The following is a 144179-nucleotide window of genomic DNA, read 5'->3' on the forward strand; positions in this document are numbered from 1 at the left end:
CGGGTGAACTTTGTAGCATTTTTTGCAATGGTCATGAACTGCACAGCACAATGCTTTTTTGGGACTCAGTGAGTTTACAGCCGAAGCATTGTAAGAAATCCTGTCAAAGGGATATGAATGAAGGACTGGGATGTTTTTTTTTTTTGTCTATTTTGTATCTAGTTGTTTTTTGCTGTCGACTTGACTTCCTGTGACCCTGGCACTTAGTTGATAGATGTTATCTAGTTTACGCTAGTTGCTAACAATCGCTAACTGTGTGTTTTTTTTTTACACTCAAATAGCCTACTAAACTCGTAGACGACAACTATGCTGTCTTTTGTTTGGAAATAACTCAAAGCCAGAAAGAACGGGATTGCAGAAGAAACTACAGCTACTGGAACTGAAGATGGCACGAGAGTGCGCAGATCGACCCATACGGCGCCGTATGGGGGGAAAAGTTAGGACGATTCTAATGGCCTGTGACTGACAGGAGCCCTAAAAAATTATTAGAACATTAGGTTAAAAATGGAAAAAAAATGACCTATCATTAATATAATATTTTATTTGCAATGCACTAATAAAACTAACGGTTTCTTTTCTTGTTTTTGTCAAAAAGTAAACATCCAGAGAGCCTCTGTATGAAAAAAGAAAATGATTAAATCCTTTTCAATGATAAGAATTCAAACACTAATTATTTTTCCACAATGATCATTATATGAAACAAAAACAGCCTATAGTCTGTATTGGATGCTGGATAGTTTGAAGCAGAGTGACTCAGTCTGTATAAGTGACAGCCAATATTAAAATAATACCTTCAGGGCTTCAGGTCATTTGCACACACTGTACATAGATTTTCTATTTTTTTCTATTTTTCTTTTCTGTTACTGACTGTACGTTTGATTATGTGTAACACTGTGTTGTTGTTTTTGTTGCACTGCTTTCCTTCATCTTGGCCAGGTCGCAGTTGTTAATGAGAACTTGTTCTCAACTGGCCTTCCTGGTTAAATAAAGGTGAAATAAAAAAATAAAAAATAAAAATAGCCAAGGTATGTCTCCATGGCTTTGAAGCAGACTGAAATATGGTCGTTTACTGACATCTAGTGGTGGTAATACGCAACTGCTGGTAATTTGGGTCCATGTTCTGCAAGATTCAGTGCAGTTTCATTTTTTCCATGATGCATGCAGTTAATTTAAATCAACAAAATGGAAGTAACTGAAATTTTGGTTGATGTTATTACAAATGGTATTATATTATAGGATATATTATCATATGTGTCATGTACACTCTACAGAGCCAGGATCCTCTTCAAGTGATGCAGTTTTGTCAGGGAGAAGTGTGGAAGTGAAGGAAGAGGTGAAAGACTGTGCCGGGAGTACCAATACAGATGATGAGGATGGAGCAAATGAGAGCAGGTGCACAGAAAGAGACAGACAAAGTGAGGATGTTGAAAAACAAGCTGATCAGTGACTTTGCTAGCAAGAAGGCTCTAGCAAGAAGGCTCGGCTATGGATATTGGACCACTACACCCGATGCCCAAAGGCTGAGATCAAGATATAAGAGAATACAGTAGATGGCATGTGTCCGAAAGTGATTGATGACCTATTTTATGTGTCACGTGGTTATGCCCATTTATGTACATCCTGTCCGGATGTTCTCATGCTATAGATGGAGTGCTTATATAACCTGATAGTGCAGCTGTTTTGGGTAAAGCATGTGTTTGCAATAAAGCTGTCCTGGTGATTGCTGTGTAGTGACCTTGTTGAGCTCTGGAATGTGTTTGAACATTTGAAAGAGTTGGGAAATGTTTTAGTGAACTTATGGCTCTGCTGTTTAGGGATCTTGTATATGAAACAGTAATTTCCGGGGTAGGTATGCCTGAGTATAAGTAAGAGCTGTGAACACTATGAGCGACAAGAAACCTCAAGAGAGATAAACCACCGAAGACTCTAAAGAAGAAATAAAACATGGCTCCTAGACCAATGGGTATTGTGTCCTTCATGCCATGAACACAATGACAAATCCATCGAAGCCATTCTTTGTGATGCACCTGATTGTTTTAATGGTGTGACGGACATGTGGAGTACATTTTCCAACCGGGCGATTCAACGGTGAAGATTATCACAAACAGCTGCCTCAGCACCCTTTTTCAACCAAAAACGGTGACTTTTTCTCCTACGTTGCGGATGAGAGAATGGCTTAAGATGAGACTTGCTCTATGTCAGTTCGAACAGGCCCTGAGTGGAACATCCCTGCCTGGGTACGCATTGGAAGAGGAAGTCTGCGGGCGAGAAGATTTGAAAGCCATAAGAATCTCTTTAGCTTTAGGTGGGGAGATTATTATTTTAAAAAAATTTACATTTTAGTCATTTAGCAGACGCTCTTATCCAGAGCGACTTACAGTAGTGAATGCATACATTTCATACATTTTTTTTTTTTTTTTTAAATATATAAAAAATAATATATATATATATATATATATATATATATATATATATATATATATATATATATATATATATATATATATATATGTAAGTCCTTGAAATGATGAAACAAGTGGAAAATCTTTTCCAACATCGTGAACATTTACGAACATTTACGGAGATGAGTCCTTCTGTCCTCAGGACATAACTTGGGGCTAAAGGCAAGAAGGTTGACCTATCATGGAAAAGAAAACATACAAAACCTAGACGGTAGTATTGTTCAATAATAACGTGTAATATGTATGCATTTTGGTACTAAATGAATGAAATATCAGGCTGTTTCTGTCCCTCAAAGGTTGTGTGTGTGTGTGCGTCAGTGTGCGTGTGCATGTTTGTGTGTGTGGAAGGTCTTTGAAACAACTGTCTGAAAACAGTGGGGGTCCTGTGATGCCTGAGGAGCTCATAACCTTTGTCACCCCCCTCGGGGTGTGAACATGTGGGTGTGGCAGGGCGTTAGGTTACAAGCAGAGAAACTTGCTGAGAACATTATTTTCTAAGAAAGGAATTAAAGAACAATTATAACTGTAAACATTTAATAGATATTAAAGTGTAGTATTGGGAAATAATATGTATGATTTATATAACTGTTTAGTAAAAATACAAATAAAATCCGGCATATTTTTAATATTGCATAGTGCACTTTTTAATAAATGTAACATGTTTAAAGGTCTGTACAGTAGGCATTTCGATGGAAAATAAAAGGGTTTTACAATGTAATTTAACTTCAATGAATGACAGCTCTTCCTCGGGCCATATGTCTCTGTCTTTCTTACAACAAAACAATTATACATGTAAACATTTAAGGGGTATTAAAGTGTAGTATTGTGTGATAATAATATATATGTTTAATATACCTTTTTAGTAATAAAAAAAACAGCTATAGTTTAATATTGCATGGTACACTTTTTAATAATAGTAATATGTTTAAAGGTCTGTACAGTAGGCATTGCGGGATTAACATTTTGAAAGAAAATATTATATTTAAAAAGAAAATTGTATCTTACCTTTAATGAAGGAAAGCTCTATGTCTCTCTCCCTGTCTCGCCAATCTGTTTCTCTCTACACACGAGCCAAGGGTTCCTCCAAAAGACTTATCCATATCCATATGTAGGGTCAGCAAAAGAAAATGTCAGAAAACCGTTTTTATGTGTTCTCAGAATATGTCCTGGTGTGGTTGTCGCAGTCAATCAGGCCATTCTCTTAAACAAAGAGGCTACCTATCCATACAACCTATAAAAAGAGAGTCCATACATTTTTCTCAGTTAGGACACAGACGACCATAGGACTGCTGACAGAACAATCTCAAGAGACTCCGTAAATCCTTATCACCCATGGAGCATTTTGAAAGCGAATTGAAATTACAATATAATGAATTCTTTTGATATCTAACGATGCAGGTTTATAAATATGTTTATATTGTATATTATAAATTACTGTTTTTAATAAGGTATTATATATATATATACACACATATATATATATATATATATATATATTGAATGAGAGGAGGGGTTATTGATAAATGTTTAATTTATTTGTTAAACGAGAATGGACTAGGGACTACATAGGTATTCATCCCAAAATGTTTTGGATAAAACATATATCAGACTGTTAAATTGCCATCACAAACTACACTGAGACCCAATCACTGGACACTTTAAGTAAAAATGTATATCTTTTTATAAATATATTTTAATATTATTTGAAACATCTATGCGATACCCTACATTTACCCAGGTGTTACCCGCAATAATTGATTTGGATCATCAACCATCAGAAGTTATCATGAAAGAAGACGATGATTTTGAGGACCAACATACCGCAGCTGTATCTTTACTCAGTCCCACACCATCAAGATATTTTAGACGTGAGTCAAAAATAAAATGCATAATAATCTTTATACAATAAGCATTAAACAAATCGTGTACACTATTTTAAAAACCTAATCTTGTGTTTACAGCTGACAGCCCCCAAACAACAGTACCCAAAGCATTATCGGCTCTACCATTGAATGACATCGAGGGAATTGAAAACGACGATATTCTACCGTTCTGTAAGGCCGGCTTTGACAAAACTCAAAACAGCCCAAGAATCGAAGATTTGTCACACATATACACGCCTCCAAGCACCCCTAGGCATTCAGTATATAATCGGGTGCCTACACCATATCGTAGTCCTGCACGGCTCCCCAAACACGTAGTATATATATTTTATTTTTAATACACTATTTTGTATATATTTTTCTTTCAGACTCCTCCAAGGCCTATACAAACATAGAAGACCCAATACAGCAAGAGGAGGAAGAGAACGATGATGACATACTGAGTAAAACATCTAAACAGGTTCATACATTCAATGCTGTTAATGTCAATGATGCTAAGGTCAACGATGGGGATGATGAAGGGTTGAGCTATGATGAGGATGATGTGATGTTGCATGATGCGGCTAATCAGCTTGATACAATCAATTCTGAGGTAGAGCCTATACTGATTGAAGATGGCATCAATGAGGACACTGATCATGATATAGATCTTTGAGATAGGTTTCTCACAGCCTTTTACAGGGCTCTAAAAGCCAGAAAGGTCCAGCCACACAAACGTATGGTTGCTTTATTAAGACGGCAGTACAGCCAAAACCTAGCCTTCTGGAAGAAAACCATGCCAAGCTTGATAAGCATCAATCTGATTAATAAACGCCAAAACAAACGATAAAAGCCGTACGTAACATGGATACTTCTAGAATACCCCAAGAACTTATCTCCTTAATTAACCAAATTAACAAGAGCACCCCTCCTTCAACACCACACAACAACCCTCAACTCCTCTTTTAAATCATGCAAATGACACATTATCACAGGTCCCACCAGAACTTAGCTCCTTAATTAACCAAATTAACGAGCTAAGCCCTCTTTCAACAACACCCCCCACACATCAAGACATGGCACCTACAACCCCTGCAGGCTATGAAGACAATGAGCAACCCCACGATGATTTTGATGAATGGGAAAATTGTGTAATAAATCAGATGGGGGCGGTATTGATAGAAGTGTCTGTGTTTTGTACCGCAATAAAATTAACAATACAGAGATTTGTCCGTTTTTTTATTTCACATGTATGAATCAGAGCCATGATTATGCTGTTTTTTATGTGATGATTTTGGATAATCTAGGAGAACTTTTAGAACGGGCTACAGATTTTGCAGAAACTCGTGATGTGTGGTGATACTGTGTTTTGCATACTATCTCTTGTTTTACCTAATGGCGAAGCAGATCTTGAACAATTTATAGCCCTGCTGGAACGTCTTGTTCAATCTAATTTATCTATCATAGCTGATAGGACCTTAGAACTTGTTATACAAATAGTCCGCCAACCCATAGCCGGAGGTGGACAAAGAAGGAAACTTGATAGTCTCATGCAATCAGAATTCATAAAAAATAAGCAGGCCTATCTCATAAACGTTAACAATCCTGGTAATCAGTTATGCTTTGCAATAGGCCTATCACATTTACTCAACACTGGATGTACTGATCTAGAAGCTTTACAAAAGGCTAGTGACCTCCAAAAGGATGTAGGCCTATCACATATACTCAACCCTGGATGTACTGATCTAGAAGTTTTATAAAAGGCTAGTGACCTCCAAAAGGATGTAGGTCTATGTATACATGAGCCTATGGCTTTCTCTGACATAGTCAAATTTGCTTAACATCAAGATTGTGGTTTTGTACCATAGTAGAGCTAATTCAGCTTTCTTGAAATTCCAGAACAACCCTCAACCTCATCCTCGTATTCTGTACTTTTATGTGCAAAACAACCATTTTTATGGTATTACCGACATCAGAGCTTTCTTAGGAGCACCATATGTGTGTCCATCATGTCATTCAGGCTACACCCGACGGGGGTGCACTCGCCGTTATAACTAAGCCCTTACACCTAACACCATGTGAGGATTGTCATCGTACATGTCGTTCCTCCTACTGCTACAAAAAAAAAAAAATTTTTTAAACATGGCACCCCAAGGCATGTAAATCTGTAAGCAGTTGTGACATTAACAAGAAATGTCCAAAATGCCATTGTAATTACAACCTTAAAATAGACAACCCCCAACCTCACGTATGTGGTATCATACACTGCACGATCTGTAAAGGGGCTTTGAAAAGCAGAGACACTGAAGTGGTTCAAGAAGTGGAACATGAGTTCTATATTCAGCCCTTGGCTGAAGATGAACATTCAGAGAAATATGTGTTTTATGACTTTGAGAGTAATCAGCAATCAGGGGTTCATCTGCCTATTTTTGTATCTACCATGACTTTCAAGGGTGAAATGTGGTCGGCAGAGGGCCCCAATTGTGCACTACTCTTACTAAAACATTTCAGAAAACCCCAGTACAAAAACTTCACTTTTGTAGCTCACAATTCTAGAGCCTATGATTCCTATCTTCTTTTGAACCCCTTGATACAACAAGGCGTTGCACCCAGTGTCATAGCCCAAGGTAGTACAATCTTGTGTTTTGTAGACCCAGCCTTCAACCAGAGATACATTGACAGTTTACGTTTCTTACCCATGAGATTGGCTCCAATGCCAGAGGCCTTGGGTTTTGAAAACTCGGTGAAAGGTTGGTTTCCTAATTTCTTCACATCTGAGGAGAATCTACAACATATTGGAGCTTATACCAGTCCCGAAATGTACGGCTGTGATCAAATGCCTCCCAAAGAGCGAGAGAGATTCATGACATGGTATGAGACTGTATGTCATAATACCTTTGATTTCCATAAAGAGATGGAATTATACTGTGACAAGGATGTGGTTATACTGCGTGAAGGATGCTTCAGATTCAGAGAAGAGGTAATCAAAGATGCCTGCATTGACCCCTTGACTTGTACAACTATTGCATCGGCATGCATGGAAACCTATCGTACACACTTTTTAACTCCAGCCTATATAGCTATTCCATCGCCTGACAACTACCGCCGACAATTCAAGTCATACTCTAGCGGCTCCATTCAATGGTTGGAGTACTTGTCCCAGGCTAAAAACATTTTTATTCAACATGCTTTGAATAAAGGGGAAAAAAAGATTGGACCCTACCATGTAGATGGTCACACACATATTGACGGTGCTGAGACAGTGTATGAGTACAACGGTTGTTTCTTCCACGGTTGTAAATCTTGCTTTGTGCCCCAGGCCATGTGTGTCTTAACCCAAAATACTTTTGTGGATATGTACCAGGAGTTCCAAGACAAATTGGAATCTTTACAGGTTGCTTATGGGGTGAAAGTGACAGTGATGTGGGAGCACGAGTGGACAGAACTCAAAAAGTCTGATCCTCATGTTCGATCTTTCCTTCCCACCTTTGACATACTGGAACCCATGGAAACTCGCAAGGCCTTGTTTGGGGGTCATACCAATTCTTTGACATTAAGGTATATAGTGCAACCTGATCAGAAAATTGGATATGTAGATTTTACTTCCCTTTATCCTCATGTAATGAGTTCCTCGTTATCCAATAGGGCATCCTGAAATTATTCACTGTGACTTTGACTTACCACAAAACTATTCTGGTCTGATAAATGAAACTGTTTACCCTCCCCGGGGCTTGTTTCTGCCAGTGTTGCCTTACAAGGACTCAAGGAAAACTTTTCTTTCCCCTTTGTCGCACCTGCAGTGAAAACAACCACCAGGAAAAGCCTTGTGATCAATCAGATCAAGAAAGTGCCTTGACCGGTGTATGGGTCACCGTTGAATTCTCTAAGGCTATAGAGAAGGGGTATTGTGTGGCCAAATTTTTGAAGTGTGGAACTTTCCCAGGAAATCAGACACTCTTTTTAAAGAGTACATCAAGACCTTCTTGAGATGCAAGCAAATGGCTTCAGGGTATCCTGCATCAGTCACTGATCAAGACAGCAAAGACAGATACATTCAGGACTATCATGAAAAAGAAGGCATACGTCTTGACCCTGACAGAATAGAGGTCAACAAAACCAAAAGAAATATACCAAAATTATTTCTGAATTCGCTTTGGGGCAAAATGGCCCAGAGAAGCAATATGTTAACAACATCTATCATTAAAGGTACCGAAGTTTTTTCAGACCAATATAACATTTCACATTTTTTGTTGTTGAGTCAAGACATAGCTCTGGTGCTATGGAGACGTAACAAGAAGTGGGTTCTACCCCCGGGTAATGTAAATGTGTTTCTTGCAGCATTTACCACGGCCTATGGGCGACTTGAACTATACACCCTCATGGAGCAGCTGCAGAGGTGGGTTCTTTACCATGACACAGACTCTGTGGTCTATGTATCAAACCTGGTGATTGGAACCCCGCTCTTAGCAACTATCTGGGTGGTTTAACAAGTGAACTCGAAGATGGTGACCATATCATAGAATGGACAACTTGTGGCCCCAAAAGCAATGCTTTTAGGACTAAAAACAATCACATGGTGTTGAAAGCCAAAGGCGTGACACAAAACTATGAAAATGCCCCGCGTGTAAACTTGGAATCAATCGCATGCTTAGTCGAGGGTTTTATAAATGACCGAAATAGTGTATTAGAAATTTTGAACTCCTACAAAAAGATTGTTAGGGATAAAAAGGGGTTCCATCTACGTAATGCCCCACTTACTAAAAGATTCCGGGTAGTCTACGACCCTAGAGACAAACTACAAATAAACATTCTAGCTCAGCAGATGTACCCTGGACGGAAATCCTACTTTATGGAAAGCTATGAGGATGCTACTAAAGCACCATTTTCTTATTTAATCGTGGATTTGAAATCAAATACTCCAGAACACCTGAGGCTCAGAACAGGATTGTTTCCGTGGGAGTGGCCGACAGTTTACATTCTGAAAAAGTAAAAAAACAAAATGTATATATATAATTCTCTGCGTTTAAAAAGAAAACCTACCACTCTTGAGACCCCTAGTTGGGGCTACCCATGAAGAACGTAAGGCCATCTTGGGTCAATGTTCTTCAGATATTATCACTATGTGAGATTGCTTGAATCTTCTCAAAGGACGCATTCCACTCACCCTACATTTTTTAAAAAAGAGACAAAAGACAGCGATCAAACTCTTTGCCAATAAAAGGGCAAGTCTTCAAAAGAAAAGACATACCATACAACAGTCTGGGTTTTCTTCTACCTTTACTAAGTATAGCCGTGCCCTTCATCACCTGCCTTATTGCTGCCCGATGTGGGGGTTGAACACAGAGTATGATGGCCAATAAAATGTACTTAGTGCCTCAACAAGAGTTGGATAGACTTAAACAACAATTACACGGTCCTGAAAATATCAGACAAACAGCGGAAAATGATTTGGATATGGCCATGAAGGATATTTTGAACAGAAAAGGGTTGAATCCCTATGATGAGGTCTAAAAATACACAAACCTCTTGCAAAGGTATTTGGCCTAGGTAAAACAAGGCGAGAGAGAGACCAACCATTTATCGCTTTCCCGACCGGAACCCTTAAAGGATGAAGAGCATAGAGAGAGCCATGCCCCTGTAATGCCTGGACCAGAGATCTTACAGGTTGAAGATCAAATGCATGTTGAAGATAATGTTATGCATGACATGTTGACACATGTTCCAGCACTTAACAGGAAAAATGTTAGATACATTGAATTCCTATCAGACCTTGTAGTCATGGCAGATAATACTCACATTTTTGGTGACTTTAATATTCATATGGAAAAGTCCACAGACCCACTCCAAAAGGCTTTCGGAGCCATCATCGACTCAGTGGGTTTTGTCCAACATGTCTCCGGACCTACTCACTACCACAGTCATACTCTGGACCTAGTTTTGTTCCGTGGAGTAAATGTTGTGGATCTTAATGTTTTTCCTCATAATCCTGGACAAGCGGACCACCATTTTATTACGTTTTCAATCGCAACAAATAATCTGCTCAGACCCCAACCAAGGATCATCAAAATTCATGCTATAAATTCTCGGACAACCCAAAGATTCCGTGATGCCCTTCCAGACTCCCTCTGCCTACCCAAGGACGTCAGAGTACAAAAATCAGTTAACCACCTAACTGAGGAACTCAATTTATCCTTGCACAATACCCTAGATGCAGTCGCACCCCTAAAAACCAAAAACGTTTGTCATAAAAAACTAGCTCCCTGGAATACAGAAAATACCTGAGCTCTGAAGCAAGCTTCCAGAAAATTGGAACGGAAATGGCGCCACACCAAACTGGAAGTCTTCCGACTAGCTTGGAAAGACAGTACCGTGCAGTATCAAAGAGCCCTCACTGCTGCTCGATCATCCTATTTTTCAAACTTCATTGACGAAAATAAGAACAATCCTAAATTTATTTTTGATACTGTCGCAAAGCTAACTAAAAAGCAGCATTCCCCAAGAGAGGATGACTTTCACTTCAATTGTGATAAATTCATGAACTTCTTTGAGGAAAATATCATGATCATTAGAAAGCAAATTATGGACTCCTCTTTAACCTATTGAGGACCGACGTTCCGCTAGCGGAACCCTGTTCCGGCCGCGGAACCCCTAGCCAACAGCCAATGGCATCGCACAGCGCAAAATACAAAACCAACTAAAATACCACAATTCAATTTTCTCAAACAATCAACTATTTTACACCATTTTAAAGATAAGACTCTCGTTAATCTAACCACATTGTCCGATTTCAAAAAGGCTTTACAGCAAAAGCAAAACATTAGATTATGTTAGGAGAGTACATAGACACAAATAATCACATAGCCATTTTCCAAGCAAGCATATATGTCACATAAACCCAAACCACAGCTAAATGCAGCACTAACCTTTGATGATCTTCATCAGATGACACTCCAAGGACATTATGTTATACAATACATGCATGTTTTGTTCAATCAAGTTCATATTTATATAAAAAAAAAACAGCTTTTTACATTAGCATGTGATGTTCAGAACTAGCATACCCACCGCAAACTTCCGGTGAATTTACTAAATTACTCATGATAAACATTCACAAAATACATAACAATTATTTTAAGAATTATAGATACAGACCTCCTTTATGCAATCGCGTTGTCAGATTTTAAAATAGCTTTTCGGCGAAAGCACATTTTGCAATATTCTGAGTAGATAGCTCGGCCATCACAGGCTAGCTAATTTGACACCCACGAAGTTTGGTGCTCACTAAACTCAGAATTACTATAAGAAAAATTGGATTACCTTTGCTGTTCTTCGTCAGAATGCACTCCCAGGACTTCTACTTCAACAACAAATGTTGTTTTGGTTCCAAATAATCCATAGTTATATTCAAATACCTCCGTTTTGTTCGTGCGTTCAGGTCACTATCCGAAGGGTGACGTACTTCGAAGCATGTCAAACGCTGTTTAAAATACATTTTTATGCAATTTTTCTCGTAAAATACCGCTAATATTCCAACCGGGCGACGTTGTATTCATTCAAAGGCTGAAAGAAAAAAATTGAGAATTCTCGTGTACGCGCCTCTCAGTGTCACTGTTCCCAGGCTGACCACTTACAAATTATCCTGCTGTTCTTCGCCCAGAGACAGCAGACACCGCATTACACTTTCTGGCGCCTTCTGAGAGCCAATGGAAGCCTTAGAAAATGTCACGTTACAGCACAGATGCTGTATTTTCGATAGAGATGCTACAGAAGGACAACAAATTGTCAGACAGGGCACTTCCTGTATGGAATCTTCTCAGGTTTTGGCCTGCCATATGAGTTCTGTTATACTCACAGACACCATTCAAACAGTTTTAGAAACTTTAGGGTGTTTTCTATCCAAATCTACTAATTATATACATATTCTAGTTTCTGGGCAGGAGTAGTAACCAGATTCAATCGGGTACGTTTTTTATCCGGCCGTGAAAATACTGCCCCCTATCCCAAACAGTTAAGGGGTCCCTAAGAGGTTTTAATAGGTTTAGGGCATTCAGATGTCCTTTTAAAATAAAAAAAACACGGTCCTTATCCTTGATATTATATCAACTATGTGGGTATGTAATCTCGCTGAGACCTACTTCCCAAGCCTCTGATAACTCTATAGGCTTTGGAAAATTGGTTGTATAATTCAAACTTTTGTTATTCCGATATATATCTGCAGACGCATTACTGGGGAGAGTCAGGTAAAATCCACTGTGCTCCAGTGTACACTCGAATGGAGGTGTTTTTATCCTGCATGAGGGTTTAAGTTAACCCCCACTGCCTCCACCACCTCTTCCTCTAATACCCAACTGTTGAACTTTTGTTGACAGTTTTTCCAACGGACCAAAACCCTTTTTTTTAACCATTTTCTCTCTTTTGATCCAGAATCTCCTCCACGTGAAACACTTTGTCTTTACCCATCTTTACCTTCTGGAGTTCCTTCTCATAAAAGGAACCCTCTATAAGCTCCCCATCATAATATTTTAACTTGTAGACAGCAGGTATATGTGGTAGACATTCAGTAACTGTGAACAGCTCATCGCTGTAACCTTGCTCATATTTTTTGTTGAAAACACCCCTCAACTTGGATATACGTATCAAGTCACCCACTATGAATTTAAAATCGTATTTTTTCTTACAGCGAAAGGGAAACAAACCATACAGATTTTTATAGACTTGAAGAGTTTTCGTAAGAGATCTCAGAGGGTTTCATACGTATACTCTCATGGTAGCTGTAGTTATAACCCTTTACTAAATCTTGAACTATATCCACATATCTATGGGTGTTGTGAGCCGTAAAGTATTTCCACATCCTCTCCATCAAAGTTCTGTTAAAGCGTTCAACAACTGAAGCTTTCAAATCCGAACCTGTAGCAAAATGTACGATATTGTACTTCTTCATGAGTTTCTGAAAAGTATTATAAAAAAATTCATTACCGCTGTCAGTCTGCACTTTCTTGGGAGCTCCTCCTTCCTCCAAGATAGAATCAAAGACCCAGGTCACCTCTGCCCCACTCTTATTTTTTTTAAGACCCTTACAAATGCTATTTTAGAGAAAATGTCATGTATCGATTTAGCATGTATCGATTTCCATCATTTTTATCAGCAAGTGCCTGCATGTCACATTGATCTGCCTGAAACTGGGACATGGAATGAGTAGAAAAAACTATATTTAGAGGAAATTGTTTTCGCACGGGTTTATGCAGAGTGTAAGCATCCTGCTCTGCTAGCCAATCATTCACTTGAGAGTCGCCTAACCTGCTACCTGTTTCTTCAGCTATAGCTCTCTGGAACTTCTCCTTCCTCCGAAAGGGGTTAGAGGGGGTATAATAAAACATTTTCATCATCTGCTCAGCCATCCTTCTTGCCTCTCTGATGTACAATAACATTAATGAGCCCATTTCAAATAACGAGAACATTTCATTTTTGCATACATTTTTAGTATTACGTATCCAGACAATTCAGGATACGAAGCAAGATATTAGTACCTGTTTTCTCAATGACCCATGCATGCAACACATGGTATACTTGGTTTACATTTACAGGCATATATCTCTGAATTTTTAAAACACATACATCCGGTATATAAGTATATTAACAAAAAATATGATACATGTTACAATTAAATGATGGTTCAAACAAATAAACTAAAATCTTAGACAAGGATGTTTCTAGTTCTTCAGAATCATCCACAAGATGTGATACCTGTTGTGACCAGTGTAGTCTTCCCCGTGTGTCTTAAATGACTCATGATTTGTTCCATTTTTAACACACGCTCTGCATTAACCCCTCTATTGTTGGATGTGTAGAGCGATAATTTGTTGAATAAGAGTTGTAAATTCTCTCAAAAGAAAAAATGTATTTATTCTCTCTAACATATAAAACAATGGGTAACTATTTGCATACTATCTAATAATTTTTTTTTATAATAATGTCACTCGTTTTCTTGGGGCTTATTAAGCCAGAAAGTCACTACATCAGCCACCAAAGCTTCCTTGTATTTGTTGTCGTCCACCAGTGCTTTCCTGATTTCTTTGAGTTTCTCATGGATGAAGATCGCCTCCTTCAGTTCATGTAGGAAAGCCTCTGTTACACCATAAACCCTAACAATAGATGGCACAAGACCCATAGACTCCAGGGCTCTGATCATCGATGTTATAAAACGGACGGACCACAGTCTTTTCACCTGTTCATCAAAGTGGTTGAAGGAGAAGTAATTGGATGGGTCATATAAACAAGGATGTCATTGCTGGCTGGGGTGATTGATCTCACAAACATGGCATTTCTCACAAATACACCCTCCAATCACCACATCTAAAAGTGCGACTACAGAGGCCTTGATGGTATCCACAAAAATAGTACTGACCACCCCATCAAACACATCCTCGTGCTGTGTACATGTAGGGGGTGTCGGGGGGAATGCTTGGGGGGAGTAGTGAGGCATAGAGTCCTTAGGGTCCGGAACCCACAACGTATTGGAGTCCTCATATGTTATATGAATATCCATGGTATATGCTGAAATGAAGAACCATAATAGTTATGGTCACCCCGTTTTATTGTTGAAGCATTCCTTGGGGCTCGCGGCGTGGTTAAGGTAACACCCACATACTGAGTTTTTTTTTCAGGGGATGACCCTTCTGGGGGTTCCTTTGAATCACCATCCTTAGGATTCATATGTATAATGCACTTCCTTCGTTTAACAATACTCTGCCGCCGTTGGCTTTGTTATATCCCAACCTTTAAAAAGGAATAAGCATACGCAACCTAAAATCCCCAGTCAGTTCACCATCACGGATGTTGCCGTTGCGGATTTTCTTGTTGCTGATATCGAACTCCACGCATCCACAAGGAAGTCCATTCTTTCTTTGTATTTTCACCCTATGAAATATTCTTCCTGAGGAGTCAGGGGAAACTTCCCAATGGGCCTCGTAGCCCGTGAACAAGCTATAACCCTTTGAGCTAACTCTCAGTTCAGGACACACCACCTTGAGAAACACATGCCAGTCTTCAAGCCTGTAGTCCACTCCTAAGGTCTGGTCTGTATACTCTTCTCCTTCGGCTATGGTATAGAGTTTCACTCTACAGGCCGGGTAATCAAACGTAGTTGTCCATTAGACATCAACACTTGATCTTTCAGCACAGTTACGGGAGGTATTTGGGTTCTATACAAATTTATAAAACGCTTTTTTGGCGCATCGTATATTGCTGATTTACACTCATCCCTTTCTCTATGTTTTAACGATGTGTCCATTTTCTGATGTTAAGGTTGTCACGGGCGTGTCAGTACTTGTGATGACCCTCCCACTCTGTCTGCCAAATTCTTTCTCTTTGCTCTTGTTTTTCTTAATAGGATGTCAGTGGGCGGAGCCGGGAGGGTTGTCAGCAAAATGGGACACACCTGGGTTCGGGTATGACCCGGGATAAATACACCTTTTCCCCATTCATTGAGGAGACTCTCTCCATGCAGACACACTGTTGGATTTTGTTTGTGGCCGTTTTGTTTGCTTTGGCACCTTTCAGCACCCCTCATTATCACATCTATGCACGCAACCACTCACTTACACTACTGATTACACACACCATTGTTAATTGTATTTCGGTTACTTCAGTTAATAAATATATTTTTGTTTTTCCTTATCTCCACAGTCTCCCTTTTTGTTACGGACTTCGAGCCGGTTCATGACAACTTAACAAATCCATGTTTTATTTTATTTCTTAGAGACTTCGGTGGTTTATCTTTCTTGAGGTTTCTTGTTGCTCGTAGTGTTCACAGCTCTTACTTATACTCAGGCATACCTACCCCAGAAATGACTGTTTCATATACAAGATCCCTAAACAGCAGAGCCATAAGTTCACGACAAAATTTCCCAACTCTTTCAAATGTTCAAACACATTCCAGAGTTCAACAAAGTCACTATACTGCAATCACCAGGACAGCTTTATTGCAAACACATGCTTTACCCAAAACAGCTGCACTATCAGGTTACATAAGCACTCCCTCTATAGCGTGAGAACATCCGGACAGGATGTACATAAATGGGCATAACCACGTGACACATAAAATAGGTCATCAATCACTTTCGGACACATGCCTTCTACTGTATTCTCTATATCTCAAAGTAATGGCTGGATTTCCATAAAATGTGTTGTGCACAATAAAGACCCCAACTGGAAGAAACCTATTGATTTGGTGACCACTTGACCTTTCCTCTCGCGCCCCTAACGGACCTTTTCATTTCCATTTCCACTTTTACAGCTGCTAATTTTCTAGTTGGTATGTATACTTAGTTCAAATCTGCTGCTGATTTTATTATTTTGTTTGTTATATTCTATAGATGATCATCTTCATTTAAGAGGTTAATGTATATTTAAGTTATCCATTAATGAGAAAATTCCATTAAAATTCCATTTAGACTGTAAAAGATGGCCTTTAGAACATTTCTTATAGAGGGTATCAGTCTTGCATCAAAGTGAATTCCACTGTATGCAGAATGTTGCATGCATGTCTGCACAGTGTTATATTTTCACAGCTCACTGTCAGTAAATATTTGACTCTAAGAGAGTTGCAAGCCTGCAAAGGTAGAGTTATTTAAAGCTTTGAATGGGTCGATTGGGTTCTGGAGGTGTGTGGTTACAGCAATTGCACAGGGTTCGTGTGGCCTGTGGTGGTGAGGCCCAATGTGATATTCTTTCATGGGGCCCAAAATCCCTGGCGGCGCCCCTGCCTCGACCTATATAGAGGATTGGCAAGAGGTACATTTTGCAGAAGGCAGAGGTTGCGCTGCCTGTCACCTTCAATATATCTCAGTGCCTGTCACCCGTTCTCCTCTGCATGTGTTCAGATGTGTTAACCAGGCCAGAATTGGATCTTGGTCAGTTTTTGGATAGTATGGAATAATTCCCCTGATTAGTTAGCTATCTTGCGCAAAGACACAATATCATTGTGTAGCGATTGTACAGTCATTGCACCCCTGTGCTCACCCTGTTTGTGTGCATGTGTTGGCACGTCCCCTGTAATCCTATTGGCTACTGTTGTTCATGGGTATTTCATACAGTGGGCATTCGCCCAGTGATTGTCAGTTCATAAAGGGATCAGATGGCAGATTTCAACAATGACCCAGGTTTATTCAACAAAAACAATGTCGACAAAAAAAATATTGCGACAGGCGTAATGAAATGGCAGATATAGGACAAACTTTCTAAATACAATTTTTATCCATTCAACAGGGGTGGATTTTTCTTTAGTCTAACTTTCTTTATTATGGCAAATTATGATGGAAACTGTATTTTTCAAAAAAATGATTGCCAAATGATTTTGAAGGAACGCGGGGGCATCCCCGCGTAACTATAAAGCTCCACTCCACATTTAATTATAAATGCCTACTGCTTGCAAAATCCTTATTTACTGGAGTTGCTGGAGTGCCCCCTGTTGTCACGGAGGACCCCACCACCGCCCCAGGACCCGCGGCAGCATCACGGAGGTCAGTAATTAACTGTAACACACAGGATCTGACCACAGATTAGACCCAGAGAGACTTGGCTGGCCTCCTGCTCCCGGCTCAGAGTATTTAGCCAGCTACTGTAAATGTCAATTTGTGTTTCATTAGCTAGTGATCTCTCGGTCAGTGAATTAAATGTTTCAATTTTGTTCGGCATGATTATGTGTCTCATTTCAAGTAACTAGCTGCAGACTTAAAGAAACATTCAATCATAATTTGCATAGAAACCCAAATAAATGTAGATAGAAAGATGTGTCATGCATGCCTGAATGGAGGTTTAAAAACAACAGCAGAATATGCATATTAGCCCATACATATGGCATAGCCTACACATATAGCATACCTAACGAAACAATCTTCTCTATAAACAGTTGTACAATGTGCTCTTCAATAAGGAAACCAGAGTTTGATTTCTATACCAGGTGAGTTCTCAAATAGCAGGTGCCAAATACCATGGTGGACATGCATAATGTTGGATGCATTGGAATATAAAGTATGGCGAATGATAGAGCCTGTAGGATTATACAAAAAGCAGTTTGGAAATGAATGCTTGAGCTTTAAACACTAAATGTTCAGTGAATGTATAATTAGGTAGTTTACATGATTAACTTTACTACTAACCTTCTAAAAGTTGACGGTGACATGCTTTCCATAATATACGCTTCATGCGTATAAATTTGAACAAAGAACACCATAAAATGTTTCACCATTTATCTATCTTGAAGAACAATCTGGCCATAATGGCCATGTACTCTTATCTCCACCCGGCACAGCCAGAAGAGGACTGGCCACCCCTCAGAGCCTGGTTCCTCTCTAGTTTTCTTCCTAGGTTCCTACCATTCCAGGGAGTTTTCTTAGCCACCGTGCTTCTACACCTGCATTGCTTGCCGTTTGGAGTTTTAGGTGGGTTTCTGTATAAGCACTTTGTGACATCTGCTGATGTAAAAAGGGCTTTATAAATAAATGTGATTCATTGATTGATGAGTACGGAGACAAATAGCAAAGGTACCTCAGGCAGTATTTGGAGTATGTAAATATAGTGTAACCTACCAATCAATGTATATCAAGTGCCGTGGAGGGCACAATCTTACAATGTTGCAGTCCAGACATGAGAGCTTTACCATCTATGCCAAAAGCCTGGGCCTCTGATGGAGACTGTAGAACTGTTATCGCTGCATTCTTCAGTATTACCCCTTCTCTCTTGGCGCATGTGTCCAGGCCCTATAGGCATATTGAAAGGATCCCACCCTGGTCACCAATGTAGCTGACCGATGTAGAAAGAGGCAAGGACCTTAGCAGAATGCAATCTAAAGCTTGTGTGGTCCAGAGACGAGAACTCTACCATCTTTGGCAAAAGCCTGGGCTCCTGACGGGGACAATAAAATTGTCCACATTCCATGTTAAAATAGTAATATAAAACAAATTTGTCACCTGTCAGACGCGAGCTGCTGTCTGAAGAGGAACAGATATAGCTAGCTTCCAAAGACTGAAATAAGATAAATATCTGTTTGAGTGCACTTGAAATATGCAGCATGCAATACGAATTGTTTTGATCATATGAAGACTCCATTGACCATTTAGCCAATTTATTGAAAGCTAGCCAATGTTTGACTAGTCAAGCAAGCTACTGTAAATGTCAATTTGTGTTTCATTAGCTACCAGTCAGTGAATAGCAGTGGTGGAAAAAGTACACAATTATCATACTTGAGTAAAAGTAAAGATACCTTAATAGAAAATGACTAGAATAGAGGTGAAAGTCACCCAGTGAAGTACTACTTGAGTAAAAGTCTAAAAGTATTTGGTTTAAAATATACTTAAGTGTCAAAAGTAAATGTAATTGCTAAACTATTACTTAATTATCAAAAGTAAAAGTATAAATCATTTCAAATTCCTTATATTAAGCAAACCAGACGGCATTATTTCCTTGCTTATTTTAATTTACGGAAAGCCAGGGGCACACTCCAACACTCAGACATTATTTACAAACGAAGCATGTGTTTAGATCAGAGGCAGTAGGGATGACCAGGGATGTTCTCTTGATAAGTGTGTGAATTTTATCATTTTCCTGTCCTGCTAAGCATTCTAAATGTAAAGAGTACCTTTTGGGTGTCAAGGATGGAGTAAAAGGTACATCATTTTCTTTAGGAATGTAGTAAAGTAAAAGTTGTCAAAAATATAAATGGTAAAGTACAGATGCTACTTAAGAAGTACTTTCAAGTATTTTTACTTAAGTACTTTACACCACGGGTGAATAGCACTTGGTTGATCTCTTGGAGCAGAACACAGGAGAGCTGAATAGATCATGTGAGACAAGAATGAATCAAATAAATCGCAGCAAAGCAATGTAGTTTGTGAGATAGAAAATGAACATCCTGACAGACTGAGGCAAGCTGCTCTGCAATCATACTATTATTGACAGGGATAATGTGGCATTTATTATTTGTCAGTATGAATTAAATTAGTGGGTCCTGCCTTGATGACTGTATTAGATTTACAGTACTTGTCCTATAGATTTTTGTTGTCTTAAACTATTACCTAGAATAAACTGATAGCTGTATTGCTAACACATTCCAGGAAAGGGGCGTTTTAGCCGTCTGCTCCTGCTAGCTACATCTAACGGTCTGGGAGGACAGACCACTACCACTCAACACCCCCTACAACTGTTCTGCAGTAAAACCTCGCAATCCCAAGTATTTCTCTGCTGCTGCCACCACAACCTCCATTTTCTGCGACTTTAGATCCATTTCTGCAGTAAAATTGACAACCATAGCTATGAATGCCAAGAAACCTACCTTACTGAAGCACATATTATTTCCATCACTCTCTTAGTTTCTGCCTACTCACAGAAATCCTCTCAGGATCCCTTACCAATCTTCCTCAGCCACTTTCTTCACTGCTTCAGCATGTTTTTTTATTGGGACGCCGGGATTTGACAGAGGCATTACAAGGAATCCTGTCGATTTAATGCTCCATCCTCACAGGCACCTGAGCCTGTTTATGGATGGGATTTGAATTGTGACTGAAGGAGTGGAGTGGTATCTTGATGTATTTTTTGTATGATCTCGGTTTACCCCCCTTCCAACAATGGAATATTTTGTTTCAATACTCCGTACATTAGGTGGAGGCAATACACCACACTAGGTGTAGTTTGTTATAAAACCTTAAAGACTTAAGCAGTACCGTAATTCAAAGAACAGCGCGCATATCCTTCTCATTTAGCCACACCCTTTGAGCTATGACGCCGCCCAATAACATCCTTTCTCTTCAGTGTAAACGGAAGTGAACAGTGACCAATAAGAATTTCCACATTAGCGTTTTTATTGTTCCTATTAAGACGTTTATTGACAACATGGAACTCAAAATATGACTAATTTAACTGCACAGCATCACATACTTACCCCATGTAGTCTTTAATTCGCGTTGGAGGCAGGACTTGGTTGATATACGTGTTTTTAGGTAACGCTTGTTAGCTGCTAACAATGGCTAACTGTATGGTTTTTCACACTCAAATAGCCTCCATCATGGAGGTGCTAGCGAATGCAGCCGTAGCAGATATCTGTAAGCTCGTAGACGACGACTATGCAGTGTTTCGTTTGGAAATAACTCAAAGCCAGAGAGAAAACAGGGCATTGCGGAGGAAACTACAGCTTCTGGAACTGAAGGTGTCACGGGAGCGTGCAGAAAGGACAACGCGAGAGCGCGTCCTCGCCAGTCCCAGAAGTGTCAAGATCCTCGACCGATACAGAGGAATGGCAAGAGGTACATTTCGCAGAGGCTGCGCGGCCTGTCGCCATTTATATATTTCTCAGTGCCTGTCGACATTTATATATTTCTCAGTGCCTGTCGCCATTAATATATACTGCTCAAAAAAATAAAGGGAACACTTAAACAACACAATGTAACTCCAAGTCAATCACACTTCTGTGAAATCAAACTGTCTACTTAGGAAGCAACACTGATCGACAAGAAATTTCACATGCTGTTGTGCAAATGGAATAGACAACAGGTGGAAATTATAGGCAATAAGCAAGACACCCCCAATAAAGGAGTGGTGACGACAGACCACTTCTCAGTTCCTATGCTTCCTGGCTGGTGTTTTGGTCACTTTTGAATGCTGGCGGTGCTTTCACTCTAGTGGTAGCATGAAACGAAGTCTACAACCCACACAAGTGGCTCAGGCAGTGCAGCTCATCCAGGATGGCACATCAATGCGAGCTGTGGCAAGAAGGTTTGCTGTGTCTGTCAGTGTAGTGTCCAGAGCATGGAGGCGCTACCAGGAGACAGGCCAGTACATCAGGAGACATGGAGGAGGCCGTAGGAGGGCAACAACCCAGCAGCAGGACCGCTACCTCCGCCTTTGTGCAAGGAGGAGCAGGAGGAGCACTGCCAGAGCCCTGCAAAATGACCTCCAGTAGGCCACAAATGTGCATGTGTCTGCTAAAACGGTCAGAAACAGACTCCATGAGGGTGGTATGAGGGCCCGACGTCCACAGGTGGGGGTTGTGCTTACAGCCCAACACCGTGCAGGACGTTTGGCATTTGCCAGAGAACACCAAGATTGACAAATTCGCCACTGGCGCCCGGTGCTCTTCACAGATGAAAGCAGGTTCACACTGAGCAAGTGGCAGACATGACAGAGTCTGGAGACGCCGTGGAGAATGTTCTGCTGCCTGCAACATCCTCCAGCATGACCGGTTTGGCGGTGGGTCAGTCATGGTGTGGGGTGGCATTTCTTTGGGGGGCCGCACAGCCCTCCATGTGCTCGCCTGAGGTAGCCTGACTGCCATTAGGTACCGAGATGAGATCCTCAGACCCCTTGTGAGACTATATGCTGGTGCGGTTGGCCCTGGGTTCCTCCTAATGCAAGACAATGCTAGACCTCATGTGACTGGAGTGTGTCAGCAGTTCCTGCAAGAGGAAGGCATTGATGCTATGGACTGGCCCGCCCGTTCCCCAGACCTGAATCCAATTGAGCACATCTGGGACATCATGTCTCGCTCCATCCACCAACGCCACGTTGCACCACAGACTGTCCAGGAGTTGCTGGATGCTTTAGTCCAGGTCTGGGAGGAGATCCCTCAGGAGACCATCCGCCACCTCATCAGGAGCATGCCCAGGCGTTGTAGGGAGGTCATACAGGCACGTGGAGGCCACACACACTACTGAGCCTCATTTTGACTTGTTTTAAGGACATTACATCAAAGTTGGATCAGCCTGTAGTGTGGTTTTCCACTTTAATTTTGAGAGTAACTCCAAATCCAGACCTCCATGGGTTGATAAATTGGATTTCCATTGATTATTTTTGTGTGATTTTGTTGTCAGCACATTCAACTATGTAAAGAAAAAAGTATTTAATAAGATTATTTCTTTCATTCAGATCTAGGATGTGTTGTTTAAGTGTTCCCTTTATTTTTTTGAGCAGTGTATTTCTCAGTGCCTGTCGCCATTCATATATTACTCAGTGCCTGTCGCCATTCATACAGTTGAAGTCGGAATTTTACATACACCTTAGCCAAATACATTTTAACCCAGTTTTTCACAATTCCTGACATTTAATCCTAGTAACAATTCCCTGTCTTAGGTCAGTTAGGATCACCACTTTATTTTAAGAATGTGAAATGTCAGAATAATAGTAGAGGGAAAGATTTATTTCAGCTTTTATTTCATTAATCACATTCCCAGTGGGTCAGAAGTTTACATACACTCTATTATTTGGTAGCATTGCCTTTAAATTGTTTAACTTAGATCAAATGTTTCGGGAAACCTTCCACAAGCTTCCCACAATAAGTTGGGTGAATTTTGCCCCATTCCTCCTGACAGAGCTGGTGTAACTGAGTCAGGTTTGTAGACCTCCTTGCTCGCACATGCTTTTTCAGTTCTGCCCACAAATTTTCTATGGGATTGAGGTCAGGGCTTTGTGATGGCCACTCCAATATCTTGACTTTGTTGTCATTAAGCCATTTTGCCACAACTTTGGAAGTATGCTTAGGGTCATTGTCCATTTGGAAGACCCATTTGTGACCAAGCTTTAACTTCCTGACTGATGTCTTGAGATGTTACTTCAATATATCCACCTAATTTTCCTCCCTCATGCCATCTATTTTGTGAAGTGCACCAGTCCCTTCTGCAGCAAAGCACCCCCACAACATGATGCTGCCACCCCTGTGCTTCACGGTTGGGAAGGTGTTCTTCGGCTTGCAAGCCTACCCCTGTTTCCTCCAAACATAATAATGGTCATTATGGCCAAACAGTTCTATTTTTGTTTCATCAAACCAGAGGACATTTCTCCAAAAAGTACGATCTTTGTCCCCATGTGCAGTTGCAAACCGTAGTCTGGCTTTTTTATGGCAGTTTTGGAGCAGTGGCTTCTTCCTTGCTGAGCGGCCTTTCACGTTATGTCGATATAGGACTCATTTTACTGTGGATATAGATACTTTTGTACCCGTTTCCTCCAGCATCTTCACAAGGTCCTTTGCTGTTGTTCTGGGATTGATTTGCACTTTTCACACCAAAGTACGTTTATCTTTAGGAGACAGAACACGTCTCCTTCCTGAGCGGTATGATGGCTGCGTGGTCCCATGGTGTTTATACTTGCGTACTATTGTTTGTACAGATGAATGTGGTACCTTCAGGCGTTTGGGAATTGCTCCCAAGGATGAACCAGACTTGTGGAGTTCTACAAATTTTTTTCTGAGGTCTTGGCTGATTTCTTTTGATTTTCCCATGATGCCAAGCAAAGAGGCACTGAGTTTGAAGGTAGGCCTTGAAATACATCCACAGGTACACCTCCAATTGACTGAAATGATGTCAATTAGCCTATCAGAAGCTTCTACCGCCATGACATAATTTTATGGAATTTTCCAAGCTGTTTGAAGGCACAGTCAACTTAGTGTATGTAAACTTCTGACCCACTGGAATTGTGATACAGTGAAATAATCTGTCTGTAAACAATTGTTGGAAAAAATACTTGTGTCATGCACAAAGTAGACATCCTAACTGACTTGCCAAAAATATAGTTTGTTAGCAAGATATTTGTGGAGTGGTTGAAAAACGAGTTTTAATGACTCCAACCTAAGTGTATGTAAACTTCTGACTTCAACTGTATATAACTCAGTGCCTGTCGCCCCGTTCCCCTGGAATTGGGTCTTGGTCACTTTTTGGATAGTATGCAATAATTCCCCAGATTACTTAGCTATCTTGAACAAAGAAACAATATCAAATCCTAACCAGATTAATTTACTGCATTTACTATTATTTCATCAATAAAGGCAATTTGTTGCATGGAACATAATACATTGATCAATAAAAAGTATATCAAGCAGTTATGCTAAGTGTTACCTTACATCCATACCAATTCTAGACAGTGTCAAAACTGTCAATAGTGTTCAATATAGCGTTGAGCATTGACAGAAGCTAACTGAACAACCTTTCCCCCCATTCACTTTCTTAGGTGAAGGACACCTCACTGGAGGTCACAGGAGCTTTGTGAAGCCAGCGGGACACAATACATGGCGAGATGACCCACCAAGCACTGTTGATGAGCTGAGTGGAACCTCAACCCAGCATGTTATCGTGATAGAGGTGAGTGTAGTATTACATAAACATCTACAATTAAATTGTAAATGAAATTTGGCCCGTTTATTTCAGAAAAGCTTCCCTCAGCTGTTTACTTGCTTACATGTACATCTGCTATATGGGAGCTTGTAAGACTTCCCTACGACATTGTTATACAATTCAACTCATGTACCAGTAATAACCTCCTCTCTTCTTTTGTCAGTCTGCAGAGGCTGCAGGTCCTGGGGTCAAGCAGGAGAGGTCTGAAGTAGAGGAGGACACACGTCACAGCAGAGACATCCAGGCTGGAGCGGCTGGAGCGCCCCCTGTAGCCACAGAGGACCCTACCACCGCCCCAGCGCAACCCAGCACCCGACGCAGGATCACGGAGGTCAGTGGAACGCTGAACGCCGTTCTCAAGACAGAGATAGACACAGAGACTTTAACTGAAACACAAAGGCTAGACACAGGATCTGACCACAGATCAGACCAAGGGAGACTGGTCTGTCACACAGGATTTGATCCTGCTCCCGGCTCAGAGTCTTTACTTCATGATAACCCAAGCCTGAGGACGGTTCAGTCCCATCGGGACTCAGGTGACACGTTAGATGATCCGTCTTGTTCTTTCAATACAGAGATGGACCCTGGCAATATGACCTTGGGTTTAGAGACTGATCTGTCTAGAGGGGACTGGAACCGGTACAATAGTAGTGTATACTCTGAAGGGTGCCTAGATAAGAAAGGGGAGGGTTTGGTCATAGATGAAATGAAAGTGGAGTGTGAGGTTCCTTCCACATGGAATGCAGATAATCACCTAGGATATGGACTCTCACAGGGCAGAGGTTTCTTAGATTACAGGAAAAGCTCAGAGACAAATCCAAATGTTGCAACCCACTCCCCTTTACATTCGCTCAGGGATCATGACACCGTGTCCACGTTGATTGGGCCTTCCGATTCTCACGGCCACATCCTTTTCGATCAGGTATCGAACTCAAACGACAAGGCTAGAGCTCAGAGAGGGGGAAACACATCAGGCAATAGTAAAGAGAAACGGTTCCTTTGCATGTTCTGTAACAAAGGCTTTAGCTGTCCCCAGAAGGTGGAGATCCACCAGAGGGTCCACACGGGGGAGAAACCCTTCAGTTGTACCCAGTGTCACAAATGCTTCGCCCAGGCTTGTGACCTGAAGAGGCACCAAAGAGTCCACACAGGGGAGAAACCCTACAGCTGCCTCCAGTGTGAGAAGAGGTTCTCCCACCAGCACCATCTGAAGAGGCACCTGAAGGTCCACATGAGATAGACTAGGTGGAGGGCCGAAAAATGTGAAGTTTATTGATCCCCGTCGAGGGAGGAGCTGATTTTTGTATATGATAGTGTTGGGTTCTGAGAATATGAAAATATACTTATTCATGTCACTGATGGAGTGCTGAGGTTTAGAGGGTCAGAAGTTAATGGATATAGGAGGAAGGTATATAGTGTGTGCAATTAAGCTTGGAATGTGTTGAGTGCAGGGAAGCGATTCCATGTGGCAGGCATTGATAAGGGAAGAGAGCCATGGATTAGTGATGAAGGGGGGTTCAAGTCACCTTAAAGGGAAAAATTAAAGTTTATGGCCCGTATCACTGCTGTCCTGCCTAGCAGTAAAGAACGATGTTTGTACAGATGGGTAGGAGGAGACTCAGCCTATGAGGAACGGTTAAATATCAGTGCTTGTGTGAAAATGTTTTTGTCTAATGCAGCTGTATTGATCCTCTGGGAAGAATAAACTTGGTTAAGCTTTCATAATGTTCGTTGAGTGTTTTACTCTGAGAATTAAAACCTAACAACAGTAAAACATTTTTATGATGACTATTACATTTGTTGGTACTTTAAATTCTCATAAGTATATTCCATAATTTTGTTGGGGAAATTTTTGAAACTGCTAAACTTTGAACTAATCACATACCCGTTGTGATGAAGGCAGCCAATGGCCTGCTTCTATCTACGACGCAAACACTGCCTCTTGTGAAAACGCAAACTGCTGTCTGATGAAGAGGAACAGATTATAAAAAGACTGAAATAAAATAAATATCTGTTTAAGTGCACTTGAAATATGCAGCATGCAACAGCAATTGTTTTGATCGTATGAAGAGGTAACTTCGTTGACCGTTTAGCCAATTTATTGAAAGCTAGCAAATGTTACAGTTTGACTAGCCTAGTCAGCTACTGTAAATGTCAATTTGTGTTTCATTAGCTTTCTTTGTCAGTGAATCCAATTTTTTTAAATAATGTTTTGTCTCATTTCAAGTAACCAGCTGCAAGCTTAAATAAACATTCAATCATCTAATTTGCATAGAAACCCAAATAAAAGCATGTAGATAGAAAAATGTGTGTCATGAATGCTAGAATGGAGGTCTAAAAATGACGGCTGCATATGCATATTAGCCAATACATACATATAGCATACCTTTCATTACATCTCCTCTAAAAACAGTTGTACAATATGCTTTGCAATAAGATAACCAGAGTTTGATTTCTAAACCAGATGAGTTCTCAAATTACAGCTGCCCAATCTCATGGTGGGCATGCATAATGTTTGATCAATTGGTATGGAGAATGATAAAGAGTTTAGGATTATAGAAAAAGCAGTTGGGAAATATATGTTTTAGTTTTTTATGAGTTTCAGTGAATGTGTGTATATTTAGGTGGTTTAAATGATTAACGTTCCTACTAACCTTCTAAAAATGGACTGTGCCAAAATCTTGCCCATTCATTATTCTACTAACTATGACTGAATGTGAGACAAATTTTCCATAATGTACGTTTCGTGCATATACATTGCCTTCGGAAAGTATTCAGACCCCTTGACTTTTTCCACATTTTGTTACGTTAGCCTTATTTAAAAATATTAAATTAATGTTTTTCTTCATCAATCTACACACAATACCCGATAATGAAAAAGCAAAAACAGGTTTTTATACATTTTTGCTAATAAAAAAACTGAAATACCTTATTTACAAAAGTATTCAGACCCTTTGCTATGAGACTCGAAATTGACATCAGGTGCATCCTGTTTCATTTGATCATCTTTGAGCTATTTCTACAACTTGATTGGCGTCCACCTGTGGTAAATTCAATTGATTGGGCATGATTTGGAAAGGTACACACATCTATATAAGATCACATAGTTGTTAGTGCATGTCAGAGCAAAAACCAAGCCATGAGGTCGAAGGAATTGTCCGTAGAGCTCAGAGACAGGATTGTGTCGAGGCACAGATCTAGGGAAGGGTACCAAAAAATGTCTGCAGCATTGAAGGTCCCCAAGAACACAGTGGCCTCCATCATTCTTAAATGGAAGAAGTTTGGAACCACCAAGACTCTTCCTCGAGCTGGCCGACCGGCTGAACTCAGCAATCAGTGGAGAAGGGCCTTGGTCAGAGAGGTGACCAAGAACCCAATGGTCACTCTGACAGAGCTCCAGAGTTCTTCTGTTGAGATGGGAGAAATTTCCAGACAGACAACCATCTCTGCAGCACTCCACCAATCAGGCTTTTATGGTAGAGTGGCCAGACGGAAGCCACTCCTCAGTAAAAGGCACATGACAGCCCGCTTGGAATTTGCCAAAAGGCACCTAAAGACTCTCAGACCAAGAAACAAGATTCTCTGGCCTGATGAACCAAGACTGAACTCTTTGGCCTGAATGCCAAGCGTCACATCTGGAGGAAACCTGGCACCATCCCAACGGTGAAGCATGGTGGTGGCAGCGTCATGCTGTGGGGATGGTTTTCAGCGGCAGGGACTGGGAGACTAGTCAGGGTCGAGGGAAAGATGAACGGAGCAAAGTACAGAAAGATCCTTGGTGAAAACCTGCTCCAGAGTGCTCAGGACCTCAGACTCGGGCGAAGGTTCACCTTCCAACAGGACAACGACCCTAAGCACACAGCCAAGACAATGCAGGAGTCGCTTCGGGACAAGTCTCTGAGTGTCCTTGAGTGGCCCATCCAGAGCCCGGATTTGAACCCGATCAAACATCTCTGGAGAGACCTGAAAATAGCTGTGCAGCGACACTCCCCATCCAACCTGACAGAGCTTGAGAGGATATGCAGAAAAGAATGGGAGAAACTTCCCAAATACAGGTGTGCCAAGCTTGTAGCGTCATACCTAAGAAGACTCGAGGCTGTGATCGATGCCAAAGGCGCTTCAACAAAGTACTACTTATGTAAATGTGATATTTCTTATTTTTGAATTATTTTTGGGTATAAATGTGTAAACATTTCTAAAACCTGTTTTTGCTTTGTCATTATGGAGCGTTGTGTGTAGATTGATGAGGGGAAAACATAATTTAATCAATTTTAGAGTAAGGCTGTAATGTAAGAAAATGTCGAAAAAGTCAAGAGGTCTGAATACTTCCGAATGCACTGTACACACGAACAAAGAACACCATCACAAATAGTGTTCCACCATTTATTGATTATGGAGACAAATAGCAAAGGTGTCTCAGTATCTAAATGTAGTGTAACCTATCAATCACAAACATACAATGTTAGTCCAGAGATCTTTTACCATCTATGCCAAAAGCTTGGGCCTCTGATGGAGACCGTAGAACTGTCATCAACGCATGATTCATTATTACACCTTTAGGAGCATTTGTGTCCAGCAAATTTATTGAAAGCTAGCCAATGTTTGACTAGCCAAAGCATATCGAAATGATCCCACCCCGGTCACCAATGTTGCTGAATCAAATCAAATGTTATTTGTCACATGGTTTGTAAAACAACAGGTGTGGACTAACGGTGAAATGCTTACTTTCGGCCTTTCCCAACAACGCAGAGAGAGAAAATAGAGAGATAATAGAAAAGTAACGGAAATGTGTTCAGAAGTAATAAATATACACTCTGAAAACCAGCTCCTCCCTCGACAGAAGATACTGTAGTTTGCTAAAGTCCATCACATGTACGCACTGTGGGAAGAGGTTCTGGGAGACGAGCTACCTCAGGATACACCAGCAGAAAAACTCCACTATATAAACATAGAAGGTAGGGCTGGGAATTGCCAGGGACCTCATAAGATATTATCACAATACTTAGGTGCCGATAAAATATTTATCACGCTTCTCACAATTCAATATGTATTCCGATTCGATATTGTGATTTGATGTTCCAAACATATTGCTCACTATATGTCTGCTGCAGAGAGAGGAGAGAGCATGAGAAATCGAGTCGAGTTTTGATGACTCAGGGAAATAAAAGTGCTGAAAACATGTTGGCACCTCTATTTAAAAAGAAGATGGAGAACAAGCTATAGGATGAAAAATATCTGGAGTTTTTGCGCAGGTACAGCCGACTAGCGCCAGCTAGCGCTACCTACAGTAGCAAAAAAAGTTAAAATAATAAGAATAATACAAAATACAATTTTTTTTATTTTAATTTGATTTAAAATCGGTAATTGGAGTCAAATATCGATATAATATTGTCCCAAAATTATATTGCAATATGTAACTGACATGTCAAGCAATATGTAACGTGATTTGTAACCATTCCAAACATTGAAGGACAAATATTAATATCTATTATAATGAGAGTAACAGATTTTAGTGTTGAATATTCCTGAGTAAAATATTGCATCCAGACATTTTGTGATATATAAGCCAGCGGTCTAAGGCACAGCGGTCTATGGCACTGCATCTCAGTGCTAGAGGCGTCACGATAGACCCTGGTTCGATTCCAGGCTGTATCACAACCTGCCGTGATTGGGAGGCCCATAGGGCGGCGCACAATTGGCCCAGCGTTGTCCGGGTTAGGCCATTATTGTAAATGAGAATTTGTTCTCACTGACTTGCCTAGTTACATAAATAAATAAATAAATACAAATCTATGAACACTAAAAAGTCTAATACATCAAAAATCAAATGTATTTATAAAGCCCTTTTTACATCAGCAGTTGTCACAAAGTGCTATACAGAAACCCAGCCTAAAGCCCCAAACAGTAAACAATGCAGATGTAGAAGCATGGTGTCTAGGAAAAACTCCCTAGAAAGGCAGGAACCTAGCAAGAAACATTGAGAAGACTGATGGGTGGCCAATCCTCTTCTGGCTGTGCCGGGTGGAGAGAGTACATGGCCATTAAGGCCAGATTGTTCTTCAAGAAGTTCATATTGTGTTTGTACTGTGTAGGCTATATGATGTTCACAAATGCCTTTATCATTACTTCTATTCAACTACTTAATTTTTTATGTGAAAATGAATGCAGTTTATCAAGTTCATGCAGATTTTTAGTTGAGACGTATGTGTGGTTTATATATTGTGTATTTAAAACTTTTAATTCTAAGACATTCATTGAGACTCTTTAGTATACATCACACCCTATTCTGCATAAACTCGACAGTGCTTTTTAACCAATATATGCTTACTAAATATACCTACACATACCCACACACTAACAAACATCTACTGTACACGTCAAAATAGTTTAGTCAGGTTTGTCTGATAATGACTTTTGACTTATCATAGCTGATGTTTTTACCCACAAAGTCATATTTGTATCCACCATGATAGGTTTAACAACAATGAAGTCATTCTGTAACTACAGTACATGATGTAGTGGGGATGGGTAAACACTCCATGTTGAAAGTGTCTGTGTGTGTATACGTACCTGAGGGAGTGTATGTCTGTGTAATCTGTATCACCTGTCTCTTCTAGGAGGAGAAGGGTCCAGAGGTGCTGCTGGTGAAGGAGGAGGGGTGTGAGGAGGGTCTGGGGAACCCTGAGGGGAACATGGTCATGGAGGACAACCAGACTACACCTCCTGAACCCACAGAGGTACCAGCTGAGCAGCACAGGACCACACACAGTCTCACTGAGGTGAGCCAACTGTAAACTACTATCTGAATGGTATTAGGTGAGAACTCGTATCCAGAAAGCCTCTCAGAGTAGGAGTGTTGAATGAACTAGGATCAGTTTAGCCTTTTAGATCATAATGAATAAGACAATATAGACAAATGGGGACCTGATCCTTGATCAGCACTTCTACTCTGAGACTACCCTGGGGCCGTAGCCACAAAGCGTCTCAGAAAAGGTCATAGGAATTTGGTTAAAACCTGTTTTAAGACAACAACAACAAAAACACTAAGCTCAGAATAGTTTTTAGGATGATGTTAAAACACTGCTCAGACCAACTCTGAGCCAGGAGTAAAATCAACTCTTAAAAGTTTCTCAGCTGGTAATCATGTCAGTTTTAGGTACCGTAATGGAAAGATAGTGATGATGCTCATTGACATTGTTATGGGCCCTTCCCAACAATGCAGTGAGAAAGAAAATAGAGAAATAATAGAAAAGTAATAACAGAATAATAATAAATACAGAATGAGTAATGATACACAGGGTACCAGTACTAGGATAACTGAGGTAGATATGTACATATAACTAGGAATGAAGTGACTACTCAACAGGACAGATAATAAACAGCAGCGTATGTGATGAGTCAGAAAAGTTAGTGCAAAAAGGTCAATGAAGATAGTCCAGGTAGCTATTTGGTTAACTATTTAACTCACTATTTAGCAGTCTTATGGCTTTATGGATAGAAGCTGTTCAAGGTCCTGTTGGTTCCAAACTAGGGCTGTGGCGGTCACGAAATTTCGTCAGCCGGTGATTGTCAAGCAAATAACTGTCGGTCTCACAGTAATTGAGCACTAATTAACATAAACGCTCGTCGGATGTGGCAGGGCTTGCAAACTATCACAGACTACAAAGGGAAGCACAGCCGAGAGCTGCCCAGTGACACGAGCTTACCAGACGAGCTAAATAACTTCTATGCTCGCTTCGAGGCAAGTAACACTGAAACATGCATGAGAGCATCAACTGTTCCGGATGACTGTGTGATCACGCTCTCCGCAGCCAATGTGAGTAAGACCTTTAAACAGATCAACATTCACAAGGCCGCTGGGCCAGACGGATTACCAGGACGTGTACTCCGAGCATGTGCTGACCAACTGGCAAGTGTCTTCACTGACATTTTCAACGTCTCCCTGTCCTAGTCTGTAATACCAACATGTTTCAAGCAGACCACCATAGTCCCTGTGCCCAAGAACACTAAGGTAACCTGCCTAAATGACTACCGACTCGTAGCACTCACGTCTGTAGCCATGAAATGCTTTGAAAGGCTGGTCATGGCTCAACACCATTATCCCAGAAACCGTAGACCCACTCCAAATTCCATACCGCACCAACAGATCCTCAGATAATGCAATCTCTATTGCACTCCACACTGCCCTTCCACACCTTGACAAAAGGAACACCTATGTGAGAATGCTATTCATTGACTACATTTCAGCGTTCAACACCATAGTGCCCTCAAAACTCATCACTAAGCTAAGGACTCTGGGACTAAACACCTCCCTCTGCAACTGGATCCTAGACTTCCTGACGGGCCGCCCCTTGGTGGTAAAGGTAGGTAACAACCCATCCGCCACGCTGATCCTCAACACGGGGGCCCCTCAGGGGTGCGTGCTCAGTCCCCTCCTGTACTCCCTGTTCACTCATGACTGCACAGCCAGGCACAACTCCAACACCATCACTAAGTTTGCTGATGACACAACAGTGGTAGGCCTGATCACCGACAACGATGAGACAGCCTATAGGGAGGTCAGAGATCTGACCATGTGGTGCAAGGACAACAACCTCTCCCTCAACGTGATCAAGATAAAGAAGTTGATTGTGGACTATAGGAAAAAGAGGACAGAGCACATCCCCATTCTCATCGACGGGGCTGTAGTGGAGCAGGTTGAGAGCTTCAAGTTCCTTGGTGTCCACATCACCCGAACAAACTAACATGGTCCAACCACACCAAGACAGTCGTGAAGAGGGCACGACAAAACCTATTCCTGTTATATCTATGCATAGCCACTTCAACAACCCTACCTGCATGTACATAATTATCTCAATTACCTCAACACCAGTGCTCCCGCACATTGACACATTGACTCTGTACCGGTACCCCCTTTATATAGCCCCGCTATTGTTATTTACTGCTGCTCTTTAATTATTTGTTTTTCTTATCTCTTACTTACTTTTTAAAACTTTAATCTTTTTGGTATTTTCTTAAAACTGCATCATTGGTTAAGGGCTTGTAAGTAAGCATTTCACTGTGAGGTCTACACCTGTTGTATTCGGCGCATGTGACAAATACAATTTGATTTGATAAACACATTTAGCATCTCCTGGCTTCCACACAAGTCACTGATGCAGACCTTTGGAACATCTACATTTTAAAAAGTCTAATAAATCCATGTAATATAGCCTACACCTTCACAACCAATCCATTATTTATTTTTGACAGGTCTAAAGAAGCATGATATGAAGAAAATGTAGTCTATTTCAGAAGAACAGAATAGCATGTCCTTATGTTAGGTCCTGATCTGGATATGCCAAATGGCTGTGGGCTACACTAGTTCATTTAGCAGGCAAGATTTGCTTAGAATTCCATGGCATTATTTTATAGTATGAAGAATACAATTGAACAAAGCTGAATAAAATAAAGGACATTTTCTCCAAACAATTTGAGGGAGTGCGCACATGCGGCTATTCTGTGTTGAGCGGTTAACAAATAAATAGGTACTCCTGTATGCTTAATTTAGAGTTATTAATGTATCTTTAGTTGTTCTACAAACGTTGGGCTGTATGTTTTGATTTGTAATACATTGTAAGGGTGCGTGATGCGACTCTAATGATGATATGAAAAACGTTGCTTGAAAGGCATGAGCTCTGCTTTGTTTTTTGCGCAGGCTGAACACACTTCGTCAGTCTCTTATTCACAATTTGAGAAGCAACTTGTAATGCCTCGAATTTCCCGGCGGCATCCCCTTTGTGTGGCCATAATGCGCCCAAAAAAAATCCATGCCTTTTGCAGCCCTTCTCCCTGAGTGCTGCCTGCTCCGAATCACTCACACGGCTCTCCATCACCTGATCTGGTCTTTCTCACAGGCTACAAGTGAAGACAGACACATTGGGGACGCAACTGTGCATGTCCTTATCCAATTCCGAAGTGCATATTGAAGATATTGGAAGAACTGTCCACATTACCTTTTCGTCAGCTAACAAGATGAGTAGGCCTAACGTACAGCAAAAGCTCTAGCCTATGTCAATCTACTATCCCCCATAGTACAAAAGTTGGTCTATTATATGCTCTGCGAGAAATAAATATTCCAAACATAGTCTGGGACAGTTGTGGGATGAGATAGATCCCAAATTAATACAACCACTAGCATCAAAAAACTTTTTTAAGCAATGTGGCTGATACAACAGATCAGAATGTTTAGTTTAAAATGTTGATAAACTATTATGCTATTTCTTCAAATTATATGCGCCGCAATGCGCACACGGCAGTAGGCTATAAGCGCAAATGTTCCATTAGCGGGAAAACACCATTATCAAAAGTGATCACAAATGCGATTATGCATGTAATGCTTTTTATTTTTATATTTTGTTATTATAAAAAAAATTTACCCCATTTTTCTCCCCAATTTCCTGGTATCCAATTGGTAGTTATAGTCTTGTTTCATCGCTGCAACTCCCGTACAGACTCGGGAGAGGCAAAGGTCGAGAACCGTGCGTCCTCCGAAACACAACCCAACCAAGCCACACTGCTTCTTGACACAATGCCCACTTAACCCGGAAGCCAGCCACATCAATGTGTCGGAGGAAACACCGTACACTGCGCCCGGCCCGCCACAGGAGTCGCTAGTGAGCAATGGGGCAAGGACATCCCTGTCGGCCGAACCCTCCCCTAACCCAGACGATGCTGGGCCAATTGTGCGCCGGCCTATGGGTCTCCCGGTCGCGGCCGGCTGCAACAGAGCCTGGACTCGAACTCAGAATCTCTAGTGGCACAGCTAGCACTGCGATGAAGTGCCTTAGACCACTGCGCCACTTGGGAGGCCTTAATGCTTTTATTATAAAGGTGCATTTTTATGGTCAAATGTATCTTCCCCAAACTTGACACTCACACGTTGCTTATGTATGGCAGTTAGGCTCTACACCCCTTGTAAAGTGGATTAATGTGCTTAATTTTAAGAAGTTATTTGGCCACTTTAGTTGTGATACAAACCTTATCAAAACATGTAGGCCTATGGGCTAGGCTACATGAGGTGTGCGACTATGATTCGAAAAAGTCGCAAAAAAAAGGCATTGTTTCTTTTGCTGGGCATGATTCACAAGTGATCATACAGTTGAAGTCGGAAGTTTACATACACCTTAGAAACATTTAAACTCAGTTTTTCACAATTCCTGACATTTAATCCTAGTAAAAATTGCATGTCTTAGGTCAGTTAGAATCACCACTTTATTTTAAGAATTTGAAATGTCAGAATAATAGTAGAGAGAGATTTATTTCAGCTTTTATTTCTTTCATCACATTCCCAGTGGGTCAGAAGTTTACATACACTCAATTAGTATTTGGTAGCATTGCCTTCCACAAGCTTCCCACAATAAATTGGGTGAATTTTGGGCCCTTTCTCCTGACAGAGCTGGTGTAACTGAGTCAGGTTTGTAGGCCTCCTTGCTCACACACGCTTTTTCAGTTCTGCCCACTAATTTTCTATGGGATTGAGGTCAGGGCTTTGTGATGGCCACTCCAATACCTTGACTTTGTTGTCCTTAAACCATTTTGCCACAATTTTGGAGGTATGCTTAGGGTCATTGTCTTTTTCCTCCAAACATAACAATGGTCATTATGGCCAAACAGTTCTATTTTTGTTTCATCAGACCAGAGGACATTTCTCCAAAAAGTACGATCTTTGTCCCCATGTGCAGTTGCAAACCGTAGTCTGGCTTTTTTTAATGGCGGTTTTGGAGCAGTAGCTTCTTCATTGCTGAGCGAGTATGTTAATCTCTAGGAGACAGAGCGCGTTTCCTTCCTGAGCGGTATGATGGCTGCGTGGTCCCATGGTGTTTATACTTGCGTACTATTGTTTGTACAGATGAACGTGGTACCTTCAGGCATTTGGAAATTGCTCCCAAGGATGAACCGGAGTTGTGGAGGTCTACAATTTATTTTCAGAGGGCTTGGCTGATTTCTTTTGATTTTCCCATGATGTCAAGCAAAGAGGCACTGAGTTTGAATGTAGGCCTTGAAATACATCCACAGGTACACCTCCAATTGACTCAAATGATGTCAATTAGCACAGTCAACTTAGTGTATGTAAACTTCAGACCCACTGGACTTGTGATACAGTGAATTATAAGTGAAATAATCTGTCTGTAAACAATTGTTGGGAAAATTATTTGTGTCATGCACAAAGTAGATGTCCTAACCGACTTGCCAAAACTATAGTTTGTTAACAAGAAATTTGTGCAGTGGTTGAAAAATGGGTTTTAATGACTCCAACCTAAGTGTATGTAAACTTCCGACTTCAACTGTTTATCATTCACAAATGATAGGCTAATATTGTCACCCATCAGTCTATTCTTGATATAATATTGTCTTTACATATACTAAATAATATATGTGTGAAATTTGTTTTGATTTAGAATGGACCATTATTATGCACCTGTATCAAAACAGGGGCAGCGGAAAAAATACATGTCATCTATGCACTTAAATAGCGAACGGAGGACGTTTTACCCCGTAGTTTATTTTCATGCCAGCCAGGTAGGCTATACTCCTGTTGTAAAGAGAAGCAATGTGCTTAATATTAGGAAAGTTAAGAAATAAATATAGTCGGCCTAGCCTATAGAAAGCTGATGGGAGCCTCCTCTTTTTAAGAGGCCATCACTCTGTTTTCTCGCAGAATTGCATAGCTTATTGAAATGTTGTGCAACATGAGCTCATGGGTTCTCATGAAGTGTTTGATTAGATTTTCCATTACATTTGCATTGATGTCAGAGTGATTAGAGGGACAATATAGTGCTGAGTACCAGGCAGTTAGCAAGTTTAGTAGGCTACTAATGACGATCAGCAGCATCAGAGCTTGGAGAAGCCTAATTACTGTAACTAAACGGTCATGGGGAATTTGACTGCCTTCATGACTCGTGACCGCCGGTGTGGCGGTAAGGTCACTGCAACAGCCCTATTCCATACTTGGTGCAACGGGACCACTTGCCCTGCGGTAGCAGAGAGAACAGTCTATGACTTGGGTGGCTGGGGTCTTTGACAATGTTTAGGGTCTTCCTCTGACACCGTCTGGTATAAAGGTCCTGGACGGCAGGAGGTCGGCCCCAGTGAGGTACTGGGCCGTATGCACTACCCTCTATAGCGCTTTGCGGTTGGATGTCAAGCAGTTGCCATACCAAGCGGTGATGAAGCCAGTCAAGATGCTGTCATGGGTGCAGCTGTAGAACTTTTGGAGGATCTGAGGGCCCATGCCAAATATTTTCAGACTCTTGAGGGGGAAGAGGCATTGTCGTCCCTCTTCATGACTGTGTTGGTGTGTGTGTGGACCATGATAGGTCCTTAGTGATGTGGAAACTGAGGAACTTGTTGCACTCGAACCACTCATGTGAATGGGGCCGTGTTCAGCCCTTTGTTTCCTGTAATCCATGATCAGCTCCTTTGCCTTGCTGACGTTGAGGGAGAGGTTGTTGTCCTGGTACCACACTGCCACTTCTCTGACCTTCTCCCAATAGGCTATCTCATTGTCGTCGGTGATCAGGCCTACCACCGTCGTGTTGCATAAAACGTTAGACTATTCAAACATTTTCGTCAAACAGAATCAAATTTAACGTACGCCTTATCATGTGAAAATTATAGACCTTTCAAACGTTTTATGCAACATTATCTATATGCTTTCAATTTCCAAACCTAAAGGCATACCCAATTTAAGTATATTTTTTAAAGGTAGACTGAATGTCTATCAAGATGATGTTGCGCTCCAAAGGGATAACGTGAAATAACAATGGAGGTTATTGAAATAATCTAAAGAAAATTGAGATTATTTATTAGCCTAGTGGTTAAAACAATTTAGGCATATCATGTGAAATCATTGTCAAAAGCGCAAGAGATACTGTTGCAGGTAGGTCTAGATAATTTATGGATTGATCATATAGAAATATCAACACATTCTTTCAACAACTCCAAAGTAATTGCTTATGGTGCAGGAGCCACTGACTCGCTGCCCTTTTCTATTATCTAGACACTTGCTGGTAACTCAACTAGTTTGAACAGCTCATGAGTTCTCCTAAATATCTGTAGACTAGGTAGGACTCTTATGACTAAAGATTCTTCAAGCATAGCTTTTATTTTTACCCATAAGAGTAGGAGAGCTTTTACTCTGAGACTTTTTGTGGATGCGGGCCCTGGTCTTGATTCATTGTGTCTCGTGTGGGACCATGTTTTCATTTATTTAACCATTAAAGAGTATCAAGTAATAAAATCAGCTAACATGTTTGTATATTGCTCATAGCAAGCTCTCTTTGCCCAATCAGAAGATGCTCCATAGCAGGGTGCTCATATGAGTTGTCTTGATCCAACATCCTCTCACTCTGTATCTCTTACAGTCAGTAGACATGGAGGATGGGAAGCCTGATCTGCTGCTGGTCAAAGAGGAGTCCATAGAAGACGTACCAGAGAGCATTGACCTGTTAAGTGGACTAAAGATGGGGGAGCAAGGTAAGAGAAAAATACATATACAGTAATAGATTTTCAATGGGAATAGTAATGTGCCTGGCTATTCTTTTTTTTCAGAAAATTAAATCAATACAACTTATGTTTACATACCAAAACACACAATGCATGAATTTGACCAGGTAATTGACAAAAAAAACTCCATATGTAGAGTTTTCTCTGCCATGTTTTTTAAAAAGTATATTTTGTAACCTCTTCCTTCAGGTGGTTGGCTGGAGGTTAAAAGAGGAGACTGGGCGGCCATCTTGGATTCCCAGACCGGAGCAGCCAAGGGTCAAGGGGACGACATCACTGAGCTGGCCAGGGCCAGAGGCAACATAGTGGAGGTCAATGGATGGGACAGCGTCCTCAACTCTGGGCTGGGGAACAACACTGTTAACCACAACCCGAAACAGACTGTCGAACACAAAACAACCAAACTTAGTCTCCATGACAACAGACTGGCTGAGACCAGGGCGAGGCGTAGATTTGGTCTGCGAGGACGAGGTGGTGTCTGTATGCGGCAGGAGAGAACAGACACAGACTCGGCTAGCGATGCTCCGTCCTGCTCCTATAGTTGTGATTCAGAGAGACTGATGGCGCCTCAGGTTAACCCCCTAACAGGTGCTACCTTCAGCCTGCCTTCTATAGGATCTATCAACTGGAACATGGACCCTGCGACAACACAGACACTCCCTGGCCTTCATCCTCCTCACACTCCCCTAATGTTAAACCAGACCTCAGACAATGCCAGTGCCTCAACACCAAATGGCTACACAAGCCCATTGACAAATGACAGTAGTAGAGATGGAATCAGTAAAGGTGGTGGAGCCAAAGAGAAGCGATTCTCGTGTTCGTTCTGTGGGAAAGCGTTCAGTTTCCCCCAACAGGTGGAGATCCACCAGAGGATGCACACAGGGGAGAAACCGTTCAGCTGCAACCTGTGCCGGGCCAGTTTCTCACACTCATCCAGCCTGAAGAGGCACCAGAGGGTCCACACAGGGGAGAAACCATTTGGCTGCCACCTGTGCCGGGTCAGTTTCTCCCACACGTCCAGCCTGAAGAGGCACCTGAAGGTCCACACGGGAGAGAGGCCGTTCGCCTGTGCGCACTGCGAGAAGAGGTTCTCAGAGAGGAGCTACCTCAGGTTACACCAGCAGAAAATGCACACGGCCCATGTATAGTGACATATAATGTAGTATGAGTTAGTTTGTAGTTAATTATGTTGGTTTTGGATGTAGTAGGGAGCTGGATGAGGTGACATGAGGGAAGAATGAGTATGATGAGGCAGAGTAGATGATATGGTGATGGTTGGTGTGATGGTGTCTGTAAAAATGCTTCACTGATGAAGAGTGACAACCTTATCTTGTTGGCTATAGCCGTTCCGCCAGCGGAACGTCTAGCCAAAATCCAATGGAACAGAAGGGCGCGAAATAAAAAACATCAAAAATCTAATAATGTCAATTTCTCAAACATATGACTATTTGACACCATTTTAAAGATACACTTCTCCTTAATGTAACCACATTGTCCGATTTCGAAAAGGCTTTACAGCGAAAGCAAAACATTAGATTATGTTAGGAGAGTACATAAACAAAAATAACCACACAGCCATTTTCCAAGCAAGTATATGTGTCACAAAAACCCAAAACGCAGCTAAATGAAGCACTAACCTTTGACGATCTTCATCAGATGACATTCCTAGGACATCATGTTACACAATACATGTATGTTTTGTTCGATAAAGTTCATATTTATATCCAAAAACAGCATTTTACATTGGCGCGTGATGTTCAGAAAATGTATTCCCACCAAAACTTCCAGTGAATGAGCACATCAATTTACAAAAATACTCATCATAAACATTGACAAAATATATAACAATTATTTAAAGAATTATAGATATACTACTCCTTAATGCAACAGCTGTGTCAGATTTTAAAATAGCTTTACGGAGAAAGCACATTTTTCAATATTCTGAGTACATAGCTCGCCATCACAGCAAGCTATACAGACACCCGCCAAGTTCGGGGTCAACTAAACTCAGAATTAGTATTATAAATATTCTCTTACCTTTGCTGATCTTTGTCAGAATGCACTCCCAGGACTGCTACTTCCACAAGAAATGTTATTTTTGTTCAAAATAATCCATATTTATGTCCAAATACCTCCGTTTTGTTCGTGCATTCAGATCACTATCCAAAGGCATAATGCGCGAGCGCAGTTCCAGAGACGAAAAGTCAAAATGTTCCATTACTGTTCGTAGAAACATGTCAAACGTTGTTTGCAATCAATCTTTAGGGTATTTTTTACATAAAATTGCGATAATATTCCAACCGGACAATAGCGTATTCATTCCAGGAGAAAAAGATGGAACGGCGCGCTCGCGGGATCGCGCATACCCAAGCCCTTTGTCCATAGGCAGTCCACTGATTGACTGAGCTACTATTATCTGCCCAGTAACAGGAGAAGGCTGAAAGAACTTTCTGAAGGCTGTTGACAGCCAATGGAAGCCGTTGGAAGTGCAACGTGACCCCACAGACACTGTTGTTTCGATAAGGATTCAAAAGATGAACTGCAATTCTCAGATTTTCCACTTCCTGGTTGGATTTTTCTCAGGTTTTTGCCTGCCATATGAGTTCTGTTATACTCACAGACATCATTCAAACAGTTTTAGAAACTTCAGAGTGTTTTCTATCCAAATATACTAATAATATGCATATTCTAGTTTCTGAGCCAGAGTAGTAACCAGTTTAATTTGGGTACGTTTTTCATCCGGCCGTGAAAATACTGCCCCCTATAGCGAAGAGGTAATCATGGTGTTTGATGCTGGTGTTTTATAATGAGGAAATGATAGTGCCTTAGTTCATGTTTACTTGACATAAAGTAATGAAGCTGTGTGTAATGTAATGTTGAACCTTTTCCAAAGTATTCTGAAATTCATTTTATCAAAGAGAAGGGTACCAGATTTACAGAAAAGGTCAACTGTTACCATAGTGATAAAAGTTATTCTACTTGTCACTAGGGCTGTTGCGGTAATCCAGCATTCATGGGTCATGACCACAATAAAATTCTATGTGACCAATCATGGTAATCTCCTTTTCAGCACTCTGGACATACAGTTGAAGCCGGAAGTTTACATACACCTTAGCCAAATACATTTAAACTCAGTTTTTCACAATTCCTGACATTTAATCCTAGTAAAAATTCCCTGTTTTAGGTAAGTTAGGATCACAACTTTATTTTAAGAATGTGAAATGTCAGAATAATAGTAGAGAGAATGATTTATTTCAGCATTTGTTTATTTCATCACATTCCCAGTGGGTCAGAAGTTTACATACACTCAATTAGTATTTGGTAGCAATGCCTTTAAATTGTTTAACTTGGGTCAAACGTTTTGTGTAGCCTTCCACAAGCTTCCCACAATAAGTTGGGTGAATTTTGGCCCATTCCTCCTGACAGAGCTGGTGTAACTTAGTCAGGTTTGTAGGCCTCCTTGCTCGCACATGCTTTTTCAGTTCTGCCCACACATTTTCTATAGGATTGAGGTCAGGGCTTTGTGATGGCCTCTCCAATACCTTGACTTTGTTGTCCTTAAGGCATTTTTCCACAACTTTGGAAGTGTGCTTGGGGTCATTGTCCATTTGGAAGACCCATTTGCGACCAAGCATGATGCTGCCTCCCCCGTGCTTCACGGTTGGGATGGTGTTCTTCGGCTTGCAAGCATCCCCTTTTTTCCTCCAAACATAACGATGGTCATTATGGCCAAACAGTTCTATTTTTGTTTCATCAGACCAGAGGACATTTCTCCTTTGTCCCCTTGTGCAGTTGCAAACCGTAGTCTGGCTTTTTTTATGGCGGTTTTGGAGCAATGGCTTCTTCCTTGCTGAGCGGCCTTTCAGGTTATGTCGATATGGGACTCGTTTTACTGTGGATATATATACTTTTGTACCTGTTTCCTCCAGCATCTTCACAAGGTCCTTTGCTGTTGTTCTGGGATTGATTTGCACTTTTCGCACCAAAGTACGTTCATCTCTAGGAGACAGAATACGTCTCCTTCCTGAGCAGTATGATGGCTGCATGGTCCCATGGTGTTTATACTTGCGTACTATTGTTTGTACAGATGAATGTGGTACCTTCAGGCGTTTGGAAATTGCTCCCAAGGATGAACCGTAGTTGTGGAGGTCTACAATTTATTTTCAGAGGTCCTGGCTGATTTCTTTTGATTTTCCCATGATGTCAAGCAAAGAGGCACTGAGTTTGAAGGTAGACCTTGAAATACATCCACAGGTACACCTCCAATTGACTCAAATTATGTCAATTAGCCTATCAGAAGCTTCTAAAGCCATGACATCATTTTCTGGAATTTTCCAAGCTGTTTAAAGGCACAGTCAACTTAGTGTGTGTAAACTTCTGACCCACTGGAATTGTGATACAGTGAATTATAAGTGAAATAATCTGTCTGTAAACAACTGTTGGAAAAATGACTTGTGTCATGCGCAAAGTAGATATCCAAACTGACTTGCTAAAACTATGGTTTGTTAACAAGACATTTGTGGAGTGGTTGAAAAACTAGTTTTAATGACTCCAACCTAAGTGTATGTAAACTTCCGACTTCAACTATATGTTAGTAGTACCCAACTCGGTAACGATCATCAGGTCGCTAATGGCCTGTACCAAGGCTCGATTGTCCTTCTAGCCGCTCTGACATCAATGCAAATGTAATCGAAAATCACAAACACTTATCATCAAAACAGTATGTGCTTTTAAAACTCACCTCACTGTGATTGATTGATTGATCAATTTGAATACATTTGTTCAACAACCGATTGAATCTGAGTGGGAAAAATTGTCATAAACTGATTTAAGATATCTTTGGTACAAAATTGGCCTAGTCTAAGTAAACAAATTCAGAGTCTACATTATAGCGCATTTTTATTTTATTTTGTTTAGCCTAGTAATAGGGCACATTTCATATTTTTCATAATTAATAGGTTGCTACGTTACCTTTAGCTACAGAATATCTCACCGCCATGCCTTTCCATCTCCTCCCCGCTTTACTTCATGCCATTCTTCAGCGCGCAGAGAGAGGTGCTGTCAACAGTTTAATGAAATACTGTACGCAGTTTCGTTGTTAAAACATGTTACTATCGATGTTCCCTTACAGATTTCACTTGGTTTCCCAAATTAAGCACTGGGTAGCTGCAGGAACAGGATTGGAGTGCCCCATTGCATGCAGAGTTTGGGCAGAATATCTATCACATGAAGTAGTTTCCCCGAAATGGGACCAAGCTGCGGGAAAGTGACCTCCATTCGCTATTCGATACGGATGATATGCATTCTTTTCTCTTGCCCCTGTTTCTGCAAATGTGATAATGGGACATTCTAAATCTAAACTCATTTTACATATTAGTTAAGATTAAATTGAGAATAGTCTGGTGAAATAATGATCACTTGATGAGAGCAGTAGAGAACAGCATGTGCAGCCTGAGGCAAGGAACAGAGCACAAGCTTTTTTTGCGACTTTCTCAAATTCGTCAATAGCTTATCGTCGCATCATGAAGTCGATACCTTTTGATTTCTAAGGTATTCTAAGGTTTGTATCATTCACAACTAAAGTTGCCAAATTACAGAAAATCTGGCATATAGGACCTGTTTCAAATGATGACTTTTATGCTCAACATAGACACTTCATATGCGCACTCCTCCGGAATGGGAAAAATATAATTTCTATTTTAAGTTCAATTATAATCTTTTTACAATAACATCATATAATCTAAAATAATGGCATGGGACTTATAAGCATATCTTGTCTGCTAAATGAACAAGCCTACAGCATGGCGCATAGCCATAACATGATATTTATTTTTGACAGTGTACAGTAGGGCAACTCATTCTATTCTTCTGAAATACATTTTCTTCACATCATGTTTCTTTAGACTTGCCTAAAATAAATCATGGCTTTGTTGTGATGGTGTATATTCAATTGATTTATTATGTATTTTTAAATGTAGATGTTCAAAAGTTCATCAGCAGCTTGTATGCATGGAGGGCTGGAGATGCTCAACCTGTTTATGTTAATTACTGGTCAATTACCATGAGACCAGCAGGCTTTTGCATGACAACCAGCTGACAAAATGTCATGACCACCACAACCCTACTTATTGTTTTGTGCAATAAAAAGTACTGTAGTTTACATTGTGAGTGTATGACCATTTTGTTGAAATAAAATACAAAATTCATTCTGTGCTGACTGACTTGGTTATTTTTGTATCATTGCAGGGACTGAGTTTCCCTTATCTCAGTCGAACCAAAACATTATACTTCATTCTCGAATTAACACATGTACATTTTTTAAATAATTAACTCCAATGGCTCCATATCGTTAGGTACTTGAATCAGTGTTAGAGGCTTGACTGTGGTTTAACATTTTATAATATGTCATGTTTCTGTGTCTACAGCAGAGTTTCTTATATGAACCTTTTTATATGCTCTTTTGTACAATTTGTGTTTAGTCTGTAGTTCATGAGGACCTGCTGATATCTGGTGTTGCTGGCAGGAGAGAGTGGACCTCTGAAACGGCTGGTCACAAACCCGGGCCCAGCACCTTGGATCAGGAGCCATCGATCATCCTTCCTGAGTCGGAACCAGGACGGACCCACGAGGAACAGAGACCCCACCACCACACAGAACACAACCAGTGGACAGGTGGACTGAACAACCTCAGTCCTGGTGGTCATCAGAGAGACAGAGGCTCCAGTCAGGGATCCAGTCTGCAGCCCAGACCCTTCTCTTCACAGTCTCAGTGCAGGGATGAAGCATGTCCTGGGGCTGATGGAGATAAACCCTCCTGTTCCTATAATACAAACACCACAGTATCCATGATGAACAGAGCAGGTCACCTTAGGCTTCAGCCTTCACAGAGAGTGGTGGGAGACCCCCCTGGTGGTAGTCTAATGCCTGGTGACTGGGTTCATAGAAGGTCTGGGCCTGGACCTGTGTCTAGCCTTCCTCAGCTACCTCATAGTTACCTCACAAATACAGACAGGGTCAGGATGGGCGTTCACAACAAGAGCTCCTAGCCTATAACACAGCACACAATCCCAACAACACCCAAACAATGACTAGAGGTCAAGGAGGGAGCTCAAAGACTAACCACCTGATGGTGGTGGCTCCTGCTTCTACCTCCTCTGGTGTCATAGGGTCAAAACTTAAGAGGCCAAGCAATAGGACAGACGCGGACAAGCCGTATGACTGCCCCACATGTGGGAAGAGCTTTGCTGAGGCAAGGTATGTGAAGCAGCACCAGACTGTTCACACCAAGGAGAGGCCCTTCAAATGCAAACTATGTTCCAAGAGCTTCTCCTTCCTGAGTTACCTCATCAGACATAGGTGTTCCCACAGTGGGGAGAAATCAAAGCAATTCTTTAGCTGAAATATTATAGTTATCATGTGAAGTGTCCTGGGCTAAGAGTTTTTATTACTAAGTGCCTCAGTTGAGCATCTGGGTATGCTAACATTCTTACATAATACAGATTTGTTGTTTGGTGTGCTGGCATAGCCAAAACACTGTCCTTGAAGTCTAACACTATATGTAAATAGTGCATTCGGGAAAGTATTCAGACCCTATACTCAGTACTTTATTGAACCACTTTTGGCAGCGATTACAGCCTCGAGTCTTTTTGGGTATGATGCTACAAGCTTGGCACACCTGATTTTGGGGAGTTTCTCCCATCCTCTCAAGCTCTGTCAGGTTGGATGGTGGGCATCGTTGCACAGCTATTTTAAGGTCTCTCCAGAGATGTATGATCTGGTTCAATTCCTGGCTCTGGCTGGGCCACTCAAGGACATGCAGAGACTTGTCCCGAAGCCACTCCTGCATTGTCTTGGCTGTGTGCTTAGGGTCATTGTCCTGTTGGAAGGTGAACCTTCACCCCAGTCTGGGGTCCTGAGCGCTCTGGAGCAGGTTTTCATCAAGAATCTTTCTGTACTTTGCTCTGTTCATCTTTCCCTCAACCCTGACTAGTCTCCCAGTCCCTGCCACTGAAAAACATCCCCACAGCACGATGCTGCCACCACCATGCTTCACTGTAGGGATGGTGCCAGGTTTCCTCCAGACGTGACGCTTGACATTCAGGCCAAAGAGTTCAATCTTGGTTTTATCAGACCAGAGAATCTTGTTTCTCATGGTCAGTCTTTTAGGTGCCTTTTGGCAAACTCCAAGCGGGCTGTCATGTGCCTTTTACTGAGGAGTAATTCCTTCGACTTCATGGCTTGGTTTTTGCTCTGACATGCACTGTCAACTGTGGGACCTTACATAGACAGGTGTGTGCCTTTCCAAATCATGTCCAATCCATTGAATTTACCACAGGTGGAGTCCAATGAAGTTGTAGAAACATATCAAGGATGATCAATGGAAACCGGATGCACCGGAGCTCAATTTTGAGTCTCATAGCAAAGGGGCTGAATACTTATGTAAATAAGGTATTTGTTTTTTATTCGTAATAAATTTGCAAAAATGTCTAAAAAACTGTTTTCGCTTTGTCATTATGGGGTATTGTATGTTGATTGAGGAAAATAATCAATTTAATCAATTTTAGAATAAGGCTAACGTAACCAAATGTGGAAAAAGTGAAGGGGTCTGAATACTTTCCAAATACACTGTATATTCCCCCTTTGAATTTGTTTTTTACCTTTGTTCTAGTCAACAAACATAATGTCTCTCCCAACATTATTTTGCATAATCAGGTGGTACCTGTTCCTTTGTGTACTATAATTAGGTGATCAAATCTGTTAATGAGAAATCATGTTCTTTTGATATGTTTACTTTTTATGTACTTGTTTATCCTTTAGAATAAAACGTGGCCTCCTTTTCCTACGAACCTATGATAGGGTTTCCACTAGATTCCACGGCCACTGTCAAAATTGGCTATATCGTAAAATTGAATGATAACAAATATTAGCTTTTTGGTCTGAATTTAAGGTTCGTTTTAAAATCAAATGTTAAGAAGATACATTGTAGGAATAGGCAGGGTTTAGACATAATTATGACTTTGGCTGTGGATACTAGTGACAACTGCTTGAAAGATACTGATCATGATTAGGTTTGACGTGTAACGTAATAAGCAGTACCGTTATTCAAGAACATCGCGCATACCCTTTATTTAGCCACACCCTTCTATGACGCCTACCAATAACATAATTTCTCTTCAGTGTAAACGGAAGTAAATTACGAAGAACAATTTCCACGTTAGCGTGTTTATTGTTGCTATTTAGACGTGTAGTAACACAATGGCACTTAAAATTATTCATTTAACTGCACAGAATCACATACTTACCCTATGTAGTCTTTAATACACGTTGGAGACAGGACTTGGTGATATCTAGTTAATGCTAGCTGCTAACAATGGCTGACGGTATGGTTTTCCACACTCAAATAGCCTCCATCATGGAGGTGCTAGCGAATGCAGCCGTGGCAGAGATCTGTAAACTCGTAGACGACGACTATGCAGTGTTTCGTTTGGAAATAACTCAAAGCCAGAAAGAAAACAGGGCATTGCGGAGGAAACTACAGCTATTTGAACTGAAGATGGCACGGGAGCGCGTCCTAGCCAGTCGTCCCAGTAGTGTCAAGATTCTCGACCGGTACAGAGCAATGGCTAGAGGTATATTCTGCCGAGGCTACGCGGCCTGTCTCCGTTCATATATAGCTCAGTGCCTGTCTCTTCGTTCTGCACGTGTTCAGATGTGTTACCCAGAATTGGGTCTTGGTCAGTTGTTGGATAGTATGCAATAATGCCCCTGATTACTTAGCTATCTTGCGTAAAGACACTATCAGATTCTTGATATGCTGCATTTCTTATTATTTACTCAATGAAAACAATGTGATACATGGAACATAATACATCAATAAATAAATAGTATATCAAGAAGTTGTTACCTTAAATCATTGCCAATTTTAGACAGTGTCAATAGGGTACAATATAGCGTTGAGCATTGACAGTACCGAACTTAACCCCATCTTTCCCCCAATCACTCTCTCAGGTGAAGGACATCTCACTGGAGGCCACAGGAGCTTTGTGAAGACAGGGGGACACAATACATGGGGAGATGACCAACCAATCACTGTTGATGAGGAGAGTGGAACCACAACCCAGCATGTTATGGTGATAGAGGTTAGTGTAATAGTGTTGCATAAAAATGTTTTACTTTGTAAATCAATAGCCCGTTAATTTCAGCAAAGCTTTCTTCAGCTATTGACTTGCGTACATGCACATCTACCATAGGGGAGCTTGTTTGACTTCCCTACGACATTGTTATCCAATTTAGGTAACAACCTCATCTCTTCTTGTGTCAGTCTGCAGAGGCTGCAGGTCCTGGGGTCAAGCAGGAGAGGTCTGAAGGAGAGGAGGACCCACGTCACAGCAGAGTCATTCAGACTGGAACGGCTGAAGTGCCCCCTGTAGCCACAGAGGACCCCGCCACAGTGCAGCCCAGGACCCAACGCAGCATCACGGAGGTCAGAGACAGACACAAGTCAGAGACAGACACAGAGACTTTAACTGTAACACAAAGGCTTTTACACACAGGATCTGACCACAGATCAGACCCAGAGCGACTGGGTCTGGGGCCACTGGGCTGTCCTCCTGTTCCCGGTTCAGAGTATTTACTTTACGGTAACCCAAGCATGAGGGCTGTTAATTCCCATCCGGACTCAGGTGACGCGTCAGAGACTGACAATGATCCGTCTTGTTCTTACGCTACAGAGATGGAGCCTGGCAACATGCGATTGGGTTTAGAGACACACACTGATCTGTCTACAGGGGACTGGAACCGGTACAGTAGTAGTGTATACTCTGAAGGGTGCCTAGATGAGAAAGGGGAGGGTCTGGTTGTAGAGGAAGTGACTGTGAAAGTGGAGGGCGACGTTCCTCCCACATGGAATGCAGATAGTCACCTAGGAGACGGACACTCACAGGGCAGAGATTTCTTAGATTACAGGGGAAGCTTAGAGACAAATCAAAATGTTGAGACCCACTCCCCTTTACACGCACTCAGGGATCACGACCCAGTGTCCACGTCGATGGGGCATTCCGATTCACACGTCCTTTTCAATCAGGTATTGAAATCAAACGACAGGGCTAGAGCCCAGGTTCAGGGAGGGGGAGAAACATTAGGCGGTAGTAAAGAGAAACGGTTCCTCTGCAGGTTCTGTAACAAAGGTTTCAGCTGCCCCCAGAAGGTGGAGATCCACCAGAGGGTCCACACAGGGGTGAAACCCTTCAGTTGCACCCAATGTCCCATGCGCTTCGCCCAGGCTGGCAACCTGAAGAGGCACCAGAGGGTCCACACAGGAGTGAAACCCTTCAGCTGTACCCAGTGTCCCATGTGCTTCGCCCAGGCTGGTGACCTGAAGAGGCACCAGAGGGTCCACACAGGGGAAAAACCCTACAGCTGTACCCAGTGTCCCATGCGCTTCGCCCAGGCTGGTCACCTGAAGATGCACCTGAAGGTCCACACGGGAGAAAGGCCATTTGCCTGTACACACTGCGGGAAGAGGTTTTCAGAGAGGAGCTACCTTAGGATACACCAGCAGAAAAAACATTCCACTCTATAAAATATAAAGTCACCATTCCAATCGATAGCTTCTGATGTTTAGATCCTACCCTTCATTAAAGACAAAGATTAATTGTCATTGTTGTCAACCGAAAAGACCCACAGGTGCATTTGGAATAATGAGAGTAACACATTTCAGTGTTTAATATACCTGAGTAGAATATTGCATCCAGACATTGTGTGATACATTGTATAATACTGTATGATATACTGTATAACCCTAAAAAATGTCTGTTACATAGTGTTTGTACTGTGTAGGATATGATGTTCACAAATGCCTGTTTCATTACTTCCATTCAACTACAATTTTTCCCCCCAAGACACTTTTAATGAGAAAACGAATGCAGTTTATTAAGTTCATGCAGAGGTTTAGTTGAGACGTGTATGTGTGGTTTTCATATGGTGTATTTAACGACTTCCTCCTGTGATTGATCTTTTTCTGTTGTAAAGTGATATCCCAAGTCTAAATAAATAAATACAAATTTAGCAAAAGTTTTTTTGTTACACAACTGCAAACTTCAAGGAGTAGGGCATTCAATGAGTTGGTTTGATAGGAAGTTGTGATGCCATCGGCCTAGTGAACAAAAAAGGGCCACCCACTTGTGCTATAGATGTATGTGCCTTTTAAGTAAATCCGCTGTTAAATGAGGTGAAAAGGCGACTGGATTGCCACCTTAACACTTGTTCATGTTTAATAAACACAGAATTAGACTTTTCATTCTAAGACTCATTGAGACTCTCTTTAGTATACATCACATCCCATCTCACCCTATTCTGCATACACCCGACAGTGCTTTATAACCATTATAGACTTTGTTAATATAGGCACACTTACCCGCACACTAACAAACACCTACTGTATACGTCAAAATAGTTTTCAGGTTTGTCTGATGACTTTTGATTTATCATAGCCGACTTATTTTTACCCACAACATCATATTTATGTCCAGCATGCTGGGTTTTACAACAATGAAATCATTCTGTAACTACAGTATAGGACTCAAACGTAGTGGGGATAGGTAAACACTCCATGTTGAAAGTGTGTTTATTATCTGTGTGTACGTACCTGAGGGAGTGTATGTCTGTGTAATCTGTATCACCTCTCTCTTCCAGGAGGAGGAGGGTGTGAGGTCTAGACTACACCTCCTCCTGAACCCACAGAGGAAACACACACAGTCACACTGAGGTGAGCCACTGTAAACAATTGTCTGCATGGTATTAAAACCTCTCTGGGGTATGTGGGACGCTAGCGTCCCACTCGCCAACAGCCAGTGAAATAGCAGAGCGCCAAATTCAAAACAACAAAAATCTCATAATTCAAATTTCTCACACATACAAGTATTATAAACCATTTTAAAGATAATCTTCTCGTCAATCCAACCACAGTGTCCAATTTCAAAAAGGCTTTACGGCGAAAGCATATCATTAGATTATGTTAGGACAGCACCTAGACAAGAAAAACCACAGCCATTTTCCAAGCAAGGAGAGGCATCACAAAAACCAGAAATACAGCTAAAATGAATCACTAACCTTTGATGATCTTCATCAGATGGCACTCATAGGACTTCATGTTACACAATACATGTATGTTTTGCTCGATAAAGTTCATATTTATATCCAAAAACCCCATTTTACATTGGCGTGTAATGTTCAGAAATGTTTTCCCTCCCAAAACTTCCGGTGAATGAGCACATCAATTTCCAGAAATACTCATAAACTTTGATAAAAGATACAAGTGTTATGCACATAATTATAGATAAACTTCTCCTTAATGCAACCGCTGTGTCAGATTTCAAAAAAGCTTTATGGCGAAAGCACACTTTGCAATAATCTGAGTACAGTGCTCAGAAACCAAATCAAGCCATACAGATACCCGCCATGTTGTGGAGTCAACAGAAGTCAGAAATAGCATTATAAATATTCACTTACCTTTGAGGATCTTCATCAGAATGCACTCCCAGGAATCCCAGGTCCACAATAAATGTTTGTTTTCTTCGATAAAGTTTATCTTTATGTCCAAATACCTCCATTTTGTTCGCGCGTTAGATTCACTATTCCAAATGCAGAAGGAGCGCGCACTAAAGTCCAGACGAAAAGTCAAAAAAGTTATATTACAGTTTGTAGAAACATGTCAAACGATGTGTAGAATCAATCTTTAGGATGTTTTTATCATAAATCTTCAAAAATATTCCAAACGGACAATTCCTTTGTCTTCATAAAGGAAAGAGAACTGAGCTCGTGCTCATGGCCATGCGCGTAACTAAAATAATGGCCAACTGACCGACACCTGACTCAATCAGCTCTTATTCTCTCCCCATTCACAGTAGAAGCCTGAAACAACGTTCTAAAGACTGTTGACATCTAGTGGAAGCCTTAGGAAGTGCAATATGACCCCATTGACACTGTAAATTGGATAGGCAATCACTTGAAAAACTACAAACCTCAGATTTCCACACTTCCTGGTTGGATTTTTCTCAGGTTTTTGCCTTCCATATGAGTTCTGTTATACTCAGACATCATTCAAACAGTTTTAGAAACTTCAGAGTGTTTTCTATCCAAATCTACTAATTATATGCATATTCTAGCTTTTGGGCCTGAGTAGCAGGCAGTTTACTCTGGGCACGCTTTTCATCCGGACGTGAAAATACTGCCCCCTACCCCAAAGAAGTTTTAAGTCAGGTCCAATATCCACAAAGCAACTCAGAGTAGATAATAATGAATAAGACTATGTAGACAGGTAAGGACATGATCCTTTATCAGCACTTCTACTCTGAGACTCTTTGCGGATATGGGACCATGCTTTTGAATTATCAAATCATTAGAGTGTCAAGTAATCAAATCATCTATCACTTTTCCAAATCAACTACTATGTTTGCATAATACTCATAGCAATCCCTCATTGCCCATACAGAATATGCTCCATAGCAGGGTGCTCATATCAGATTTCTTGATCCAACATCCTCTCACTCTGTATCTCTTACAGTCAGTAGACAGGGAGGATGGGAAGCTTGATCTGCTGCTGGTTAAAGAGGAAACCATAGAAGACAGTCCCGAGAGCATTGACCTGCTGAGTGGACTAAAGATGGGGGAGCAAGGTAAGAGAGAAATACATATAGTCTACATACAGTAATAGATCTTCAATGAGATGCCATCTTGGATTCCCAGACCGGTGCAGCCAAGGGCCCAGGGCACATCAGCAAGCAGGCCAGGACCAGAGGCGACATAGTGGAGGGGGGATGCTGTGGGATTATTTAAGATACTCTTTGAAGAGGTAGTGTTTCAGTTGTTTTCAGAAGATGGGCAGGAACTCTGCTGGCCTAGCTTCAGGGGGAAGCTGGTTCAGGGCATAAAATTAACACCTGCTACACCGGTAGATTTAGGTATTGGCGGGGAAGAATTTCTATTTCACCAGCCACGTTGGCAGGTGGTCAATTTCCAGGGCTCTACAGTGCCAGCATTACATTTACAAATAAAAATAGTCAAACGTCAAGTATGAGCACATCTGTTTTGTTTCATAGCTGCTAATCGCACAAAGAAATAGGAATCCTATATCCCACCTCGCGCAGCAACACTTCCTGGCTGGGGAGCTGTGTGCACTGACTGAAGTGCTGAGAAATTCATTTTTAGAGGCGCTGCACACAGGCGTAAAAGTTTGTCTAATTTACTCAAGTCTACAAAGTGAGACTTTGTCCTCGTGTTTCTTGGCTATTTACATTGTTTTGTTCACAAGCTCGGTTATTTTTCAACATTACTTTGATTCTGCTACTTCAATTGATAGTGAAGAGACACCCTAGTCCGATCCAAAATCTCACACGCGCACAGACACACCTGACATGACTCGAGTGGCCCCGATACCACGGTAACCTCCCCCCTTAAAGGGGCAGCTGAACATTTTGTCTCTGATATTTTGGTTAAAAGACTCAGGTCACAAAATGTTGTATGAAGTTGACCAAAATACCACATTACTTCATACTAATACATTCCTTGTTTTGAAACATCAAAGTATGGCCATCCGTTTTATTGTTGTTCATGTATTTGCATCCTGTAGCACAAACTCAAAAAAGGTCTGGGACACTGTAAAGTCCATGGAGAATAAGAGGACCTCCTACCAGCTGCCCACTGCACTGAGGCTAGGAAACACTGTCACCACCGATAAATCCACTATAATTGAGAATTTCAATAAGCATTTTTCTACGGCTGGCCATGCTTTCCACCTGGCTACCCCTACCCCGGTCAACAGCCCTCCACCCCCCACAGCAACTCGCCCAAGCCTCCCCACTTCTCCTTCACCCAAATCCAGATAGCTGATGTTCTGAAAGAGCGGCAAAATCTGGACCCCTACAAATCAGCCGGGCTAGACAATCTGAACCCTCTTTTTCTAAAATTATCTGCCGAAATTGTTGCAACCCTATTTCGTATCGTCTGAGATTCCCACAGATTGGAAAGCTGCCGCGGTCATCCCCCTCTTCAAAGGGGGAGACACTCTAGACCCAAACTGCTACAGACCTATATCTATTCTACTCTGCCTTTCTAAGGTTTTCGAAAGCCAAGTTAACAAACAGATTACCGACCATTTCGAATCCCACCATACCTTCTCCACTATGCAATCTGGTTTCAGAGCTGGTCATGGGTGCACCTCAGCCACGCTCAAGGTCCTAAACAATCTCATAACCGCCATCGATAAGAGACATTACTGTGCAGCCGAATTCATCGACCTGGCTAAGGCTTTCGACTCTGTCAATCACAACATTCTTATTGGCAGACTCAACTGCCTTGGTTTCTCAAATGATTGCCTCGCCTGGTTCACCAACTACTTCTCTGATAGAGTTCAGTGTGTCAAATGGGGGTGCCACAGGGTTCAATTCTCGGGCCGACTCTCTTCTCTGTATACATCAATGACGTCGCTCTTGCTGCTGGTGATTCTTTGATCCATCTCTACGCAGACGACACCATTCTGTATACCTCTGCCCCTTCTTTGGACACTGTGTTAACTAACCTCCAGACAAGCTTCAATGCCATACAACTCTCCTTCCGTGGCCTCCAACTGCTCTTAAATGCAAGTAAAACTAAATGCATGCTCTTCAACCGATCACTGCCCGCACCTGCCCGCCCGTCCTGCATCACTACTCTGGACGGTTATGTGGACAACAGAGAATATGAGAATACAGAGAATATGTGGACAACTACAAATACCTAGGTGTCTGGTTAGACTGTAAACTCTTCTTCCAGACTCAAATTAAGCATCTCCAATCCAAAATGAAATCTAGAATCGGCTTCTTATTTTGCAACAAAGCATCCTTCACTCATGCTGCCAAACATACCCTCGTAAAACTGACTATCCTACCGATCCTCGACTTCGGCGATGTCATTTACAAAATAGCCTCCAACACTCTACTCAACAAATTGGATGCAGTCTATCACAGTGCCATCCGATTTGTCACCAAAGCCCCATATACTACCCACCACTGCGACCTGTACGCTCTCGTTGGCTGGCCCTCACTTCATACTCGTCGCCAAATCTACTGGCTCCAGGTAATCTACAAGTCTCTGCTAGGTAAAGCCCCGCCTTATCTCAGCTCACTGGTCACCATAGCAGCACCCACCCATAGCACGCTCCAGCAGGTATGTCTCACTGGTCACCCCCAAAGCCAATTCTTCCTTCGGCCGCCTCTCCTTCCAGTTCTCTGCTGCTAATGACTGGAACGAACTGCAAAAATCACTAAAGCTGGAGACTCTTACCTCCCTCAGTAGCTTTAAGCACCAGCTGTCAGAGCAGCTCACAGATAACGGCACCTGTACATAGCCCATCTGTAAATAGCCCATCCAATCTACCGCATCCCCAAACTGTATTTATCTTGCTCCTTTGCACCCTAGTATCTCTTCTTGCACATTCATCTTCTGCACATTCTACCATTCCAGTGTTTAATTGCTATATTGTAATTACTTCGCCACTATGGCCTATTTATTGCCTTACCTCCCTTATCCTACCTCATTTGCACATGCTGTATATTTACTTTTCTACTGTATTATTGATTGTATGCTTGTTTATTCCATGTGTAACTCTGTGTTGTTGTATGTGTTGAACTGCTTTGCTTTATCTTGGCCAGGTCGCAGTTGCAAATGAGAACTAGCCTACCTGGTTATATAAAGGTGAAATAAAAAAAATTATTAAAAAAATGTAATAAATGGTAAAAAATCAGAGTGCCTGGTACATTTTTTTTAAATCTACCTGCCACTGTGGCCGGTTGTCCAAAAACAACATTTTAGGCCCTCTACTGGTTCCACCATTTGGGTTTCAGGACAAAGAAGAGCTTGGACTGGGCTGATTGGTTGCTGCCCTCCCATAGGGGGGGGAGGGCCAAGAGACCAGAGGTGGCAGAACGGAGTACTCGGGTTGAGGTGTAGGGTTTGAGCATAGCCTGAAGGTAGGGAGGGGCAATTCACCTTGCTGCTCCATAGGCAAGTACCATGGTCTTGTAGTGGATGCGATCTTGGACTGGAAGCCAGTGGAGTATGCGTGGTGTGACATGGGAGAATTGGTGAAGGTTGAACACCAAGCCTGCTGCAGCGTTCTTGATAAGGATTTGATGGCACAAGCGACAAGCCCCGCCAACAGAGAGTTGCAGTAGTCCAGACCGTGTTGAAGACAGTGCATAGATCAAGGACGATGAGAACAGAGAGAGAGTCGGCTTTGGCAATGCAGAGAGCCTCCGTGACACAGAGAAGAGCAGTCTCGGTTGAGTGACCCATTGTTCTGAGAGGAATAGCGAGAGAGTTCGTCAGAGACAGAACACTAGTGTTTTGGAAAGAAAATAAATAAGGAATACCGGTCTGTAGTTTGACGTCTGAGGGGTCGAGTGTCAGTTTCTTGAGAATGTGACGACTCTGGCCATTTTGAAGTGAAGAGGGGACACAGCCAGTGGTCAGGGATGAGGGAAGTGAGGAATGGGAGGTCTCCAGATATGGTCTGGAGAAGGGAGTCGAGCGGGCAGGTGTTCGGGTGGCCCAGACCTCACTAGTCGCAGAATTTCATCTGGAGAGAGAGGGGAGAAAGAGGTCAAGGAGTACGGTAGTTCTGTGTGAGTGGGACCAGTGGACTCAATAGACTGAGTGAATGAGGAGCGGTTGTCATCAACCTTCATTTCAAAGTGGTTGACAAAGTTATCCGCAGCAAGGGAGGGGGTGGACAATTAAAGTGGCTTTTACAGTGGATACAGAGTAAGAGGAGGGAGTGAAAGGATGATAGGTCGTCCGTAAGTTTAGTTTTCCTCTATTTTCGCACAGCTGCCCACAGACCTGTTCTCTAAGCACGCAATGAGTCACTCAGCCACGGAGCCGAAGGAGAGGACCGAGTCTTCCAGGAGGAAAAGGAACAGTGCGAGTCATAGGATGCGGAAAGGGAGGATAGTATGGGTCAAAGAAGCAGAATCAAGAGACAGGAGGGAGAATGATTTAGCAGAAGGGAGAGATGATGGAAGAGGAGAGAGTTGTGGGAGAGAGAGAAGATTGCGACAGCGCATGACCATCTGGGTAGGGGCTAAGTGACTAGGGTTGGAGCAGAGGGAGACAGAAAAGGAAACAAAGTAGTCAGAGACCTGGGGTTGCCGTGAGATTTGTAGGTGAACAGCCTCTAGTAAATATGAGGTCAAGTGTATTGCCTGCCTTGTGAGTGGGAGGGGACTGGGAAAGGGTCATGTCAAAGGGAGGGGAAAGAAAGAATTCGAAAGAAATTAATCGAAGGCAGACGTCGGGAGGTTGAAGTCACCCAGTACAAAGAGTGGTGAGACATCGTCAGAAAATGAGTTTATCAAGGTGTCAAGATCATTAAGGAACTCAAAGGGCACCTGGTGGGCGATTGATGACAACAATGTTATTGTTGCACACAGGGGAGAAATCCTACACCTGTCCCCAGAGTGAGATGAGGTTCTCCCTCCAGCACCACCTTAAGAGGCACCAGAGGGTCCACACAGAGGAGAAACCCTACAACTGCCCCTAGTGTGAGAAGAGATTCTCCCACCAGCAGCAGCTGAAGATGCACCTGAATGTCCACAGAGGAGAAAGGCTGTTTGCCTGTATGCATTGCGGGAAGAGGTTCTCAGAGAGGAGCAACCTCGTGATACTCCAGCAGAAAATGCACACAGCCCATGAATAGTGTAATATGTAGTACTATTTCTTTATTATTTTTATTATTTTGGATGTATAGAGAACTGGATGAGGTGAACTGAGGAAAGAATGAGTATGATGAGGCAGAGTAGATGATATGGTGATGGTTGGTGTGATGGTGTCTGTAAAAATGCTTCACTGATGAAAAGTGACAACCTTGTCCTGTTGTTTGATGCTGGTGTTTTATAATGAGATGATAGTGCCTTAATTCATGTTTACTTGAATTAAGGCAGTGAAGCTGTGTGTAACATAATGTTGAACCTTTTTCAAAGTATTCTAAAATGTATTTTATCAAAGCGAGGGTACCATAATTTACAGAAAATGTAGTGTTACCAGTGAGAGAAGATATTCTACTTGAGGTCCCTCAATATGTAAGGTCCCTCAATCGAGCAACCATTTTGTTGAAATTAAATACAAAATTGACTGTGCTGACTTGGTTATTTTTGTTTAATTGCAGGAACTGAGGAACCCTTCTCAGTCAAACCAAAACATGATACTTAATTCTTGAATCTGTCACACCCTGATCTGTTTCACCTGTCTTTGTGATTGTCTCCACCCACATCCAGGTGTCACCTGTTTTCCCATTAGTCCCTTGGTACTTATTCCTGTGTTCCCTGCTTGTCTGTTGCCAGTTCGTCTTGTTTGTCAAGTCAACCAGCGTGTTTTTTCACCCGTTCTCCTGCTTTTTCCATCACTCTGTTTTTGCTAGTTCTCCCAGTTTTGACCCTTGCCTCTGAACCCACCTACCTGACCATTCTGCCTGCCCTGACCTCGAGCCTGCCTGCCAATCTGTACCTCCTGAACTGACCTGGTTTTGATCTTTTGCCTGTCCACGACCATTCTCATGCCTACCCTTTGGATTATAATAAATATCAGAGACTCAAACCATCTGAGACCTGTGTCTGCATCTGGGTCTCACCTTGTGCCCTTATAGAATCAACACATATGGCCATTTTAATACTCAATTTTCTCTATATCGTTAGGTACTTGAATCACAGTGTTAGAGATGGGCTTGCCTGTGATTAACATTTTATAATATGTTTCTGTGTGTACAGTAAAGTGTTTCTTACAGTGCTTTAAGAAAGTATACACAACCCTTGACTTTTTCCACATTTTGTGTTACAGCCTGAATTTAAAATGGATTACATTTAGATTTTTTTGTCACTGGCCTACACACAAGACACCACAATGTCAAAGTAGAATTATGTTTACACATTTTTATAAATTAATTAAATGAAAAGATGAAATGTCTTGAGTCAATAAGTATTCAACCCTTTTTGTTATGGCAAACAAAATAAGTTCAGGAGTAAACATGTGCTTAATAAGTCACATAAGTTGTATGGACTCTGTGTGCAATAAATGTCAAACATGATTTTTGGCTGACACCCTCGTTTGCTGACAAGGCTACACTAGTTGTCATAGTAACAACGGGTGTGTGTGCAGTGGTGTAGGCTGATTGGTGGTGGTGCTTGTGCTGATGTAGCAAGCTAAGGTGACAACAATGCTTGCCAAGGACGTTTCCTTGTTGTTTTGAATGTTCAAAATCATAGGGTAAGAACACATTTAAAGCCTCAAAGGATAAGATGATCCAACTTTCAAAACGAGTCCTTTTTTGGCGAGCCCCAGCAGTCAACTAGCTAGTTTACATAGCTGTTTAGCACATTCACTTATTTGTATGTAAACAATGAACAAGCTAGTTAGCTAACGTACCACATGTTTTTGTCAAATTGTCAGAGTAGCCAGCAAGCAACAAGATATGCCGAATAACAGTTTAAAAACCACTTGAGGGAATGTAATCAGATGTGACTTGTGTCTGAACGGTCAAATGGCCAGGAATCAGATTTGTATCCGACTGACTTCAAACCACCTATGAAATGTGGCTTGAAATATCAGATTCCATGTGCTTTTTGGTTGTTCAGAATACAGGAAATATAACAGATTCTAATGGATATGCAAAGACATGAGATTTGATTAATTTCAAGCTGCCAATGTGAGCACGGCTTTAGAGACTTACCCAGAAAGACTCCTCTGTAATCGCTGCCAAAGGTGATTCTAATATGAATTGACTGAGGGATGTGAATACTTTGGTAAATGAAATATCTGTATTTCATTTTCAATACATTTGAAACCATTCTAAAAACATGTTTTACCTTATGGGTTATTGTGTGTAGATGGGTGAGGGAAAAAAAAGATTGAATACATTTTGAATTCAGGCTGTAACAACAAAATGTGGAATAAATCAAGGAGTATGAATCGTTTCTGAACGCACTGTATGCTCTGATAATGTAACCTCTACAAAATAAATGCTTTTCTTATAGTTTCACATTGTTTTAATGTCAACATAAAAAAACATGATAATTACTATAAGAAAAATACAATATTTGTATATACATGTTCAGATATGAGTTTTCATGATTATGGATGGGTAGCACTTCCTACTGGACAGTTTATTTATCTACAGATATGCCTTTGGTCTCCCATCCTGGGTTTTAACCAAGCCATACCCTGCTTAGTTTTGATATTTGTCACCGAACTACTAGCAATGTGAATGAGAATAATTGTTGCGAGATCTCCATGTAATAATGAAATAGAATCACTGTTATCAATCATTCTTCCTCTCCCCCTCCAGGTTTTCCCCTTTCTCCTCCTGCTACTCCTCGCGGCAGACTTTGCTTCATTCTCAATAAGTGTGACGTTGCGTGCTTCAATGACGTCAGACATTGGTATGCAAGTGCTTGGAAATGTATTACATTTACATTTAAGTCATTTAGCAGACGCTCTTATCCAGAGCGACTTACAAAATGGTGCATTCACCTTATTATATCCAGTGGAACAACCACTTTACAATAGTGCATCTAAATATTTTAAGGGGGGGGGGGGGGGGTTAGAAGGATTACTTTATCCTATCCTAGGTATTCCTTAAAGAGGTGGGGTTTCAGGTGTCTCCGGAAGGTGGTGATTGACTCCGCTGTCCTGGCGTCGTGAGGGAGCTTGTTCCACCATTGGGGTGCCAGAGCAGCGAACAGTTTTGACTGGGCTGAGCGGGAACTGTGCTTCCTCAGAGGTAGGGGGGCCAGCAGGCCAGTGGTGGATGAACGCAGTGCCCTTGTTTGGGTGTAGGGCCTGATCAGAGCCTGAAGGTATGGAGGTGCCGTTCCCTTCACAGCTCCGTAGGCAATCACCATGGTCTTGTAGCGGATGCGAGCTTCAACTGGAAGCCAGTGGAGAGAGCGGAGGAGCGGGGTGACGTGAGAGAACTTGGGAAGGTTGAACACCAGACGGGCTGCGGCGTTCTGGATGAGTTGTAGGGGTTTAATGGCACAGGCAGGGAGCCCAGCCAACAGCGAGTTGCAGTAATCCAGACGGGAGATGACAAGTGCCTGGATTAGGACCTGCGCCGCTTCCTGTGTGAGGCAGGGTCGTACTCTGCGAATGTTGTAGAGCATGAACCTACAGGATCGGGTCACCGCCTCTATGTTAGTGGAGAACGACAGGGTGTTGTCCAGGATCACGCCAAGGTTCTTAGCACTCTGGGAGGAGGACACAAGGGAGTTGTCAACCGTGATGGCGAGATCATGGAACGGGCAGTCCTTCCCCGGGAGGAAGAGCAGCTCCGTCTTGCCGAGGTTCAGCTTGAGCTGGTGATCCGTCATCCACACTGATATGTCTGACAGACATGGAGAGATGCGATTCGCCGCCTGGTTATCAGAAGGGGGAAAGGAGAAGATTAATTGTGTGTCGTCTGCATAGCAATGATAGGAGAGACCATGTGAGGATATGACAGAGCCAAGTGACTTGGTGTATAGCGAGAATAGGAGAGGGCCTAGAACAGAGCCCTGGGGGACACCAGTGGTGAGAGCGCATGGTGCGGAGACAGATTCTCGCCACGCCACCTGGTAGGAGCGACCTGTCAGGTAGGACGCAATCCAAGCGTGGGCCGCGCCGGAGATGCCCAACTCGGAGAGGGTGGAGAGGAGGATCTGATGGTTTACAGTATCAAAGGCAGCAGATAGGTCTAGAAGTATGAGAGCAGAGGAGCGAGAGTTAGCTTTAGCAGTGCGGAGAGCCTCCGTGACACAGAGAAGAGCAGTCTCAGTTGAATGCCCAGTCTTGAAACCTGACTGATTAGGATCAAGAAGGTCATTCTGAGAGAGATAGCAGGAGAGCTGGCCAAGGACGGCACGTTCAAGAGTTTTGGAGAGAAAAGAAAGAAGGGATACTGGTCTGTAGTTGTTGACATCGGAGGGATCGAGTGTAGGTTTTTTCAGAAGGGGTGCAACTCTCGCTCTCTTGAAGACGGAAGGGACGTAGCCAGCGGTCAAGGATGAGTTGATGAGCGAGGTGAGGAAGGGGAGAAGGTCTCCGGAAATGGTCTGGAGAAGAGAGGAGGGGATAGGGTCAAGTGGGCAGGTTGTTGGGCGGCCGGCCGTCACAAGACGCGAGATTTCATCTGGAGAGAGAGGGGAGAAAGAGGTCAAAGCACAGGGTAGGGCAGTGTGAGCAGGACCAGTGGTGTCGTTTGACTTAGCAAACGAGGATCGGATATCGTCAACCTTCTTTTCAAAATGGTTGACGAAGTCATCCGCAGAGAGGGAGGAGGGGGGGGGAGGGGGAGGAGGATTCAGGAGGGAGGAGAAGGTAGCAAAGAGCTTCCTAGGGTTAGAGACAGATGCTTGGAATTTAGAGTGGTAGAAAGTGGCTTTAGCAGCAGAGACAGAAGAGGAGAATGTAGAGAGGAGTGAGTGAAAGGATGCCAGGTCCGCAGGGAGGCGAGTTTTCCTCCATTTCCGCTCGGCTGCCCGGAGCCCTGTTCTGTGAGCTCGTAGTGAGTCGTCGAGCCACGGAGCAGGAGGGGAGGACCGAGCCGGCCTGGAGGATAGGGGACAGAGAAAATCAAAGGATGCAGAAAGGGAGGAGAGGAGGCAGAATCAGGAGATAGGTTGGAGAAGGTTTGAGCAGAGGGAAGAGATGATAGGATGGAAGAGGAGAGAGTAGCGGGAGAGAGAGAGCGAAGGTTGGGACGGCGCAATACCATCCGAGTAGGGGCAGATGTATGTCACACGTATGTGAGACCTTAGAAGGCTTAGCTTACATGTCTCTCGTATGTTTTTTTATACAATCCAAGCAAAAACGAGTTATTACTATGGCCCAAGTGTTTTGAAATTCAAAATGTCCCATGTACTGTATATCTCCCATATTTGTTATGTGTATTATTGCTATGAATCTGTAGCAAACATTGCCACTAAGCAATTGACTTACTCAGCCGCACACTGTTGGCTGTTTTTATACTGATGTACGTCAGCATGTCACCGTTTTTAGAGACAGTAAACCTAGGCTAGAACAGGGACAACGGTGTAATCATTAGTCCAAACAGTTGTGCAAGTAAAACGAGAGATTCTAATGGACAAATGCAGGTGTGTCCCCATTCTTTTTACAGTCCATGTAGGTCCCTCCCCGTTTCGTTCCATTTGCTTCCATTTAAGAAACGTTTTGCAACAGAATCGGCGTCATGAATATAATAAAATACAAATTAATACGGCCCAGCTGAATATTTATCTTACTAAGGTGATGTAGATGGAATCAAGTAATTCACTGTATTCTTGTTAACAGTTTTTAATAAACAAGTCTGCTCTAAGTTTGAAAGATACTGATCATAGGAAATGTGATGTGTAATAAGCAGTACCGTAATTCAAACAGCGTGTATTAGTTTATTTAACCACGTCCTTTAACTATGACGCCAAACCAATAAGATCCTTAAACAGAAGTGAACGGTGACCAATAATAATTTACTCAACGTTTTAGTTATTTAGGCGTTAACACTGGGGAACTCAAAATGACTTATTTAACTTCCCAGCATCACATATTTACCCCCAAGTAGTGTTTAATTCGTGTTGGAGAAAGCAGTTGTTGATATATGTAATCTATGTAATGGTATTTAGCTAGCTGCTAAGAATGGCTAACTAACGATATGGTTTTTCAAACTCAAATAGCCTCCATCATGGAGGTTCTAGGGGATACAGCCGTGGCAGAGGTCTGTAAACTCATAGACGACTATGCAGTGTTTCGTTTGGAAATAACTCAAAGCTAGAAAGAAAACGGGGCATTGCGGAGGAAGCTACAGCTACTGGAACTGAAGGTGGCACGGGAACGCGTCGTCCCAGTAGTGTCAAGATCCTCGAGCGATACAGAGGAATGGCAAGAGGTACATTTTGCAGAAGGCCGACGCCATCTCCCCGTTTTCCATGTGTTCAGATGTCTTACCAATAATTGGGTCTTGGTCAGTTTTTGGATAGTATGGAAAAATTCCCATAATTACTTAGTTACCCATCTTGCTAAAATACACTATCGTATTCTAACCAGATGCGCGAGACCTTTGGATGAAGAATTAAAGCAGTTAGCGCCGCTGCCACGAATAAACATTTAGTTGTTGTAACCAAAACCATATTTTGGAGATGCTTACAATGTTTAGATTATAGCTTGACCAGACACTAATAATATATTTGGTAGTGATCATTGTAAAATAACTTTTGGATGCATCACTTGTTAGCTAGAATGCTAACGCTCATTGTCATCTGCTGTAGTAAAGTTAGCCAAAGAGTCATTTTACCGTTTGAAGCGTTTTAAAAGTAATGCAGTTGATTTGTGATGAGACAACCATTATATTAAAAAGGTCCAATGCAGCTATTATCTTTATCAAATAATTTATGGGTAACAATTAAGTACCTCACTGTGATTGTTTTAATTTAAAATTGTAAAAATAGATTCTTAGCAAAGAGCAATTTCTCAAGCAAGGATTTTGTTAGGACCATCGGAGTGGGGAGAGAAACTGAAATGAGTTATTGGCAAAGCGGTTTGGAACTCCATTTCAGATTGGTCTAAAGGAAAAACAATCCACCCAAAACCACTCATTCCTATAACTGAATATGTGAGAACATAATAAGATCGGTTGCAACATGTGAAAATCTGTTAAGGCTCAAGTGGACTACAAAACTCAAAATGCAATGCGCTCTATGGGCTGGCTAGCTAGGTAGCTAGCTAGTAAATGAAGTTACACACAATAATACCAAAGTCAATATCATGTGAAGTAGTTAGTAAACTGTAAAATCGCCTGTTACGAATCCCTTTGGCCCTGCAGTCTAGGGGGGATGGAAACGAGACCCGTAACGTAACTCATGCAAATTATAATAGTGAGAACAAAAACCACAGACATCTAAAAGTTACCGTCAAACACAATGTTTATTTTTAAACACACGGTAAAGGGGTGTGAGAAAATGGGCTAAGCTGGACCCAAGCAAAGAAACAATAATCCAAAACACCCCTAAACTAGACTAGCCTACTTCAAGAATAGCTAGCTAACTAACCAAAAATACAGTGGGTGGTCCGCTCAGTTCTAACTAGTGTATTTAGACACTGTTTTCCTACGGGTAATGTAGGCCCATGGGCGACTTGTCTTGTTACCCCCTTTTCCCACCAAACAGTAAAACACTATAACAATACTCACAGGGTGACATTAGTTGCAAAACAAAAGCGAGCTCTATAGTTAAAGAGAAAACAACTGGCTGGGTTTTTAAACCAAGGGAAAGGGATGTGATTGGTTGAGGGAAAAGGAGCAGGTGTCTTGGTTGGTGACTGATTGATGACTGATTGGGGAATGCTGATTGTCACCTGTGAGGGGAGAAGGAGAGAAAAGAAACACACACACACACAGGATACCTGTATCCGTAACATCGCCTAAACAAACTGCACTATCAATTTAGGAGTCTACAATCTCACTTTGTTAAACCTGCAGATCGATGTGCCTCACAGAGGGGAGTCTGACATAAACAACGGAAGAGACAGACAAATAGGATACATTTGGTAGACCCTCAAATTGAGAGAAGACAACCTCCTGCGTTTACATCTTGCAATCTTGATGTAAAGTATCACTCGCCACTTTAACTTTTTAGTGACGGGGCAGTATTCAGAAATTTGGATGAATGACGTGCCCAAATTAAACTGCCTACTACTCGGGCTCAGAACGTAGGATATGCATATTATTAGTAGATTTGGATAGAAAACACTGACGTTTCTAAAACTGTTTGAATGATGTCTGTGAGTATAACAGAACTCATATGGCAGGCAAAAACCTGAGAAAAAATCCAACCAGGAAGTGGTTTGTAGTTTTTCAAGACTGGGCCTATTCAGTATACAGTGACTTAGGGTTCATTTTGCACTTCCTAAGGCTTCCACTAGATGTCAACAGTCTTTAGAAAGGTGTTTGAGGCTTCTATGGTGAACAGAGAGCAAACAAAGGAAGTTGGAAGTTGTTGACTCAGGAAAGGACATGAGTTCATTGGCGCACGTTCATGTGAGGGGTAGCTGTGTTCCATTACATTTTTCAAGACATTGGAATCGTCCGGTTGGAATATTATTGAAGTTTTATGTTAAAAAGGCCCTAAAGATTGATGCTAAACATCGTTTGACATGTTTCTACGAACGTAAATATAACTTTTTTTGACTTTTCATGGTGAAATTTTCGTCGCGCTTCCTACATTTGGAGTAGCTTACTCAACGCGTTAACAAAGAGGACATAAATGATGGACTTTATTGAACAAAACAACATTTATTGTGGACCTGGGATTCCTAGGAGTGCATTCTGATTAAGATCAGCAAAGGTAAGTGAATATTTATAATGCTATTTATGATTTTAGATGACTCCAAAATGGCGGGTATCTGTATTGCCTGCTGTTGTTTTCTGAGCGCAGTACTCAGATTATTGCAAAGTGTGCTTTACCCGTGAAGCTTTTTTGAAATCTGTCACAGCGGTTGCATTAAGGAGATGTTTATCTATAATTCTTTGAATAACAGTTTAATATTTTATCAACGTTTATGATGAGTATTTCTGTAAATTGATGTGCTCATTCACCGGAAGTTTTCTGAGGAAAAGCATTTCTGAACATTACGGGCCAATGTAAAATGGTGTTTTTGGATATAAATATGAACTTTATCGAGCAAAACATACATGTATTGTGTAACATGAAGTCCTATGAGTGCCATCTGATGAAGATCATCAAAGGTTAGTGCTTAATTTTAGCTGTATTTCTGGTTTTTGTGATGCCTGTCCTTGCTTGGAAAATGGCTGTGTGGCTTTTATTTTTTAGGCACTGTCCTAACATAATCTAATGTTTTGCTTTCGCCGTAAAGCCTTTTTGAAATTGGACAATGTGGTTCGATTAAGGAGAAGTGTATCTTTAAAATGGTGTAAAATAGTAGTATGTTTGAGAAATTTGAATTATGAGATTTTTGCTGTTTTGAATTTGCCGCCCTGCTATTTCACTGGCTGTGTCCCGCAGGTGGGACGGTAGCATCCCACATAGCCTAGAGAGGCTACACAATGCCGCTTTATGTTTTCATACCCTACATTACTCAGCTCATATGTGTATATATACACTGTACCCTATACCGTCTACTGCATCTTGCCTATGCCATTCGCCATCACTCATTTATATATTTTTATGTACATATTCGTATTCATTCCTTTACACTTGTGTGTATAAGGTAGTTGTTGTAGAATTGTTAGGTTATATTACTTGTTAGATATTACTGCACGGTCGGAACTAGAAGCACAAGCATTTCGCTACACTTGCATTAACACCTGCTAACCATGTGTATGTGACAAATAAATTTGATTTGAAATCTGACATGCATGATATAAGATTTCGCAATCTAAAAGTCGTAGTCCTATTAACTTCCAGTGGAGTGACAGCATTGCAATAAAGCCGCTAAGTCATACTGGCCGAATTGTTGCCTGCTTGAATGGCAATAGCTCAGATAAATATGAAAAGACGCAGGGAATGGAAAGAATATCACTCAGAGATGCACACAAACAATATAACATTCAAAATGGGTGAATCTTTACTTTAACTAATGTTACCAGGCAGGCCAAAACTCCATCCCACCAAAACAGGCTGAAAATTTCAGGCGGTCTTTCCAAACAGCCCTTACACTGAAAGGGATTATCATAATTTTCACAATTTTACAGTACCATTCCAACCTCAGTGTGGAAATACAGTACCAGTCAAAAGTTTGGACACCTACTCATTCAAGGGTTTTTCTTTATTTTGACTATTTTCTACATTGTGGAATAATAGTGAAGACAAACTATGAAATAACACATGGAATCAAGTAGTAACCAAAAAAAAGTGTTAAACAAATAAAAAAATAAATATATTTTAGATTCTTCAAAGTAGCCACTCTTTGCCTTTGACAGCTTTCCACACTCTTGGCATTCTCTCAACCAGCTTTATTAAGAATTATTTTCAAACAGTCTTGGAGTTCCCACATATGCTGAGCACTTGTTGGCTGCTTTTCCTTCACTCTGCGGTACAACTCATGTCAAACCATCTCATTGTGGTTGAGGTCATATGATTGTGGAGGCCAGGTCATCTGATGCAGCACTTCATCACTCTCCTTCTTGGTCAAATAGCCCTTACGCAGCCTGGGGGTGTGTTTTGGGTCATGGTCCTATTGAAAAACGAATGATAGTCCCACTAAGCACAAACCAGATGGGATGGCGTATTGCTGCAGAATGCTGTGGTAGCCATGCTGGTTAAGTGTGCCTTATTCTAAATAAATCACAGACTGTGTCACCAGCAAAGCACCATCACACCACCTCCTCCATGCTTTACGGTGGGAACTACACATGCGGAGATCATCCATTCACCTACTCTACGTCTCACAAAGACATGGCGGTTGGAACCAAAAATCTCAAATTTGGAATCGTCAGATCAAAAGGACAGATTTCCACCGGTCTAATGTCCATTCCTTGTGTTTCTTGGCCCAAGCAAGTCTCTTCTTCTTATTGGTGTCCTTTAGTAGTGGTTTCTTTGCAGCAATCTTACCATGAAGGCCTGATTCACACAGTCTCCTCTTAACAGTTGATGTTGAGATGTGTCTCTTGAACGCTGTGAAGAATTTATTTTTTCTGCAATTTCTGAGGCGGGTAACTGTAATGAACTTATCCTCTGCGGGACTTATCTTCTGAGGTGACTCTGCGTCTTCCTTTCCTGTGGCAGTCCTCATGAGAGCCAGTTTCATCATAGCACTTGATGATTTATGGCGACTGGCCTTGAAGAAACGTTCAAAGTTCTTGAAATTTTCCAGATTGACTGACCTTCATGTCTTTAAAGTAATGATGGACTGTTGTTTCTCTTTGCTTATTTGAGCTGTTCTTGCCTAATACGGACTTGGTCTTTTACCAAATAGGGCTATCTTCTGTATACAACCCCTACCTTGTCACAACACAACTGATTGGCTCAAACACATTAAGGAAAGAAATTCAAAAAATTTACTTTTGACAAGGCACAACTTAATTTAAATGCATTCCAGGTGACTACCTCATGAAGCTGGTTGAGAGAATGCCAATGCCAAGAGTGTGCAAAGCTGTCAAGGAAAAGGGTGGGTACTTTGAAGAGTCTCAAATATATTTTGATTTGAACCCTTTTTTTGGTTACTACATGATTCCATGTGTGTTATTTCATAGTCTTCACTATTAAATAGTAAAAATAAAGAAAAAACCTTGAATGAGTAGGTGTGTCCAAATTTTGACTGGTACTGTGTTATATATATATATATAACAAATAACAAATAAATATTGTTTTTGACTTCACTGGGCCTTTAAACAGGACATTCATACAAGGCTTAAAATCCAATTATGTTCCAAAAGTAGTGTGAAATACAAGTTTTTTAATGTTTGTGTATTCTGAAAACTCCCAAGTGTACAGTAATCAAATTGCATGCATCGCCCCTGTGTGGCAATGTTTGCAAACACAGAAAGAGGTCTATACCACATTAGTTAACCTAACCACCTATTTTCCCCAATCACGCTCTCAGTTGAAGGAAATCTCATTGGAGGCCACAGGAGCTTTGTGAAGCCAGCAGGACACAATACATGGAATGATGACCAACCAATTACAGTTGATGAGGGGAGTGGATCCTCAACCCAGCACGTTATCGTGATAGAGGTCAGTGCAGGGCTCTCCAACCTTGTTCCTGGGTGGCTACAGTCCTGTAGGTTTTCACTCCAACCCTAATCTAGCGCCTCGGATTCTAATAATTAGCTGGTTGATAAGCTGAATCAGGTTACTTAGAACTGGGGTTGGCGTGAACCTATAGAAGGGTATCTCCAAGGACAAGGTTGGAGAGCCCTGGCTTTGTTTAGTGTTGCATTATAGTTACTTTGTAAATGAAATGTGGCCCATTCATTTCAGAAAGGCCCTCTCAGCTATTCACATGTACATCTGCCATAGGGGAGCTTGTGAGACTTCCCTAAGACATTGTTATCAAATTCTACTCATGTACTGATAATAACCTCCTCTCTTCTTGTCAGTCTGCAGAGGCTGCAGGTCCTGGGGTGAAGCTAGAGAGGTCTGAAGTAGAGGAGGACCCACGGCACAGGAAAGATATCCAGACTGGAGTCGAGGACCCTACCACCGCCCCAGCGCAGCCCAGGACCTGACGCAGCATCACGGAGGTCCGTGGAACACTGAACACCGTCCTCAAGTCAAAGACAGACACCAAGACTTTAACTATAACTCAGTCTCTTACATACAGGGCCTGACCACATATCAGACCCAGGTCTGGGGAGACTGGGCTGTCCTCCTGCTCCCTGCTCAGACTATTTACCGGAATTTCACCAGAGGCCTGTTCATTCCCGTGGGAATGGAGACACGTTAGATACTGTTGGTGATGATCCTGCTTGTTCTTACACTACAGAGGACCCAGAGGACCCCAACATGCCCTTGGGTTTAGAGACACAGACAGATCTGTCTATAGGGGACTGGAACAAGTACAGTAGTAGTGTATACTCAGAAGGGTACTTAGATAAGAAAGGGGAGGGGCTGGTCATAGATGAAGTGACTGTGAAATTGGAGGGTGATGTTCCTCCCACATGGAATGCAGATCACCTAAGAGAAGGCCACTCTCAGGGCAGAGATTTCTTAGACTACAGGGAAAGCTTAGAAACAAATCCAAATGTTGCGGCCCACTCCCCTTTACACACGCTCAGAGAGCACAACCATGTGTCCATGTCGATGGGGTCTTCTGATTCACACGGCCATCAGGTATTGAACTCAAACAGGGATAAAACCCAGGCTCGGGGGGGGGGTGGGGGGTGGGGGGAGCAACATCAGGCAATAGTAAAGAGAAACGGTTCCTCTGCATGTTCTGTAACAGAGGCTTCAGCTGCCCCCAGAAGGTGGAGATCCACCAGAGGGTCCACACAGGAGAGAAACCATTCAGCTGCATCCAGTGCCACATGCGCTTCACTGAGGCTGGCACGCTGAAGCAGCACCAGAGGGTCCACACAGGGGAGAAACCTTACAGCTGCACCCAGTGTGAGAAGAGGTTGTCCCGCCAGGACAAACTGAAGAGGCACCTGAAGGTCCACATGGGAGAGAGGCCGTTCGCCTGTACGCACTGCGGGAAGAGGTTCTCAGAGGGGAGCTACCTCAGAATACATCAGGAAAAAACCCATTCCACTCTATAACATAAAGTAGCCATTCCATTTGATAGCTTCTGACGTTTAGATCAAAGCCGCATTAAAGGTAGACTTTCAATTTCAGCAACAGCTAAGAGCGTTGGAAGTGCAAGGCCCAGACATTGGAATATACAAAAGATTAGGAACACATGACATGGACTGACCAGGTGAAAGCTATGGTCCCTTATTGATGTCAGCTGTTAAATCCACTTCAATTAGTGTAGATGAAGGGGAGGAGACGGGTTAAAGAAGGATTGTTAAGCCTTGAGACAATTGAGACATGGATTGTGTATGTGTGTTATTCATTGGGTGAATGGGCAACACAAAATATTGAAGTGCCTTTGAACACTGAATGCAAATGACATCCAGCCAACTTGACACAACTGTGGGAAGCCTTCGAGTCAGCATGGACCAGCATCCTTGTGGAATGCTTTTGACACCTTGTAGAGTCCATGTCCCCAACGAATTGTGGCTGTTCTGAGGGTAAAAGGGGGTGCAACTCAATATTAGGAAGGTCAAATCAAATTGTGTTTGTCACATGCGCCAAATACAACAGGTGTAGACCTTACAGTGAAATGCTTACTTACAAGCCCTTAACACTTATTTTTCTTAACTGCATTGTTGGTTAAGTAAACATTTTTAAATAACAAATAATTAAAGAGCAGTAGTAAAATAACAGTAGCGAGGCTGTTACTAACCAGTGCAGGGGCACAGGTTAGTCGAGGTAATATGTACATGTAGGTAGAGGTAAAGTGACTATGCATAGATATCTAAACAGAGAGTAGCAACAATGCAAAAAAGGGGGTGGGGGGACAATGCAAATAGACTGGGTAGGCATTTGATTAGCTGTTCAGGAGCTACCGCACTGCAGTAGCAGAGAACAGGTGTACCTAATGTTTTGTACACTCACTGTATAAGACATGTATAAGCCTAATGCATCTTTCATTACTTACATTGAACTACTTAATTTTTTCCCCCAATATTATTTTAATGTTAAAATGAATGCAATTCATCAGGTTCATGCAGCTCTGTGTGGTTTTCATAATGGTGTATTTAAAACTTGTTTGTTTAATAAACACAAAATGGGACTTTTTAGTCGGACTTTTGTTGAGATTCTCTTTCAGATACATCACATCTGATCTCACTTTATTCTGTGTAAACCCTACAGCGCTTTCTAACCAATATACACTTACTAAATATACCTACCCATTACCACACACTAACAAACGCCTACTGTACACGTAAACATAATTTAGTTAGGTTTGACTTAACCACATCATCATATTTATGTCCACCATAATGGGTTTAACAACAATGAAGTCGTTCTGTAACTACAGTATAGGACTCGTATAGTGGGGATAGGTAAACACGCGTACTTGCGAACATAAGCAACCATTTAAATTTCTCTGGCTCAAAATGCGTATCAGCCAATTAAAACCGTTGATTTACTTGCACGTGACAAAACGCTGAATTGTCGCCGAGGTGCATTCAGTTCGCTTGAACGTTGAACGGTTTGTACTGAACGACACGTTACCCAAAAACGTTATTGTACGTTATTTAACAGACTGTTTGGTGGGTGTGGCTTGAAGCAATGAGTGACTTATTTAACGGGCAGAATGTAAAAACGTAGTGAATGCAGCCCTGGTCAAATCAGATAACGTGGCACACGTTAGCCCTATGCTTATCTCACCAGGTGGCAGTGATTATATCCTGTAACGAATTCTTCATAAGATCTATAAAGATCTTATACTTTAAATCCCCCAACCAATATTATTTCTTAAAATAGGTCAACCTTGGCCACTCAAGGGATATTATAAACCTACAAATTCAAGGTTTGCTGTAACAAAATGTTCTGTGCCAATATTGCATTGATGCATCCTTGACTAGGCTACTAGCTACTACTAACAGACATTTTCACGTTTTCAAATATGCCAAAATCCCACGTTTTTGTTTCAGTTTCACACATATCCATGTGCTTTCATGGAAAAATTTAAATAAGGCCCTTACATATGCGTTTATCATCATAAGAAAAGAAACAAGAGCCTTATGGATTTGTCCAGTAGCAGTCATATAGGCTACCATTATCACCATCACTTCTAGGCAGCACACACTTTTAAAGCGATTGACTCTAAATCAATAGTGCACTTTAACCATGAGTCCCCCTCACATCAAGCTTTTTTGTTAGGAAAAAAAACTTCACCGCTGTTCCTTCATGCTCAATTCAAAACGCATGTTACGAAGTGGATGACTATAATAATGCATAGCCTATAAAATGTTATAGGCCTTCATAGGAATATATCCTACTAATGATAGCCTACACTAATGGGTCCTAACCAGCTAAGCTCCACTAGGCTTTAACCTCACCGGCCTGGAAGCCGGCTACATATGGAATAGGACCTAGGTAGTAAATGGGGTTCATCATAAATTGAGGTGTACCATGCAAAGTCCCATATGCATTAATAGGTTACAGCATAAGCAGGACACTATCTGATGGGAATTAATGTAGGTTATAGCTCTACTGTTGATTGGGCTAGTTTCTCCAACTCATCCAATCTGAAGAGCCATCAGAGGGTCCACACAGATGAGAAACCCTACAGCTGTACCCAGTGTCAAATGCGCTTCACTCAGGCTGATCACCTGAAGATGCACCTGAAGGTCCACACAGGAGAAAGACCGTTTGCCTGTATGTACTGCATGAAGAGGTTCTCAGAGAGGAGCTACCTCATGATACACCAGCAGAAAAAACATTCCACTCGATAGCTTCTGACGTGTAGATCACACCCTGCAGTAAAGAAACTGGAATTGTCATTGTTGTCAACAAAAAAGATACACAGATGCATTTGGAACGAGAGTACAAATTTCAGTGTTGAAAATTCCTGGGTAGAATATTTCATCCAGAAATTGTGTGATATACAGTATAAACCATTTATAAGCCTAAAAAGTCTGTTACATATTGTGTTTGTACTGTGTAGCCTATATAATGTTCACAAATGCCTGTCTCATTACTTCCATTCAACTACAAAAACAAATTCCCAAGACACTTTTAATGACAAAATGAATACAGTTTATTAACTTCATGCAGATTTCTTGTTGAGACATTTGTACAGTTGAAGTCGGAAGTTTACATACACTTAGGTTGGAGTCATTAAAACTCATTTTTCAACCACTGCACAAATTTCTTGTTAACAAACTATAGTTTTGGCAAGTCAGTTAGGACATCTACTTTGTGCATGACAAGTCATTTTTCCAACAATTGTTTACAGATTATTTCACTTATAATTCACAGTATCACAATTCCAGAGGGTCAGAAGTTTACATACACTAAGTGGACTGTGCCTTTAAACAGCTTGGAAAATTCCAGAAAATTATGTCATGGCTTTAGAAGCTTCTGATAGGCTAATTGACATAATTTGAGTCAATTGGAGGTGTACCTGTGGATGTATTTCAAGGCCTACCTTCAAACTCAGTGCCTCTTTGCTTGGCATCATGGGAAAACCAAAATAAATCAGCCAATACCTCAGAAGAAAAATTGTAGACCTCCACAAGTGTGGTTCATCCTTGGGAGCAATTTCCAAATGCCTGAAGGTACCACGTTCATCTGTACAAACAATAGTATGCAAGTATAAACACCATGGGACTACGCAGCCGTCATACCGCTTAGGAAGGAGACGCGTTCTGTCTCCTAGAGATGAATGTACTTTGGTGCGAAAAGTGCAAATCAATCCCAGAACTACAGCAAAGGACCTTGTGAAGATGCTGGAGGAAACAGGTGCAAAAGTATCTATATCCACAGTAAAATGAGTCCAATATCGACATAACCCGAAAGGCCGCTCAGCAAGGAAGAAGCCACTGCTCCGAAACCATCATAAAAAGCCAGACTATGGTTGGCAACTGCACATGGGGACAAAGATCGTACTTTATTGAGAAATTGTCCTCTGGTCTGATGAAACAAAAATAGAACTGTTTGGCCATAATGACCATCGTTATGTTTGGAGGAAAAAGGGGGAGGCTTGCAAGCCGAAGAATACCATCCCAACCGTGAAGCACGGGGGTGGCAGCATCATGTTGTGGGGGTGCTTTGCTGCAGGAGGGTCTGGTGCACTTCACAAAATAGATGGCTTCATGAGGAATGATGTGGATATATATGTGGCTATATTGAAGCAGCCTCTCAAGACATCAGTCAGGAAGTTAAAGCTTGGTTGCAAATGGGTCTTCCAAATTGACCATGACCCCAAGCATACTTCCAAAGTTGTGGCAAAATAGCTTAAGGACAACAAAGTCAAGGTATTGGAGTGGCCATCACAAAGCCCTGACCTCAATCCCATAGAAAATATGTGGGCAGAACTGAAAAGGCGTGTGCGTGCAAGGAGGCCTACAAACCTGACTCAGTTACACCAGCTCTGTCAGGCGGAATGGGCCAAAATTCACCCAACTTATTGTGGGAAGCTTGTGGAAGGCTACCCGAAACGTTTGAACCAAGTTAAACTATTTAAAGGCAATACTACCAAATACTAATTGAGTGTATTTAAACTTCTGACCCACCGGGAATGTGATGAAATAAATAAAAGCTGAAATAAATCACTCTCTATTATTCTGACATTTCACATTCTTAAAATAAAGTGGTTTCCTAACTGACCTAAGACAGGGAATTTTTACTAGGATTAAATGTCAGGAATTGTGAAAAACTGAGTTTAAATGTATTTGGCTAAGGTGTAAATTAACTTCTGACTTCAGCTGTTCATCACATCTGATCTCACCCTATTCTGCATACACACGAGTGCTTTATAACCAATATACACTTACTAAATATACCTACACATACCCATACACTAACCTACTATACACGTCAAAATAGTTTAGTCAGGTTTGTCAGCATCAAACAGGACAAAGTTGTCCCTTTTCATCAGTTAAGCATTTTACAGACACCATCACCACCTTGTCATCAATTCTGCCTCATACTCATTCTTTCCTCAGTTCACCTCATCCAGTCATCAAAAGTCATTATCAGACAAGTCAGTTTGTCAAATGTCTGCCCTGCTAGAGCTGCCCTGGTCAACTCTAAGTGCTGTTATTGTGAAGTGGAAACATCTAGGAGCAACAACCGCTCAGCCACGAAGTGGTAAGTAACACAAGCTCACAGAACGGGACCACAGAGTACTGAAGTGCGTATTTTCTTTTTGCCTGTTCTCGGTTGCAACACTCACTACCGTGTTCCAAACTGGCTCTGGAAGCAACGTCAGCACAAGAACTGTTCGTCGGGAGCTTCATGAAATGGGTTTCCATGGCCGAGCAGCCGCACACAAGCCTAAGATCACCATGCGCATGCGTCGGCAGGAGGGGTGTAAAGCTCGCCGCCATTGGACTCTGGAGCCGTGGAAACACGTTCTCTGGAGTGATAAATCACCCTTCACCATCTGGCAGTCTAACGGACAAATCTGGGTTTGGTGACCGTTGTTGTGTATGTAGCTGCATTTCAGATAGGCCAACCTTTTTCTATGTCGCAGTAGTATAGGACCAATACCGTGTGTAGCCTACTAAAACAAGTAGGCAAACATACACGCTTATCATTCATTTCAATTACACAGTCATTGTGTGACAGGCTACTGTAAAAGTGATGTCAAAACTATGAAAACGACACTTTTTCGCCCCCACACTGCTCTCTTGCTATAGCATGTGTGTGTTGCTCTCGGAATGGGCATTTATTCTTATTCGCTGCAAATTCAAATGAGTTACTGTCATGTAGGACATTTCGCATCAGCTATGACTATAGAGTGTGCACTTAGTTTGATTTAGTTAGCTTTTCTGAAACGCTCTCATACAGAAAATATTGCGCACCTGGAGAAGTGGCGGCTTGGTTACGCTCATTGCATAGTGTCACATCCGACAAATGTAGCCTATAGTTAAGCAATAAAGCACGAGGGGGTACAGAGTGCCTGGATACAGCCATTAGCCATGGTATATTGACCATATACCACAAACCCCTGAGGTGCCTTATTGCTATTATAAACTGGTTACTAAAGTAATTATTGCAGTAAAAATACATGTTTTGTCATACCCATGGTATCCAGTTGAAGCTTAATCTATGAAGACTAAGAATCTTTGATAAGCTATTGGTGCTCAACCTGTCGAGCTGATATGTGCGTGTTGGTGGGCGCATATGTGTAGGCCTATGGCAGCTACAGCTGCATTTCGGATACACACATTTTAGTAGTGGGGCGCATGTCTTTGTGTTATTATATAAAGCGACGGTTGTGACTGCGTAAGGCTACGTTTAGTTACATTAGAACAGTTGTAGGACCAATCTACCTTGTGTTATTAGGGCTCTGAAGCAATACCAGTTGTACCCCCATCCCCCCATGGATTTAATATGCCCCCCCTCAGGCATGTCATCCTGCTTCCAGGTCAGTTAAATCAAAAACATGAAGTGCCTGCAGCACTCCAGGACAAGGGTTGCCTACATTGGGTCTTCAGTAGTTGCCATAAAGTCATAAACCCTGCCTATTTCTTCAATTTATCTGATTAAAATGTGATTTATACAGCTATGGGTGCCTCCATCAGACCAAACTACACTTCCGAGTTAGATTACACACAGGTTTTGAGGATGCGAGATTGCTAATTAGCACAGGTGGTCGCTGTAACATGGATATATGGCCGTGTGGGAACCCTAACACTATGCCTAACTTTAAATGAAACCCAAAAAGCTCATTTTAGTTTTCATGAATTTTAACGATATTGCCATTTTTGACTTTGTGGCTGTGCCAACTAGTGGACGCCAGTTGCCTACCCCTGACATATACTGAACAAAAATTAAAGGCAGCATGTAAAGTGTTGGTCCCATGTTTCATGAGCGGAAATAAAAGATCCCAGAAATGTTCCATATTGCCAAAAAGCTTATTTCTCTCAAACATTGTGCACATTCCTGTTGGTGAACATGTTTCCTTTGTCAAGATAATCCATCCACCTGACAGGTGGTGCATATCAGGAAGCTGATTAAACAGCATGATCATTACACAGGTGCACCTTGTGTCGGGGACAATGAAAGGCCACTCTAAAATGAGCAGTTTTGTCACATAACAATGCCACAGATGTCTCAAGTTGAGGGGGCTAATTGGCATGCTGACTGCATGAATGTCCACCAGAGCTGTTGCCAGAGAATCCAATGTTAATTTCTCTACCATAACCCTCCTCCATCATTTTAAAGAATCTGGCAGTATGTCCAACCAGACTAAAAAAAAAAACGCAGACCACACGTAACCACGCCAGCCTCGGACCTCCACATCTGGCTTCTTCACCTGTGGAATAGTCTGAGACCAGCCACTTGCACAGCTGATGAAACGTTTGAGTATTTCTGTCTGTAATAAAACCCTTTAGTGGGGAAAAACGTATTCGGATTGGCTGGGCCTGGCTCCACAGTGGTTGGCCTGGCTACCAAGTGGTAGGCCCTGCCCAGTCATGTGAAATCCATAGATTAGGGCCAAATCAATTTATTTCAATTGACTGATTTCCTTATTTGAACTGTAACTTGCATGTTGCCTTTATATTTTTGTATATATATATATATTTTTGTATATATATATATATATATATATATATATATATATATATATATATATATATGTTCCTAGCCCATGACTCCTCCGACCTGTGAATGGCAGCAAGCAACACGCAACATAGCGTCAAGTCTTCCGGAAACTCACACTAAGAAAAAGACGTAAACGGAAGTGAACTGTGACCACATTAGCGCTTTTGTTAATCAAACATTTATAAACAACCTGAAACTCAAAATATGAGTCTTTAACTGCACAGCATCACGTACTTACCCCACATAGTGTTTAATTCGCGTTGCAGACAGGACTTAGTTGATAGATGTTATCTCTATAACGCCAGCTTGCTAAACATATATAACTGTATGGTTTATCACGCTCAAATAGCCTCCATCATGGAGGTGCTAGCGAATGCAGCCGTGGCAGAAATATGTAAAGTCGTAGACGACGATTATGCAGTGTTTCGTTTGCAAATAACTCAAAGCCAGAAAGAAAACAGAGGATTGCGGAGGAAACTATTGGAAATGAAGGTGGCACGGGAGCGCGTCCCTGTCAGTCGTCCCAATAGTTTCAAGCTCTTCGACCGATACAGAGGAATGGCAAGAGGTACATTTTGCTGAGGTTGCGCGGCCTGTCGCCCCATTCCTCTCTACATGTGATGTGTTACCAAGAATTGGGTCTTGTTCAGTTTTTGGATTGTATGCAATAATTCCTCTGATTTATTTAGCTATCTTGCGCAAATACACTATCATATTCTAACCAGATTTAAGATTTTCTGCATTTCCTATTTTGTCAATAAAAACAATGTGATTCATGGAACATAATACATTGATCAATAAATAGTATATCAATAAGTTATGAAGTGTTACCTTACATCCTTGCCAATTGCAGACAGTGACAATACTGTACAATATACCGTTGAGCATTGGCAGTACCTAACCTAACCACCACTTTTCCCCCAATCACTCTCTCAGGTGAAGGACGTCTCACTGGAGGCCACAGGAGCTTTGTGAAGCCGGTGGGACACAACACATGGAGAGATGGTCAACAAATCACTGTTGATGAGGGGAGTGGAACCTCAACCCAGCACATTATCATGATAGAGGTCAGTGTAATAGTGTTGCGTAAAATAAATAGTTACTTTGTAAGTCGATGTGGCCTCTCAGAAAGGCTCCCCTCATCTATTCACTTGCTTAAATGTACATCCTCATTTATCTGCCATAGGGGAGCTAGTGAGACTTCCCTACAACATTATCTTCTTGTGTCAGGCTGCAGATATAGAGGCTGCAGGTCCTGGGGTCAAGCAGGAGAGGTCCGAAGGAGAGGAGGACCTACGGCACAGAAGAGACATCCAGACTGGAGAGTCTGGAGCGCCCCCTGTAGCCACGGAGGACCCCACTACCACCCCAGCGCAGCCAAGGGCCCGACGCAGCGTCACGGAGGTCAGTCGCCAATACTCGAGCCGCCAAGCCATAGACTGTTCTCTCTGCTTCAGCATGGCAAGCGGTACCGGTGCATCAAGTCTGACACCAATAGGCTCCTGAACAGCTTCGTTCCCCAAGGCATAAGTCTGCTAAATAGCTAACAAAATGGCTACATGGACTGAGTTCACCCTTGTATTTTATTTTTGCACTGTCTCTATGCACACTCACAGGGCCCTGCACACTCCAACACACACAAACACTCAATTCATAATTTCCCCACACACACATAATATGCACATACTTTTATACTGACTCTACACACGCACACCTACTTACATACAATCATCATATATGCTGCTGCTACTCTGATTATCATATATCCTGATTCCTTGTCACCTTACCCCTATACATGTCTCCCTCTGTCACTCCAGTATCATTGCAAATTGTAGTATGGTACTGGAACTGCCTGAATATGTATATAATATGCTTATTTACTTTTTCCTTATGTTATTTTTAATATTACATTGTTATTGATTACTGCATTGCTGGGTTTATAGCTCGCAAGGAAGGCATTTCACTGTACTTGTGCAGTTGACATTAACCTGAAACAAGAAGAGGCACCAGTGGGTCCACACAGGAGAGAGGCTGTTCACTTGTACACACTGCAGGAAGAGGTTCTCAGTGAGGAGCTACCTCAGGATACACCAGCAGAAAAAACATTCCACTCTTTAAAATATAAAGTTACCGTTCCACACGAATAGCTTCTGACGTTTAGATCAAACATGACAAAGATTAATTTTCATTGTTGACAGCAGAGAAGATCCCACAGATAGTGTGATATGAGCCTAAAAAGTCTCTGTTTCATATTGTTTGTGCTGTGTAGGCTATATAATGTTCACACATTTTCCCAAGACACTTAATGAGGAAATGAATGCTGATTTATACATATGGTGCATTTAACACTAGTTTATGTTTAATAAACACAAAATAGGACTTTTCATTCTAAGACTTTCTTTGACTCTAGACCCACACACTAACAAACACCTACTGTACACGTCAAAATAGTTTGTCTTTTGATGACTTTTGTCTTATCATAGCTGACACATATACCCACAACATTATATTTATGTCCACCATGATGGGTTTAACAACAGTGAAATCATTCTGTAACTACAGTATAGGACTCAAACATAGTGGGGATGGGTAAACACTCCATGCTGAAAGTGTGTTTATTATCTGTGTATGTCTGTAATCTGTATCACCTGTCTCTTCTAGGAGGAGGAGGGTTCAGATGTGCTGCTGATGTGTGAGGAGGGTCTGGGGAACCCTGAGGGGACCATGGTCATGGAGGACAACCAGACTACACCTCCTGAACCCACAGAGGAACCAGCTGAGCAGCACAGGACCACACACAGTCTCACTGAGGTGAGCCCTCTAAACTACTGTCTGAATGGTATTAGGTCAGGGCCTGTATACACAAAGCTTTTCAGAGTAGGAGTGCTGATCTAGGATCAGTTTTGCCTTTTAGATCATAATGAATAAGACAATTAGACAGGTGGAGACCTGGTCCTCAATCAGCACTTCTACTCTGAGACTCTTTGTGGATACGGGACCAGGTCTTGATTAAGTGTGGGGACCATGCTTTTCAATTATCAAACCATTAAAGATTGTCAAGTAATCAAATCAACTAACATGTTTGCATAGTACTTATAGCAATCCCTCATTGTCCAATCAGAAGATACTCCATAGCAGGGTGCTCATATCAGATTTCTTGATTCGACATCCTCTCACTTTGTATCTCTTACAGTCAGTAGACATGGAGGATGAGAAGCCTGATCTGCTGCTGGTCAAAGAGGAGACGATAGAAGATGGACCAGAGAGCATTGACCTGCTGAGTGGACTAAAGATGGGGGAGCAAGGTAAGGGAGAAATACATATAGCCTACATACTAATAGTAATAGATCTTCAATGGGAATAGTGATGCACCTGGCTATTATTTTCTCTTTATTCATAAAATTAAATCAATACAATGTATGTTCACATACTAAAATGCACATTATAATGTATGAACTTGACCAGGTAACTAACTCATGCCATGTTTGTAAAGTCTATTTTGTAACCTCTTCCTGCAGGTGGTTGGCTGGACGCTAACAAATACTGGGTGGCCGTGTTGGATTCTCTGACCCTGACTGGTGCAGCTAAGGGCTCGCAGGACGATATCACTGAGCAGGCCAGGACCAGAGGCGACATAGTGGAGGTCAGTGGATGGGACAGCATCCTCAACTCTGGGCTGGGGAACAACACTGTTAACCACAACCAGAAACAGACAGTCGAACACAAAACAACCAAACTTAGTCTTCATTACAACAGACTGGCTGAGACCAGGATGAAGCGTAGATTTAGTCTGCGGGGACTGGGAGATGTCGGTTTGCGGTGGGAGAGAACAGACAGACTCGGCTAGTGATGCTCCATCCTGCTCCTATAGTTGTGATTCAGAGAGACTGATGGCGCCTCAGGTTAACCCCCTAACAGGTGCTGCCTTCAGCCTGCCTTCTATAGGATCTATCAACTGGAACATGGACCCTGCGACAACACAGACACTGGCCGTGTCCGAATACCCATAATACCATCCGATATACTGTACTTAAACTGCGTAGTATGTACTCATTTTCACACTTTTTTGATGTAATGTCTGTTAAAATGTATGCATTATTCCATGGCTGTTGCACACTACTTTGCTACGGCTTCGCAAATATAACTGGCTAGCTAGGTGAAATATGAAGTTTGTATTTATTAGGGATCCCCATTAGCTGCTGCCAAGGCAGCAACTACCCTTCCTGGGGTCCAAACACACCAAAGCACCCACAAAACAACAGATAAAACTGAACTATGTTTGTACTGAATGAGCTAAAGATAAAACAGTACATCATATAACATCCCTACACCAGCACATATCCACAACACACCATACAACAGTATCATAATGTGTGCGTATGCATGTGTCTGTACCTTTTGTGTGTCTCTTCAGTCCCTGTTGTTCCATTAGGTGTATTTCTACCTGCTTTTTAAATCTGATTATTCTGCTTGTATCAGTTACCTGATGTGGAATAGAGTTCCATGTAGTCATGGCTCTATTTAGTACTGTGCGTCTCCCATAGTCTGTTTTGGACTTGGGGACTGTGAAGAGACCTCTGGTGGCATGTCTTGTGGGGTATGCTTGAGTGTCCGAGCTGTTTGCTAGTAGTTTAAAACAGACCGCTCCGGACATTCAGCTTGTCAACACCTTACAATAACAAGTAATAAGGAAATCAATCTCTCTTCCACTTTGAGCCATGAGAGAATGACATGCATGTCATTAATGTTAGCTCTCTGTGTATTTTTAAAGGCCAGCTGTGCTGCCCTGTTCTGAGCCAACTGCAATTTTCCAAGGTCCTTCTGTGACCACACTACTGAACAGTAGTCTAGGTGTGACAAAACTAGGGCCTGTAGGACCTGCCTTGTTGATAGTGCTGTTAAGAAGGTAGCGCAGCGCTTTATTATGGAGAGACCTCTCCCCATCTTATCTACTGTTGCATCAATATGTTTTGACCATGACAGTTTACAATCCAGGGTTACTCCAAGCAGTTTAGTCACCTCAACTTGCTCAATTTCCACATTATTCATTACGAGATGTAGTTGAGGTTTAGGGTTTGAGGGATTTGTCCCCAATACAATGCTTTTAGTTTTGGAAATATTTAGGACTAACTTATTACTTGCTACCCATTACGAAGCTAACTGCAGCTCTTTGTTAAGTATTTAAATCGCTGAAGTTGTCAATCAACAACAACAAGCTTATTGGGTATCCAGTTAACTTCAAGTCCTACAAGCAGAACATAATTGTCACAGAAAAATGTCTTAAATAATACATATCGAACTGTAAGCAAAGAAATGTGATTCAACATGTAAAAATACATTTGAATGCATTATTGTCCACCAGCAATAGTAACTTTTCATGGTAAATTTTTCGCTCTCAATTTCTCAATTACTCTCTCTAAAGTCTTGGCACCTTTTGGATTTCAGTCTAATGGGGCCGGGCTTAAAGGCAGGTGCATGGAGTGATGGACGAACTCACAAATTCCTGCCCTGGGCCAGTCCAGTGTTGTGATTGGCTATTACGCAGCCTGCAACCCATAGTGTGATTGCTTGAGCTGTTCAGGTGGGTGGGTCGTGATTGACCTGAACCGTTTGGAAGAGAGGGTGGAGGGGGTCGGCGATGATCTTTTCTGCACGCTTCCTTGCCCTGGAGTCATGCGAAACCTCAATGGAGGGCAGGTGGCAGCCAATAACCTTCTCAGCAGACCGGCCAATCGTTGCCGTGATCAAGGAGGTTGAGGATGGACTCGATGATGGTCGTTTAGAACTGAATCAGTACACACAGCATTCAAAGGAGGACTGAAGAAAAAACGATGCCATGCATTCACCAAACATTGCACTGAGAAACAGATTTGATGTATAGTAATTGTCTGGTTGGAAACTATCATTTTCTATCAATTACAGAATATTGAATGATTTCAATTTGGCATTGAAAGTTTTGACTACAGTGTAATTTCAGTCAGATTTCATCAGCAAGCCAGAGCCATCTGTGGAAAAAGCATATGTAGAACATAGATAAGTGCAAACAGATAATAAAATGTATCATTCAACGTAAGATTCCAACTAAAACAATGACATGACCTCTGTCCCAACTAATCTCTGCTCAACTCCTGTCACGAGAATTTTCAATCCCAATGATGATAACTAAATAATTTAAGCTTTGACCAATTCCCTGAGGTTGTAAGTCTCGGGTTCAAAATAAGAATTAGACAAAGTCTCAGATACTGCAAAAGGTTCGTTGTTCTTTATTCAGAGATGTAAAAAATGAGAACAGTCTTTAACACACACACACACACTCAGCTCAATTCTTTTCAATAGAAACTCCACCTTTCTTTTAGGTGGGCTGTATCTTTTTCCACAGTTCACATTCCTAGTTTATCACTTTTCTACCAGCCTGGCAATTTCTAGCCGTTCCTCTCCTCCCTAGATTAGAGGGGCCTTGGAAGGGCCCTCTTTCCTGTTGTCAGTTTTCAGAGTTATAACCAGGTCATGTGTAGTTCAGTTGTCCTTTGTTTTCTCAACTATACATTTCTCACCGTTAACTTGTCTCACACACACATTATTGGATTATAGTCTTATAATTCTAATACATTTCACACCGTTAAATACGTTTCAGGGTGGAATTCTTTAGTCATTACTTTAAACAAATTCCTTTATCAACTCCTCACTTCCTCTACTCGCATCCTTCTCAAACCCCATTGGAGCAGGTCTGAGGCGAGGAACCTTGGGACATCTCCTCCAATGGGGTTTAAGGAGGAGCAAAGGTCTGTCCTTGCATCCATAGCTCTGTCTATGAATTTGAGTGGTTACATTTCTCCAGCCCCATCCACCCTCTTTTTTCACAGAAACAGTGGTGAGGAGTATGCTTTGTTATTGTTTCAACTGCTGATTGTCACTTTAAGAAACACGTAAATTAGCATACAAATATGTTTAAACATACATGAGTGTTGGGAGTGCGGTGCCATACCTTTTAGCTCCCAGGTGCAGCAGAGTTGACACACTAAAGATGAATTTGTCTTGACCACACCCTGGCTGTTCTCCAGTCAGCGGTAGCACTGGAACGAGTCCCAGGCACTGTTTGTGGCCACGTCACCTCCATCAGTGAAGATCTCCAGGTTCTTACAGTGGGGCAGCAGCATCATCTTAAGAGAGGGCAGAACGATACAGGAGATGGAATTAGATTTAGTATGGAGTGAAAGTCCCAATTTACAATCATTGTACAATCCATAGACATTGGAAAAGGTAAACGCCGACCTGTCTCCACCTGGTTAAACATGTATTGAGAACAACTGGAGTGAGAGCGAGAAAGGGAAACAAGATGTCAGGAAATGATGTCACAGTTCAATAGGAGTTTAAATGTTTTAGCATCTTAATGTTGCAATCAAGGTAACAGTCAATTTTAAGACTGCTGTGGCTGTAGGCATCTATGGATGATAATTTAGCTAAATAATAACGTGCAATTTAGGGCCGAGCTGTACCAATTCATGCCACTTGTCAGTCAGCATGGCTCAGTTTTGACTTCGCTACAATGCTCTTAGTTAAACTAGATACTGTGTATATAAAACGAAACCATCTTTGGTTAAACCACAGATGGAACAATGAGCCAGATGTTTCACCAGATGTATAAATCTGAAGCGTCCGGTTGTTATTTCTACTCACCACCAAATATGGTGATGAGAGGAAGCGCAGTGGCCGGCAGTGGGAGAAGATAAAGCAAGATGGATTTGGCCGTCATTCTGCTAATTTTCTCATCAATAAAACATTTGATCTCAATACAGTTTCTGTTCCCAAAATTACAATATGTTACGAACAGAGTGGACTAAGTTTTGTAGACTTTATCCTTTGCCAAAGTTTTAAAAAATGGTGGTGTTTAGGAGTGCAAGGTTGAGTTATTGCACACGTGCACTTCAGAGTAGACGATCCCTAACGGATATTTGTGAATACATGCGAGAACGTGCCAATAGGATCTCGCAAGCTCATGCTTGGCTCTGCCCAGCTCCTTGCTTGTTCTGCCCGCTATGATTACTTTTCTCCCATTGGAAACGACAGGCTGTGGTCCATCTTGGGTTAGTTATAAAAATCTTTGGTTAAATGTTAGCTAGTTAGCTAACGTTAGCATTCAAGCTAGTTGACATTTAACCTAGCTTGCCTAATCAATAGCCTGCTTTCGTAATAGAAGACCAAAAAACGATCTACAATTTTAACTGTAGTTGATTAGGTAGCTAATTGGTTGGTTAGTTTCTCTACTGAAAAACGATTGAACTTACCTCTGTCAGCCATTGTTCACATTTCGGGCCAAACTCGGTTGAGTGAAGGCATGATCGGCTGAGAGTGTCGTCAACTGGACCAACACCATGTCGACTTTGATGGTGTCGCAAGGGTTTGTGTTACGGCGGATCAAGGCAAATTCATGGCAGATGATGGAAACATTTTTACTTTAGATTTATATTGTGGAGGGGGAAGGGGCGTTTGTCATCCCTGCGGTCAAGCTGCTGCTGGACATGTCCTTTTAGGTTGATACTGATGTTTTATAGTGAAATAATGATAGTACCTTAATTCATGTTTACTTGACCTGAAGTAGTGAAGCTGTGTGTAATGTTATATTGAACCTTTTCCAAAGTATTCTAAAATTCATTTTATCAAAGCGAGGTACCAGATTTACAGAAAAGTGTTACCATAGAAAGTTATTCTTGTGCCGTTTTGTGCAATAAATGTGAGTAATGCCATTTTGTTTAAATTAAATACTAAATTGACTCGGTGCTGACTGACTATTGTTAGGTACTTGAATCACAGTGTTAGACGGGCTTGACTGTGGTTAACATTTTAGAGTTTCTTATATAAACCTTTGCTTTTCTGTACCATATTTATTTGCAGTCTGCAGTCCATGAAGACCTGCTGATATCCGGTGTTACTGGCGGGAGAGACTGGACCTCTGAAGCGGCTGGTCACAAACCTTGGCCCCGGATCAGGACCATGGATCAGGAGCTGTCACTCTTCCTTCCCCAGTCAGAACCTGGACCCAACCACGGGGGACAGAGACTCCATCGCAACCACTACATAGAACACAACCAGTGGACAGGTGGACTGAACAACCTCAGTCCTGGTGGTCATCAGAGAGACGGAGGCTCCAGTCAGGGATCCAGTCTGCAGCCCAGACCCTTCTCTTCACAGTCTCAGTGCAAGGATGATACAGGGCCTGGGGCTGATAGAGACAGACCCTCCTGTTCCTATGATACCAACACCACAGTATCCATGATGAACAGAGCAGGTCACCCTGGGCTTCAGCCTTCACAGAGAGTGGTGGGAGACCGCCCTGGTGGTAGTCTATCAGCAAATCTGTCTTCTCCTTCAGGGTCTCATCTAATGCCTGGTGACTGGGTTAATAGAAAGCCTGGACCTGGGTCTAGCCTTCCTCAGTTGCCTCATGGTTACCCCACTAATACAGACAGGGTCAGGATGGGCGTTCACCTAGCCTATAACACAACACACAATCCCAACAACACCCAAACAATGACTAGAGGTCAAGGAGGGAGCTCAAAGACTAACCTACTGAGGGTGGCTCCTGCTTCTACCTCTGGTGTCATTGGGTCACAACATGGGAGACCGAGCGTTAGGACGGACACAGACATGCCGTATGCCTGCCCCACGTGTGGGAAGCGCTTTGCTGAGGCAAATTATGTGAAGACGCACCAGACCGTTCACACCCTTCAAGTGCAAACTAAACTACAAGAGCTTATCAGACATAGGAGTGTCCACAACGAGGAGAAATTGTAGCAGTGCATCTTCAGATGTACGCAGGGGATGTCAGAGAATAATTCTTTAGCTGACATGTTGTTATCGTGTGAAGTGTCTTGGGGTAAGAGGGTAATTAACCACATACCCACATACCCCTCATTAATCCTCTGTTTAACTTGTTTTTAAGAGACAGTAAACCTAGGCTTGAACAAGGACAGTTTAATATTTACCTTACTGAAGTGATGTAGATGGAAAAGTCATTCTATTCTGTTCTTTCTAAACAAGTCTGCTCTCAGCTTGAAAGATACGATTAGTATGAGATCTGATGTGTATGGTAATAACCAGTAGCGTATTACAAAGAACAGTGCACATACCCTTTTCATTTAACCACACCCTTTGAACTATTACGCCAACCAATAAGATCCTTCCTCTTCAGTGTAGACGGGTGTCTTGATTTGTCTAGATCTCTCGGAGTGGGAAGAAAGGCGCAAGGCTCAAACGTCTTCTGAATATATACCTAGTAATGGTGTTAAAGAATACAGATCAACTACTGAATGTGAGATCCTGTCTCCTGTTACAAGTGACCATGGAGGGAGTGACATGGAGTTTGGAAGTGAGCCTGACCAGGATGAAGTACCTGCGGCGACAGGTGGGGTAGAGACTTCCAACGTTTTCCCTGAAAATCCTGGGGACTTTTACATCAAACTGGCGACTGTTATATCAAAGTTTCTGAGAGAACTGCTTTCGGGTGCTTTTCTGGTGCGCTGATTTGTTTGTGTGTTTTCTTTGTTTTTGTTTTCTTTGTGCGTTTGTTTTTAATCCGATCACTACTAGTAAAAGGCACCTAGTAGTTTACAGTGGCAAGAAAAAGTATGTGAACCCTTTGGAATTACCAGGATTTCTGCATAAATTGGTCATCAAATTTGATCTGATCTTCATCTAAGTCACAACAATAGACAAACAGTGTACTTAGACTAATAACACACAAATTATTGTATTTTTCTTGTCTATATTGAATACATAATTTAAACATTTACAGTGTTGGTTGGAAGTATGTGAGCCCAAAGGCTAATGACTTCTCCAAAAGCTAATTGGAGTCCAATCAATGAGATGAGATTGGAGATGTTCGTTAGAGATCTCAGACCTAAGATTAAGAATTGTTGACTTGCATAAAGCTGGAAAGGGTTACAAAAGTATCTCTAAAAGCCTTGATGTTCATCAGTCAACGGTAAGACAAATTGTCTATAAATGGAGAATGTTCAGCACTGTTGCTACTCTCCCTAGGAGTGGCCGTCATGCAAAGGTGACTGCAAGAGCACAGCGCAGAATGCTCAATGAGTTTAAGAGGAATCCTAGAGTGTCAGCTAAAGACTTACAGATATCTCTGGAACATGCTAACGTCTCAGTTGACGAGTCTATGATACGTAAAACACTAAACAAGAATGGTGTTCATGGGAGGACACCACGGAAGAATCCACTGCTGTCCAAAAAAAAACATTGCTGCACATCTGAAGTTTGCAAAAGTGCACCTGGATGTTCCAGTAGATATCCTGTGGACAGATGAAACTACATTTGAGTTGTTTGGAAGGAACACACAACACTGTGTCGAGAAAAAAAGGCACAGCACACCATCATCAAAACCTCATCCCAACTGTAAAATATGGTGGAAGGACCATCATGGTTTGGGGCTGCTTTGCTGCCTCAGGGCCAGAACAGCTTTCTATCATCGACAGAAAAATGAATGAAAGTTTATCATGACATTTTGCAGGAGAATGTTAGGCTGTCTGCCAATTGAAGCGCAACAGAAGTTGGGTGATGCAACAGGACAACGACCCAAAACACAGAAGTATATCAACAGAATGGCTTCAACAGAAGAAAATATGCCTTCTAGAGTGGCCCAGTCAGAGTCCTGACCTCAACCCGATTGAGATGCTGTGGCATAACCTCGAGCAGTTCACACCAGACATCCCAAGAATATTGCTGAACTGAAACAGTTTTGTAAAGAGGAATGGTCCAAAATTCCTCCTGACCATTGTGCAGGTCTGATCCGCAACTACAGAAAACATTTGGTTGAGGTTCAACCAGTTACTAAATACAAGGGTTCACATACTTTTTCCACCCTGCACTGTGAATGTTTACACAGTGTGTTCAATAAAAACATGAAAATGTATAATTGTTTGTGTTATTAGTTGAAGCAGACTGTCTATTGTTGTGACCTAGATGAAGTTCGGATCAAATTTAATGACCAATTTATGCAGAAATCCAGGTATTTCCAAAGGGTTCACATACTTTTTCTTGCCACTGTAACTCACGTGTTGTTTTTACAACCCTCCTGCCTTGCTAAGAGGAATCTGAAAGTTTCTCATACCAACTGCTGCTTCTCCTGTCGGTGGGCACCGACGCTGTATTTGCCTTGAAGTTCGATACACCGCGTAATCCCATGGGTGTCTTCTCCCCACTGTCAATGGAGTTCCTACTGCATCTACACACTGCCGCGGGCCCCGCTAATTCATCATGGAATATACCAGTGGAGCTGTTGCACCCCAATGATTTCATTTTACATTACATTTTACATTTGTCATTTAGCAGACGCTCTTATCCAGAGCGACTTACAGTAGTGAATACATTTCATACATTTTTTTTTCTCCGTACTGGTCCCCCGTGGGAATCGAACCCACAACCCTGGCGTTGCAAACACCATGCTCTACCAACTGAGCCACACGGGATGAAGGATCTACTCCCAGGAGGAAACAGAGACAACAAAAGGGGGAAACGAGGAGGACTGAGATGTAAATTGAGACTTACCTAAACGTACTCTCCACTGCCCGCAACAAATCCTTGGAAATGTTTGCTACCTCCGTCACAAGCTGGAGGAGTTGCAGGCAAATGTGAGCTACCTGCATGAATATACAGTTGAAGTCGGAGGTTTACATACACTTAGGTTGGAGTCATTAAAACTCTTTTTTTCAACCACTCCACAAATGTCTTGTTAACAAACTATAGTTTTGGCAAGTCGGTTAGGACATCTACCTTGTGCATGACAAGTAATTTTTCAAACAATTGTTTACAGACAGATTATTTAACTTATAATTCACTGTATCACAATTCCAGTGGGTCAGAGGTTTACATACACTAAGTGGACTGTGCCTTTAAACAGCTTGGAAAATTCCAGAAAATGTCATGGCTTTAGAAGCTTCTGATAGGCAAATTGACATCATTTGAGTCAATTGGAGGTGTACCTGTGGATGTATTTCAAGGCCTACCTTCAAACTGGGTGTGGCAGCAGGGTAGCCTAGTGCTTCTACACTTGCATTGCTTGCTGTTTGGGGTTTTAGGCTGGGTTTCTGTACAGCACTTTGATATATCAGCTGATGTAAGAAGGGCTATATAAATACATTTGATTTGGTTAGAGCGTTGGACTACTAACCGAAAGGTTGCAAGATCGAATCCCTGAGCTGACAAGGTAAAAATCTGTTGTTCTACCACTGAACAAGGCAGTTCCTAGGCCGTATTTGAAAATAAGAATGTTCTTAACTGACTTGCCTAGTTAAATGAAAGTTAAAAAATAAATAACTCGGTGCGTCTTTGCTTGACATCATGGGAAAATCAAAAGAAATCTGCCAAGACCTCAGAAAAATAAATTGTAGACCTCCACAAGTCTGGTTCATCCTTGCGAGCAATTTCCAAAAGCCTGAAGGTACCACGTTCATCTGTACAAATGATAGTACGCAAGTATAAAACACCATGGGACCACGCAGCTGTCATACCGCTCTGGAAGGAGACGCGTTCTGTCTCCTTGAGATTAACGTACTTTGGTGCGAATAGTGCAAATCAATCCAATAACAGCAGCAAAAGACCTTGTGAAGATGCTGGAGGAAACGGGTACAAAAGTATCTATATCCACAGTAAAAAGAGTCCTATATCGACATAACCTGAAAGGCTGCTCAGCAAGGAAGGCCACTGCTCCAAAACGGCCATAAAAAAGCCAGACTACGGTTTGCAACTGCACATGGGGACAAAGATCGTACTTTTTGGAGAAATGTCCTCTGGTCTGATGAAACAAAAATAGAACTGTTTGACCATAATAACCATCATTATGTTTGGAGGAAAAAGGGGGAGGCTTGCAAGCCGAAGCACACCATCCCAACTGTGAAGCACGGTGGCAGCATCATGTTGTGGGGGTGCTTTGCTGCAGGAGCACTTCACCAAATAAATAGCATCATAAGGTAAGAAAATTATGTGGATATATTGAAGCAACATCAAGACATCAGTCAGGAAGTTAAAGCTTGATCGCAAATGGGTCTTCCAAATGGATAATGACCCCAAGCATACTTCCAAAGTTGTGGCAAAATGGCTTAAGGACAACAAAGTCAAGGTATTGGAGTGGCCATCACAAAGCCTTGACCTCAATCCCATAGAACATTTGTGGGCAGGACTGAAAAAGCATGTGCGAGCAAGGAGGCCTACAACCTGACTCAGTTACACCAGCTCTGTCAGGAGGAATGGGCCAAAATTCACCCAACTGTTTGTGGGAAGTTTGTGGAAGGCTACCCGAAACGTTTGACCCAAGTTAAACAATTTAAAGGAATTCTACCAAATACGAATTGAGTGTATGTGAACTTCTGACCCACTGGGAATGTGATGAAAGAAATAAAAGCTGAAATAATTCTCTACTATTCTGACATTTAACATTCTTAAAATAAAGTGGTGATCCTAACTGACCTAAGACAGGGCATTTTTACTAGGATTAAATTGTGAATAATTGAGTTAAGGTGTATGTAAACTTCTGACTTCAACTGTAGGAATACGCTTGTTCTTGCTTTCAGAGACTTGGTTGGATAGTGGAGTGGGTGACAACAATCTTTCCATTGATGGATTTGGCACACCAGTCCATTTGGATATAGACAAGCTGAGGACTGTAAAAAAACAGTGGGGTGGGGTCTGCATTTATGTAAATAAGAACTGGTGCAAAACAGTATTAGGGCCGAGACCATCTCTCTTCGCCCCTTTTATCTGCCACGTGAATTCCCCCAACTATTCTATATTATTTATATCCACCCACGCGCTAATGTTGATAAATCCACAGAGCAAACACCCTGCATAAACTTGGATACCATGTCACCAGATTCTCACCATTTTGTCCTTGGGGCTTTTAACCATTGCACCATGGATAAAGCACAAAAAGTCGACCATCAATATGTTAAAAGTTAAATTAAAAAAGTGACCTGTGCTTCTCACCACAATATGATTCTGGACTTATGCTGTGGCCCATTCTCAGGAGCCTATAGGTCACTCCCCCTGCCCCCCTCAGCTCAGCTGATCACAGTATAATTCTACTCGTCCACCTACACTCCAGTGGTGAAGAGAGTAGAGAGGGAGGTGAGAACAGTTCAAACATGGACTGCCCCAAGTATTGATGCACTGTGAGGATGTTTTTACTGCACAAATTGGGAACTGTTCTTTGAATCATTTATCCATCTTAAATGAGCAAGTAATAATAGTGTCAAAATACATTACTTTTTGTGTTGATTCAACAATCCCAACGAAACAGATGAACATTTTTCACCCTGGGTGACCACGAGCTCAAGGGCATTCTTAATGAGGGAAGAAAAAAAAAAGGTACTTTTCACAGGTACAGTGGAGCAAAGAAATGGGTTAATAAGGAAGTCAAGCAAGCCATCACACAAGCAGAAGTTTGAGCAGGGGAATTACATGGCAGCCTGGCAGGGTATTCAAAACATGGCTGCTGTAAACACACCGTCAGAAAGGAGGCATTGTGGCGGGGGTAAGTGACTTTTCTCTGCCCAACGAGCTGAACAAACTCTGCTTGAGCTCCACCTCACTCCTGAGATGCGGTGGAGCTCAAGCAGAGTTTCATGCCATGTGCCACGTTCACCCCTCAAGCAAATGATGTGATGAATCTGCTAAAATACACACCAATCAACAAATACCCAGGACCAGATGGCATCTGTGGCAGGACCCTCAGGTACTGTGCTGAGCAGCTTAGTGGGCTCCTACTCCAGCTTTTCCAATCCTCGATGGACCAGAGCCTGGTCCCGCTGCCATGGAAAACATCCACCATTATCCCCAAGAAAGACAAGCTTCACTTTCTCAAAAACCATAGGCCTATTGCACTGACCGCTCTTGTGATGAATGCCCTGGAGAAACTGGTCAAGGCCCACATCACACTTGTGTCAGGTGCTAAGATGGAGCCCCTCCAGTTCGCGTACAGACAGGTGCGAACGACGCCAAGCTGTTCTTGATGGACACCATCCACAGACATCTGGCCTCTGTCAGGCTCCTATTTATGGACTTCTTGTCTGCATTTAACACCATGCAGACTGCCATCCTCGCCCCAAAAAAACTTTGACTCACAGTTTAATCTTGACCACAGCCTTAACTTGTGGATTATGTAGAGTCTATGCTAATGGTGCCACGTCAGACAACCTACTCACTTGCACAGGTTCACCACAAGGGTGTCACCCCTCCCTTTTTATTCTCTACACCAATGACTGAGTGCCCACGCCAACCGCCATTTTGTGAAGTTTGCCGATGACTCAGTCCTTCTGTCAATCCTCCCAGGAGCTGGACCATGGCCCAGCCATCCAGGATTTCATTGACTGGTGTGACGGTACACTGCTGGAGTTAAAGACATTCAAGACGAAATGCAATTATTGTCAACTTCTGGAGGAAGCCCACCAGTACGATGATCATTCATGGAGAGGAGGTGGACAATGTGGACCAGTATAAATATCTTGATTCCATCTTTGATAACACCCGGAAGTTTGAGCAAAACACAGACGCCATCATCAAAATAGCAAACACAACACTTCCTCAGGAAACTGAACTAAGTGTCCACATCAATATTGCAATCCTTTTACAGTTCTTTCATCAAGAGCATTCTGTGTTGTCCTTTTGGGGGCGGCAGGTAGCATAGTGGTTAGAGCATTGGGCCTTTAACCGAAAGGATGCTAAATCGAATCCCAGAGCTGACAAGGGAAAAAATCAGTTCTGCTTCTGAACAAGGCAGTTAACCCACTCTTCCCCGGTAGGCCGTCATTGTAAATAAGAATTTGTTCTTAACTGACTTGCCTAGTTAAAGGTGAATTATTTAAAAAAAAAATTTAAGTATTCTGGTTCAAGCCATTTGAACACCTGCTCAAAGATCACCAGGCTGCCTCAGAAGTCTCGCCTCATTCTTTGAGCAGCAGGCCAGGAGGAAAGCCTACGAAATCATGGGGAACAGCACCATGTCCTCAACCCGCAGTTCCATCTGCTCCCCTTTGGGATGTCGCCTGTGCTTTCTCAAGTGTTCCACCAATGGACACAGGGCCTTGTTTGTGCCTGAGGCAAATCGCCTGGTTAACAGGACCATTAATGAAGACCTAGGGACTATTCTAGAGATAATTAATGGCAGAGCTAAACTAAGAACTGTGGCTACCACGGACTTAAATGCACCATTAACTGATGCCTTAATGCGTTTGTGTCTTTTTAAAATGTTTTATTTACTGTCTTTGTTTGCCCTGTCTGAAGCACCCTGTCAGGCCTGAACGAATTGCCTCTCTGGGATTATTAAAGTTGATTTGTAACAACCCTCCTGCCAGAGGAGGGTTCAACAGAGTGAATGGGGTAGCGTTGAGGTGGATCAAATGAAAATGAAGATTTCTGGTGTTTGTGACGCCCGCTGTTTGTTGAGACGTAGATCTGGTGGTAATGACAAGACTGAGAATACCCTATCTGTCTTGTTGAACTATGACAGAGTTTCTACCTGATATGGTTAGGTTATATTTGCAATTCTGTGAGGGCCTATGTTCCGAACCCTGCTATAGTGCTTTAGGTGTAAAGGATTGACATGTTGCAGCAGTGTTTAGAAGGGAGATCCCACAATGTGAGAAATGTGCAGGAGAGCATAGTCGGAGAGAGTGTTGGGAGTTGGGATAGAGAAAGCACTGTGTCAACTGTGTGCCCTGTGAGAGAGAGACAGGTTGAGATTGACAGAATTCGAGTTGTGCAGAAAGTGTCCTATGCTGAGACTTTTTTCCACCACTATCAACAAAACACCAAATTATGGAATGTTTTGTGGATGAATGGATGTCGCATCCCTCCAATAGAGTTCCAGAAATGTGTAGAATCTATGCCAAGGTGCAATGAAGCTGTTATGGCTCGTGGTGGCCCAACACCCTATTAAAACACTTTGTTGGTGTTTCTTTTATTTTGGCAGTTACCTGTAGATGTGGTAGTGACAGCAGCAGTTACACCCAAAAATGTAAGATTTTAGAGCAGAAGATCTACAGGGGGTTTAAAGAGAAGGGGCCAACAGCCTGGAAGGATGGTCCAAGGGCCTCATTTATAAACCGTGCATATACAAAATATACCCCAAAATGTGCGTGTGCCAGTTCACGCAAAAGTTGGCGTTTATAAAAATAGAACTTGACGTGAGGTGCTCACCTCCCACAAACTTTAAAAAAAAATTGTAGTGGCTCTGTTTCCAGATTTTCTGGAAACCCCATCTGCCATGGCAAAAAAAATACAGAGATTTCTGCTTATGTGCAGGATTTTTTTAGCGGCTGCCCACTACATTGCCTACGTAGCTGCTGCTCAGTGCTCCACTGCCGCTTTGATCAGTGATTAATGCCTTTGTCTGGTGTAATTTAAACACTTCATGTTGTACACAAAGGACATTTGTATTCCATGCCTCAATAGGCTATTAAGCCTAAGCACGATTTCATGTTATTTTTTCAGGAGGGGAGTTGGGCTACATGCAGCTATTTACATGTTGTACACAAAGGACATGATAAACATGTTTGTATAAACTCAGATAGTTTTACATTGGGGCAAAAAACTAAAGTGGGGAGTTACATGCAGCTGTCAAGCCAGCATATCAAACACAAGCAACACACAGACATGCAGTCTAAATCGCTAATCTTTTTAATCATCATTACAAACATTGGCTAAGCAGGAGGCAGACAGGCAGTCAAAGTTTAAGTGTTCTTTTTCAGCAACTCTGGCTAGTGGCTAAGATATGGCAGCAACTACAAAGATTAGCCTACATCATATCACAAAAAGCAAATTTCTTTGCTCCAATGCAGTGTAGGGACTGTGTCCTGCTTGTGCAACTGCAATATCTGTTACAACAGACAGACAAGGTTGTAGCTTTCATAATGGCCTTGAAATGTTTGTTCAAATCGCAGCAGGGTTTTTATTTTGGCTGTCCAGAAATATGAGGCAGAGACGTAGGCTACATCATCATGGTTCAGAAGAGGGTGGGTAAAATGTGCAGAACGGGATCCGGATCCATAGCTTTAAGAACGAGGTTTCAGATGTTTTCGGAAGATGGGCAAGGGACTCTGCTGTCCTAGCTGCAGGGGGAAGCTCATTCCACCATTAGGGTGCCAGGCCAGAGAAGAACATTGACTGGGCTGAGCAGAAGCTGATCCCCTGGTTCTTTGCACTCTGGAAATGGGACACTACAGAGTTGTCAACCGTGATTGAGAGGTCTTGGTGCAGGCAGGCCTTTCCCGGGAGAAATAGCAGCTCCGTCTTGTCGAAGTTGAGCTTGAGGTGGTAGGCTGACATCCAAGCTCAGATATCTGCCAGGCATGCAGAGATGTGATGTGTCAGAAGGGGGGAAGGAGAAAAGTAGTTGCGTGTCGTCCGCATAGCAATGATGGGAGAGACCATGTGAAGATATGACAAAGCCGAGTGACTTGGTGTATAGAGAAAAGAGGAGAGGGCCTAGAACCGAGCCCTGGGGGCACCAGTAGTGACAGCATGCGGTGCAGACGTCACCTGGTAGGAGCGACCTGCCAGTTAGGATGCAATCCAGGACTGTGCAGAGGCTGAGACGCCCAGCTCTGAGGGTGGAGAGTAGGAGCTGATGGTTCACGATGTCTAAGGTAGCAGATAGATCTAGGAGGATGAGAACAGAGGAGAGAGAGTCAGCTATGGCAGAGTGGAAAGCCTCCGTGACAAGGACGAGAGCAGTCTCAGTTGAGTGAGCCGTCTTGAAACCTGTGACAAGATTGTTCTCAGAGAGATCCTTTGTAGCTCAGTTGGTAGAGCATGGAGCTTGTAACACCAGGGTAGTGGGTTTGATTGCCGGGACCACCCATACGTAAAAATGTATGCACGCATAACTAAGTCGCTTTGGATAAAAGCGTCTGCTAAATGGCATATGCTATTATTATTATTATATATTAGAGATAACGAGAGAGTTGGTCATAGACAGCACACTCAAGTGTTTTTGAAAAGAAAAGAAAGAAGGGATACTGGTCTGTCGTTTTGTATGTCAGACGGGTCGAGTGAAGGTCAGTGGATGGGACAACGTCCTCAATTCTGAGCTGGGGAACAATACTGTTAACCACAACCAGAAAGAGACAGTCGAACACAAAACATCAAAACTTGATCTCCATGAAAAAAGACTAGCTGAGAACCGGGCGAGGTGTAGATTTGGTCTGCGGGGACCGGAGGGGTCTGTATGAGAACAGACTCGGCTAGCGATGCGCCGTCCTGCTCCTATAGTTGTGATTCAGAGAGACTGATGGTGTCTCAGGTTAACCCCCTAACAGGTGCTGCCTTCAGCCTGCCTTCTATAGGATCTATCAACTGGAACATGGACCCTGCCACAACACAGACACTCCCTGGCCTTCATCCTCCTCACACTCTCCTTATGTTAAACCAGACCTCAGACAATGCCAGTGCCTCAACACCAAATGGCTACACAAGCCCATTGACCAATGACAGTAGTAGAGACGGAATCAGTAAAGGTGGCAGTAGTGTTGGGCGTAGGGCTGGGCTGTATACCGTATTTTACTATATACCGGTATTGATGCACGGACCGGTTTGGGTTTTTACTTTACCTTCTATAACGGTGTTTTAATGTTTGGTTTGTTAAAATGTGATACGCCGTGTGTAACGTAAATTTTTAGAGTTTACTCCGCTACTTGAGTCATCCCTCTCTGCTCTCTCTCTTTCCATGCCGCTATCCACACAGACCTAGTCACACAAGGAGTGCATTTGTTGCTTGACCACGAGACACTTTCATTCAGTCTGCATGGTCAATGCAGCACATGCAACAATGTTGTTTCCACTTTGATCTTAATATAAATCCACAAGTGTTCTATGATTACAATATTAGTTTGTGTTTCTTACATCTGCAAACAGCTAGTTTGTATTTTCTTAGCAAGTTAAGCTAAATTGTGTTAGCCACTAATGCTAATCGCTAACGAGCTAATAAAAGTACTGAGTCAGAGCAAGCGTAGCTAGCTAATACAGCCTGATACCAGTGCTGGTGGAGGCCTAAATCAGCATGTTTGTGCAACAGTATCTTCTAAATCAAAGAGGAATAGGCAAAGCATGAATATGTTGGCTACATGAATAAAGATTTAATGTAGCCAAAGATTATGCCTACGGAGCTGTGAAGGGAACGGCACCTCCATACCTTCAGGCTCTGATCAGGCCCTACACCCAAACAAGGGCACTGCGTTCATCCACCTCTGGCCTGCTCGCCTCCCTACCTCTGAGGAAGCACAGTTCCCGCTCAGCCCAGTCAAAACTGTTCGCTGCTCTGGCACCCCAATGGTGGAACAAGCTCCCTCACGACGCCAGGACAGCGGAGTCAATCACCACCTTCCGGAGACACCTGAAACCCCACCTCTTTAAGGAATACCTAGGATAGGATAAAGTAATCCTTCTAACCCCCCCCTTAAAATATTTAGATGCACTATTGTAAAGTGGTTGTTCCACTGGATATCATAAGGTGAATGCACCAATTTGTAAGTCGCTCTGGATAAGAGCGTCTGCTAAATGACTTAAATGTAAATGTAAATTATAGAGTCCCCTAGGAAACACTGAACATCACTTTGATTCCTACCCTGTCACAATAACTCATCCATGCCATTTTCATTCGTTGTCATGTCAAACAACACTATTCAATTGCAACATTTGGTTAAAAATAAGGCCTAGTTTTTTTTGGCCCATATCTGGCAGTGTGGAAATGATCTCAAATGAGTGCAGGAAATACAGAAATTGATGGAAATGCAGAAAATTATTTTAGGTTGAAGTTGATTTGCACAGTATAAAATAATCAGAATGGAGAAAGACCCATTGAAATAATTTCAAATGTGTGTTGCCACCCTGAGGTCACGCACTACTCATAAAGCAAATGTATAACTTTTATTAATCAAAAACATAAAATACCATCAAACTGTTAAATTTTTTTTAGAAATACCATTTGGCCATATCGCCCAGCCCTAGTTGGGCGGTATCAAGATTTTCATACCGTTTCTGTACCATCCCGGGGTATACAGTATTACCGGAAGTACACACAAGGGGTGCAATTTTTTTATGCACAAAACAATTTAGGCAACAGGGATCTTGATCCAGGAGAGAATTGAACATCTCTGCTGTAACCAAGAAGCTTGATCTTGACATCTAGTCACTTAGCTAGCAAGTTAGCAAACCAAATGCATAGCTGGAGCCTTGAGCTGGCTATAATTGATTTGATACATCTTACATGTCTTAAGCAGTGGCATAGAACACACCCCTACAACCCCCCCCCCCCCCCCCCCCAAAAAAAACTCACTGTCTATTTTGAAATAGCCCGGTATACAGTATATCCACACAGGGGAGAAATCATTCGCCTTCCACCTCTGCTGGGCCACTTTCTCCCACCTGAAGAGGCACCAGAGGGTCCACACTAGAAAAATCCTACAGCTGCCCCCAGTGTGAGAAGAGGTTCTCCAAACAGCACCATCTAAAGAGGCACCTGAAGGTCCACACAGGAGAGATGCCGTTCGTCTGTACGAACTGCAGGAAGAGGTTCTCAGAACGGAGTTACCTCCGAAAATGCACACGGCCCATGTATAATGACATGTACTGTAGTATTAGTTAGTTTAATTCATTCTGTTGGTTTTGGATGTAGTATGGAGCTGGATGAGGTGAACTGAGGAAAGAAAGTGTATGATGAGTCAGAGTAGATGCCAGGCAGTGTTTAATTCACGTTGAAGACAGGACTTGGTTGATAGATGTTATCTAAGTAACGCTAGCTAGCTGCTAACAATGGCTAACTGTATGGTTTTTCACACTCAAATAGTGTCCACCATGAATGTGCTAGAAAATGCAGGCGTGGCAAACATCTGTAAACTCGTAAACGACGACTATGCAGTGTTTCGTTTGGAAATAACTCAAAGCCAGAAAGAAAACAGGACATTACGGAGGAAACTACAGCTATTGGAACAGAAGGTGACACGGGAGCGCGCAGAGAAGACAATGCGAGAGCTCGTCCTCGCAAGTCCCAGTAGTGTCAAGATCCTTGACCGATACAGAGGAATGGCAAGAGGTACATTTTGCAAACAGCCGTGTCAACCACATATACGTTTAACCAGAATTGGTTCTAGGTCCGTTTTTGGATAGTAGACAATAATACCCCTGATTACTTAGCACAAGACACTGTCATATTCTTACCAGACTCTTGATTTACTGCTTTTGCTATTATTTACTAATTGAAACCCATATGATGCATGGAACATAAATCAAATCTATGAATAGTATATCAAGAGGTTGTGAAGTGTTATCTTACATCCTTGCCAATTCTAGTGTACAATATAGTGTTGAGCAATGACAGTAGCTAACCTAATCACCTCTTTTTCCCCCAATACCTTTCTCAGGTGAAGGACATCTCATTGGAGGCCACAGGAGCTTTGTGAAGCCAGTGGGACACAATACATGGAGCGCTGACCAACCAATCACTGTTGATGAGGGGAGTGGAACCTCAACCCAGCATGTTATCATGGTAGAGGTTCGTGTAATAGTGTTACATAAAAACATAGTTACTTTGCAAATCAAATGTGGCCATTCCTTTCAGAAAGGCTCCCCTCAGCTATTCACTTGCTTACATGTACAAATTCATTTATCTGCCACAGGGGAGCTTGTGAGACTTCCTTACGACATTGTTATCCAATACAATTTATTTACCAGTAATAATCTGTGGGGTTGTTACGGTGACCAAATTACCACCACACCGGCAGTCATGAGTCATGACCGTAGTCAAATTCCACAGGACCGTTTAGTCACGGTAACTAGGCTTCTTCCAGCTCTGATGCTGCTGACGGTCATTAGTAGCATACCAAACTTGCTAATTGTCTGGTACTCAGCACTATATTGTCCCTCTAACATCAATGCAAATTTAATCGAAAATCAAATCAAACTTTGAGAGCCCATGAGCTCATGTTCCACATATTTCTATAGGCTAGGCCTACTATATTTGTTTCTCAACTTTCCTAATATTAAGCACATTGCTTCGCTTTACAACAGGAGTATAGCCTACCTGTCTGATGAAAATGAACCACAGGAAAAGCGTCCTCCATTCTCTATTTAAGTATAGATTACATGTCTTTTTTTCCCCCGTTCCCAAGACAGGTGCATGATAATGGTCCATTCTAAATCAAAACTAATTTCACACATTCAGTGCATTTGGAAAGTATTCAGACCCCTTCACTTTTTCAACATTGTTAAGTTACAGCCTTATTCTAAAAATATTTCATCGTCGATCTACACAGTACCCCATAATGACAACGCAAAAAAACTGGTTTAGACATTTTTGCTGATTTATAAAAATAAAAAATACCAAACATTTACTTACATAAGAATTTTGAGCCTTTGCTATGAGACTCAAAATTGAGCTCAGGTGCATCCTGTTTCCATTGATCATCCTTGATGTTTCTACAACTTGATTGGAGTTCACCTGTGGTAAATTCAATTGATTGGACATGATTTGGAAAGGCACTTCCCTGTCTATATAAGGTCCCACAGTTGACAGTGCATGTCAGAGCAAAAACCAAGCCATGAGGTCGAAGGAATTGTCCGTAGAGCCCCGAGACAGGATTGTGTCAAAACACATATGGGGAAGGGCCCCAAAAAAGTTCTGCAGTATTGAAGGTCCCCAAGAACACAGTGGCCTCCAACATTCTTAAATGGAATAAGTTTGGAATCCCCAAGACTCATCCTAGAGCTGGCCGCCTGGCCAAACTGAGCAATCGGGGGAGAAGGACCTTCGTCAAGGAGGTGACCAAGAACCGGATGGTCACTCTTACAGAGCTCCTCTGTGGAGATGGGAGAACCTTCCAGAAGGACAACCATCTCTGCAGCGCTCCACCAATCAGGCCTTTATGGTAGAGTCGCCAGACAGAAGCCACTCCTCAGTAAAAGGCACATGACAGCCCGCTTGGAGTTTGCCAAAAGGCACCTAAAGGACTCTCAGACCATGAGAAACAAGATTCTCTGTTCTGATGAAACCAACTCTTTGGCCTGAATTCCAAGCATCACGTCTGGAGGAAACCAGGCACTGCTCATCACCTGGCCAATACCATCTCTACGTGAAGCATGGTGGTAGCAGCATCATGCTGTGGTGATGTTTTTCAGCAGCAGGGACTGGGAGATTGAGGGAAAGATGAACGGCGCGAAGTGCAGAAAGATCCTTGACGAAAACCTGCTCCAGAGCGCTCAGAACCTCAGACTAGGGCGAAGGTTCAAATTTCAACTCGACAACAACTATAAGCACACAACCAAGTTAAAGTAGGAGTGGCTTTGCGCCAAGTTTTTGAATGTCCTTAAGTGACCCAGCCAGAGCCCGGACTTGAACCCGATCAAACATCTCGAGAGACCTGAAAATAGTGAAGAAAAAGTGAAGGTCTGAATACTTAACGAATGCACTGTATATTATTTAGTATATGAAAGACAAGATTAAATAAAAAAAAGTCTGCCGGGTGACAATATATTAGCCTTTCACTTGTAATTTTATGTATTATCACTAGTGAATGATGCCCAGCTTGTGCAATAAAGGAAAGAAAGTTCAATTTTATTCTTCATAATATAAAATAATGCCACAGAATTCTAAGCAAATCATTTCTGCTAAATGTACTAGTGTAGCCCACAGCCATATGGCATAGTCAGATCAGGACCTAACATAAGGACAGCTCAGAGTATGTTCTTCTGAAATAGACTACACTTTCTTCATATGTTTTCTTAGACCTGTCTAAAATTAATTATGGATTTATTGTGGTGTAGGCTATATTAAATAGATCAGTGGAAGCCAGGAGATGCTTAATGCGTTTGTTGATTTAATGGTCAATTACCGTGAGACTGGCAGTTATTTGCTTGACGATCACCGGCTGACAAAATGTCATGACCGCCACAGCCCTAACCGCCTCTCTTGTTGTGTCAGACTGGAGGTCCTAAAGGTCAAGCACGAAAGGACTGAAGGAGAGGAGGACCCACAACACAGCAGAGACTTCCAGACTGGAGTGCCTGAAGCACCCCCTGTATCCACGGAGGACCCTACCACTGCCACAGCGCAGCCCAGGACCCAATGCAGCATCACGGAGGTCAGTGGAACGCCGAACGTCGTCCTCAAGTCAGAGACCGACACCAAGACTTTAACAGACAGGCTCTTACACACAGGATCTGATCACAGATCAGACCCAGAGAGACTGGTGGTGGGGCCACTGGGCTGTCCTCCTGCTCCTGGCTCAGTCTTTACCGGTATTTCACCAGGGAACTGTTCATTCCTGTGGAGATGGTGATGCGTTACACTGGTGTTGATGATCCGTCTTGTTCTTACGCAACAGAGATGGACCCTGGCAATATGCCCTTGGGTTTAGAGACCCAGACTGATCTGTCTAGAGGGGACTGGAACCAGTACAGTAGTAGTGTATACTCTGAAGTGTGCCAAGAAAAGAAAGGGGAGGGTCTGGGGACAGATGACATGACTGTGAAAGTGGAGGGCGACATTCCTCAAATACGGAATGCCAATAGTCACCTAGGAGACGGACACTCACAGGGCAGAGATTTCTTAGATTACAGGGACAGCTTAGAGACAAATCAAAATGTCGCAACCAACTCTCTTTTACACATGTTCAGGAATCGTGACCCAGTGTCCATGTCGATGGGTCCTTCCGATTCAATCGGCCAAATCCTTTCCGATCAGGTATTGAACTCAAACGACAGGGCTAGAGCCCAGGCTCAGGGAGGGAGAGCCACATCAGGCAATGTCCTCTGCATGTTCTGTAACAAATCCCTCATTGCCCAATCAGAAGATGCTCCATAGCAGGGTGCTCATATCAGATTTCTTGATCTAACATCCTCTCACTCTGTATCTCTTACAGTCAGTAGACATGGAGGATGGGAAGCCTGATCTGCTGCTGGTCAAAGAGGAGACAATAGAAGACGGACCAGAGAATATTGATCAGCTGAGTGGACTAAAGATGGGGAAGCAAGGTATGGAAGAAACGCATATAGCCTACATACAGTAATAGATCGTCAATGGGAATAGTGATGCACCTGGCTAATGTTTTCTTAATTCATAAAATGAAATCAATACAACCTATTTATGAACTTGACCAGGTAATTGACAAAGTAAAAAATACTCCACATGTAGAGTTCTCCACCATGTTTGTAAAGTTTATTTTGTAACCTCTTCCTGTAGGTGGTTGGCTGGAGGCTAACAGAGGAGACTGGGTGGCCATCTTAGATTCCCAGACCCAAAGTGGTGCAGTTAAGGGCCCAGGGGATATCATCCCTGAGCAGGCCAGGACCAGAGGCAACATAGTGGAGGTCAGTGGATGGGACGGCGTCGTCAACTCTGGGCTGGGGAACAACACCGTTAACCACAACCAGACAGTCGAACACAAAACACCAACTGAATTTAGTCGTCTCCATGACAATAGACTGGCTGAGACCAGAGCGAGGCATATATTTGGTCTGCGTGGGACAGGGAGGTGTCCATATGCAGCGGGAGAGAACAGACACAGATTCGTCGCTTCCCGTGTTCATTCTGTGGTAAAGTCTTCAGTTTCCCCAAACAGGTAGAGATCAACCAGAGGATACAGACGGGAGAAACGCTACAGCTGCCCCCAGTGTGAGAAGAGGTTCTCCCACCAGCACCAGCTGAAGAGGCACCACATGAAAGAAAGGCTGTACGCACTGCGGGAAAAGGTTCTCAAAAGAGGAGCTACCTCAGGATACATCAGCAGTAATGCACACAGCCCATGTATAGAGTATAGTGGTGACATGTAATGTAGTACTAGCTAGTTTGTAGTTAATTCTGTTGGTTTTGGATGTAGTAGGGAACTGGATGAGGTGAACTGAAGAAAGAAAGAGTATGATGAGACAGAGTAGATGATATGGTGATGGTTGGTGTGATGGTGTCTGTAAAAATGTTTCACTGATGAAGAGTGGCAACTTTGTTCATTTCGATACTGGTCGAGGGTAACAGATTTCTAGAAAATGTTAAGTGTTAACATAGTGAGAGGTTATTCTACTTGACACGTATCATTTTGTGCAATAAAAGTACTGTCCTTCAAAGTTATGTTACTGCATTAACATTTTGTTGAAATTAAATACAAAATTGACTCTGTGCTGACTGACTTGGATATTTTTGTATTGTTACAGGGACTGAGTTTCCCTTAGCTCAGTCAAATCAAAACATTGTACTTAACTTTTTTTTTAAATAACTCCAATGGCTCCATATTGTTAGGTACATGAATCACAGTGTTAGATGGGCTTGACTGTGGTTAACATTTTATAATATCATGTTTCTGTTTGTACAGCAAAGAGTTTCTTATATAAACCTTTATGCTCTTCTGTACAATCTTTGTTTGCAGTCTGCAGTCCATGAAGACCTGCTGACATCCACTGTTACTGGTGGGAGAGACTGGACCTCTGAGGCAGCTGGTCACAAACCCTGTACCTGGATAAGGATCCTGGATCAGGAGCCGTCACTCTTACTTCCCGAGTCTGGATCAGGACCCAACCACGAAGGACCGAGACTTCACCACAATACAACAGGTGGACTGACCAACCTCAGTGCTGGTGGTCATCAGAGAGACAGAGGCTCCAATCAGGAATCCATTCTGCAGCCCAGACCCTTCTCTTCACAGTCTCAGTGCAGGGATGAAGCAGGGCTTGGGGCTGATAGGAACAGGAGGGTCTATGATACAAACACCACAGTATCCATGATGAACAGAGCAGGTCACCCTGGGCTTCAGCCTTCACAGAGAGTGGTGGGAGACCCCTCTGTTGGTAGTCTAGCAGCAAGTCTGTCTTCTCCTTCGGTGTCACGTCTAATTCCTGGGGACTGGGTTCATAGAAGATCTGGGCCTGGATGTGGCCTTGCTCAGTTACCTCAGGGTTACCTCACCAATACAGACAGGGTCAGGATGGGCATTCACCATGAGAGGCACATAGCCTATAACACTGAAGACAATCCCAACAACACCCAAACAATGTCTAGAGGTCCAGGAGGAAGCTCAATGACTAAGGAGGGCTTCTCCTTCCTAAGTGACCTTATCAGACATAGGAGTGTCCACAATGGGGAGAAATCGTAACAGTGTGGTTTGAGATGTACACGGGATATCTGGGAACTATTCTTTCTGTAATATAAAAAATATGATTTAGTGTCTTGTGGTAAGTTTTTTTTTGGGGGGGGGGGGGGTTCCCAAACTTTTTTGGGCCCGCAACCCCATTTTGATACCTGAAAATTCTCGACCCCAACCATATGAAAAAAAGTAGTACCTTTTCAAAAATAATTGGGGCTAAAACATTAAGGAGATGGAAGTGCCCAAAGTTGACACATTCTCTTATGTGTGGACTTTCAACCATCTTTGTGGTACCATTTGAAAGTTGAAATGTCAATGTTATTCACATTTTAGAACATTTATCAGCCAAAACATGACACCCACTCTGTATTCATGAGCCTGCTGTGTCCCAACCGATGGCGGGCACAACAAACACCTCATTATGTAAAACTGTGTCTAAACTACAACATATGCAACAACAAAAAACAGTTTACATGTTTTTTAATAATTGACGTCAAAGGTTAATTTCAATTTTTATTAAAAACATGTTTTTTTCATGGTATGCAAAATGGTTCAACCTTGAGTGCATGTTTTGCAATTAAGTTCCAAAAAGTAACTTTAATGACCACTTCTACCATGGGCAAATATGTATGGAAAATTTCATTCAAATCAAAAAGGGTTGGGGTCAAAAAGTGATTGAAATCAAATGGAACGACCCTTCTGTTTTGTAGGTTATTTGAACACATACCCCTCATTAACTTGTCATTTGAAACAGGCTTGTTTTTAGAGAGACAGTAAACCTAGGCTAGATAAAAGGACAGTTGAATATTTACAGTACTGAGGTGATGTAGATGGAAAAGTAGTTTTTGTATTTTATTCTACACATCTTGCTAACACGGTTCTAAGTAATCTAAGCTTTTAAGACTGATCTTGAATAGGAGATAAGCAGTACCGTATTTCAAAAAACATTGCGCACACGCTTTTCATTAAGCCACACCCTTTGAGCTACAACATCCTTTCTCATCGGTATAAACGGAAGTAAACAGTAACTAATAATACTTTCCACGTTAGCGTTTTTTATTTTATTTATTTAGACGTTTATTAACACTCTGGAACTCAAACTATGCATTACATACAGCATTACATACTTATCCCATGTAGTCTTTAATCCGCGTTGGAGACAGGACTTGGATGGTCAAGAGGTTAGCTATCTAGGTAACGCTACCTAACTGCTAAGTTAGTTAACAATGGCTGCTAACTGTATGGTTTTTCACACTCAAATAGCCTCCATAATGGAGGTGCTAGCGAATGCAGCAGTGGCAGAGGTCTGTAAACTCGTAGACGACGACTATGCAGTGTTTCGTTTGGAAATAACTCAAAGCCAGAAAGAAACCAGTGCATTGCGGAGGAAACTACAGCTACTTGAACTGAAATTGTCACGGGAGCGCACAGAGAGGACAATGCGAGAGCGCGTCCTCGCCAGTCGTCCCAGAAGTGTCAAGATCCTCGACCGATACAGGGGAATGGCAAGAGGTACATTTTGAATAAGGCCAAGGATGCGGGGCATGTCGCCGGTTCCCCTCTGCACATGTGTGATTTTAGATGTGTTAAACACATATATGGTTAACCAGAATTGGGTCTTGGTCAGTTTTTGGTTAGTTAGTATACAATAATTCAGCTGATTACTTAGTTATCTTGCGCAAAGACACAATATAATTTAACCAGATTCTTGATTTACAGCATTTCCTATTATTTACTCAATGAAAACAATGTGATGCATGGAACATAATACATCAATCAATCAATAAATAGTATATCAAGAAGTTATGAGAAGTGTTACCTTACATTCTTGCCAATTCTAGACAGTGTCAATCGTGTACAAAGCTTTTGAGCATTTACAGTAGCTAACCTAACCACCTCTTTTTCCCCAATCACTCTCTCAGGTGAAGGAGATCTCACTGGAGGCCACAAGAGCTTTGTGAAGCCAGCAGGACACAATACATGGAGAGATGACCAACCAATCACTGTTGATGAGGGGAGTGAAACCTCAACCCAGCACGTTATCATGATAGAGGTTAGTGTAAAAGTGTTACATTAAAATTACACTATATCAACTGTGATCAGTTTATTTCAGAAAGACTCAGCTATTCACTTGCTTACATTTACATCCTTATTTATCTGCCATAGGGGAGCTTGTGAGACTTCCCTATGACATTGTTATCCAATTGAACTGGATACTAGTAACAACCTCCTCTTCTTGTGTCAGGATGCAGAGGTTGCAGGTCCTGGGGTCAAGCAGGAGAGGTCTGAAGGAGAGGAGGACCCACAGCACAGCAGAAACATCCAGACTGCAGTGGCTGGAGCTTCCCCTGAAGCCACGGAGAACCTCTCTGCCGCGCCCCAGCCCAGGACCCGATGCAGCATCATGGAGGTCAGTGGAACGCCGAACGCCGTCCTCAAGTCAGAGACAGACACAGAGACTTTAACTGTAACACACAGCCTCTTACACACAGGATCTGACCCAGAGAGACTGGGGCTGGGGAAACTGGGCTGTCCTCATGCTCCTGGCTCAGAGTATTTACCGGTATTTCACCAGAGCCAGTGGATGGTTTATTCCCGTGGTGATGGTGACACATTACACTCTGGCGGTGATGATCCGTCTTGTTCTTACACTACAGAGATGGACCCTGGCAACATATCCTTGGGTTTAGAGACACAGACTGATCTGTCTAGAGGGGACTGGAACCAGTACACTAGTAGTGTATACTCTGAAGGGTCCATAGAAAGAAATAAGAAAGGGGAGGGTCTGGTCGTAGATGAGGTCACTGTGAAAGTGGAGGGTGACTCTCCTCTGACATGGAATGCAGACGAGACTCACTTAGGAAAAGGACACTTGCAGGGAAACAGCAGTGACTTCTTAGACTACAGGGAAAGCTTAGAGACAAATCTAAATGTCCCGACCCACTCACCTTTACACACGTTCAAGGATCGCGACCCAGTGTCCACGTCGATGGGGCCTTCCGATTCACATGGCTGCGTCGTTTTCAATCAGGTATTGAACTCAAATAACACGACTAGAGCCCAAGCTCAGGGAGGGGGAGCAACATCAGGCAATAGTAAAGAGAAACGGTTCCTCTGCATGTTCTGTAACAAAGGCTTCAGCTGCCTCCAGAAGGTGGAGATCCACCAGAGGATCCACACAGGGGTGAAACCCTACAGCTGTACCCAGTGTCACATGCGCTTCGCCCAGGCTAGCACCCTGAAGAGGCACCAGAGGGTCCACACAGGGGTGAAACCCTTCAGCTGTACCCAGTGTCACATGCGCTTCGCTCAGGCTGGTGACCTGAAGAGGCATCAGAGGGTCCACACAGGAGAGAGGCCGTTCGCCTGTACGCACTGCGGGAAGAGGTTCTCAGAGAGGAGATACCTCAAGATACATCAGCAGAAAAAACATTTCACTCTATAACATAGAAAGTCACCATTCCACTCGATAGCTTCTGACGTTTATAATAAAGTCAAAGATTAATTTTTATTGTCAGCTGAAAAAATCCACAGATGCTTTTGGAATAACAAGAGTAACAGATTTCAGTGTTGGATTTTTCTGGGTAGAATATTGCATCCAGACATTGTGTGATATACAATGCCTTCAGAAAGTATTCACATCCCTTGACTTTCTCCAAATGTTGTTTTGTTACAGTCTGAATTTAAAATTGATTAAATTGAGATTGTCTTTTTACAAATTAAACCCTGCATTAAAGGTAGACTCAGCGAATGCACAAAGTAAACTGCAGGAGCCGGTCAATTTCTACAACAACTAAGAGCGCTGTAGTGCAAAGCCCAGACATTGTGGGATACAGTGCATTCAGTATTCGCACCCTTCAACTTTTTCCACGTTTTGTTGTGTTACAGCCTGAATTTAAAATGGATTAAATTGAGATTTTGTGTCACTGGCCTACACACAATACACCATAATGTCAAAGTGGAATTATGTTTTTAGAATTTTTTACAAATTAATAAATGAAAAGCTGAAAGTTCTTGAGTTAATAAGTATTCCACCCCTTTGTTATGACAAGCCTAATAAGTTCAGGAGTAAAAATCTGCTTAACAAATCACATAAGTTACATGGAGTCACTCTTTGTGCAATAGTGTTTAACATGATTTTTTTTAACGACTACCTCATCTCTGTACCCCACACATTTACAATTATCTGCAAGGTCCCTCATATGAGCAGTGAATTTAAAGAACCAATTCAAGTGTTGTTGGAATAAGTATATGCACAAATGTACAGTGTAAATGTTTGAGGTCCTGCAATCGGGGATGGGGATGGGATTACTGTATGTTTTGCCTTGCCAGCTTCTCGGGCCGGTGAGTGCGAATGCACCCTCTGGGAGCCGTCATTTGTGTTGTCTGTATTGTGTTGTTGTTTTAAATAAAAAAAGGAAAACACACATATATAAACTCAATTCTTCAGAAAGTGGAGAGCAACACTTATGCAGCTCCACTACACATTTTTTAAAAAGCAGCGTTCGACAGGATTACCAACACAGACTGACCAGCTCAAATAGACAGAAGCATTCTATATGGCAGACCAATCCGAACTCCTCTCTCGGCATGTCCAGCCCACTCATTATCTTAGCCCATCATGGCTAGTGGGAAGGCTGCTGTCTTTCTGTGGCTTAACCAACAAGGCTCGTAATTTAACAATTTTATTCATATTTACAGATGGCATACAAGTTTGTTATTAAGGCAAATGAAAGTTCACATGTTCCAGAAGGCATTTCTGCCAAAAAAACATATTTCGAAAAAAATAAACTTAATGGATCTCCTGTGAAGTCGTGACTTGCGACATACATCTAGTTTCCTGAAACGGGTCACATATATATATATATATATATATATATATATATATATATATATATATATATATATATATATATACACATACACACACAGTGCATTCGGAAACTATTCAGACCCTAAAGGGAAAACTGGTCTGATGAAACCAAGATTGAACGCTTTGGCCTGAATTCCAAGCGTCATATCTGGAGGAAACCTGGCACCATCCCTACGGTGATGCATGGTGGTGGCATCATCACGCTGTGGGGATGGTTTTCAGCGGCAGGGACTGGGAGACTAGTCAGGATCAAGGGAAAGATGAACGGAGCAAAGTACAGAGAGATCCTTCATGAAAACCTGCCCCAGAGTGCTCAGGACCTCAGACTGGGGCAAAGGTTTACCTTCCAACAGGACAACGACCCTAAGTACACAACCAAGACAACGCATGACTGGCTTCGGGAAAAGTCTTTGAATGTCATTGTGTGGCCCAGCCAGAGCCCGGACTTGAACCCAATCTAACATCTCTGGAGAGACCTGAACATAGCTACACAACGACGCTCCCAATCCATCCTGATAGAGCTTGAGAGGATCTGCAGAGAAGAATGGGAGAAACTCCCCAAATACAGGTGTGCCAAGATTGTAGTGTCATACCCAAGAAGACTCAAGGCTGTAATCGCTGCCAAAGGTGCTTCAACAAAGTACTGAGTAAAGGGTCTGAATACTTATGAAAATGTTATATTTCAGTTTTTTATTTTGAATACATTGGCAAAAAAAATGTAGCCTGCATTTGCTTTGTCATTATGGGGTATTGTGTGTAGATTGAGGAAAAAACTATTTAATCCATTTTAGAATAAGTCTAATGTAACAAAATGAGGAAAAAGTGAAGGTCTGAATACTTTCCGAATGCACTGTATATATAAGACCATGAAGGTTTTCCAATGCCTCAAAAAGAAGGGCACCCATTAGTAGATGGGTAAAAAAAAAAGCAGGCATTGAATATCCCTTTGAGCATGGTGACTTTATTAATTACACTTTGGATGGTGTATCAATACACCCAGTCACTACAAAGATACATGCGTCCTTCCTAACTCTGTTGCCGGAGAGGAAGGAAACCACTCAGGGATTTCACCATGCCAATGGTGATTTTAAAACAGTTAGAGTTTAATGGCGGTAATAGGAGAAAACCGAGGATGGATCAGCACCATTGTAATTACTCCACAATACTAACCTAAATGACAGAGTGAAAAGAAGGACGCCTGTACAGAATAAATTATTCCAAAACATGCATCCTGTTTACAATAAGGCACTAAAGTAAAACTGGAAAAAATTTGCCAAAGAAATTAACTTTATGTCCTGAATACAAAGCATTATGTTTGGGGCAAATCCAACAACACATCACTGAGTACCACTCTTCATATTTTATTTAAAGCATGGTGGTGGCTGCGTCATGGTATGCTTGGCATCGACATGTGGAATAAGTCAAGGGCTATGAATACTTTCTGAAAGCACTGTATAAGGCATGAGTATACCAAACATTAGGAACACCTTAATATTGCGCCCCCCCCCCAAGAACAGCCTCAATTCGTCGGTGCGTGGACTCTACAAGGCGTTTAAAGTCCTTTTGGATAATGGACCTTTCTTGATACACACGGGAAACTGTTGAGCGTGAAAAACCCAGCAGCATTACAGTTCCTGGCACCTACTATCATCCCCCGTTCAAAAGCACTTATCTTTTCTCTTGCCCATTCACCCCCTGAATAGCACACATACACAATCCATGTCTCAACTGTCTCAAGACTTAAAAATCCTTCTTTAACATGTCTCCCCTTCATCTACACAGATTTTAAATGGATTGATCAAGTGACATCAATAAGGGATCATAGCATTCACCTGATCAGTCTGTCATAGAAAGAGCAGGTGTTCTTAATGTTTTGTATACTTAGTGTACAGTATAAGCCTGAGGTCTGTTTCATATTGTGTTTGTACTGCGTAGCCTATATGATGATCACAAATGCCTGTTTCATTACTTCCATTCAACTACTTAATTGTTTTCCCATGACACCTTTAATGAGAAAATGAATGCAGTTCGTCAAGTTCATGCTGATTTTTAGTTGAGACATGTGTATGTGTGGTTTTCATATGGTGTATTTAAAACTTGTTTATTTAATAAACACAAAATGGGACTTTTCATTCCAAGACTTTCATTGAGACCCTCTTTTAGTATACATCACATCTGATCTCACCCTATTCTACACTGATAGCGCTTTATAACCAATATACACTTACTAAATATACCTACACATACCCACACACTAACACCTACTGTACACATCAAAATAGTTTAGTCAAGTTTGTCTGATGTTTACTTATCATTGCGGACTTATTTTTACCCACAACATCATATTTATGTCTATTTTTCTGTATATCTATCGCGATATTCGTTTGTGTCGTGGCAAGGAAACAAAACACGGAGCAGATTTAACTTTGAGGAAAACAGCCCTAATATTGAAAACAAACATGATTGTGTTTTCATCCAGACTCACATTTATTTATTTTCCATAACACACACTATTTTACATACAGCAGGTTTTTAAAGGACCAAAGAGTTTTGTCTGCTTCGTGTGTTCATTTTTGCCATGAAAAACAATATTGCGATACTGTTATCATCCCGGCCCTAATATCTAAGCTTAACTCTTGAGTCTTCTGAATCCTCCTGACTGTGCCCCCTATAGACAACAATATGACCTATTTTAAGAAATGTCATTGGTTGGGGCAGAGGCATCATGCCCATAGAGCCCCAAGGTGGAGGTGTCATAATACCCATAAAACCTTGAGGTCAAACAAGGAAATGGTTCCAATTGTTTTTCCACCATTCATTTTTCCCAAAGGGGATTTTTGAAACGTAAAATAAGGGATGTATTCGTGTAGGCTTACCCTGGCATGACGCTTTGATAACCGTGTAAATCTCTCTTGGACAAGGTAACTATCAATTATATTCGCCTGTATTTACCCCCCAAAAATGAAATGCTAATTAACTGCTAATGTGGCTATCATAAATAACTACAAATGCCATGATGATGTGGATGAGACTACCAAATCGAGGCAAAGATAAGATTCTCTGGATTAATGTTAGCTACATTTAGTAATGAATAAATTGGCTACATTTCTTTAAATGGACAATTGTAAACAGTCTTGTGCAAGTAAATTGACACAATACCTGTTAGCAAAGGTGTCAGCTAGAGATGACGTGCAGGAGTTTGCAGGGATTTGTAGTCTTGCATAATGTCTACTTTGATGCTAATTAGCATTTTCGATAACTGAGAGTAAATAGTGAGGAATATATTGTCCGAGAGACATTTAAATGGTTATCAAAACACAGCCCTTATTTTAAGTGTTTCTAAAATCCCCAATGGTGGAAAAAAGATTAGAACCATTTCGCAGTTTAACCACTAGGTTTTATGGGTATTATGACACCTCCACCTTGGGGCTCTATGGGCATGATGCCTCTGCCCCAACCAATGACATTTCTTAAAATAGGTCAAATTCAATAGTTCAAAATGTGCTTTTCTTCCGTTGGTCTGTAGCAAAATGTTGTATGCCAATATTGCATTGATGCATCCTTGACAAGGCTACTAGCTATTACTGTTAGATAACATTTTCACATTTTTGTGTATAGGACAAAATCCCACGTTTTTGTTTATCTGTTTCACACACATCCATGTGCTTTTATGGAACAAATAGAAATAAGGTCAGTTTATCGTACATCGTAAGAAAAAAACAGAAGAGCCTTATGGATTTGTCTAGTAGCAGTCATGTAGGCTACCATTCTCACCATCACTTCTAGGCCGCACACACTTTTAAAGCGATAGTAGACTTTAACTTTTAGTGAACTTGTTCCTGGATATAATCACTGCCACCTTGTGATGTTAGCATAGGGCTAACGTGTACTACAATCTAGCGTTCTGTCACGTGCAAATAAATCAGTTTTTAATTGTCTGGTACGCATTTTGAGCCGGAGAAACTGTTTAAGTGTAAATAGTTGCAAGTATGGCCAATTAATGTTTAAAGTGTGCTTATCTTTGTGTGTGTGTGTACGTACACTCCCTCAGATGTCTGTGTAATCTGTATCACCTGTCTCTTCCAGGAGGAGGAGGGTCCAGAGGTTCTGCTGGTGAAGGAGGAGGGGAGTGAGGAGGGTCTGGGGAACCCTGACGGGACCATGGTCATGGAGGACAACCAGACTACACCACCACCTGAGGTCTGAATGGTATTAGGTCAGGGCCCGTATCCACAAAGCCTGTCAGAGTAGGACTGCTGATCTAGGATCAGTTTAGCCTTTAAGATCATAATGAATAAGACTAGAATATGTAGACAAGTGAGGACCTGATCCTCAATCAGCACTTCTACTCTGAGACGCTTTGTGGATATGGTCCAGGTTGTCATTAGTGTAGGACCATGCCTTGGCATTATCAAACCATTAAAGAGTGTCAAGTAATCAAATGTACTAACATTTGCATAGTATCAAATCAACTAACATTTTTGCATAGTACTCATAGCAATCCCTCGTTGCCCAACCTGCTCTGTATCTCTTACAGTCAGTAGACATGGAGGATGGGAAGCCTGATCTGCTGCTCATCAAAGAGGAGACAATAGAAGATGGACCAGAGAGCATTGATCTGCAGAGTGGACTAAAGATGGGGGAGCAAGGTAAGAGAGAAATATCCTACATACAGTAATAGATCTTCAATGGGAATAGTGATAAGCCTGGCTATTATTTTTTCTTCATTTATAAAATTTAATTAATACAACTTATGTTTAAATACAAAAACTCATCAATGTATAAACCTGACCAAATAATTGAGAAGAAAAAAAACTCTGTTCAGTTTTCTGTGTCATGTTTGTAACCTCTTCCTGCAGGTGGTTGGCTGGAGGATGACAGAGAAGACTGGGCGGCCATCTTGGATTCCCAGACGGGTGCAGCCAAGGGCCAGGGGGACGACATCACTGAGCAGGCCAGGACCAGATGCGACATAGTGGAGGTCAGTGGATGGGACAGCGTCCTCAACTCTAGGCTGCTGAACAACACTGTTAACCACAACCAGAAAAAGACAATCGAACACAAAACAACAACCAAACGTAGTCTCCATGACAACAGATTGGCTGAAACCAGGATGAGACATAGATTTGGTCCGGGGGGACGAGGAGGTGTCCGTATGCAGCTGGAGAGAACAGACATAGACTCGGTTAGCGATGCTCCATCCTGCTCCTATAGTTGTGATTCAGAGAGACTGATGGCATCTCAGGTTAACCCACTAACAGGTGCTGCCTTCAGCCTGCCTTCTATAGGATCTATCAACTGGAACATGGACCCTGCGACAACACAGACACTCCCTGGTCTTTGTCCTCCTCACACTCCCCTAATGTTAAACCAGGCCTCAAACAATGCCAGTGCCTCAACACTAAATGGCTACACAAGCCCATTGACAAATGACATTAGTAGTGACGGAATCAGTAAAGGTCTCAGCGCCAAAGAGAAGCGCTTCCCGTGTTCGTTCTGTGGGAAAGTCTTCAGTTTCCCCAAACAGGTGGCGATCCACCAGAGGATGCACACGGGGGAGAAACCGTTCGGCTGCCACCTGTGCCGGGTCAGTTTCTCGGACTCATCCAACCTGAAGAGGCACCAGAGGGTCCACACAGGGGAGAAACCATACAGCTGCCCCCAGTGTGAGAAGAGGTTCTCTCACCAGCCCCATCTGAAGAGGCACCTGAAGATCCACACTGGAGAGAAGCCGTTCGCCTGTATGCAGTGCGGGAAGAGGTTCTCAGAGAGGGGCTACCTCAGGATACACCAGCAGAAAATGCACACCGCCCATGTATAGAGTATAGTGACATATAATGTAGTACTAGTTAGTTTGTAGTTAATTCTGTTGGTTTTGGATGTAGTAGGGAACTGGATGAGGTGAACTGAGGAAAGAATGAGTATGATGAGGCAGAGTAGATGATATGGGGATGGTTGGTGTGGTGGTGTCTGTACAAATGCTTCACTGATGAAGTGACAATTTTGTCCTGTTTGACGTTGGTGTTCTTTATGAGGAAATGATAGTGCCTTAATGCATGTTTACCTGACAAAGTAGTGAAGATGTGCGTAATGTTGAATCTTTTCCAAAGTATTCTAAAATTAATTTGATAAATGCGAGGGCACCAGATTTACAGAAAAGTTTGTTACCATAGTGAGAAAAGTTATTGTACTAAATGTTATGTGAGTGTATGACCATTTTGTTTAAATTAAAATACAAAATTGACTCTGTGCTGACTGACTAGGCTATGTTTGTATCATTGCAGGGACTAGGTTTCCCTATCTCAGTGAAACCAAAACATTATACTTAATTCTTGAGTCTGACATTTATGACATTTAAATAATAAACTCCAATGACTCCATATTCTTAGGTACTTGAATCAAGACATTTTTTTATTAAGCCCTTTTTACATCAGCAGATGTCAAGTGCTCTACAGAAACCCAGCCTAAAATCCAAACCGCGAGCAATGCAGATGTCGAAGCACGGTGGCTAGGAAAAACTCACCGTGTTAGAGATGGGCTTGACTGTGGTTAACATTTTATAATATCATATTTCTGTGTGTTAGAATGCTATTTTATGATGAGTATTCCCTATTGGAATTTGGCCTCCAGGTACCCTCTGTAAGGCCAGATGTCACCGTAAAGCAGGTCTCTGTAACTGGTATCTGGGCCCCTGAGCCTTAAAACCGTCCATGGGTGTCCTTATTAAGCGATTTAAGATGTTTCAAATGTATAGTCTATTCAACCCCAAGGTCTCTGCCTTGATTTAATGCTTTGGCACCGGGCACAGAAGGGTGAAACAGCGAACAGATAAGTAAAGAATATTTAGGTCATTCCTCCCCACTGGAGGGGGGGAGATTTTCTGCCAACCTCTTAGAGGAAAGTGTCTGTCTCCCCATATGTCTGTCTTTGTCTATTAGATCTTTAAAATATAGAAGTTGTTCACCTTATATTTTACATCAAGCATTTCTCCAAACTTTGACCAGTTTTCAATTCCTAACATTGGCGCTGTGAGCAGGGTGGGCTTCTCATCACCGGAGGACACGTGACAAAAGAGGTGAGTGCTCTTTCATTTTAATTTAGAATTAGATTAATTTGTTATAGTCACACCACCTCAACTGTAAAGTTAATGTTAAAAGTATTGACCACACTTGTCTCTGTGTGTGACCCCACCAATTTGGCAAAGAACTGAAGTGAATCGGACAACTGTTTGGTGTGGAAAGCATTGATAAGTGTGTTTCCTTCATATATTCCTGGGTTGTGAGTGCTGCATGACTGTCTGTATGTTTATGTCACAAGAGAGCTCTTTTCGCAACTTTTGGGTTGTTGTGTATTGCTATACAATCATGGTAGCTAGAGTGAAGGATTAAATTGAAGCTCCGTCTGACAGATATGGCTGAGGTGAAGGATTAAATTGTCTCAGCAGGATGAAACTCCAAATGACAGACATGGAACTTTTCCTTTTTATGAACAGGAGGGAAGGACCTTTTGGTGAAACTGCATATGATGATGCACAGTTCTGATTATTTCATATAAGCAGGATAAAAATGGGTATGCATGTGCTGACAATGTGTGATTGACTGTGCATATGATTTATAGTGAAGGCAACAGCGCATGTTGCGAGAGCTGGGTGCTGCAGCCTAATGTTAAAGTGATTCCTCAGCAGTGTTGGGTGTAGAGTACTCAAATTACTTTTTTGTAGTAAAGAGTAACTTAACGCAGTAGTTTTTCAACTGAGGTAATCCGTTAATTAGTTACTTTTTCAAATAAGCAAATTGTTACTTTTTTCTTTGTTTTGTTTTCTGGGCCCCAAAAAATTAAAATCCTTTCCCTAAGTTCACACACTTCCTGTTTCTTCAGGAAGGTTGTGGCGGGAAGCTAGCAAGATGCAGAGACAGCCTTTACATCGTGGAAGTATTCACATTGTTCTGAATTGGTAGAATAAAAGGAGAAAAAACATAATAAAAACTGTGCCAACTTAAAATATCAAGAAGCACCTTCAGGCCAAGCACAGCTCCACAAGACTGTTGAAGACCCACGCCAGCCGATTGCCGTTGATGCTGAAGATGCCCGTGCTTGCTTCCAAACAGCAACATCTAGATTTCTGTTCGGCTAAACCTGTAACCCCGAGAGAACTAATTAAACATGTATGCTTCTTTGATGATTGTAAGTAATTCCTTTGATTGCATGCCATTTATTTCAATGCATTATGTTTAGGATTGATCTGACAGTTTGCATTTGTGGTCAACAGTTTAATGCGCAGGGTATTTTCATATTTCAAGTCGGGCTTGTTGTGACTTAAAAGCCTGTATTTAGTGGCTTTAATATGTATATTTCGTTTCATAAAGCACCCTAAAATGTTGGTTTTGATTTATGGACAATGTTCCTTTGATGCGTTGGATTTATCAAGATATAAATTCGCAACACTTCTTTGCATTCATCAGAATGATTTATGTCGACAATAACAATGTTCCCGGTATTAGACCTTATAATTGTTTACATGGGAAGGACGTTAATATCTCTTTATGGGATTATGATTATATTGATTTAAAGATTTTTCAAGCAGAAGAAGCGCTTTGGGATATTTTATTGGGGCTCATTGTTGTTGTTTGGATCGATTCTCGAGACTATTGAGTAACAATGGCTTCCAGTATTAAGTACGGCATGTTTGTTCCACGAAATGTAAGAGAAAATGAATACCTTCTTAATGAATGCGGCAAATAGGAACAAATTACATGCACAAAAGCATAAATAAATGCGACAATAAGTGGTCTCTGAAGACCTGAGCAAGTATGAATTGAATGGGTAGAATGTAATGGCCCAGACCAGTGGTATCTGGTGTAAAACTAATTACAGATATAGCCCTTGGTTCACTCCAGACCTGACTGCCCTCGACCAGCACAAATACATCCTGTGGCGGACTGCACTAGCATCGAATAGTCCCCGCGATATGCAACTTTTCAGGGAAGTCAGGAACCAAAACACACAGTCAGTTTGAAAAAGCTAGCTGTTGCTTTCCTAACAGAAATGTGCATCCTGTACCTCTAACTCAAACGTTTTGGGAAACTAAAGTCCATGGAGAATAAGAGCACCTCCTCCCAGCTGCCCACTGCACTGAGGCTAGGAAACACTGTCACCACCGATAAATCCACGATAATCGAGAATTTCAATAAGCATTTCTCTACGGCTGGCCATGCTTTCCTCCTGGCTACCCCAACCCCGGCCAACAGCTCCGCACCCCTGCAGCTACTTGCCCAAGCCTCCCCAGCTTCTCCTTCACCCAAATCCAGATAGCTGATGTTCTGAAAGAGTTGCAAAACCTGGACCCGTACAAATCCGCTGGGCTAGACAATCTGGACCCTCTCTTTCTAAAATCCGCCCCCATTGTTGCAACCCCTATTACTAGTCTGTTCAACCTCTCTTTCGTATCATCCGAGATTCCTAAAGATTGGAAAGCTGCCGCGGTCATCCCCCCACTTCAAAGGAGGTGACACTAGACCCAAACTGTTAGACCTATATCCATCCTGCCCTGCCTTTCTAAAGTCTTCGAAAGCCAAGTTAACGATCACTGACCATTTCGAATCCCACTGTACCTTCTCTACTGTGCAATCTGGTTTCCGAGCTGGTCACGGGTGCACCTCAGCCACGCTCAAGGTACTAAATGATATCATAACCGCCATCGATAAAAGACAGTACTTTGCAGCAGTCTTCATCGACCTGGCCAAGGCTTTCGACTCTGTCAATCACCGTATTCTTATCTGCAGACTCAACAGCCTTGGTTTCTCAAATGACTGCCTCGCCTGGTTCACCAACTACTTCTCAGATAGAGTTCAGTGTGTCAAATCGGAGGGCCTGTTGTCCGGACCTCTGGGAGTCTCCATGGGGGTACCACAGGGTTAAATTCTTGGGCCGATTCTTTTCTCTGTATATATCAACGATGTCGGTCTTGCTGCGGGTGATTCCTTGATCCACCTCTAAGCAGACGACACCATTCTGTATACATCTGGCCCTTTGCACACTGTTAACAAACCTCCAAACGAGCTTCAATGCCATACAACACTCCTTCCGTGGACTCCAACTGCTCTTAAATGCTAGTAAAACTAAATGCATGCTCTTCAACCGATCGCTGCCCGCACCCACCTGCCCGACTAGCATCAATACTCTTGACGGTTCTGACTTAGAATATGTGGACAACTACAAATACCTAGGTGTCTGGCTAGACTGTAAACTCTCCTTCCAGCCTCACATTAAGCATCTCCAATCCAAAATTAAATCTTGAATCGGCTTCCTATTTTGCAACAAAGCCTCCTTCACTCACGCTGCCAAACATACCCTCGTAAAACTGACTATCCTACCGATCTTCGACTTTGGCGATGTCATTTACAAAATAGCCTCCAGCACTCTACTCAGACTGTATCCAATTTGCTATCAGTGCCATCCGTTTTGTCACCAAAGCCCCATATACCACCCACCACTGCGACCTGTATGCTCTCGTTGGCTGGCCCTCGCTACATATTCGTCACCAAACCCACTGGCTCCAGGTCATCTATAAGTCTTTGCTAGGTAAAGCTCCGCCTTATCTCAGCTCACTGGTCACCATAGCAACACCCACCCGTAGCACGCGCTCCAGCAGGTATATCTCACTGGTCATCCCCAAAGGTAACACCCCTTTGGTCGCCTTTCCTTCCAGTTCTCTGCTGCCAATGACTGGAACGAATTGCAAAAAAAAAAAATCGCTGAAGTTGGAGACTTATATCTCACTCACTAACTTTAAACATCAGCTATCTGAGCAGTTTACCGATCGCTGCAGCTGTACACAGCCCATCTGTAAATTGCCCATCCAAGATCCAAAAAAGTAAATTAAAACAATATACCTCATCCCCATATTGTTTTTATTTACTTTTTTTGCTCTTTTGCACACCAGTATTTCTACTTGCACATCATCATCTGCACATCTATCACTCCAGTGTTAATTTGCTAAATTTTAATTACTTTGCTACTATGGCCTATTTATTGCCTTACTTCCTTACTCCATTTGCACACACTGTATATAGATTTTTCTATTGTGTTATTGACTGTACTTTTGTTTTATCCCACGTGTAACTCTGTTGTTTTTTGTTGCGCTGCTTTGCTTTATCTTGGCCAGGTCGCAGTTGTAAATGAGAACTTGTTCTCAACTGGCCTACCTGGTTAAATAAAGGTGAAATTAAATTAAAAAAACTGTACATCCCTACGTTTCTATGGCATTAAGCCTATGAAGATTTATGCTGATTTATACAAAGTAAAGTCGTTATAGTTCAACAAAGTTTCTCCCCCATTTTTTATGTTCTATTCTTCTTTTGGTACAGTGGAACAAAGTTTACTTTTTTTCCAAATATTCTCAAACAAGTGCCAAAATGTAGAAAGACTGGTGGGATTTGAATGGCCAGCCAGGCGAATGGTTTGAGTTTTGGGTAGGGAAAACAAGATGGGAAAGCAGCCATGTCGACATGTGAAAGTTTTCTGACATAGCACTATGTCTGTTTTATATAATTGAATAGGATACGTTTTTGTCAATCTGACATGACTATTTCCAATTATTCTTTCTCAATTTGATAGTTTGCATAACATCAGGGATTTCAGTAAAAAGGTAATTTCATAGAAAAAAATTATATACTGCTCAAAAAAATAAAGGGAACACTTAAACAACACAATGTAACTCCAAGTCAATCACACTTCTGTGAAATCAAACTGTCCACTTAGGAAGCAACACTGACAATAAATTTCACATGCTGTTGTGCAAATGGAATAGACAACAGGTGGAAATTATAGGCAATAAGCAAGACACCCCCAATAAAGGAGTGGTTCAGCAGGTGGGGACCACAGACCACTTCTCAGTTCCTATGCTTCCTGGCTGATGTTTTGGTCACTTTTGAATGCTGGCGGTGCTTTCACTCTAGTGGTAGCATGAGACGGAGTCTACAACCCACACAAGTGGCTCAGGTAGTGCAGCTCATCCAGGATGGCACATCAATGCGAGCTGTGGCAAGAAGGTTTGCTGTGTTTGTCAGCATAGTGTCCAGAGCATGGAGGCGCTACCAGGAGACAGGCCACTACATCAGGAGTCCCTGGCGGCGTAGTGTGTTACTGATGGTAGGCTTTGTTACTTTGGTCCCAGCTCTCTGCAGGTCATTCACTAGGTCCCCCCGTGTGCTTCCGGGATTTTTGCTCACCGTTCTTGTGATCATTTTGACCCCACGGGGTGAGATCTTGCGTGGAGCCCCAGATCGAGGGAGATTATCAGTGGTCTTGTATGTCTTCCATTTCCTAATAATTGCTCCCACAGTTGATTTCTTCAAACCAAGCTGCTTACCTATTGCAGATTCAGTCTTCCCAGCCTGGTGCAGGTCTACAATTTTGTTTCTGGTGTCCTTTGACAGCTTTTTGGTCTTGGCCATAGTGGAGTTTGGCGTGTGACTGTTTGAGGTTGTGGACAGGTGTCTTTTATACTGATAACAAGTTCAAACAGGTGCCATTAATACAGGTAACGAGTGGAGGACAGAGGAGCCTCTTAAAGAAGAAGTTACAGGTCTGTGAGAGCCCGAAATCTTGCTTGTTTGTAGGTGACCAAATACTTATTTTCCACCATAATTTAAGTAAATTCATTAAAAATCCTACAATGTGATTTTCTGGATTTTTTTCTTCTCATTTTGTCTGTCATAGTTGACGTGTACCTATGATGAAAATTACAGGCCTCTCTCATCTTTTTAAGTGGGAGAACTTGCACAATTGGTGGCTGACTAAATACTTTTTTGCCCCACTGTATACATAGCACAGTCCGAATCTGGAAGCAAATTAAAGTCTACTTTGACCTTATACCAATATCATTCATGCTTCTTGTTGCCAGGAATCCCTCCTTCACCCCCTCTAACCTTGATAACACCTTTGAGCGATGGGGAGAGCTAGGGATCAATACCATAGGGGATCAATATATAGAAGGGACCTTTGCCTCGTTTGATTTGCTGAGGGAAACCTATAATCTTCCCAGAACTCATTTGTTCAGATACCTATAGATTAGAGACTGTTAGAAAACATCTTCCGACATTTGGGAATGCTAAACCTTCCATGTTTGACGGATGCATAAAAATATGCCCCACCTCAGGAAAACTGATATCTCGGTCTATATGGCGCTTTTAAATCTGTTAGCACACCTTCTACAGATGCCATTAAGGCAAAATGGGAGGAAGAGCTAGGGACTTACATTTCTGAGGCAGACTGGGAAGATAGCTCGGAGTATAGCTACACCTGCTCCATTAACTCCAGACATTGTCTCATACAATTCAAGGTATTATACAGATTACACTATAACAAAACAAAGCTGCATAGGATATTTCCTGATACATCTTCTATGTGTGATAAATGTAATGCTGCGCAGGGTACACTACTCCACCGCTTTGCCCTATGCTCTAACTTGTATGGTTATTGGTGTGGAATTTTTAGGATCTTCTCTGAAGTTTCGGAGACTTCAATTGACCCAGACCCGTTTCTGATCATCCTGGGTGTCACGCCCTGATCTGTTTCACCTGTCTTTGTGATTGTCTCCACCCACCTCCAGGTGTCACCTGTTTTCCCATTAGTCCCTGGGTACTTATTCTTGTTTCCTGTTTGTCTGTTGCCAGTTCATCTTGTTTTGTCAAGTCAACCAGGGTGTTTTTCCGTGCGCCTGCTTTTTCCTTTTCTCTGATTTTCCTCCCGGTTTTGACCCTTGCCTGCCTTGACTCTGATTCCGCCTGCCTGACCCTTCTGCCTGCCCTCGAGCCTGCTTGCCACTCAGTACTTCCTGGACTCTGACCTGGTTATGATCTTTTGCCAGTCCACAACCATTCTCTTGCCTGCCCCTTGGATTATAATAAATATCAGAGACTCTAACCATCTGCCTCCCATGTCTGCATCTGGGTCTTGCCCTGGGAGTGTCTGAAACCCTAAACAGATTAACCAACCCCCCAAAACAACTCATCTCTTACAGTCTCATTGTTGTTTTGGAAAAGGAAGGAAGCACCCTTTAACAAATTATGGCTCAGAGAATTGGTAAACACTGTACACTTAGAAAGAATTAGATTATTCTGAACAATAAATGATCAAGAATCGATCAAATCTGGCAAATCTTACTCGGACCATTCGGATTTTGTACATTTTAACCCACTCTCAACTGTCTACCCTTGGGCGGCAAGTGTTTGCCTCGGCACCCGAGCAGTGGGGGAGGGGGGGGGGGGGAGATTTGATGGATGTTTACCTGTCCTTGTTCTGTGTCTTATTCTGTATCATTTACTTTGTATCTATAACTCTGGGTCTTTTTGTTTGTCTGCTCTTTTATGTTTAGATAATAATTGCATACTTGTCTTTTCAACAAAATACCTACACACCATTCTTGTGTGTGTCCAATAAAACATGTTTGAACAAGTAGAAAGCATCCGAGCGAGCGAAACAGCGCCCCTCTGTCTCTCCACATGTAGGCCATCTATCTGATGCTGCCTGGTCCAAACGAGTATGACATTGTTGCCACCGGTAGCATTGAAGGCAAGGGAAGCCAGCGAGCATTTGGCTTCCCTTGATAACATTTTTTATAGAAATTTGCCAATCAACATTGGTGCTAAACTGGCCAAGCTCAACTGAATGATCCTGGCGCACCAAATAAAAGTTAAGTGTCAAGGGAAGCCAGCTTGGATTCAGACGTCCCTCCTATCAAATCGCATTGAGAGCACGTCATTGACAGAAACTTGAATTGTTGCATCTCGTTGTGTTGTCCTACGGTAGCTAGCTAGATAAAATTGTCACTTTCCTAAATTAACCATGGGTGGAGATAGGGGTTTGGACTTGTGATTTTTGTTAATTCTCCATACTGGCCAATGATTGGCCAGATTGGTGATTTTGATCCAACCATTAATTAATACATTGTTGTGCCACTGGCCTGAGAGGATGGAAGTTCAATATGTACCTAATGTAGAAGGCTAATGTTAACTAGCTAACGTTGCCCATGAATGGAAGTTAGGCTAGCAAGCAAGCATGTTAGCCAGGTAGCCTAGGACAACAATTTAAGCATGTACTGTATGACAGAGTGATAAATCGTTTTGTCAACATGAGAGGCAGATGGCATTGGCGTTTCTCTACAAGTAAGGTGAGTCAACATGTTTTTGTACTCGCACACACGCGCACACACACACAGAGAAATCAGACAGCCACATCATATTTAGCTTATGTTGATTGGACTAAATTGTTTTTGGTATCTTTTAGTTGTCACTGTATTAGACTAAGCAGAGGTGATTATATGATGTTGAAGTTTAAATGGTGCTGGAATAGTGGAGGCAGCTCCTGATTTCTAGTGGTCCGAAAATGTTAGAAACATTAACTTGCTTGACCATGCTGTAGGTCATGTAACTGTCTGTTACTGTACATGGAATATGCTTTGTGGACTTAACTGGACAGAGGTTGCTATATGGTTTTGTGATAAAACAAAAGGTGTGGTTGAATTTATTCTGCCACTGTCTTCTTAATGTCTCGGCCTTTATGCCTACAGTATATGCCTCTGAGCAAGGCAGTTAAACCAAATCACATTTTATTGGTCACATGCAGATGTTAATGCGAGTGTAGCGAAATGCTTGTGCTTCCAGTTCCAACAGTGCAGTAATAGCTAACAAGTAATCTAACAAATTCACAACGACTACCTTATACACTCAATGTAAGGGGATGGAATAAGAATATGTACATATAAATATAAGGATGCACAATGGCCGTGCGGCATAGGCAAGATGCAATAGATGATATAAAATACAGTATATACATATGAGATGAGTAATGTAGGATATGTAAACATTATTAAAGTGGCATTATTTAAAGTGACTAGTGATACCTTTATTAAATCCATTTATTAAAGTGACCAGTGATTTGAGTCTGTATGTTGGCAGCAGCCTCTCTATGTTAGTGATGGCTGTTTGAAAATAAGGGAGAGCCGCACACTCTAGGAGCTCAGATGCAAAAATGTAATATCCAACGTTTCGACAGCCAAGCTGTCTTCATCAGGGTATAATCACAAACACTGTGAGATGACTCGTTTATATAGTGTCAAAAGACACACAGGTGTCTGTAATCATGGCCAAGTGTGGCCTAATATCATTGGTTAATTCTCAAATATAAAAATGGCATACAAAGAACAGCATACAAAAAAACAAATGGATAGCATACGATCATAGATTCATTTTAGACTACACAAGCTTACAAACAATTACAATGGCAAAGTCACAATAATCACAAGAATGGCTTCAGATCAAAGGGGGTGACCTTGATCATTTATTGTTAAAACGAGAGGCTGCATGGATCTTTAACTTAAAGACCCTTGCTCCCTTCGGTCTCAACATAGACTTTGATCTGAAGCCCTTCTTGTGATTATTGTGACTTTGCCATTGTAATTGTTTGTAAGCTTGTGTAGTCTAAAATGAATCAGCTCTCCTCCCCTGTGTCCCGCTCCCAGAAATCAACCAAGTGCTATTCACTCACCTGTGAGGAGAACCATCCTTTTGCAGTTTGAACTAGCCCTGACATCACTATTAGACATTGAGACCACATATGCATTTGCCTGTTGTCTTTTCTTTGTGGGTTTTGTCTTACACAGTGTGAGAGAAAAATGGCAAGATTATGTTATAATACTTTTATTGCATCATGGTTGTTTTGTTTCAACAGTATAGAGTATTCTTAACTAATGTGTATGTGGGTTCTACTGAGGATGGGCCTCTGGGAGCTAACACTGACAGGAGATTTACCATGTCTTTTGGGTGATAAAACCTAAAGAGCGTTCCAGAGCATGAGTTAATGTTTCTGTTCTATACCGTACCAGGGAGAGATGGTTCCAGTTTGGAGTTGGAGGGCTAGACACTGGTCTATACAATGAAAACTGTTGACACAGCAGATACTGTCTGCTATGTTTTATAAGTATCTTTCATACACATCTTAATCTTGTGACCCATTCTATAAATCTGTTGTTCGTCATGCAGGTTGAAAGGGGTGTATCTTGGCTATAAAAGACCTTTGTATCGGCGCTCTCAACGGATCATCAGAAACGGTGATTCGTCGACCAGCCATTGCTATTGCAAAGCTCTCACTAGTAAAGATTTAGTTTAAGTATAACTGACTTGTGTGATACGTTTGTCTCTCCTCATTTGATAGTAAAGAAATGAACCACCACAACAGTCTACACAGTGTAGTGCATTTTAGAATTGAAGAGCACCAAATCACCAACTACAGATACACATTCTTGTTAGAGCATCTCGAAGACGAAATTCAATGTAGAATCAGTTTGACGAGGTGACAAACAGATTATGTTTTACTATTGTAACATGCAGGGATAATAATTCTATTGTCTCTGTCAGGAGCCCAGGCTTTTGCCGTAGATGGTAGAGTTCTCCTCGCTGGACCACACAATCTTAAGCACTCCTCTCTCTATATACATTGATTGGTAGGTTACACTATATTTAGATACTTCCTGAGACACCTTTTTCTATTTGTCTTCGTACTTAATAAATGGTGAAACACTAAATGTGATAATGTTCTTTATTTGAATGTATATGCATGAAACGTACATTATGGAAACCATTCCTCACACTCAAATCAAATCAAAATCAAATCAAAAATCAATCATAGTTAGTAGTAGAATAATAGATTGGCATGAATTTGGCACCGTCAACTTCTAAAAGGTTAGTTGGAAAGATAGGCTAATCATTTAAACCACCTAAATATATTCACATTAACTGAACATTTAGTAGATGAAGCTCAAACATTAATTTCCCAACTACTTTTTCTATAACCCTGCAGACTATCATTCTCCATACCGTATATTCCAATGCATCCAACACTATGCATGCCCACCATGGCATTGGGCAATATGCTGACATGAGGACTCATCTGGTTTAAAAATCAATCTCTGGTCATCTTATTCTAGAGCACATTGTATATATTTTGCCCAGCTGTTTTTAGAGAAGATTGTATTGCAAGATATGCTGTGTTGGCTAATATGCATATGCAGCTGTAGTTTTTAAACCTCCATTCTATATGACTGAATGTTTCTTTAAGCCAGCAGCTAGTTACTTGAAATGGGACATAATCGTTCCAAAATTTTCCGACAGAGGTAAAGACAGTTTCAAGTTGGATATTCAACGGATATTCGCGCATTCAAACCTCAATAGCTTTCAAACCACTTGAGCCACAGACTCCAAATAAGTGTCATTATGTTGGAAAAACTGTGCACAACATTGCACAGGTCTTATTTTCACGATTTGGACATTAATTCGCTTTCCAAAGTTAATAAACATGTGGAAATGTGAGCAGCATTTTGTGTTCCTACTTGAATTAATTAGGGAGTATAAACAAAGTACACATTTTTTTACATTCAAATTTCAATAGCTCATTGGTCATGTGACCTACTTGACTCAACGAAGGTCCAGAACATCCACTGACCACCCTTCTATATTGCACACCCTTCAGTTAATCCATTTTCATCTCACAAGATTTTACATGAATTTTTCAACATTTAGAATTTCAATAGCTCCTTGGTCATGTGACCTAGTGACTTCAAACAAGGTTCAGAATGTCCACTCAGTGGGCCTACACATTGCACACCCTTTAGTTTGTCCATTTTCATCTCACAAGATTTTACATAAATGTTTCTAAATGTAAAATTTCAATAGCTCCTTGGTCATGTGACCTACTGACCTCAAACAAGGTTCAGAATGTCCACTGACTATACCTTCATATCGCACACTGATGTTTTTCTACTTTCATATCATGCTATTAGACTTAAATCTGTAAGCTTTGCAGGCCTTCATTTCACATGGGTGTTAAAACATTTTTTTTAAAGTTAATAAATGTTCCAGCCTCGCAATAACTATCTTTCACATGGACACTGAAAAGATCGGCAAATGGCTGTATATGGTATGGATCAAGGACAGGAGAGGTGTTCGAACAGAGGTGCTTAAAGGAAGGCGCACAGGTAGGCCTCATGAAAAACAATGTTTCATATTCTCTTTTTAATCACAGTAATAGGGAGGGATTTTTCAGTCAGAGTGAGCTTGATAAGGTGAAAGAATCCTTTTCATAGCATCACTTTCATATACTGTACATTAAGACCAATCCTTCTACGTTGAGTATTACACGGAACCCAAACAAGGATGCGCCGTGCGCTATCGCGCATACATTTATTTTGTCCCCGTACACCAAACGCGATCATGACACGCAGGTTGAAATATCAAAACAAACTCTGAACCAATGACATTAATTTGGGGACAGGTCGAAAAGCATTAAACATGTATGGCAATTTAGCTAGTTAGCTTGCACTTGCTAGCTAATTTGTCCTGGGATATAAACATTAAGCTGTTATTTTACCTGGAATGCACAAGGTCCTCTACTCCGATAATTAATCCACACATAAAACGGCCAACCGAATCGTTTCTAGTCATCTCTCCTTCTAGGCTTTTTCATCTTTGAACTTATATGGCATCTAAACTTTCATAGTATTACCACGACGACCGCCAAAACAGTTCGTCTTTCAATCACCCACGTGGATATAACCAATGAGGAGATGGCACGTGGGTACCTGCTTCTATAAACCAATGAGGAGATGGGAGAGGCAGGACTTTCAGCGCGATCTGCGTCAGAAATAGAAAGGAGTTCTATTTAATCCCTTGGCATCGCAGACGCTCGTTGGCATGCGCGAGCAGCGTGGGTGCAATAATTGAATAACATGGATTTCTACATTTATTTTTCGACGCTCGTGCACGCGACGTGTCCGGTCTGGTCAGCATGTTAGAACGCAGTTTCCATAACCTGATAATGACTTGATATTTGAGTGCATTCACAACAAGCCACCTGCACTTACAAAATGCTGTAGTGCATTTGAGGGTTGGCTTTTCTGATGAAAATAATTATTTGATGCATGGCCTACTATTTCTAACTGGAAAAATAAATTCCTACGTCTTTTGTGAGTAAAATCCTATTTCAAACATTTATTTAGGTACATTTTTGTGAACAGGTATGAGGGTTGTGATATGGGTCATTTAATAGTAAAATCATTTAAGGGATCAATACATTTCTATATTGCTTCCCCAGTATCTGCATGAACCATCGGGCCAAGTGTTTTTGGTTGACCCTGCTGGACAGAAAGAGAAGGAGGAATCGGAACACGCTGCATTCAAATTCAGATCTTAAGTTATTCCATTGTACTGGATCTAATACATATTAGCATTTTACATACATTCATAAGTGTAATAATTTTTTATGACACTGAAAAACTCTTGGCTGCTGCTACTGTCACTTTCAGACATGCGCAGAGCAGACTGAAAGGGTAGCTCTTGACTTGAACCACAGGGGTTCTCTGTAAAGAGAGAGTAATCCAAAAAGCACAGACACACCCCTTGACTTACAATTGGCACCGTTGACCTGTATGTATTCTCTTCTGATTGGCTCTGTGGTGCACAGTCTGGCAGTCTGACTAAAGTGCCAGAGGTATGAGGAGAGACATCCTCCTTTGTATTTATGGGAACGAATATTTCGTAACACTTTGGATCCAATTCTTGGACAGTTAGAAGACACAATGCATCAATGCAAAAAAAAATATTACTAATTACTGTCCATGAGTAACCTCAACCTTGTGGGTCTGTGGGTCTTTTGGCTAATAAAGTGCCAACTCAATTCTACCAGTGACAAGTCTCTCATGCCCCTATGAACGGGGACACAGAGCAATAGTTTTTAATCTAAACCAGCCCTTTTTTACTGGAGTACACTAACCCCTAATTGGGGCTATTTTCGTGACACATAGAAGCAGTTTACCAGATAAGAAGTCAAGAAGATCAAAAAGTAGATTGTTGTAAGGGTGTATTACATCCATTGCCATATCCATTCTGGATTCTGAGTGGTAAAATCAAAGCTGAAAAATGCCTCTATGTATGTGTATACATTTTCCCCCAAGACAGAACTGCCAAAGGGGGTGGAGTTGCAATCTACTGCAGAGTTCTGTCATGCTATCGAGGTCTGTGCCCAAACAGTTCGAGCTTCTACTTTTAAAAATCCACCTTTCCAGAAATAAGTCTGTCACTGTTGTCGCTTGTTATAGACCCCCCCTCAGCCCCCAGCTGCGCCCTGGACACCATATGTGAATGAATTGCCCCCCATTTATCTTCAGAGTTTGTACTGTTAGGTGACCTAAACTGGGATATGCTTAACACCCCGGCCGTCCTACAATCTAAGCTAGATGCCCTCAATCTCACCCAAATTATCATGGAACCTACCAGATACAACCCCAAATCCGTAAACATGGGCACCCTCATAGATATCATTCTGACGAACCTGTCCTCTAAATACACCTCTGCTGTCTTCAACCAAGATCTCAGCGATCACTGCCTCATTGCCTGCATCTGTAATAGATCTGCGGTCAAACGACCACCCCTCATCATAGTCAAACGCTCCCTAAAACACTTCAGCGAGCAGGCCTTTCTAATCGACCTGGCCCGGGTATGCTGGAAAGATATTGACCTCATTCTGTCAGTAGAGGATGCCTGGTTATTCTTTAAAAGTGCTTTCCTCACCATCTAAAATAAGCATGCCCCGTTCAAAAGAATTTGAACCAGGAACAGATATAGCCCTTGGTTCACTCCAGACCTGACTACCCTTGACAAGCACAAAAACATCCTGTGGCGTACTGCATTAGCATCGAATAGCCCCCGCGCTATGCAACTTTTCAGGGAAGTTAGGAATTTATCGGCAGACTCAACAGCCTTGGTTTCTCAAATGACTGCCTCACCTGGTTCACCAACTACTTCTCAGATAGAGTTCAGTGTGTCAAATCGGAGGCCCTGTTGTCCGGACCTCTGGCAGTCTCTATGGGGGTGCCACAGGATTCAGTTCTCGGGTCGACTCTTTTCTCTGTATACATTAATGATGTCACTCTTGCGGCTGGTGATTCTCTGATCCACATCTACGAAGACAACACCATTCTGTATACATCTGGCCCTTCTTTGGACACCATGTTAACTAACCATACAACTCTCCTTCCGTGGCCTCCAACTGCTCTTAAATGCAAGTAAAACTAAATGCACGCTCTTCAACTGATCGCTGCACGCACCTGACCGCCCGCCTAGCATCACTACTCGGACGGTTCTGACTTAGAATATGTGGACAACTACAAATACCTAGGTGTCTGGTTAGACTGTAAACTCTCCTTCCAGACTCATATTAAGCATCTCCAATCCCAAATTAAATCTAGAATCGGCTTCCTGTTTCGCAACAAAGCATCCTTCACTCATGCTGCCAAACACCCTCGTAAAACTGACTATCCTACCGATCCTTGACTTCGGCGATGTCATTTATAAAATAGCCTCCAACACTCTACTCAGCAAATTGGATGCAGTCTATCACAGTGCCATCCGTTTCGTCACCAAAGCCCCATATACTACTCATCACTGCGACCTGTATGCTCTCGTTGGCTGGCCCTCGCTTCATATTCGTCGCCAAACCCACTGGCTCCAGGTCATCTATAAGTCTTTGCTAGGTAAAGCCCCGCCTTATCTCAGCTCACTGATCACCATAGCAGCACCCACCCGTAGCACTCGCTCCAGCAGATATATTTCACTGGTCACCCCCAAAACCAATTCCTCCTTTGGCCGCCTTTTCTTCCAGTTCTCTGCTGCCAATGACTGGAACAAACTGCAAAAATCACTGAAGCTGGAGACTCATATCTCCCTCACTATTTTTAAGCATCAGCTATCAGAGCAGCTTACAGATCATTGCACCTGTACATAGCCCATCTGTAAATAGCCCATACAACTACCTCATCCCCATATTATTTATTTTATTTATATTTGTTTTTTTATTTTGCTCCTTTGCGCCCCAGTATCTCTACTTGCACATTCATCTTCTGCACATCTATCACTCGTCTTTATTTGCGAAATTGTAATTATTTTGCCACTACGACCTATTTATCACCATAACTCCCTAATCTTACTTCATTTGCACACACTGTATATAGACTTTTCTATTGTGTTATTGACTGTACGTTTGTTTATTCCATGTGTAACTCTGTGTTGTTGTTTGTGTCACACTGCTTTGCTTTATCTTGGCCAGGTCACAGTTGTAAATGAGAACTTGCTCTCAACTGGCCTATCTGGTTAAATAATGGTGAAATAAAAAATACTGTATGTGGGAATGTCTTATGTCCATCCTACATGTAGTGTTGGTACATGGAATATTCCTCAACTGCTTATATCATAAATTGCTATTGCAAATATAAGTATTATTTTCAACAACTGACATTTTCAGATATTATTTTGACAAACACACTTTGGTGCTTAAAATTCATTCTCTATTGTCATAGATTTGGTGGGCACTGTCATCTGTGATCTGACTTTAAGCACGTACTGATGAAACTGTCACTTAATTTTTGTTGTTGTTAAAGTCTACAAACGCTCTACATTTATTCACTCTGTGATAGGGTTGGATCCTATATGCTACTTGTATTATTGTCCTGTAAATGGTTCAGTGCCTATAATTTAGCCTGTGTGTGTAGAATGGGGCATAAAGGAAATTACCTCCACTACTAAATTACTACTAGATTATAGTGATAAGGAAAACGGCATACAAATTTGGCTTGTGTATTCATTTGCCTATAACTAATCAGAATTCCATTATCTTTACATAAAAAAGAGAATATTTCAAAATGAGAAGATCCTGCCATGGAAAAGACGACTGGGTGGACATGAAGTGGAAAGGAGGGGAAAAAAACTCACACCATGCAGCAGGACACATTCAGCTGCAGGGTCTTTGTAATGCAGGTTTGAGAGTTATATTTTCAATAATGAATGGTTAGCTGTTATGTGACAGTTAGGTCAAAAATCCTATTTTATTTTTTGGTGTAGATGGCCAAGGAAGTTGCACAGAACTTCCCCTCCCAAATTGATATGGAACCTTCAAAAACACATGGAGCAACTGCGAAAAGAAATGGCTGAGGATACACTAAAAATGTCTGGTATGTAATGACATTTAATTCAAATGAAATGTAAATTCTTTATTTTTATGTAGTCGTGTCAGACAGCCATATGTTCAGTTCATGCCTATGATTTCAGAGTTCAACAAAGCCAACAACTCCTTCATGTGTGCCACTGACAAAGAACCTGGATGTGGCCCAAAGACTGACTGGGTTAGTAACTTTATTTAACATGTTTATAATCTTTTGACAACAGTGACGGCATGTAAGACAATTTATGATATAACACAATGGATGGCTAATTCGTCATTCTACATTGATATTATTTATAACGTGTTACGTTTTGTTTTAGATTGAATGTTTTGCATGCCAACGGTGGTTCCATGTGCTGTAACTAAGAATGAAGACAAAATAGTTCAGAGTAAAGAACACAAACTGGAAGTGCAGTCTTTGTTGTTGAAAATGTCCGCTATACCCCATCCACACTGAAGAGGCTCTGAAATGTACATCAACCAGGGATAAAGAGAAAGTTAACACTGTGAAACGTTTAATACTTATTTGAAGTTAAGTGTCTGTTGACATGTTGGAGGTCTACAATTTCTGTTTAATTTGTCAATATTCAATTTTTATTCATTGATATACTGGCCACCATTACTGTGGGTACATGTTCAGTATATGTATTGACCAGCAAACCCACTGCAGCCTACCTCACTAGCTCACTCTCCATCCCTGCTATGGACAATTAATAGCATGACTCTCGTACTTTGCCCTTTTCCTTTATGGTTGATATTAACGACAAAAGGAGATATTATCTGTCTCTCTCCTATTGTGTACCGCTGTTAAATACTGTGGACAAATAAAAAAACAGGGAAAATAGGTACTTAGAACTACCAATTATTATAGATAAATATTAAAGAAAAGGGTAAACACAACACTGGACTGAACCCCCTAATTGTGAAACTAATGTTAATGTACAACAATATAGAAGAGATATAAGAGGTTATGCAATATGGGTGTATATCCACTGCACGCTTCTTAGGTGTGTAATTGACATGACCAATGGACTATAGAAATGTAAAACTATGAAAAATGTACGTTAAACCGCGTGATTTTACAGCACACAAACAAGAGTGTGCAATATAGAATGGTACATTCTGCACCATGTTTGAAGTCAGTAGGTCACATGACCACAGAGCTTTTGAAATTTTACATTTTAAATAAATTAATGTAAAATCTTGTGAGATGAAAATGGACTAACTAAAGGGTGTGCAATGTGTAGGCCCACTGAGTGGACATTCTGAACCTTGTTTGAAGTCTCTAGGTCACATGACCACAGAGCTATTGAAATTTTACATTTGGAAAAATTCATGTAAAATCTTGTGAAATGAAAATGGACTAACTAAAGGTTTTGCAATATAGAAGGGTAGTCAATGGACATTCTGAACCTTGTTTGAGTCCAGTAGGTCATATGACCTAATTAAAAATGTAAATAAATAATTTAAAATAGTGCGAGATGTAAATCGACAAAAAATAAATGTGTGCAATGTGTGTCTATGCCATCGGGTTAGCTAGAACCAGTTGTGAAAGTTTTAGGAGTAATGGTTAAATAACTAATTGGAATTAGAACAATTTGATTTGTCACCATGTTGACGGTTCCTAACTGCTGTTGGTGGACGTAAGGGAAACTATAGGCGAATATCCAACCTGAAATTGTCTTTACCTAGGTAGGAATAAAGCAAAATATGACCAATGGCTCATTCGAGAGAAGACATCCTCCCCGAGTTATCACATCGGCCAGTATTGAAATCTGACATGTATGATAGACGTTTTCGCGATCTAAAAGTCGTATTCCTATTAACTTCCAGTGTAGTGGGAGACTTAACACGGTGCCTACGTCATACTGACCGGATTTCTGCCCGCTTTAACGCCAATAAATCAGATACACATGAAAACATGAAGTGGCCCTTGGAATCGCTAGAACATCACCCAGAGATGCACAAAAGTAATATAACATTCGAAATGGGTGAACCTTTCCTTTAAAAATATACTTTTTTTTTAAGGCGGGTTTTTGCAATAATTCTGTCTGCGGGAGTTGGTGACGACCGCTTGAAGATAATGATCATGAATATAAGTTTTGATGTGTAACGTAAAGCAGTACCGTATTTCAAGAACAGCGCGCATACCCTTTTCCATTTAGCCACACCCTTTGACCAACGACGCCACCAATAACATCCTTTCTCTTCAGTGGAAACGGAAGTAAACAATGACAAGGAACAATTTTCACGTTAGGGTTTAGATTTAGACGTTTATTAACACCATGGAACTCAAAATATGACTAATTTAACTGCACAGCATCACATACTTACCCCAGGTAGTCTTTAATTCGCGGTGGAGACAGGACTTGGTTGATAGATGTTATCTAGGTAACGCTAGCTAGCGAACAATGGCTAACTGTATGGTTTTTAACGCTCAAATAGCCTCCATCATGGAGGTGTTAGCGAATGCGGCCGTGGCAGAGATCTGTAAACTCGTAGACGACGACTATGCAGTGTTTCGGTTGGAAATAACTCAAAGCCAGAAAGAAAACAGGGCATTGCGAAGGAAATTACAGCTACTGGAACTGAAGGTGGCACGGGAGCGCGTCTGCGCTAGTCGTCTCAGTAGTGTCAAGATCCCTGACCGATACAGAGGAATGGCAAGAGGTACCTTTCCGTTCCCCTCTGCACATGTGTTCAGATGTGTTACCCAGCATTTTTGGATAGTATGCTATTACCCTGATTACTTAGCTATCTTGCACAAATACGCATCATTTTCTAACCAGATCATTAAATAATAGGAAATGCAGTAAATCAATAATCGAAAACAATGTGATGGATGGAACACCATAAGTCGATCTACAAATAGTATAACAAAAGTTATGAGAAGTGTTACCTTATATCCTTGCCAATTCTAGACAGTGTAAAAAAAACTGTTACTAGTGTACAATATACAGTTGAGCATTGACAGTACCTATCCTAACCACTTCTTTCCCCCAATCACTCTCTCAGGTGAAGGGCATCTCACTGGAGGCCACAGGAGCTTTGTGAAGCTAGCGGGCCACAATACATGGAGAGATGACCAACCAATCACTGTTGATGAGGGGAGTGGAACCTCAACCCAGCACATTATCATGATAGAGGTTAGTGTAATAGTATTACATAAAAATTACAGTACATCAAATGTGGCCAGTTTATTTCAGAAAGACTCCTCTCAGCTATTCACTAGCTTACATTATCTGCCATAGGGGAGATTGTGAGACTTCCCTACAACATTGTTATCCAATTCAACTCATGTTCCGGTAATAACGTCCCCTTGTGTCAGGCTGCAGGTCCTGGTGTCAAGCAGGAGAGGACTGAAGGAGAGGACCCACGACACAGCACAGACATCCAGACTGGAGCAGCGGCTGGAGTGGTGCCCCCTGTAGCCACGGAAGAACTCTCAACTGCTTCCACGCTCCAGTCCAGGACCCGATGCAGCATTAAGGAGGCTAGTAGAACGCCCAACGCCATCCTCAAGTCAGAGACAGTCACAGAAACACAAAGGCTCTTACAGACAGGATCTGACCACAGATCAGACCCAGAGAGACTGGAGCTGGGGCCACTTGGCTGTCCTGCTCTAGGCTCAGAATATTTACTAGACGGTAACCCAAGCCCGAATACGGTTCATTCCCATCGGGACTCTGGTGATGTGTTAGAAACTGGTAATGATCCGTCTTGTTCTTACACTACAGAGATGGACCCTGGCAACATGCCCTTGGGTTTAGAGACACAGACTGATCTGTCTAGAGGGGACTGGAACCGGTACAGTAGTAGTGTGTACTCTGAAGGGTGCCTAGATAAGAAAGGGGAGGTTATAGTCGTAGATAAAGTGAAAGTGGAGGGCGATGCTCCTCCCACATGGAATGTAGACGAGACTCACTTAGGAGAAGGACACTCACAAGGCAGAGATTTTTTAGATTACAGGGAAAGCTTAGAGACAAATACAAATATCACGACCCACTCCCCTTTACACGCAATCAGGGATCGTGAGCCAGTGTCCACGTCGATGGGGCCATCCGATTCACATGACCGTGTCCTTTTCCATCAGGTATTTAACTCAAACGACCGGGCTAGAGCCCAGACTCATGGAGGGGGAACCACATCAGGCAATAGTAAAGAGAAACGGTTCCTCTGCATGTTCTGTAGCAAAGGCTTCAGCTGCCCCCAGAAGGTGGAGATCCACCAGAGGGTCCACACAGGGGTGAAACCCTTCAGCTGTACCCAGTGTCACATGTGCTTCGCCCAGGCTTGCAACCTGAAGAGGCACCAGAGGGTCCACACAGGGGTGAAACCCTTCAGCTGTACCCAGTGTCACATGCGCTTCTCCCACTCATCAAGCCTGAAGAGGCACCAGACGGTCCACACAGGGGAGAAATCCTACAGTTGCCCCCAGTGTGAGAAGAGGTTTTCCCACCAGCACCAGCTGAAGATGCACCTGAAGGTCCACATGGGAGAGAGGCAGTTTGTCTGTACGCAAGAGGTTCTCAGAGAGGTGCCTCCTCAGGATACACCAGCAGAAAAAACATTCCACTCTATGACATAGACCAGACATCGATAACATTAGGCACGCCAAGCGATTTGATAAAATGGATTAAATCAGTGAACTTGCATTTGTTTCGAAATTGCATTGGTTTTCCATAAATGGCTATTTATTCATTGTGTTTTGTTTGGAGAGCTCCTGTCAATGTTGAGTATGGACCTGATTACACATAGAAGTAGGCCTAGGCTACCTGGCCTGCACGCAAATGTATAAAATGTGCCTATTTGGGGATGTCTGATAGTATTTCTGATTGTCTTAACTCACCACCACTAATGAGCTGGGGAGCTTCTCAAAGTAATTTTTCTTCTTCTCTTCAAACAGCTAGTAGCCTAAACAAAGTCTGTTTTTACATCCATTGAGAATGACAGTAGTTCCACAATAACCAGGTTTCCATCCAACCCTTTTATATAAGTAAAGTACATGTCGGATCAAAATATTCACTACAGGCCTGATGGAAACAGCAAGTTTGTCGGTCAACTTTCCAGATGACGACAAATCCAAATACACTAAACAAGGTGGGATCTTTGTGTCGGTAAAATTAATAATGCGAGAAATGACGGTGGGAACGCTTTTATGTGCAAATATTGATATAATATTCATAAATTCGAAGTAAACTTGCAGGCACGCGATGATATGTTGTGTGGTCCTGCCACTACGACTCAGGAAACATGCAGTTTATTAGA

General features: G+C 41.9%; 5 protein-coding genes and 2 long non-coding RNA genes across 7 annotated transcripts in view; 6 read left to right on the forward strand and 1 right to left on the reverse strand.

The window, feature by feature from the left end:
* Window positions 1-21133: 21133 nt before the first annotated feature.
* On the forward strand, window positions 21134-46236 carry LOC106602415 (uncharacterized). Its single transcript, XM_045717546.2, has 6 exons — window positions 21134-21621; window positions 25313-25443; window positions 25640-25807; window positions 32094-32255; window positions 39882-39993; window positions 40213-46236. Exons 1-6 carry the CDS (start codon window positions 21342-21344, stop codon window positions 41169-41171), a joined length of 1812 nt encoding a protein of 603 aa, XP_045573502.1. The 5' UTR covers window positions 21134-21341; the 3' UTR covers window positions 41172-46236.
* Window positions 45833-49462, reverse strand: LOC123742539 (uncharacterized). Its single transcript, XR_006769717.2, has 2 exons — window positions 49326-49462; window positions 45833-46843 (listed from the first exon to the last, which is right to left on the reverse strand). It is a non-coding gene; the product is annotated as an uncharacterized LOC123742539 (long non-coding RNA).
* On the forward strand, window positions 49394-52448 carry LOC106602425 (uncharacterized). The gene is made up of 3 exons (XM_014195053.3): window positions 49394-49652; window positions 50032-50162; window positions 50345-52448. The coding sequence occupies exons 1-3, from the start codon at window positions 49394-49396 to the stop codon at window positions 51602-51604; spliced, it is 1650 nt and encodes a 549-aa protein (XP_014050528.2). The 3' UTR covers window positions 51605-52448.
* An 11934-nt stretch (window positions 52449-64382) lies between these two features.
* On the forward strand, window positions 64383-72951 carry LOC123742536 (uncharacterized). Its single transcript, XR_006769714.2, has 3 exons — window positions 64383-65968; window positions 71638-71768; window positions 72134-72951. It is a non-coding gene; the product is annotated as an uncharacterized LOC123742536 (long non-coding RNA).
* An 8013-nt stretch (window positions 72952-80964) lies between these two features.
* Window positions 80965-95338, forward strand: LOC106602412 (uncharacterized). The gene is made up of 7 exons (XM_014195032.3): window positions 80965-81432; window positions 81801-81931; window positions 82095-82268; window positions 83526-83675; window positions 84058-84169; window positions 84383-84507; window positions 89757-95338. The coding sequence occupies exons 1-7, from the start codon at window positions 81192-81194 to the stop codon at window positions 90654-90656; spliced, it is 1833 nt and encodes a 610-aa protein (XP_014050507.3). The 5' UTR covers window positions 80965-81191; the 3' UTR covers window positions 90657-95338.
* A 15649-nt stretch (window positions 95339-110987) lies between these two features.
* LOC106602465 (uncharacterized) lies at window positions 110988-121112 on the forward strand. The gene is made up of 6 exons (XM_045717550.2): window positions 110988-111502; window positions 111913-112043; window positions 112236-112400; window positions 118950-119063; window positions 119401-119512; window positions 119723-121112. Exons 1-6 carry the CDS (start codon window positions 111217-111219, stop codon window positions 120682-120684), a joined length of 1770 nt encoding a protein of 589 aa, XP_045573506.2. The 5' UTR covers window positions 110988-111216; the 3' UTR covers window positions 120685-121112.
* A 19982-nt stretch (window positions 121113-141094) lies between these two features.
* The window catches only part of LOC106602426 (uncharacterized), a 6205-nt gene continuing 3120 nt past the window's right edge, over window positions 141095-144179 (forward strand). The window contains exons 1-3 of the mRNA XM_014195143.3: window positions 141095-141581; window positions 141927-142057; window positions 142240-144179. The exon at window positions 142240-144179 is cut by the window's right edge and continues 3120 nt beyond it. Coding sequence (XP_014050618.2) covers window positions 141323-141581; window positions 141927-142057; window positions 142240-143499 — 1650 coding nt within the window. The 5' untranslated portion in view covers window positions 141095-141322 and the 3' untranslated portion in view covers window positions 143500-144179. The remainder of the gene's footprint in view (window positions 141582-141926; window positions 142058-142239) is intronic.

The sequence above is a fragment of the Salmo salar genome, chromosome 04, assembly GCF_965601325.2.
Source record: "Salmo salar chromosome 04, fSalSal1, whole genome shotgun sequence".
Lineage (NCBI taxonomy): Eukaryota > Metazoa > Chordata > Actinopteri > Salmoniformes > Salmonidae > Salmo > Salmo salar.

Bases quoted from the DNA above. Each gene is read 5' to 3' on its own strand.
- LOC106602415 (XM_045717546.2), top strand. From the start codon at position 21,342: ATGGCTAACTGTATGGTTTTTCACACTCAAATAGCCTCCATCATGGAG. The intron at 25,444-25,639 runs GTGAGTGTAGTA...TTCTTTTGTCAG, and splicing joins AGCATGTTATCGTGATAGAG to TCTGCAGAGGCTGCAGGTCC. The intron at 25,808-32,093 runs GTCAGTGGAACG...TGTCTCTTCTAG, and splicing joins CCCGACGCAGGATCACGGAG to GAGGAGAAGGGTCCAGAGGT.
- LOC106602425 (XM_014195053.3), top strand. From the start codon at position 49,394: ATGGCTGACGGTATGGTTTTCCACACTCAAATAGCCTCCATCATGGAG. The intron at 49,653-50,031 runs GTATATTCTGCC...TCACTCTCTCAG, and splicing joins GTACAGAGCAATGGCTAGAG to GTGAAGGACATCTCACTGGA. The intron at 50,163-50,344 runs GTTAGTGTAATA...TTCTTGTGTCAG, and splicing joins AGCATGTTATGGTGATAGAG to TCTGCAGAGGCTGCAGGTCC.
- LOC106602412 (XM_014195032.3), top strand. From the start codon at position 81,192: ATGGTTTATCACGCTCAAATAGCCTCCATCATGGAGGTGCTAGCGAAT. The intron at 83,676-84,057 runs GTGAGCCCTCTA...TATCTCTTACAG, and splicing joins CCACACACAGTCTCACTGAG to TCAGTAGACATGGAGGATGA. The intron at 84,508-89,756 runs GTCAGTGGATGG...ATTTATTTGCAG, and splicing joins CCAGAGGCGACATAGTGGAG to TCTGCAGTCCATGAAGACCT.
- LOC106602465 (XM_045717550.2), top strand. From the start codon at position 111,217: ATGGCTGCTAACTGTATGGTTTTTCACACTCAAATAGCCTCCATAATG. The intron at 111,503-111,912 runs GTACATTTTGAA...TCACTCTCTCAG, and splicing joins ATACAGGGGAATGGCAAGAG to GTGAAGGAGATCTCACTGGA. The intron at 119,513-119,722 runs GTAAGAGAGAAA...CTCTTCCTGCAG, and splicing joins ACTAAAGATGGGGGAGCAAG to GTGGTTGGCTGGAGGATGAC.